The sequence below is a fragment of the Acanthochromis polyacanthus genome, chromosome 13, assembly GCF_021347895.1.
Source record: "Acanthochromis polyacanthus isolate Apoly-LR-REF ecotype Palm Island chromosome 13, KAUST_Apoly_ChrSc, whole genome shotgun sequence".
NCBI lineage: Eukaryota > Metazoa > Chordata > Actinopteri > Pomacentridae > Acanthochromis > Acanthochromis polyacanthus.
Window position 1 is genome coordinate 3,329,156 of NC_067125.1, and position 120,617 is coordinate 3,449,772.

The 120,617-nt window shown below is 39.8% G+C and overlaps 2 protein-coding genes and 19 non-coding genes across 21 annotated transcripts; 15 read left to right on the forward strand and 6 right to left on the reverse strand.

Annotated features, from left to right (window-relative positions):
* Positions 1 to 1,241: 1,241 nt before the first annotated feature.
* On the reverse strand, positions 1,242 to 17,566 carry LOC110962577 (mucin-12-like). Its single transcript, XM_022210580.2, has 6 exons — positions 17,401 to 17,566; positions 16,107 to 16,235; positions 13,833 to 15,555; positions 13,350 to 13,704; positions 10,671 to 11,198; positions 1,242 to 5,662 (listed from the first exon to the last, which is right to left on the reverse strand). Exons 3-6 carry the CDS (start codon positions 15,454 to 15,456, stop codon positions 3,436 to 3,438), a joined length of 4,734 nt encoding a protein of 1,577 aa, XP_022066272.2. The 5' UTR covers positions 15,457 to 15,555; positions 16,107 to 16,235; positions 17,401 to 17,566; the 3' UTR covers positions 1,242 to 3,435.
* plekhg2 (pleckstrin homology domain containing, family G (with RhoGef domain) member 2) lies at positions 15,582 to 117,952 on the reverse strand. The gene is made up of 17 exons (XM_022210581.2): positions 117,592 to 117,952; positions 91,254 to 91,331; positions 78,009 to 78,520; positions 69,204 to 69,304; positions 43,834 to 43,900; positions 40,700 to 40,746; positions 30,834 to 30,984; positions 28,684 to 28,815; positions 24,364 to 24,546; positions 23,484 to 23,576; positions 23,324 to 23,410; positions 20,498 to 20,531; positions 20,322 to 20,414; positions 20,129 to 20,230; positions 19,003 to 19,055; positions 16,107 to 16,235; positions 15,582 to 15,650 (listed from the first exon to the last, which is right to left on the reverse strand). Exons 2-17 carry the CDS (start codon positions 91,300 to 91,302, stop codon positions 15,582 to 15,584), a joined length of 1,902 nt encoding a protein of 633 aa, XP_022066273.2. The 5' UTR covers positions 91,303 to 91,331; positions 117,592 to 117,952.
* Positions 44,858 to 44,929, forward strand: trnap-ugg (transfer RNA proline (anticodon UGG)). Its single transcript has one exon. It is a non-coding gene; the product is annotated as a tRNA-Pro (tRNA).
* Positions 47,557 to 47,628, forward strand: trnap-cgg (transfer RNA proline (anticodon CGG)). The gene has a single exon. It is a non-coding gene; the product is annotated as a tRNA-Pro (tRNA).
* On the forward strand, positions 49,849 to 49,920 carry trnap-ugg (transfer RNA proline (anticodon UGG)). Its single transcript has one exon. It is a non-coding gene; the product is annotated as a tRNA-Pro (tRNA).
* Positions 50,459 to 50,530, forward strand: trnap-ugg (transfer RNA proline (anticodon UGG)). The gene has a single exon. It is a non-coding gene; the product is annotated as a tRNA-Pro (tRNA).
* trnap-cgg (transfer RNA proline (anticodon CGG)) lies at positions 50,759 to 50,830 on the forward strand. Its single transcript has one exon. It is a non-coding gene; the product is annotated as a tRNA-Pro (tRNA).
* On the forward strand, positions 51,465 to 51,536 carry trnap-ugg (transfer RNA proline (anticodon UGG)). Its single transcript has one exon. It is a non-coding gene; the product is annotated as a tRNA-Pro (tRNA).
* Positions 51,764 to 51,835, forward strand: trnap-ugg (transfer RNA proline (anticodon UGG)). Its single transcript has one exon. It is a non-coding gene; the product is annotated as a tRNA-Pro (tRNA).
* On the reverse strand, positions 70,606 to 70,677 carry trnap-agg (transfer RNA proline (anticodon AGG)). Its single transcript has one exon. It is a non-coding gene; the product is annotated as a tRNA-Pro (tRNA).
* trnap-agg (transfer RNA proline (anticodon AGG)) lies at positions 72,036 to 72,107 on the reverse strand. Its single transcript has one exon. It is a non-coding gene; the product is annotated as a tRNA-Pro (tRNA).
* On the reverse strand, positions 72,356 to 72,427 carry trnap-agg (transfer RNA proline (anticodon AGG)). The gene has a single exon. It is a non-coding gene; the product is annotated as a tRNA-Pro (tRNA).
* On the reverse strand, positions 89,768 to 89,852 carry trnar-ucu (transfer RNA arginine (anticodon UCU)). Its single transcript is given in 2 exon segments — positions 89,768 to 89,803; positions 89,816 to 89,852. It is a non-coding gene; the product is annotated as a tRNA-Arg (tRNA).
* On the forward strand, positions 96,628 to 96,714 carry trnar-ucu (transfer RNA arginine (anticodon UCU)). The gene is given in 2 exon segments: positions 96,628 to 96,664; positions 96,679 to 96,714. It is a non-coding gene; the product is annotated as a tRNA-Arg (tRNA).
* trnar-ucu (transfer RNA arginine (anticodon UCU)) lies at positions 105,948 to 106,034 on the forward strand. The gene is given in 2 exon segments: positions 105,948 to 105,984; positions 105,999 to 106,034. It is a non-coding gene; the product is annotated as a tRNA-Arg (tRNA).
* Positions 107,190 to 107,277, forward strand: trnar-ucu (transfer RNA arginine (anticodon UCU)). The gene is given in 2 exon segments: positions 107,190 to 107,226; positions 107,242 to 107,277. It is a non-coding gene; the product is annotated as a tRNA-Arg (tRNA).
* On the forward strand, positions 109,202 to 109,289 carry trnar-ucu (transfer RNA arginine (anticodon UCU)). The gene is given in 2 exon segments: positions 109,202 to 109,238; positions 109,254 to 109,289. It is a non-coding gene; the product is annotated as a tRNA-Arg (tRNA).
* trnar-ucu (transfer RNA arginine (anticodon UCU)) lies at positions 109,600 to 109,686 on the forward strand. Its single transcript is given in 2 exon segments — positions 109,600 to 109,636; positions 109,651 to 109,686. It is a non-coding gene; the product is annotated as a tRNA-Arg (tRNA).
* On the forward strand, positions 111,137 to 111,224 carry trnar-ucu (transfer RNA arginine (anticodon UCU)). Its single transcript is given in 2 exon segments — positions 111,137 to 111,173; positions 111,189 to 111,224. It is a non-coding gene; the product is annotated as a tRNA-Arg (tRNA).
* Positions 111,539 to 111,625, forward strand: trnar-ucu (transfer RNA arginine (anticodon UCU)). The gene is given in 2 exon segments: positions 111,539 to 111,575; positions 111,590 to 111,625. It is a non-coding gene; the product is annotated as a tRNA-Arg (tRNA).
* Positions 111,929 to 112,015, forward strand: trnar-ucu (transfer RNA arginine (anticodon UCU)). The gene is given in 2 exon segments: positions 111,929 to 111,965; positions 111,980 to 112,015. It is a non-coding gene; the product is annotated as a tRNA-Arg (tRNA).
* Positions 117,953 to 120,617: the final 2,665 nt, after the last annotated feature.

Here is a 120,617-nt window from a genome sequence, read left to right on the forward strand (position 1 = left end):
GGAAGTTCTGGTCATTCAAGGTTGAGAACCTGTTGGTCAGCTGGAGGTTACCTTCATGAGCCAGCACCCACGGCTCTTCATGGCTCAGGGTGGAGCAGACCAGAGCCTTATTCAGCTGTGAGAACACACAGAACCTAACATAACCCTGTTTACCAATCTAAGATCTGCGGATCAAGTCTGGATGAGGACTCCATTACTTGTCCAGAATGATTAAGTAATGTTACTAAATGACCAAAAATGTCAAAAAATGACTCACAAATTGTGTGAAATGACAAAGATCCAAAGTGTCCTAAAATGAATCCAAACTGACTTGTAACTTTACCAAAACTTGTCAAAATGATACAATTAATTCATATTCAGTCAAAACACTGTCAAAAATGATCAAAATTGACTGTTTATCCAAATTGACTTAAAATTTGACAATTATTCAGAAATTTGCTCAGAATGACTAAGAAATCTAAAAAATGACATAAAAAGGTTGTGAAAGAATGCCAGACGGCTTAAAATTTATCCAAACTGACTCGATTACTTGTCCAGGACTCAAAAATGGTCTTCAGTGACCAACAATGTCAAAAATGACTCACAAAATGTAGAAAATAACAAAGGCTCAAAATGCCCTAAAAAAGTGATTAGTAATTTTTCCAAAATTTGTCTAAAATGAAAAATTTCTCAGTTGACTCAAAAAACTGTCCTGAATGACCAAAAAATGGTCAAAAATGACTAAATTAATCCAAATTGATTCAAAAATGGATCCAAAATATGGTCTCAAATAAACAAAAAAAAAAGCCCAAACTGAAAAAGACGTGATCTGAAACGGCTTCAAATTTGTCCTAAATTACTTGTACCTGATGCAGAATGAGTCCAACTCAAGTTAGAAGACTTTTAGATGCACAAAAAAGCAGCTAAATAACCCTGAAGCCTACAAAGTGGTACATTTATCCGTCTGCATGTCGACTAAGATGAAGAATGAGACGTTTTTATTTCCGTAAACATCTACTCAGAACTGAAAACTAGCTTTAAACCTAAGAAACCCAGTTAGTGCAGCTCTGACCTGCAGCTAAAACCAACAGTGAAACTGAGCTGCTGGTACCAGAAAAATCAGATTCCTGGAGGACACGTTCTCCATTCACAGTCAGAAATATCTGGACCAGTTTAGAACAAAGAGAAAACACTTCGATCGAACACATGCCGCTCACGAAACACTTCACAGATGGAGAACTCAGCAAATGCAAACCAGAACGTTTGGTTTTCCACCACACACTTTTATTTTTACATCTCACTGACTCTTGGGTATGAAAAACATAATTAATATTTCCCTTTTTTTAAAACCAGTTTCCAGAAACCTCACACCTCATTGGTCTTTTTTTTTTTAGAGTTAAATATGATGTCATTTTGTTAGTTTTCACTAATTTACACCATTTTCAAACTAAATTTGGGTAAAAATCTGTGCAAACTGGTCCGTTTTCGTAACTCAGCGAGGTTTCTGGGGGTCACCGGCTCCAGCACAGACTCTTGAGTCAATAAACAAGCGTCAGTCCGGCAACAAAACCAGCAAATAAAACACACACAGATGTCAGTTTGGTCCGAAGTTAAACAATAACTCAGCAGACACGTCATTTCGAACACAAACATTCACACACACTGGATGCAAGAGCCAAAGACGCTGTGCAAAAACACCGACGTACGTTGAGGATACTAAGTGCCAAAGATAAAAAGACTAACTTCATAAATAAACAATAAAATAGGAGGGAGAATAAAAATGGTTAAAGATAGATTATTAATAACCACAGTTAAACACTGGCCTCGGGCAGCCACACGACAGAAAATACAAATAGAGAAACAGTAATAATACACTAAGATACTGTGACTGCAGACAGCACCGAGTGACGCTGGAACTCCAGCTATTTAAATGCTAAAAGTCTATTTTCAGAATGTCTCAAATGAGAAAAGTCCAACTTTAGATCGTCATTAATCCAGCTGTGGACATTCAGGCTTTAAGGTGTCTAAGAGAAGAGCAACATCACAGCTCAGTGATTCATTTACACATTTCTTTTTTAGAAGAAACCCCATTGGCATCCATTTAAAAACCGCCCCACATGCAGGTGGAATTCTTACAAAACATCTTAAAACCAAACTGGGTTGACAAAACTCTTTCCATGCCTCAGATGTGACCTTGAATTTCCATTTTTGTCCACATGTCCATATAGATTCTCACGATAACCCTTCAGTAGAAGACAGCTAGAGTTGTGTTTTTGGTTCTTGAAGATGTTCCACCTTTGTCCAAAAGGTTTCTTCAGTTCTAACTGATTGGTGGACAGGTACAGGTGTCTATTCTCACTCCCAACTCGCATGAGACGGCGCTCATTAAAGAACCAGGAATCTTCTGAAAAGGAAAAGCCTGGGTAACAACCCGATATTCACAAGGCCTGTTAAAGACCCATACTGGTCAAAGTTGGTCCTTCCAACTACCCAAGACTCACACGAATCTCAGCTTGTCAGTGACCCTGTAATCACATGATAGTCTGGATAACAGATTCACATGCATTAAGGCTGACCAAATAGCCAAGACTCACGTGAATAAGATTCCTAAATTAGCCAAGACAGACATGGATCAAAATTGGTCCATGATTCGAAACCAAAGCCTACACGAACCAAGTCCTATCAACAAATCTACATTCTCATGAATTAGGGCTTACAAATGACCCAAGACTCACAGGAATCTTGGCTCATCAGTTTCACATAAAGCCAGGCTGGTCCACCACCCAAAACTTGCATAAATCAAGTCCCATTAGCAACCCAAGATTCACGTAAATCTAGGCTTGGCTTGACAATGACCAACGGCTCATAAATTCAGACCCATGAGCATCCCGAGATCCACATGAAACAAGCGGTGAATGGAGGTGAAACTGCCTGGACAGTCATCCCTCCCCGGGCAGATCCCCGAGTCTTCATGTCTCTTCATGTGAATTCTGGGCCATTAACAAGTCTTGATTCATGTAAGTCTCAGGTCAATATTGAGGCTTGATTTGTGTGAGTTTTGAATTGTCAATGAGCTGTGACCTAAGTGGGTCTTGAATCATCTTGGGTGGTAAAGGGGTCTTGATTCCTGCAAGTCTTTGAGCAAGCTGGGGGTGAGAATAAATCCCTGAAACTCCATACTAGAGTGTTGGAATGGAGGAAGCTTTTAAAGTGGAAACATCTTTAAGAACCAAAAACAAAGCCAAGTGTCCTCTATAGAAGCACTTAGGACTTGTTTTCAACATGATGGAGAAAGTCATTGTTCTCATCCAGTCAGGGAGTAAGTCCAAAAGGTCTGGACTGCTGACCAGGACCCACTTGTGGTGCTTTCTTTGCGTCTCATTGTTAAGGTGCCCACCTTCCCTTTTGTCCCTTCTTGTTTTGTATGGCCATGAATGAGGGATTCCTCTTTCTCCTTCATAGCCTGTTACAGTTCTGTGGAAGAGGAAGATGTGAAAGTCCATTGATGCTCACTCTCCTCGCCACCTGCCCCTGTCCTGGTCCTCCAGCTCCAGCTCCTCCCTGAAGGGTTTGGGTCAGACTAACTTGGGCGGTGCTGAAGGAGGTTATTCGACCACTTCCAGCAATCTGGAGGTTCACCGTTGTGGCATAACTGGCCTTCTGGTTCCCCTGTTTGGTAGGAGATGAATGGGAGAAGGGTAATGTTGATGGTGTTAAGGTGAACATGGATGGGACTGAGGATGGGGGAGGCGTTGTGGCGATGATTTGGACCTGAGGCTGTGGTTTGACTTGGGATTGGTAGTGCTGGTAGGTGGTGGGCAGAGGAGAGGTAATTCCTGAGGATGGGGCATTTTGTTCTCGAGAGGGTCGAGCAACATAGGCGCAGATCAGCTGACTGCGACAGTGACCCTCCTCCAGCTCTGCATCTCCCCATTCTGATGGACCAGGCGAGGCGAGGATGGTGTGGGATAGAGGGGAGATTGGAGCGGGAGGAGAGTCAACAATGGTGGAAGTAGCACTTGTATCAGGGATATCAGTTCCTTTATATTTGTTGGAAAGCTCACGTACATCTGGCCAGGGCACGCTGGTGAAATGCTGCCCACCGAGGTTGCCTTTACCTGTGGTGAACCTGCTAGGTGAGATTGGAGATTGAAGGCCAGCTCGAGGGCTGAGACAGGACGGTGAGCTGCTGTAGGAGGACCACCCACTCCTCGGACTGATCGGACAGGATTCCTGCTGGCCACTGAAACCAAAGGACCTTCGGCTGCCCTCTGCCCAAGACCGGCGTAGTCCACTCGCATTGACCCGAGCCGGGCTCGAAGAACTGTCTGCTAATCCAGAGGAGAATGACCTCCGGAGGCTTTGGGAGGAAGGAGGACAGGATCTAGAAGGGGAAGAAGCTCTGAAACTACTCCGAGGAACAAAAGAAGAAGAAGCAGTGTCCAGTGTAGGTGAGCCCAGCATGGAGGAATAGGAAGGAGAGGGGGAGCAGGGAGCATATCGAGGGTTTCTAGGCTGAGGTGCTGCAACATTATTGGCCCAAACGTTCACTGACACACCAATAGGAGGTGGAGAGAGGATCCGAGGGTTCAGACAGGATGAGGAGGGCCTGGGTAGCTCTAAGGTGAGGCCGAGCGGGTTATGGGAGTTGCCTACTCTCGAGCTCCTCGGGTGGGGAGGTTTGTTCGCCATGGGTGCGGAGTAATTATGCTGTGGGGGTGGAGAGCAGATACGAATAAAGGAGGCTGGGGTTGGGGAGGGTGACGGGGATTGGACTCGGGAGCTGGGTTCTGATGCAGAAAAAGGCCGAGCTACGCGGTTGTGGGACCCCAACCAGAGAGGATCGTGGGCTTGTGATGTCTTCTGTGGACTCACTGCCCAACCACCGTTACTGACAGCACCGTTGATCGCTGTGCTTGAACCGGCTACGTTGTTGTTGTTGTTTGTGTTATGATCAATTTTGGAGTGAAGGAATGATGCACGGGGTGTGGAGGAAGAAGAGTAAGGAGGCTGGTGATTGACCATAGATGGGGAAGGAGAACGCTGGGAAAGACACCTGGGATGCTGGTACCCATCTTTAGTGCACCCTAGCTGGGCATAAGCAGGTGTGGTGGAGCCCTGTTGACTGGGAGTGAGTTTTGGTGAAGGGGAGCGCTGTCGTAGATGATTTGTGGGCGTGGCTTGCTGGCGTGCTGTGGTGTTGTTCTTTGCCATGCTCTGACTGATGGACTGGCTAATGCAGGACGCGGCTAAGGATCTGGTAAACGCCGAGGAAGAGGCGACAGGGGAGGAGCATGGAGGAGAGCGGAGGGAGGACGGTGTCGGGGACGAAGGAGGTTCGGCTATCGATGATCTTGTTGGAGACGAGGCCGGTGCAGCTCTTGTGGAAGAAACCCTGCCAGAAGAAGGAGTTGGAGACAAACAGGACAGAGCCTTGGAGATGGGGTAGCCTCCTTGAGATACAGGGGTGGGAGAGGATGCTGGGATAACCCTGAAGGGTGAGGAGCAGGGAGGTGCTCGGACAGAAGAGGAAGGTGGATGAGGGGAGTAGGCGGCTCTGACAGGAGACTGGGAATGTTGTCGGAGGCTCGGCTTGAAGGCTGAGGGGGCAACGGTAAGGTCCTGATCTGGGGTGGTGGTGGCTGGTCTCGGTCTCTCCACCAGGATCAGATCTTCTGGTTTCCTGATTAAGACAGAAAAGATGCATTTCAGTTTTAACATCTATTTTTTGACAGTCAGTGTCTGGGAAGCTCTCAATTGTTGGACAACATTTAGATATTGCTAGTCAGACCCTCGCAGTTGTGGGAAATATTCTCTTGTTTTACATTTAATCAATATCCTATTATATTCCATCTCTTATTTCCATCAATCATAACCCAGTTGATCTGCATATAATCACCTTTAATCACAACTCATCTTATCATGTAGTCAAACTGTATTAATGTGTTATTTCTTATAAACTTTGTTACTAGCTTGCTCATGATGTGTGACCCCAGTTTTGACCTCTCACACCCAAAAAACAGAAGTGAGAGACAACTCAGACATTTAAGACACCACATTAATCCCAAGATACCGTTCCACTGTAGAGAAGATCTTAAAATGACAAACATCTGTGAGGTGTGGCTGACAGACCTTGGAATAAACGGTCCAATGCATAGAAAATTGAAGTCGTCTTATTTCAGAGAAAATTGGCAGAAACGCCCGTACGCACAAAAGGTAATGAGAGGACGAGCAAAGAATCCTGTACAAAGGGCAACGCTTAAAAGAATCAAACTCAGAGATTTCTTAAAGAAAATTGTTAAAACATTGCAACAAAATTAAATACTCGAAAAATGATTAACACGTAACACATAAGGTAACTAATTAAAACAAAATTATAAAAAAACAAACCATTAAGTCAAGATAAACCAAGAGTACTGTGAACTAATAATAAACTATTAAATCTGCCTTATCAGTGGTTAAATAATTAAATCAGTTATATTTTATCACTAAAATCAAGGCTGAGCAAACAAACAGATAAAACTTAAGAGTCTGAGCTCAGACAAACAAAGAGAAGCTCATCCTTGTGCACGAAACCACACCTAAGTTACCTTGTAATCTGAAACTCACACAGACACACACACACACACACACACACGTACTCTGATTACAGGATCGAGACAGCCTCCGGCGGAACTTCCTTATCTTAGGCCAATCAGATAGTTGCACATTTCCATATACACCCCCTGTCAAAAGTTTTAGGACACCGTCTCATTCAAATAAAGTAGAACCTGTCCTACAGCTTTTGACAGGGGGTGTATTCCATCATATGGATGTGATCAGGGCAGGACTCTGATCATTCATGTGAAGTTTCAGGCAGATTGGAGCATGTTCAGGACATTTACACAGCATTTGAAACTTCATGGCGAAGGATCAAAATTCCAGAGGCCGCCACGGACACGCCCTTTGACTTTGGAAAAAGATTTTAATAACTTTGGATCATTAAGGCCTCCTGTATGTACTGGCCCAATTTGAGGTGAATTGGAGTTTCCCCCTAGGAGGAGTTCGCTCTAGAAAAAAATGAAAAATGGGCAAAATCTGACATTCAACGCAAAATAGCTCACTTCCTGTTGGGTTTGGAATGTGGCTGTCACTGACTTTTTTGTTCAGCCTGATGTGCTGCATATGTGTACCAAATTTGGTAGATACACCCCCTGTCAAAAGTTGTAGGACAGGTTCTACTTTATTTGAATGAGAGTGTCCTAAAACTTTTGACAGGGGGTGTAAAAATCTCTGTATAGCGCTACGTTAGGCATTCTCATCTTTGTGAAGAGCTGCGTGCAGAACTTTCTTCGATATCTGCTGTCAGCTGGATCAAATGAGAATCTGCATGCATGCATTTCTGATTGTCCTTTGCTTATGAAATATTCTTTAAAGAATATTTTGAGCTTCCTGTGTGATCCCTCAATAACATATCAAGAATCGGACCAAACACAGCGTTAGTCTGGCTGATGGACGATCAAGAACACTAGAACTGAACCAAAGAACATCCTGGTGGTCTAAAAATGTTTTCTTTCCTGTGTCTCATTAGTATGTGTTGTACTTTTCCTAGTCTTGTCGTATTTGGTTGTGGTTGACGTCGCTCTGTCTCGTAGCGCCACTAATAAAATAAAAATAAAAAAAAAACTTCTTAACTTGTGTTTAGCGTTAGCCCTTTGTCTTCTGAGGGTTTACGATGTACTGTAGCCTCTTTAGTGTCCTTGCTTTCATCTGGTTGGTCTGCTTACGGTAGTTACTTCCTCTTTGTTTCTTTGCGTTTTGATACCTGCGCCCTTATTTCCTGTTGCAGATTCATTATTGTACGTAACACAGTTTTCACCAATCCTCTGGTCTCCTCATGATTCATGCCTGCACCCAGTGTCTGATTGGAGTTATTTTGAGTCTCTACGCTGTTGTTTCTTGCCTAGTTGTGTTGTTTGTTTTTTTTGGGTGGTTTTGGCCTTTTTGTGGTCTTTGTGTCTTTCAGTGGAAAACGTTTGTGTTTTTGTGGTATATTGACCTCTTTTTGGGGTGATTTTGTGTCTTTTTGTGGTGATTTTGTGTCTTTTTGTGGTGATTTTGTGTCTTTTTGTGCTGATCTTATGTTTCTTTGTGGTAATTCTGGTCCTTGATTGGCGATTTGATCTATTTTTTTGTGGTATATTGACCTCTTTTTGTGCAAATTTTTCAGCTTTTCCAGTTATTTTAGTTTCAGTTTTTACCAGAACTCAGATGTTTCTCCTCCTAAATGTCCTGGTTCTGTCTGCTGGACTAATGAAGTTCTGAGGCTCAGAAATGATGAAAAAAGTCCAAAAGTGAAAAATCTGGACCCACCTCTATGGACTTCAAGGACCTGGAACTCTGGAAACATTCCCAGTATGAAGGTAGAACTTTATGTATTAATAAAGTCGGTGGAGATGAAGAACCAGATGGTTCTCAGGAGGTTCTGCTTGGAGGATTTCACAGATTTGCTTGTAGTATTTCATTGTGGTTAACATTGCTCAGCCTCCGAGCACCACCAATAAAATAAAATAATTCTCAGCCTCTATCAGCTGGAGGTTCCTGAAAACACTTGAAACATCTTCATGAACCCACAAGTTCAGATGAGTTCTACTGGAGTGCCTGCAAGAACTTCATATCTCTTTTAATGTTTTTTTTTTAATCTCTTTCTGGTAATTTTGTGCGTCTTCACAGCCATTTTGCCTTCAGCTGTGTTTGTTTTGCATTCCTGTGTTATTAGTTTGTGTCTCTGTGAGGTCGTTTTAATTGTGTTTGTGTTTTATTACCCTGTATTTGTTTTGTGGTAAATTTTCATCTCTTGCTGTTTGTTTTGTGTCATTGTTGTCGCTGTGTCTGTCGGTATTTGCCTTTGATAATTTTGCGTCTCTCTTCTGTTGCTTGACGTGTCTGTCAGTGAGTCTGAACTTCCAGTAAATGTTCCGTACAGAGTAAACAGACTCCATCGAGCTCAGTAGAGGCACTGATAAAAATGATGGATTAACGCTGAAAGGCTGTTGATGTGAAACCTTCCCTTTGATCAAAATGTCAGTGAATGAGAACTGTCATGCCGTTGTTTTGTGTGCGTACTTTGGCTAAGCTCCTGGTGTTGAGTGATGACGCTGAAGGTGAATTCTCTGCTGACGATGAGCTGACAGGGGAATGTTTTTACGGTTCAGTAGAACTCTGAGGTAAAACCATCACCCTCTGAACTCTGAGCAGTTTCTGCATGTTTTTGTCTCATTCTTCTTCGCTGTGATTCATTTTTCTCTGCAGTCTAAAATTCTGCAGCTCTACAGACACACAATGATTTTTTAAAAATAAAACGTGTCCGAAATGACTTGAAAAGTGACCAAAATTAGTCCAAACTCAGTCTAACAATTAGTTTTAATCATATTTTTTATGTAAAATAGGACTAAATAGTTGTTTTTGACTAGTTAAAATAGCCACGTTCTCCACATTTTGTGTCATTGTTTTGTCTCATTGATGGTGCTTTTGCATCTTGTTTGTTCCCCGTTTTTTTGTCTTGCTTCGTGTCGTTTGTCTTACTGTTTTCATTTTGGATCAGAGTCATGTTTATTTCGCGTCTCTTTTGGAAAATTTTGTCTCCTTTTTGCTGTTTTGAGTCTTGTTTGTGCCATTTGGTCTAATTTTGGAACAACAAACAGATTTATTCTTCAGACTGTGACTCCTGGATGGATTTAAACTGATCTGGTTTCAGTTTTTACCAGAACTCAGATGTTTTTCTCCTCCTAAATGTCATGTGTCTATCTGCCGGACTGATGAAGTTCTGAGGATCAGAAATGATGGAAATAAAGGTGATAAATTTGGAGTTTTCTGGAACTATCTGGAACTCTGGAATATTTTTTTTGTAAATTTACCTGTTTTTGTCCTGATTTTGTGTCTTTTTGTGCTGATTTTGCGTCTTTTTGTGCTGATCTTATGTGTCTTTGTGGTAATTTTGGCCCTATTTTGTCAATTTGGTCTCTTCTTTTTGGTTAATTTGTCTCTTTTTGTGCTAATTTTTCAGCTTCTTCCAGTTATTTTAGTGTCAGTTTTTACCAGAACTCAGATGTTTCTCCTCCTAAATGTCATGGTTCTATCTGCTGGACTGATGAAGTTCTGAGGCTCAGAAATGATGGAAAAAGTCCATTAAAAGGTGATAAATGTGGACCCACCTCTATGGAACTCTGGAAATATTCCCAGTATGAAGGCAGAACTTTATTTATTAATAAAGTTACTGGAGATGAAGAACCAGATGGTTCTTTGGGGTAATTTTGCTTCATTTGATGAAGATTTGGAGTCTTTTTGTGGTAGATTCACCTATTTTTGTAGTGATTTGGAGTCTTTTATCCTGATTTTGTGTCTTTTTGTGCTGATTTTTGTTTTTTTGTGCTGAACTTATGCATCTTTATGGAAATTTTGGCCCTCCTTTGTCAATTTTGTCTCTTTTTGTGGTAATTTTTCAGCTTTTTCCAGTTATTCTGGTTGCAGTTGCTCAGAAATGATGAAAAACGTGCATCATAAAGGGATAAATCTGGATCTCTGAGGGTCTGGAAGTCTGGAAATATTCACAGTATGAAGGTAGAACTTTATCAATAAGGTTTCTGTAGATGAAGACCCAGATGGTTGTCAGGAGGTTCTGGTTGGACGGTTTCACAGATTTGCAGACGTACCTGAGGTCACAGTCGATGCTCCAGGATCCACATGAAGCCCGCTGGCTCAGAGCCGTTGGCAGGTCTGTGGGTCTCTGGCTGGTGAACGTTGGGAGAAGATCTACCGGCGGTACCGATGGAGGTCGAACCGGGGCGGGATGCGATTCTGGGGTCTGAACCTCTCTGGTTCTGCTGGTTTCTGCGACCTCCTGGGATGCTGCGGTCAGAAGCTCTTCATCCGTCTGCAGCTTGTTGAACCTCAAAGACTCGTTCGGATCGTTTGACGCGCTGCTCGGAGGCTCGTCCGTCTTCGGGCTTCTGGGGGCCGAGGCGGCTCCGTCTGCCCAGAGAGGAGCCTCATTCTGGGGCTGCACTTGGCCCGGCGTCATGGAGGTCCGGTCGTCCGCCTGGATCTGGTTCTCTCCGGCACAGACTCTCACATCTTTGGGAATCTTCTGATCTTGTATACGTTGTGCAGCTGCTGCTTCCTGCTCGTCTGCTGGATCGTCTCCGGATGAGTAAACAGGAAGTACAGGATTCTGCTCCAACCTGCACAAAGAAGGAGAACCAACCAAAGCTGACACAAACTACACGATGTTCTAGTGAAGATAAACATTAGCCGTACTGCAGGCTCCAGGAGCTTGTTTATATTTTCCCACATAAATCTGTTCCATTAGGAGGATAACGCTTTAAATGAGGTACGTTTGGTGCATTTGCTCCGTTTTCCACCTCGGCAGTAAAATCAGTGAAGTAGATGCTGAGAACATGTCGATATTTGACGCCGACTCGTGCTTTGATCGGCTCATTTTGTCCAAAACACCAACATGCAGTCACATCTAAGCACCAAAAACAACATTTATTCACATTTATTTGCTTCTTTTGGTTTAAAATTCTGTCTGGAAAACACAAAATCTCGTTTTTCTGTGATGCATCGTGATGATTTTCAGCACAGAAATTTAATAAATTTACTTAATAATCAATAATTCTACAACGATTTGGGCGACTTGGCATCGAATTTAAAACATTTGAAAAAAGCTGAGAAAAGCCCCTTTTTAATGTGACGTAACGCTGGAAAGATTCTGAAAATTAGTCTCTGCATTTGTCCAAAGGTTTTGCTCAAAATCATTTCAGACAAAGTTTTGGTTTCACTTGGAAAAAATGTTTCACATTTTGGGCAGACATGATCATTTGGACAGATTTTGACTCGTTTAAAATGCATGTTTGTCAATTTTGAGTTAAGTTGGACAATTTTGGGGGACTCTTGAGGGAATTATTGTCATTTTAGACAAATTTTTATTCATTTTAAACACATTTTTGTCATTTTGGAAAAGTTTTGAGTCATTTTTGGATAATTTCTGAGTAAGTCTGGGCAAAGTTCTAAATAAGTTTATAGAAATTATTGTCATTTTGGGCAAAATTTTGAGTTTTCTAGCAATTTTTGGACAAATTTCAAGTCATTTCAGATACATTCTTATCATTTAAGACAAAATTTGAACTAATTTTGATTGAATTTTGAACAGTTTTTGAGTAGTTTTATACAAAGCATTGTCATTTTGGACACTTTAGTCATTTTAGACACATTTTAGTTTATTCAGACAAAATTTTGTTTAATTTGGAAGAAATTATTGACATTTTGGGCAGATCTGATCATTTTTGGACAATTTTTGATTCATTTAAAATGCATTTTTGTCCATTTTTGAGTTAATTTTGACAATTTTGGAGGAGTTTTGCGGAAATTACTGTCATTTTAGACAAACTGTGAGCCATATTATGCCATTTTTTAAATAATTCGAAACATATTTTTGTCATTTTGGAAAAATGTTGAGTAATTTTGAACAATACTGAGTCAGTTTGGATTATTTCTGAGCAAGTCTGCGTAAATTTCAAGTTATTCTGGACAGTTTTTGTCGTCTTGGATGAATCAGTCATTTTGGAATAAATTTCAACAAGTTATTGTGATTTTGAACAAATGCTTGACAAATTTTAAAGAAATTATTGTGATTGTCGGCAAGATTCAAGTAATTTAAGACACATTCTTATCAGTTCAGACAAAATTTTGATGAATTTTGGTTTAATTTAGAAGAAATTATTGCCATTTTCAGCAGATCTAATTGTTTTTAGACAATTTTTGAGTAGTTTTGAACAAATTAGTCATTTTAGACAAATATTTAAGTAAGTTTGGAGAATTTTCAGTAGAAATTATTGTCATTTTAGACAAACTTTGAATTCGTGTGCAATTTTGGACACATGCTCTGACAAACCATGACCTGGTACAAGACGAAGATCCTGTTTCTGCTCAGTATCAGGTCAAAACAAACTGTGTTTTTACATAAAATTAATGGATAAAAACTATTTAGGAAGCTTCAAATGGGACTAAATTATGTTGTATAATGCAGATTAGTCATGGAAAATGAAAAGAACAGTGTTCATTAGTGGGGAGAGTTTTGTGAAACTTTTTGTCTTTGTAGCTGCTATAAACACCTATAAAGCTCAAAAGGACTCGACTTTTAAGAGAAAAGTTAATTATTCAGATTCGATTCACAGTCGACAGAATACTAAACAGAACAGCAGAAATATTTTGAAGATGTTTTAAGGTTTAGTCCTTTGAACATGAGCAGAAACATGTTGGTTAACCCATAAAGTTGCTCTATTTCCTGTAAGTGCTGCTGTTTTACTCTGACGTGAACACCAACTACTCACCGCTCAGTCTTCGGCGTCTCTTCAGTAAATGAAAACACGTTTTGATTTGACGTCGGGAGGTCGCTGCCGGCTGAAGAGCACAAATCGATGCTCTGATCTTCAGGTTCTATTCTGACAGGATGAACGGATGCTGCGGAAGTCGAGGGTGTTTCAGTGGATGGATTCTCCCAGAGTGTCGTAGAGGTGTGGGTGGTTTCCTCAATGGAGTCTCTGGTCAAGGCGGAGATGAAGTCTCTGGGTCTGGACAGGGTGAATCCATTGGTCTGCTGGTGACAGGATGGCGTCAGCTGTTCTTTGACGACCACGTGACCAAACAGTAGAGGCTCGCAGGGTGTCATCACTGACTCCTGGAAATCTACAAGAGAAGAAAAATAATCATTATTTTGTACCATCAGTAGGACTCTTAGGGTGATAAAGACTTTGGACTTGAGGCTCCGTCTATCTCCAAGAAACCCCAAGTCACTCAGAAGAAGTTCCACCTACCGCATGGCAGGCTCTCCGCTCTCTTTATCGTCTTCTCGTCGTGGATCTTTTGGCCCTCCCGACTTATAGTTTGAGTTTGGCTATAAGTTCTGGTTTGGTTCTGGGTTTTAGTTTGGATCCTTGACAGCTGTGTTACAGTTTGTGTTCCACTTTTGGTCTCTGACTGAGTGATTTGTGTTTGCTGCTGGTGCCTAGTTTGACTCTGAGCTGAGAGTCCAGACAGTCTGGTCGAGACCCATGATTGGTTGAATACGGTACTGGCCCGCTTCTGATGCAGCGGAACCTTCATAGTGCTGGCTTTGGCACTGTACATCCGAGCCAAAGTTTGAACTTTGCTTAGAATGCGCTCTGAGTTTTCGATCAGTACAGGATCCACTGCAGGGTTCGTCTCAAACAACCCGATACCGGCTACATCCGATCCCATATTCTCAAACAAAGCCCGGTTAGCAGTGACGATCCTGGAGTGACGGGACCATCGGCCCACTTTTATCTGACTGGGAAGACCCTCGAGGTTCCCACTGGTCTTAGCCAGGTCTCTGTTTTTGGTTTTAGCCCAAATGGACTGGGTTTTGGTGTCAGGTTTTTGGCACTGTTCTGCAGTTTGTTTAGAGGGTTCTTTGTGGGTTTTGTTTGGTTCTACTGGATTAAGTTCATACCCATTCATGAGTGGTTGGGTTCCAGCACTAGTTTTGGTTGCTTCATCTTTGCCCTGTCTGGTAGATGTACCTTCCTGTTCCCCAGAAACACTCGTCGTCTCTTCCGGCCTTTCCTTGAGTCCTTCCTCTGATGACCCTTTGCAGATGTTTCCAACCTCATCCTGAATCTCGTCTACGATGGGCCTGTCTTGGTTTGACTCTGGATTTGGATCCTCTTGGTTTTTGGTCTCCTCATCTTGTATCACAGTAAACTTGACTGCATCAAGATCTGGGCAGCTTATTGGTTCATCAGCTGGTTCATTCCCTACTAGATCTGCTGTGTTCGGTGTTGTGGGAGATGTGGGACTGGTGGAGGAACAGGGTTCTTCATCCAATGTTTCAGTTGCCTCACATGTGGACCCCCCAGTCTGGGGTCCACCCACATCAAAGCGTGACACCGACTCCCTCACCAAACCAGAGGGGATATGTGAGAAACTGTTCCTCCTCCTGGAGGCCACTCCTTCCCCCAGCTCTTCTTCCTCCTCTGCCTCGTCGTCCTCTTCGACCTCGGCTGCTGCTTCATAGTAGCTCCGGATCTTCTCGATGATCTTCTTGTCTCGCTTGGTGAGGTGGGAGATCCTTGTTGGTGGCTGCCGGGTCCGGACGGGCTGATGAAGGTGATCTGGATCTGGGGAGGAATCGGTATTCGCCTCTTCTCTGGGAGCGCTGTCCTCTGCTTCCACCTCTGCAGAGAAGGAGGGATGCAGATCCGATGTTGTGGGTTCGTTTTCGTCTACACTTGCTTTCGTCTCTTGTTTATCTTTTTCCACTATTTCTTCTTCTTCTTCTTCTTGTGTCACCTCCACTTCCTTTTCAGCTTGACTTGTTGTATCTGGAACTTCTTGGATGCGGTTTGCCTCATTTTCAGCCGTTTGACTTTGAGGGGTTGAATCAGCCTCCACCTCTGCTGGCTCCTGCTCCCGTTGCATTGTGGGAGTTTGTTCTGGGCTGGAGGGGCAGGTGACTGGGGGTAGGGGGCAGGTGAAGTTGGTCTGGGTAGATGGAGACTGGCTCTCTTTGGGCTGATCCTGGAAGAAAAGTACGATAACAGGGTTTAAAAGCTGCTCAAAGTGTGACGAACACGAGAATCAACTGAAGGATTGAAGTCGGGTCGGTCAAACGTCTGGAGGACATCAACAATCAAAATATTCGGGTCAGCCCGTGTCACTTCAGACAGAATTTGTTATTTGGTGCTCAAGACTAAGTTCTGTCAATTATTGGGCCGAAATTTTGAGAATTTTTGTGAACTTTTGTTAGTTTCGCCCTCAGAAAAACATCTTTTTGAACACTCAACATCTCCAGAAATAAAACTCCCGTAGCCCATATTTTACCAAACAGCCCCAGAGCATGATACTGCCACCACCATGCTTGAAAGTGGTGCCGGTATTACGCTCTGGGGCTGTTCTGCTGCCAGTAAAATGGTGCTTTTCCCAAAGTAAATGAAATAATGTAGTAATAATTGGATGTTTCCACAAGACAATGAGTCCAAACACACATTTAAGGCGGTAAATAAACGGTTAATCAGTCTCCAGGCTTCCTTAATTGGACCAAACCACAGAACATAACGGCGTTTTCTCACCGTGGCGTCGCTGTGGATGGCGGTGAAACCTTCTCTGGCTCTGCTCTGGTTGATGAACTCCAGGATCTCCTCGGTGATAGACAGAGTGGGAGGAGGGCTGAGGGGCGTCAACTCCTCTTCCTCCTCTTCCTCCTCAGTCAAACAGAAGAGATTTGATTTGAATGCAACACAACGCATTTTTGACATTCTGGAAAAATGTTTAATCATTTTGGATCATTTCCAAGTAAGTCTGGACAAATTTAAAGTTTTCCAGGACAGTTTTTGTCATCTGGGTTAAATTTGGAATAAATATGAACAAATATTTGTCATTTTGGACAAACATTTGAATAATTCTAGAGAATTTTAAGTGGTTTCATCGAAACTATTGTCATTTTGGACAAATTTCAAGTCATTTTAGATAAATTTTTTATCATTTCAGACAACATTTTGAAGAAATTATTGCTATTTAGGATTGAAGGTGACCATTTTTGGACAAATTTTGAATGACTTTAAACATTTTTTTCATTTTGGGAAAATGTTGAGTTATGTGGGCAATTTTTGAGTAGTGCTATAGAAATTATTGTCATTTTTGACAACTTTCAAGTCATTGTAGATACACTTTGATCATTTCAGACAAAAATTTTGACAAATTCTAGTTTAATTTTGAAGATATTACCATTTTTTGGATAATTTGAGTGTTTTTGGACGTTTTTGAGTAGCTCCGAAGAACTTACTGTCATTTTAGACAAACTTTGAGCCATTTTAGACAAATTTAAACTAATTTTAGGCATATTTTTGTGATTTTTGAAGACTTTTGAGTCATTTTGCATCATTTCTGAGTAAGTCTGGACAAATTTCAAGTTAGTCTGGATAATTCTTGTCATCTTGGATAAATTCAGACTCAGTTTAGGGTAAATTAGAACAAATTATCATTTTGAAGACATTTTTAATAATTTTAAACGCATTTCTGTCTTTCTGGAAAATTCTGCAGTCTTTCTAACAATACTGAGTCAATCTGGATCATTTTTGAGTAAGTCTCAACAAATTAAAAGTTTATCTGGATAATTTTTGTCCTCTCGGTCAAATCTATACAAATTATTGTCATTTTTTGACAAATGTTTGAGCAATTTTAGACAATTTTGGGTCGTTTTTTAGAAGCTACTGTCATTTTGAGCACATTTCTGTGTATTTGGGACACATTTGGAGTTTTGAAAAATCCACAGAGCAGAGAGGACACAAGTAAACAACTGAAAGATTTAACTATCTATGGTATTACTTCCAGTGTGGGTGACACCTGCAGACATTAATAAATCACCTCTTCTTCTCGGCTGATCCTTAGTTGTGGCGTCGGTTCGTCTCGTTCGGTTTCCACCTCGATGACGGATGAAGCCAAAGTGCTGCTGCTTCCGGCTGAACCCAGACTGTCGCCGTGACACAACTCGCCTTCGCTGCCGGCCGGCTACAAGGAAACACCGACAAGGATTTATTCATACAACGCAGAATTAAAGTCTTCATCTGAGAGAAGCTGATTCATCTAAAGAAAGGTCCAAGTCGTCTCAGATGGAAGAGTTTAACCAAAATTAGCTTCTAGAAAATATTTTTGAGCTGAATTTGAAAACTCTGCACATCTAACACCAACATCTAGACCCTCGTGAACATCTAGACCTCCGTGAACACCTAGACTTCTGTGAACACCCAGACCTCTGTGAACACCCAGACCTCTGTGAACACCCAGACCTCTGTGAACACCCAGACCTCTGTGAACACCCAGACCTCTGTGAACACCCAGACCTCTGTGAACACCCAGACCTCTGTGAACACCCAGACCTCTGTGAACACCCAGACCTCTGTGAACACCCAGACCTCTGTGAACACCCTGACCTCTGTGAACACCCAGACCTCGGTGAACACCCAGACCTCTGTGAACACCCAGACCTCTGTGAACACCCAGACCTCTGTGAACACCTAGATACCTTAAACCTTAATTCAGTCAAAATATTCTACAGACTGAATTTATTCATTTTTCACCAGAGCGATTAAAACATCTTCTTACCTTCAGAGCTGCTGGTTCCAGAGAATCATGGAGATGTAGGAGAGAACAGAGAGACAGAAATGTTATTAGAGTGTCTGACAGGTGTTTAATCGCTTCACATAAAAACAGAAAAAAATAAAATGTTTGACATTGGTCCAAAATTATTTGTTCAAATTATTAAAAAATGTGCAAAATGACACAAAAAAGTTCAAAATGACATAGAAAATGTGCAAAATAACACAAGAAATGTGTAAAATGACACAAAAATGTGCACAATGACAGAAAAAAATGTGCAAAGAGACAGAAAATTTTTCAAAATAGCACAAATAATATCCAAAATAACAAGAAAATGCTCAAAAAGACTCAGAAAATTTGCAAAATGACACAAAAAGGTCTAAAATAACACAAAAATGTGCAAAGTGACACCAAAATTTGCATAATTGACAGACAAAAATGTGCAAAATGATTTAAATAATCTGCAAAATGACACCAAAAAAGTCCAAAATGACATAAAAAATGTGCAAAACGATTAAAAAAAATATCCATAATTACACAAAAATGTCCAAAATGACACAAAAAATACCAAAACCAACCAAAAACAAGAAAAACTGGTCCAAAAATGGTGTAGATTTGTTCAAATGTATTCAAAAATGCTAGAACATTAAATCCAGAACTGAAGCTGTCAAAAAGCTCAGAAACTGAATTTACTGTTTATTTATTTGTTAATTTTTCCTTTATGTGCTAATTTATGAATGGAGGCAGCAACTTTAGACTCTGTCGATGTGAAACAAACACCCTGAGATTAAAACTATGATGATGAATAAAGTTTGTAAAAGCTGTCTGAGGACGGACGGCGCCCCCTGCTGGAGGAAACAAAACAACAACAATCTGACTCTCACCGCTGGGATGGAACGCTGCTTCGATGTCTTTGGCCGGAGCTGCAAGAGAAGAAACGTTTTCAGCTTCTCTGACCGTCTGGACACTTTTCAAGCCACTCTGAGTGCATTTTATTTTGAAAAATTTGTGTCATTTTGGGAAAAAAGGTATCTTCATTCTGGACACGTTTGTCATGGAGTTGTTCTTTTTCATGTTTAACAGTTTATGAGCAGATTTGCACATTTTGAAAATGATTCTGGACATTTTTGGGTCATTTTGGACACATTTCTGTAACTACTGGAACTTTTCTTTGATCATTTCAGAAACATTTTGGCTCATTTTAGGCCCTTTTTTATCACATTTTGAAAGTAATTTTGGACATTTTTTGTCACATTACAAAATGTTGAGTAACTCTGGTAAACATTTCAGACACTTTGGACAAATTTCATGTCACTTTGAAAACAATTCTGGATGAATTTCTGTTTTTTCTGGGAGCTGTTGTGATTTTAGGCCATTTTTGACAATTCATAAGTAAACTAACACATTTTGAAGTAACTTTGGATGAATTTTGTCATTTTGGACATTTTTTGCATCATTTTGGAGTAATTCAGCACAATTTTGAACACATTTCTGTCATTTTGGAGATTTTTTTTTCATTTTAGAAACATTTTGACTCATTTATGGCAATTTATCAGTAAATAAACACATTTCCAAAGTAATTTTGGATGAATTTTTGTCATTTTGGACCATTTTCGTGTCATTATGAACATATTTTTCAGTTACTTTGAACAAATTTGAGTCATTTTGGTCAATTTTTGAGACATTTTGGACAAATTTGTGTCATTTTGAAAGGAATTTTGGATACATTTTTGCCATTTATGCCTTTTGTTGTCATTTTAGGAATATTTTGAGTCATTTTAGGGAATTTGTGACTATTTATGAGCAGATTTACATGCTCTGAAAGTAATTTTGGACTAATTTGGCCACATTTTGGAGACATTTGTGACAAATTTGAATAGAAACACCAATCAGAGAGGAACCAAAACAGTTTAATATTCCTATGACGTGGATCCTGCCTTTGTTTCTGTGTGCTAACGTCTAGAAGTGAAGCAGAACAAAGTGAATCTCTGCTTACCCGACTGCCTCCTGGTGCGTCGGTACGGCAGGTTTCCGTCCAGCAGCAGCGGTAAACTCTTCCTGGACTTCTCAGGCGTGAACATCAGCAGCTCTGGAGGTTCTGGAGACACAAACACAGAAACCAGAATCCAAACGTCTGCTTTAAACCCTCAACACAACAGATTTAACGCTGGTTCCAGACTGACGCTGACCTGACTGACGTCTCCCTCGGTGGAACCCGTGGATGTCGTCGAGTCTCGGGGAGCCGGTCGACTTCTTCAGGTTCTCCTGATCAAACTGAGGACCTGAAGCAGAAAGCAGACGTCATGTTATCTCAGATTTATTCACCGAGGCTCAGAGGCGACGGTTTACAAACGTAGAAACTCACTCTGACAGAAGTTGTCTCCCAGAACCTGCCTCGCCTGGAAGAGGAAACAGAAGAAAGAAGAGAAACGTCAATCAGATGAAAAATAACAGAGAGGAAAAGTTCATATCTGATCTGCTAATTAACTGAATCAAAATCTGTCTGAAAGGATCAAAACATCTGGAAAAAAAAAAGATAAGAATCTGCTGAAGAGTTCATCCAAAATGACAAAAAGTCTGTTCAAAATGATTCGAATTAGTCGAAACATTCTCATAAAATGACCAAAAATTACAAAAATCTGTTCAAAAATTCTCATAAAATGGTGAAAATTGGTAGAAAAACGTCCCTGAATTGACAAAACTTTGTTGAAAATGGCTCACAAACGTCCAGTCGTTTTTGCTAAATCGTCCAAACTGAATTAAAGTTTGTCTATAATGGTTTATTTCTTCTTCTGCTTTTCCCTTCAGGGGCCGCCACAATGCATTGCCTCCGTCTATAATGACTCATTTATTTTTTAACAATACTGAAAATTGTCAGAAAATGACAAAAACAAGTATAAAATGATGCAACACCTGCCGAGAATTTCCCAAATAAAATTGGAAACTTAGAAAAACCTTTGAAATGACTCAAATGAGTCCAAACACTCCCATAAAATTATCAAAAATGGCAAAACTGTGTTTAAAATGACAAAACTTTGCCCAGAATGGCTCAAAATTGTCCAGAGTCAACATTTGTCAAAAATTAGAAAAATTGCAAAACAAAACTTCAAAATGATAAAAATTTGTCCAAAAATTCTCATAAAATAGTCAAAAATGACAAATATGCATCTAAAATGACAAAATCTTGCTGAAAATGGCTCAAAAATTGTCCAAAACTTCTTGTTAAATTGTCTAAATTGACTTTAAGTTTGTCCAAAGTGAGTCAACTTTGTCAAAAATGACAAAAATGGCAAAAGTTCATCCAAAATGACAAAAACCTGCTTAAAATTACTAAAATTAGTCCAAAAATTCTCAGAAAATGGTGAAAAATAGAAATATATCTTTGAAATAACAAAATTTTGTCAAAAATGACAAAGATCTGTTTCAAGAGGACTCCAAGAGCGTCAAAAATTACTCAAAAACTTTAAAAAAAATGACAAAACTTGACTCAAAATCGTCCAAACTGACTGAAAGTTCGTCGATAATGATTCACTTTATTTATTTTTGAAACCACTGAAAATTGACAGAAAGAACAAAAACATGTCTAAAATTATGCAACAGTTGCCCAGAATTTCTGAAAAAAATTGTCCAAAATGTCTCATAAATTGTCCACAGCGATGAAAACGTGTCCAAGTTCACTGGAAGTTTGTCGATTCTCCACTGAGAACATTGGATGACGTCACAGTTTAGATTTCTGGTTCAGTTTTAAAGTGTAGTTTCTGCTGACAACCAGCAGAGGGCAGCAAACACCAACACAAAACTGCTGCTGCTACAACCACTACTAGTGTTACTACAATTCTATAGTTTCACTGAGGACGCTGTCATCCAAAGTGACGTACATCTGAGTAGATATAAACAAGTACTACTACAAATACTGCCAGTACTACAGCTGAAACATGCTGCAGTCAGTCCAGTAGTTCTTTCACTGCAGCCACCAACACTGTCTGCTCTTGTTTTGTTTTTTATCCTTCTACATCTTTGCATCTCCTCCTCAAACCTCCTCAAACTTCCTCACACCTCCTCAAACCTCTTTAAACCTCCTCAAACCTCTTTGAACCTCCTCAAATCTCTTTAAACCTCCTCAAACCTCTTTAAACCTCCTCAAACCTCTTTAAACCTCCTCAAACCTCTTTAAACCTCCTCAAACCTCTTTGAACCTCTTTAAACCTCCTCAAACCTCTTTAAACCTCCTCAAACCTCTTTGAACCTCCTCAAACCTCTTTGAACCTCTTTAAACCTCCTCAAACCTCTTTGAACCTCCTCAAATCTCTTTAAACCTCCTCAAACCTCTTTAAACCTCCTCAAACCTCTTTAAACCTCCTCAAACCTCTTTGAACCTCTTTAAACCTCCTCAAACCTCTTTAAACCTCTTTAAATCTCCTCAAACCTCCTCAAACCTCCTCAAACCTCTTTGAACCTCTTTGAACCTCCTCAAACCTCCTCAAACCTCTTTAAACCTCCTCAAATCTCCTCAAACCTCCTCAAACCTCTTTAAACCTCCTCAAACCTCCTCAAACCTCCTCAAACCTCTTTGAACCTCTTTAAACCTCCTCAAACCTCTTTAAACCTCCTCAAACCTCCTCAAACCTCTTTAAACCTCCTCAAACCTCCTCAAACCTCTTTAAACCTCCTCAAATCTCCTCAAACCTCCTCAAACCTCTTTAAACCTCCTCAAACCTCCTCAAACCTCTTTGAACCTCTTTAAACCTCCTCAAACCTCTTTGAACCTCTTTAAACCTCCTCAAACCTCTTTGAACCTCTTTAAACCTCCTCAAACCTCCTCAAACCTCTTTAAACCTCCTCGAACCTCTTTGAACCTCTTTAAACCTCCTCAAACCTCCTCAAACCTCCTCAAACCTCTTTAAACCTCCTCAAATCTCCTCAAACCTCCTCAAACCGCCTCAAACCTCTTTAAACCTCCTCAAACCTCCTTAAACCTCCTCAAACCTCCTCAAACCTCCTCAAACCTCCTCAAACCTCTTTAAACCTCCTCAAACCTCCTCAGACCTCCTCAGACCTCCTCAAACCTCCTCAAACCTCTTTAAACCTCCTCAGACCTCCTCAAACCTCAAACCTCTCTAAACCTCCTCAAACTTCCTCAAACCTCCTCACACCTCCTTAAACTTCCTCAGACCTTGTCCAGCGTCCTCACCTTCTGCGGCAGTGAAGCCGGATGGTTTTCCACGATGAGTCTCTTGAGGTAATGAACCCAGAGTCGCTTCTCCTCCTGGTTCTTGGTCTGCAGTAATAAGAACGGTGAATATCGACACCGAGGACAGCGAAACACAGATTTGTTGTGAATAATTTACGACCTGAACGACGTGCTGCTGTTTGGGAATCGTCTGGTCAGAAACTCGGAAACACAACGGATCCTTCAGAGTCTCCACCAGCAGCAGGTTGCAGCACTGAGACACAAACATGGAGGACAAAGTAGACCTTTAATCAGCTACATCATCCAGGAAAGCTTCTGTCTGACATATTTGTTGGTTTGTTTCCACTTCCTGACGCTCAGCAGATAAATGTGAAGCTGAATCATCCTGTAGAACATCATGAGGACCGTCACAGGTCAGTTCACTTTGTTGGTTGGCTGAACTGAAAAGAATTCTGACTAGAAAACTGACATAAACTTGTTGAAAATGACAGGAAACGAGTCAAAACCACCCAGAATTGTTGAGTTTGATGAAGAACTGTCTGTCCTGTAAAACTCAAAATTTGACAAAGCTTTGTGCAAAATAGCTTATAAACTGATCAAAAGACCAAAATATGTCTAAAATAAGAAGCATTTGTTGAACCTGATCAAACGTGTGTCCAAAACTACGTTAAACTTGTCCAAAATTGCTCTTGAAATTTCAAAAGCCAGTTCTTCCAACAAATGGCAAAAAACACTTCGCTAAAATGACTCGAAACATGCCCAAAAGAAAAAGAAAAGTGTCCAAAATGTCTCAAAACATGTCAAAAATGAAAAAAATACTGTCTAGAATTATTTGAAACTTGTCCAGAATGACTCTAAACATGTCCAAAAAGGGCAAAAAGTTATCTAAAATAACTTGGAATATGTCTAAAATGACTTGAAAATTGTCTAAAATGACTTGGAACTTGTCCTGACTGACTGGAAGTTCCGTGAATCCGTGGATCAGAGATGAACACTGAACACCTCAGATAACAAACCAGGTTTTTCTTTCACCAACTCACGAAGATGTGCGTGCTGTAGACAAACTGCTCCAGCCTCTTCTTGGCGATCAGCAGCATCTTGTCGAACAGGAAGAACGCTCGTTCCTTCTTCACCCGGTGGACCTTGAAGGAACCCTCCAGAACCAGCTCCCCGAAGCCGCTCAGGTCTGGACCGGTCCAGTTCACCAGCAGGGCCTCGATCTCCTGCACAGACAACGAAACACCAGCTGGGTTCTAAAACCAGAACGTCTACAGCTGTTCTAGTCCTGGTTCTAAAACCAGAACGTCTACAGCTGTTCTAGTCCTGAACGTCTACAGCTGTTCTAGTCCTGGTTCTAAAACCAGAACGTCTACAGCTGTTCTAGTCCTGGTTCTAAAACCAGAACGTCTACAGCTGTTCTAGTCCTGGTTCTAAAACCAGAACATCTACAGCTGTTCTAGTCCTGGTTCTAAAACCAGAACGTCTACAGCTGTTCTAGTCCTGGTTCTAAAACCAGAACATCTACAGCTGTTCTAGTCCTGGTTCTAAAACCAGAACGTCTACAGCTGTTCTAGTCCTGGTTCTAAAACCAGAACGTCTACAGCTGTTCTAGTCCTGGTTCTAAAACCAGAACGCCTACAGCTGTTCTAGTCCTGGTTCTATAACCAGAACGTCTACAGCTGTTCTAGTCCTGGTTCTAAAACCAGAACGTCTACAGCTGTTCTCGTCCTGGTTCTAAAACCAGAACGTCTACAGCTGTTCTAGTCCTGGTTCTAAAACCAGAACGTCTACAGCTGTTCTAGTCCTGGTTCTAAAACCAGAACGTCTACAGCTGTTCTAGTCCTGGTTCTAAAACCAGAACGTCTACAGCTGTTCTAGTCCTGGTTCTAAAACCAGAACGCCTACAGCTGTTCTAGTCCTGGTTCTATAACCAGAACGTCTACAGCTGTTCTAGTCCTGGTTCTAAAACCAGAACGTCTACAGCTGTTCTCGTCCTGGTTCTAAAACCAGAACGTCTACAGCTGTTCTAGTCCTGGTTCTATAACCAGAACGTCTACAGCTGTTCTAGTCCTGGTTCTAAAACCAGAACGTCTACAGCTGTTCTCGTCCTGGTTCTAAAACCAGAACGTCTACAGCTGTTCTAGTCCTGGTTCTAAAACCAGAACGTCTACAGCTGTTCTAGTCCTGGTTCTAAAACCAGAACGTCTACAGCTGTTCTAGTCCTGGTTCTAAAACCAGAACATCTACAGCTGTTCTAGTCCTGGTTCTAAAACCAGAACATCTACAGCTGTTCTAGTTCTAGCTAGATTGGAAAATCCAAACTGAATCTCCATGTAATCTCCTATCTCCATGTTAGGAGATACAGGAGAGTCAGTTTGGTATTGTGCGAATTGAATCGCGTTTCCCTCCCGGTCCAGTTTGGTACGACCAATCATAGCACGGGAGGCGGGAGTTAATGCTGCGTCATCATCAGCGCCTGGATTATCCATAAAGATGATGCCGGAGGAGGAGGAGGAGGGGGGCCACCGCCGTAAAACAAGAAGGAGAGAGAGAGAGAGAGAGAGGAGGGGGGCCAAAGCGAATCTTTTTGTGGTCTCTTGGCGTTTTGGATGGAGTTAGTCGTTGGCTCTTTTCACTTGACGTTTCCGACGATGAGGAGGCAGTGGATGGCTCGTTACTTTTGGCTTCTTGCCGTTGTTTGTACAGAGGAAAATCCCGTTCCAAACGTGTGAGTAAATTTAAGCAACTTTCACACATACGCACCGACTTGGTTTGGCTCCGATTTAAAGTTATTCCTAACACCGCTAATCGTTCAGAAGGAGTCTTTTGTTGCGTAGCCTTTTCAAAAATAAGTGTTGTACTTGAGAGTACCCCATGTATTCGCTGATTTTTGTGACAAAAACGGCAGTAATCATTCACCGCAACGCTTTCTCGGCTGCATGCCATTGTTGTTTGGACTACATGGACTTCAAGGTCGATTTGTTTGTGCGTCACATCCGTGTTACGCTGATTGGTTCTTTATCATTCGAGCTGCATTCGTTAGCCCCTCCTGTTTGAAATCGTCTCCTATCATCACAATGCCAGACTGCCTTTATTTGTATTTATATTAATACATAAATAAAGTCAGTCTGGATTTTCCAGGCAAAGTTCTAGTAATTAAACCAGAATGTCTACAGCTGTTCTAGTTCTAGTACTAAAACCCGCAAACCAAAACATTCTCCAAACAGCCACATAGAACAATAGCTTATTTACATTATAGCCAGACAGAACTGTAAAAACATCAGTATTTTTTTTACAAATGTGTTTGTTTTACAGTGTAGACCCATAAAATCACAGTTCTACTGTATTTAAAACAACAACAAAATCTAATTACTTTCCAGATTTTTTAATGCTTGGTTTTCCAGATATTTTTTTTAACTTTTATTGTTCTACAGATTTATTTTAACGTTTATTGTTTTACAGCTTTATCTTAACATTAATGTTTAACAGATTTATTTTAATGCTAATGTTTTACAGTGTGGTCTTAATGAACTAACAGGACAGGAGGTGAATTTAAACCAGCTGAGGGTGAAAAACTCTGAATTAAAGTCTCAGACTGGAGGGAAATGACAGAGGTGTTAAAACCCAGCTGGACCCGAGAACACGCTTCGCTCTGTGGACTCGACGTGTGCTGGAACACGCTAATGACATGCTAATGACACGCCTGTGTGTGTGACATGACGGGAACACGTGTCGGGGGAAGCCGTGGAATGTTTGACACCTGAAGGTCGACCTGCTGCTGCAGCGTCGGTGAAATGAGCCGAGTTTTAGCTTGTACGCTACATTTAGACTTCGGTATGAGCAGAATTTAATCTCCTGTTTTGCTGTAAGTCAGTCCAGTAACCTTGCAGCTGGTCGCTATGGAAACGTTGAAGCTCACAGAAGGCTTAGTTTCTGCAGTGTGGAGGTGGTAGTCATGTAGTGAGCGGTGAAGCTGGTCAACAACGTGGTTCTGGAGATGCTAAGAAGTACCACAAAGATAGATTTAAGGTGTTAATTATCCCTTTAAAGTGACGTTATTCTGTCATTCAGAAGCCACAGTGATGATATTTGTCATTAAGGTGAGATTACACAACACACCAAGTGATCTAATAACACACAATAATACAATAACAATCAATCTAAATGACCAGCAGCTCATCAGAGAGTCTAAATAATACAGAATCATAATCTAAATGCTCATATGGAGGTTTTCAATGAAGGAAATAGTCCTGAACAACCAGAAGTGACAAGCTAAACTGTGAGATTTGTTGTTAGATCTTTACCCGGTTTAATCCTTACCAGGCCATATTTCTGCAGAAGTACATATACTAAAACCACCTAATCCATAAAAATATCTATAAAGTCTTGCGAGGTCTCATTGTCGTAGACGTTCACCATATTGAATTTCGGCCGGTACGCGGCCCCGATAAAAGTCTTGTAATTGTGGCTTCATTATAACGGCTCGTACGGCTTTATCGTTTGAAATAAGCAAATTCAGGCCAGTGTCTATGTCTTACCATTGGTCGACTTAAACATACGGGTGAGTGCATATTTTATGTTAATTAGCAATCATAAACAAGTCACGTGTTGAGCTGAGAATGTTTGGTTTCAGCTGTGTGTACGAGCAAGCGTGAACTGAGTATACTCGGTCCGTGCTTTTTAAGGGTTAATCCTGTCTCCATGTCAGGGGTAATTTATAATAGAGACACGGAAACAACTTGAGTTGTGTGAAGTGATTTGAAGACTTTTTCCACCTTTAAGCGCCGCTAATCGTTCAAAAACACCCCAGAGAGCTAAAAATGCAGTTCGTCTGCCGAACTCCTAACTCAACTTTTTCCTTCCTTTTTTGTTTTTATCAACTTTTTTGCCACGTTGTTTTTCACTTTTGTCATTTTTTGTCTCGTTTTTGTCCATTTTTTGTCACTTGCTAACTTTTTTGTCTATTTTTTTTGTTTGTTTTGTGCCGTTTGTCTCATCGTCGGTTTGTATCGCTTTTTTAATCTTTTGTCTTGTTTTAGTCTTTTTCTGTTTTACTTTTGTCATTTTGATTATAAAATAAAGTCCTCTGTGGTTCAGTTCCAGGTGACTAAATGTTGTGTTTCTTTGTAGACACTCTGTGATCTGGAAGTTGTAATGTGGAAATGATAAACTGAGGATGAATGTTGGTGAAACTGAACTTATTTTTCTTAACAAATTTCATGTTGTTCATGTGAACTTTTACAGAATTAACTTTTTGCCCTACAACAAAGGAAACATTGGGAGTTGTGGTTATTTATAGGTTATTATGTTGTGTTTTTACTGAACTAGAATGAGTTTGACAGCCCTGGTTCAGCGTTTACCTGCAGCCTGACGGCGTGCTCCTGTTTCCTCTTCATGTCGTTGATGTACCAGGCGACCGCTGTCATGGTGATGATGGCGTCCTCCACCACCTCGTATCCAGGATCGCTCTTATCAAAGTGCTTGGAAAGTTCCTGAAAAGACATGAGGCCAACATTTAAAACCACCCAACAAAGTACGAGTCAGAGAGATGTAAGGTACGATCGAAAAGCTCAGAGGCATCATCATGTGGTTCTATCAACTGGTGGATCTGTGTTTTTGTTTTTGGCATTTTATTTTGGAGCTTGAACTTCCACACGGACCAGGGGAGGATCTGCAGCCAGCACCAAGAAAAGACACAGCAGTTTAACAACAGAACCACAAAGAGAAACAAAAAACACAAAGGAACACTAAATGACCATAGAGAAAACAAAAACACACCTAAAAAAGACACAAACCTGCAGAAAACAACCAAAAAGAGACACAAAACCACCACAACTCTACGGCGGCTCTCTACCTGCAAACTCTCCAGATGTGGCAAACTTAAAAAGTGAAGTTCCAGTTACAGAGTGTCAGTTTGTAGTAGATTCAGGACGTCCAGGTGTTGCAGGAGCTCTGGGAGCAGAGCGTCACTGCACAGGAAGACTCAACTACAGGAGGCGTCCACATTTAAATCAGGTTTTTGACTTTTATAGGCACAGATTTGGAACTTTTCAATCAGAGAAACTCAACTAATGAAGCTTTGTCGCTCTAAAGTTCCAACAGAAGTTGTTGTTATGATGTCTGAACCTCAACCAGAAATGTGACACTCTGGTTGAAGTTCAAACATCAAAACGCATCTCTTAAAAAAACAAGAATCGAGAACAAAAGAAGTGGAGAAGGGTAAGACTGAAGGATTATGGGAAACTCCCCGTACAGATCCAACGCAGTGTTTAAACTGGAGAACAAAGACTTTCTCTGGGTTTCATCATCTGCTCTGAGGTGGGCTTGGACCAGAACCAGGACAGCGACTCAGCACGTTTACTGGGAAAACCTGCATCTGGTTCAGACCAGACCCAGACGGACAGATGATTCAGGTCAAAGCTGGGGTTTATTAGACGTTAGCTTCACGATTAGCAGCAGGCGCTAAAGATACCAGCAGGGAATCCCAAAGTTTCCTCCTGAAAACTTCTTCTCTCTGACTAGAAACTTGTCGTTTGTCTTCAATACTTGTGAAATTAAGTCCATGTTGTGTTTTTTTTCTTTGAATCTAACAAGTCGTTGTTTTTCATTGGAACAAAGCGACTCCAGCAGCTGTTTGTTGTTGATATCAAATGAAAAACCGATTCTGAACAAACGGAGAACAGATCTCCAGATTAATAAACCCGTCCTCTTAACTCAGCTGGTCTTTGTAGTTTATAAATGCACCGAATTCAACCTGGAAAGACAAAAATCGACCACAAAGACACAGAAAAAGACCACAGAGACACAAAATTATCACATAGAAATGCAAAAACACACTAAACAACCACAGAAACACACACACACACACACACACACACACACAAAAAGACACAAAACGTGACCACAAGAAGACACAAAATGACTGTAAAGACACAAAACTATCAAAAAGAGGCATAAAATTACTTTATGGAAACACAACCATTAAAACACACAAAACAACCACAGATACACACAAAACAACCATTGAAACACACAAAACAACCACAGATACACACAAAACAACCATTGAAACACACAAAACAACCACAGATACACACAAAACAACCATTGAAACACACAAAACAACCACAGAAACATGAAAATCTCAGAAAAACACAAAACATGACCACAAGAAGACACAAAACGACTGCAAAAAGACACAAAATTACCAAAAAGAGACAAAAAAAAACACAGTAAACAAATGCGAAAAGACACAAAACAACCACAGAAAAAAACCAGAAACACACAAATCATGACCGCGAGAAGATCCGAAAATACTGCAAGGACACACAAAACCAATCACAAAGATACGCTACATGCAGAATTTGGTAGTATTTGTGGTATTACCTGCAGTAACAGGTGGTATTTGAGGTTCTACATGTAGTATTTGGTAGTATTTGTGGTATTACCTGCAGTAACAGGTGGTACTTGAGGTTCTACATGTAGTATTTGGTAGTATTTGTGGTATTACCTGCAGTAACAGGTGGTACTTGAGGATCCTCTGCACCGGTTTCAGCAGGTAGGTCTCCAGAGGTAAGGAGTGGTTCAGGGTCGTCTGTCTCTCCTGGAAGAACCGAACCAGACTCTCGTTCTTCATACATTCTCTCAGGACTGCGACCGAACTGTAGGGGGAGACAAAGAGACGAATAAAAAATATGAAATAAACGATGAAAAACAGCTGATGGATGTTGCAGAAGTTCAACCGTCTGACGAACACGAAGGAGTGAAATGTAACAAGAAGGAAAACGGTGACGAAGGAAATCCTCGACAAACATCCATCAGAGCAGGAGGCGAAGAAACGATGGAGGGAAGAAGAAGAAGGAAAAAAGAAAAGACAGATGGAGGAGATTAGGAGGGAACAGCTGTTTGGAGCTCTGACAAACATCCATTACATGTTTCACAGTTATCACCAACACTCGCCACAATTTGAACAAAGACAACGTTGAAGTGAGACAGAGAAGGTGAAGAAGACGTAAGAGTGGTCCAGAGAATGGAGGCAGAAGGAGGGAAGACGGGGGAGGTCCCTCAGCTGTTGGGTCCTCTGGTAGACATTCATCACCGCAGGAAGCCAGAGAATGTTGGACTGAAGGAGGTCGAGGTAGACGAGGAGAATCTGTTCCTCCAGATAGACGTTAATCACAGGATGGAGTCCAGGAATTCACTAACATCTTCTACAGCCAGAACTCAAGAACAAACCCTGAAGCTAGCACACATGACCAACAGGGTTCCTTAGGTTCTTCAGGTTCTTCTTGATCTCTGCAACGCCTTCAGGAAAATCAAATTTATTCTGCAGAAGGACAATGAGCCCAAACATCACAAAGAACCCAAAGAGCTTCAGTAAAAACCAACTCAACTACTGTTTCAGGTTCTTAAAGATGTTTCAAGAGTTCTTCATGCTTCCGAACTGAAGAACTCTTGGATGAAATCTGTTCAGCACTAAAGTTTTAAGAGTCAATGTGGTGGATGTGGACTAGAAACACCTGAGATACTTTGACGAAGGTATTTGAGGCTTTATCTGCAGTAGCAGGTGGTATTTGGGGTCCTACATGCAGTATTTGGTAGTATCTGAGGTGTCACAGGTGGAATCGTCTTTGAATGATCCATTTTTAGACAGTTCTTGCCTTCCTGTGTGGGGTACCATCACTGCATCCTGGGTTGAGCTCCACTAGAGATGAAAATGATTAAAGCTGATTCTGATTAGTAAAAAAAAAACAAATAAAAAAATGACAAACAAACCAGAGAGTTTCTTTCCTTTTGAAGAACTATCAGACGGTTTCTGACCGGTTATATTTGGGACCAGGCTGGAGCTTTGCTGGAGAATTGCTTTGCTGTTTACAGATCACAGATTCACCAGATGTTAGTTCCATTCACTGCCTCCACATCTGGACCGTAATGAACATGTAGCCTCTAGGGGGCGCTGACAGATTGTCAGTGGTTCGTGATTGTGACGATCATAAAAGTGGACAAACCTTCAGATTAATGCTAAATGTCACTGACTGGAGGTCTGGATGCTCTTAGACATAGAGCTGTAATCTGTCACATGTGGCAGATGTGAACAACGACACCAGATGATCCTACAAACTGCGCCTGGAAACTTTCCCGTCAAATCCTCCTTCAGTTCCTGTAGCTGGAGCTCACCTCTGCTTTCCAGCTGCATGAGGAGTTTGTTCTTCTATTTTGTGTCCACCTCAGGTCATTTACGTTCTCTAAGCAGGAACGTCTAAAGATGATGTGTGGCGCTGGTTCCTGGTTGTCGTTAAGGCAGACTGAAGCCAGTTTTCATCTCAGCCTTCGTATCCTCACAGACCGCAGATGATTGCAGCTGTTCCCTGGAGGCTGAATTCATCTCCACCAATCAGAGGTAACGTGACACCAGCCTGCTCAGCCTCTCAGAGACCATTAACCTCCTCAACTCCACTCCAGATCTTCCATCCACCTTTAAATTCTGTTTGCATTTGCAGAAAGCTGCTTCTCAAATGATTTTCCACTTCATGGCAGACAAACCGTACGTACATTGATGCCACAGTTCTATGAGCTCACTGGATGAAGGAGTCGTGTTTGGTGGTGTATGAATATTGAGTGTTGCCTTTTTGGCATTAAGGGTGGATTCACGGTGAACACAAACACAACGTATAAATATCCAGAAAATTCATGCACTAAAAAGCTCAAAACTGGGATGTCAACGAACCAATATGCCAATAACATGGAAGTTACCCATCTTAAGCATCCACAACCTGGATATTAAGACACCAGAGTGTCAATGACTAGGATAGTAATGCATCAGAATTTCAAAAACCTGGATTTCACTGCCCCAAATAATCAAAAACTTGGACATCAATGAACCAAGACACAAATTCCCTGGATATGAATGCACCAAAACATAAAAAATCTAGATGTTCATGCACGAAGATGTCCCAAACATGGATACTAAGGCATCAAATGATCAAAAACCTCGATATCAACGTCCCAGAATGTCCATAACCAGGATATTAATGCATCAAAATATCAAAAAACCGGGAAATTAATGCACCTAAACATAAAAATAATCAAGATCTTCATGCACAAAGATGTCAAAAACCTGGATATCAATGTGCCACAATGTCCCTAACCTGGATAGTAACACACCAGTATGTCAAACACCATGAAATTAACAAACTTAAGTGTCTATACCCTGGATATTAAGACACTAGAGTGTCAATATCATGGATATTAATGCATCAAGACATCAAAAGCCTGGATATAAATACAAAAAAGTGTCCATACCCTGGATGTTAATGCATCAAAAGATCAAAAACTTAGATTTTACTGCCACAATTGATCAACAATAATTAGATATCAATGCACCAAGACACCAACTTCCTGGATATCAGTCAAAGTCAAAGTCAGCTTTATTGTCAATTCTTCAATATGTACATGACATACCAAGAGTACCAAAGCATGAAAAATCTAAATCTTAATGCACAAAGACGTCAGAAACATGTACGAAAGTACCTGGTATGAAAGTACTAGAACGTCCAAGACCAGGATGAATGCATCAAATTGTCAAAAACCCGGATATGAATGCAACTCAGTGTCTATACCAAGTGTATTGTTGTACATGAGTTCCTATAATCTGGATATTAATACACTAGAGTGTCAAAAACCAGGCTGAAACACACTAACACCCTAAATAGCCAAAATATTAATGCGCCAAGATGTCAAAAACCCAGACGTGAAATGCACTGAAACACCAACAACCTGGATTTTAATGTTTGAACAGAGATGTTTAGTAATCTGGATATTTCTGCAGTCAGAAGGGAAACTTTTGTGATTAAAGTAGTAAACATTTTGCACCAAACATGCCCACGTACTGTTGGTTTTACTCCAAACCCAACAACCTGCTCAGCTCCTCTCAGACAGACTTTCATGTGTTCTGGTCTGATCTACTGGAACGTTTCCCTGCTCTGTTAAAACTTGGCTTCAGAGAGACGCCCCCTCCCAGCCTCAGCAGCCCCCCTGGATCCACAGCTCATCAATTTACTGCATTACAATCTGCACACGCATCCAAGTGGAGTTTAGCAGCATAAATTACCTCAGCATCTGCCTCCCTCTGGATCGGCCGGCTGAGATTACATCCACATCTGTGAATGTCGTTCTAACGGCGGCCTGTTTCACGCTACATGCAAAGTGTTGTGATGTTTGTTAAAGATAAACATCTCCTTCGGTCAGACTTCAGATGGTGGAGAAGCTGCATTCCTGAGGCCGTTTTCTTTTTTGGCGAGTTCCTCTTTTTACGCAGGATAACTAACCAAACAAAGACTCCCAGCTCAGGTTCCCGGCGGGGCGACACTCAAGTTCACAAACCTGCAACCCAGCAGATTTCCCTCCAAATCTGACCCAGCGGATCGCAGCGGAAAAATGCCGAGCAGAGACCAAATGTCTGCTCCTCTGGTAATTACATTACTGTCTTATTGTGCTGAGCTAAAGCATCACACATGGCATCCTCCGAGTGTTCGGCATGAAACCGACCCAACGGTGACTCACTCAGAACCAGTCTGGATCCAGATCTGAGGACGTTTGCGACGCCGCTCTGTGAAGTGACCTTATCAGCGAAATAATGATGTGATTCACTGAAGTTAAACAGATAAACTGACACATCCCATCACTGGTGGTTTACTACTTTTTTTCCACGCGTCTCATCTGGACTTCTGCTGTTTTTCACCCTGTGTTTAGTTCTGACACCAAACCTATAGACATTAGACCTACTTGGATGAGATTAGAAATTAAAACTACTTGGTTCACTTTAGGCGCCAAAGCTACTTGCTTAAATTCTGGTCCTAAAACTACTAGGGTACCACCAAAACTAAATGCTTAAGTTTAGACACCAGAACTGCCTGGTTACATTCAGGCACCAAACCTACAAGGTTAACTTTAGACATTAGATCTACTTGATTAAGGCAAAGCACCTCAATACTTGGTTAAGATTAGGCAGTAAAACGACTTGGCTAAGTTTAAGCTAGTGGTCACATTTTGGATGAACCAATCCATTAAAACCACCAGTCTAATTTATTAAGTCTTTTACCAAATGGATCAGACCCACCAGAGTTTTAATATCAGACAATACATGTTAGTAGCAGATTCTTTATGTCCTGTAAGTTGTATCTGCTTTGTTCTAGCCGAGGGTTTATCCATACTCTCAACCAGACATCTGGACCTAAAGGTGACTCCAACCAACTTCCTGTTTAAAGAACTTGTAGGATCTTTGGGTCCAAGGAAACTGACTTCTGAGTCAGCACCACAACATTTTCAGAGGCTTAGGGACTTCCAGTGAGGATGTTTGTACTATTTGATTTAAGTAGAGCATACATTGAGTCCACATGACGGCAGGCTGCAGGGTGTCTGGGGGGATGAGCTGGAACAAACCTGATCCAACTCCAGCTTCCAGAACATAAAGGATCTGTTGCTGATACTACAGGAGGTCTCAGGACTCAAAACTTGAGTGTTCTGGCAGCATGTAAAGGACTTAACAGCACATTAAGCAGGTGGTTGTAATGTGTTGGATATCAGTGAATAATCTGAGACGATCCAGGAAAAACCAGAGAAGCAGAAAAGTCAGAGAAGCAGAACTGCTAATTAGCTGCTCAAATAGCCTGGGGTGACTTTAGCCTGAGCTTCTCCACTATGTAAGGATAATCCCCAACACTCTGCACTGTAAAAATGTTAGTTTAACACAGTCTTTGGTCAAGATTTTGGGGAGACCAACCTGAAACCTGCATTCTAACATATTTTGGCCATTTTGTTACTTTTAATGTGTGTTTGGACTTATTGTCTTGTTGAAACATCCAACTGTGTCCAAGATCAACCTTCTGCTGATGGTTTTAAGTTTTCCTGAAGAACTTGGAGGTGATCCTCCTTCTTCACTATTCCATTTACTTTGTGTAAAGCTCCAGTTCCACAGAGCATGATACTGTCACCACCATGCTTGATGGGAGGTTTGGTGTTTTTGGGGTTAAAAGGAAGATCTGGCCAAGACAATCTGAAACCAGTCCGAGACCAGTCCTAAAAAGATCCAAAACCAAACCTAAACCAGTCCTAAAAATGTTCAGAATACAGTCTGAAACCAGTCCTGAGTGAGTCAAAAACCAGTCCAAAATTGGGACCAAAACCAAACCTAAACTACTCCTGAAAAAAGTCCAGAACCCGCCTGCAACAATCTGAAACCAGTCCTCATCCAGGACCAGATCCAGAGTAAAATAAATCCCAATCCAACTTTAAATCACATCCAAAACCAGGAGAATCAAGACTGAAACCAAATATAAACCAGTCCAACATACAGTCTGGAACCAGTTCAGAAGCTCTTCTAGAAAGCCCAGAGCATGATACTGCCACCTCCATGCCTGATGGTAGGTTTTGTGTCCTTGGAGTTAAAGGCCTCACCTTCAGTTTTTCTTCCATCTGACCACAGAACCTTCCTCCAGAAGGTCTTTTCTTTGTCCATGTGATCAGTGGAGCTTTAAGGTTCTGCTTCTCGCGGAAGAACTTCCTTCTTCATGGATCCTCTCAGCTCATGTTGATGTAAAACCCTGTGGACACTGACAGCTGTGTTCCAGCAGCTTCTCATTCATTCAGACCTGCTTTCTGATGATTCTTGGTTGACTCTTGAGCATCCTGACCAATGGTCTCTCAGCAGCAGGTGATAGTTTGTGTTTTCTTCCTGATGGTGGCAGTAACACAACTGGACCATGAACTTTATCCTGACGAACAGATGATTCTGGATCTGAAGTTGCTTTGAAATGGCTCCCAGTGACTTTCTGACTTGTTCAAGCCAACAAGATCTTAGTCTAATGAGTGGATCTAAAGGTTCTATTTAAACTGGATCAGAGGAATCAGTAGCTGTAGTCGATCGTAATCATTCAGGAGAAGTTAAGAGGCCATGACAGATTTTTGGGAACAGTGTACTGAGGAAACTGAGATCCACAGATTCAACACATTGTCCACCTCTAACCTCCATCCCCACGGAGCTCTGAGATACACTTTCCCCTGCAGAGCTCCTTAAACATCTCCAGCTAGAACAGAAAGTAATCAAGAGACATCAACAAATTGAAATTTCTGATTATTTACAACCCTCGCTGTTGATTAAAGGTAACGAGGATTTGAACGCATTCGGACAGTTTACGTTGGTGAGCGATGAGTATTGTGGGGGTTTATCTAGTAAAGGGGCACCATGACAAAGACTTGTGTGACACTTAATGGAGTCAAGCCAGCATTCACATTATTTTGAGCTCCTGTAGCCTGGTGGTGTCTGGAAATAGGGTGTTTTAGTGGCTCCAATCACTCTGATACATCACTGAGATCTGTTTGCTTTCTTTTTCTCTATAGGACTTAATTATGAAAAGTTGCAAAAATAAAGTTTAATTGCTGGTAATGATTCATGGACAACTTTTTTGCAGCAGATGTTTTGGGCCTGAGAGGATCCGACAGTAGAAGAAGCAGCACTAAAATCTGGAAACAGGCCGACGGAGAGGCAGCTTCTTGGTTCGCTCTCTGAAAGCGTTTGACCTACTTATTTTTATTGGCGTTTAATGGAGCTTTAAGGAGGCGACAGGCAGCAAGTGGCGGGCTGATGGAGGTGAATGAAGGGTCGACTTCCCCTCCGAAGCCGACGGACTCGGTGCACCAACGGGGTTCAAATACATGCAGGAACGTATGGACGGCGATGAAGGCTTTTACTGTGCATGTAGGCAGTGATTTAGGTGCATCAACATGCAGACAGATGTAGGCAGCGATCCAGTCGGGCCAAACATCTGTCTGTCAGAGTGATGGAGGGAGGATGGTGTCAGAGATTAGCAGAAATTCTCTCAGAGGATGAAAGAAACTCAGGGAATGAGACAAAGAAGGATGGAAACAGACATTCACACTGTGGATATCTGCAGCAAAAACACAGAAAAGAGCAGTGACATTTTTAAAACTCTCTACGGGACTAGTAAAAACGTCCGTCTTAAAAAGGTTAGGTGCTGTATGTGGTCCAGATCTGGAATGAAGATGGGCTAGGGTTGGAGAAAGAGGTTCACAGGGAACATTTGATGACAATCGTGGCATCTTTTTCTTTTCATTATAGGTCAACAGAGCTACTCTGTGCAATAAAATGACAACAAAAGCTCCTGACTGTGTTCCAAAGTGCCATCAAACAGTCAACAAGCTCTTTAAGATCATTTTGACTCTTCAGCTTTTTCAAGAACTCTTTTCCCTTTCACGTAGAAAGAAGAATCTTTTAGATGAAATTAGGTTGCAGCTGCCTATTTTAGTCACAGAGTGATTATTATCCAGATCTGGAATGAAGACGGGGTTGTAAATGCTCAAGGTTTAAGAATCAGACTAATTCCTTTGCATGTTTTCTGTAGTGCCGACTGTTGGTTAATATTTGTGCAACATTTTTGTCACTGAAACAGTCAATGGTCTCTTAAGATGCATTTCTACAAGAAGTCACTTTTGTAACGTTGAATATAATCTTTTTTTTTAAAATTCTCCCTCTGTTTGCTTGAAAGTGCTGACTACTACTACCACTGCATTTTCTAAAAAGGGTTTAAAGAGCAAACTATTCTCAGTAAAGTACAGATATAGTGGAGACTTTGAGGATCTATAAGCATTTAAAAATACACATTCTGACATATAAAATTACTTACTAACTCTAACTCTTATTGTTTAATACTGTAGAGACCAGAGAAGGCATCACTCAGGTCACAGGAAGTTCATATTGGCAAGCAGAGAACATTGTGGGAGTTTAGCTAGCAAAGGGGCACCATGACAAAGACTTCTGTGATGGTTAATGGATACCAACCAGTGTGGTCAAAGCAGAAAATGGCAAAACATGGGAAACAAAATGACAGAGAAGTGTCACAAAATGACACAAAAATGAGAAAAAACCCCAACAGAACACAAGATTGGTAAATACAAGGAAAAGGAAGGTCATGCATGTCAGAAAATGTACTGTAGATTAGCGGTAGTACCTGATTTAGCTAGCAATAGGCACCAAGACAAAGACTTCTGTGATGGTTAATGGATACCAGCCAGTGTGTACAAGGCAGAAAATGACAAAAAACAACACAAATGAGACACAAAATGAAACAAAAACAACAGAAAAGAGAAACAAAATGACAAAAATGAGACCCAAAATATAAGGAAGAAGAAGGTCGTGCATGTCAGTGTATTATAAATTAGCTGTAGTACCTGGTTGTCCCACCAGGTGGAGCCTCTTACTGTTCAACAGTGAGCATTGTGTGGGTTTAGCTAGTGAAGGGGCACCATGACAAAGACCTCTGTGGTGGTTAATGATCAAAATAGTTACAGTAGCATATGGATTAATATCTGCTGTAATGAATATAACTTATTGATTTATTGTTTATTGATTAATGAGGCTGCCATCTATTGATGAGTGTTCAGAAAGAACATTTGACTACAACCATGGCCTCTATTTTTCATTATAGGTAAACAGAACTACTCTGTGTGATGAATAGTGACCATAAAAGCTCCCAGCTGTGTTCAAACGTGACGTGAAACGGTCAACAAGCTCATTAGGATCATTTTGACTCTTCGACTTTCTCAATAACTCCGCTTCCTTACAGTGAAAAGAGGAATCTTTTAGTCGCAGTTTGGCTGAAAGTGCCTATTTCAGTCACAGAGAGATTATTATAATTATGCAGCAAGAGGCTGTTTAACAAGAGCTTAAAAAGGAACAAACACATTTTTACACACTGGTGGTGTTTGTGGATCCAGGATCTCTGGGTTTGTCAGTAGAACTCAGTCCGGTCTTGTTTTTGTGTGTGTTTTAACTTTAATCTTGTTTGACTTTAACATTTTACCCTGTTTTCCTTTGAGAGAACCACAAATGAAATCAGATTTTTGTGACAGCAGGCTTGTATTTACTTCTATTTTTGGCAAATAATTATGTGTAAGAACATGTGGAACTTCAAACGTTCTCATTGCGTTTAAAATTAACGACGCGGCATCAGAATTGAAACCAAAGTTCGTGTTTGGAAGCGATGTTCTGGACGAGACACAAACTCTTCCCCTCCTCCATAAAGCAGAACTTCCAGCGCCGTTTTATTCTGTTTCATGTCTCAGATAAAACGCATTTAGTCCGGCCGTAAAGCAGACGCTTCGCACATGTGGAGTCCGAGAGTCCGTTTATCAGGAACAGACGAGGCAAAAATGTTCCTCGCTGATGTCTGCTCGAGTGTCAACAGATCCAGATCATCGGACAAATTTAAAACATGAAATAACAGGAAAAAGTCCAGAAGGAGCTCAAGAGAAAGTTCTATCTAAAGGCTTCATCCGCTGAGGACAAGTTTCAGTACTTACTTTGGGTAGTTCATGCAGTAGAGTGTGTAGATGTCAAACGCTTCACTCTGAAATAAAAGAAAGGAAGTTTCACAGCTCAACACCAGGTACAACATAAAATGCAATGACGAGACAAAACTATAGATAGGTGTCAATTTTAACATTTTTTAAATGCTGGAAGTTTAGATTTGGATGACTTTTTAATCCTTAGAGCAAAATTAAGTTGTTACAGGAGCTTGGATGTTCAATAAAGGGGTAAACAAGAATACAATGCAGAATATTAGGGTGTAAGGTGAAAGAAGAATAAAATATAAGAAAAAATATAATGTAAAATCAAATCTAAAATAAGAAATAAAATGAAATAAAAATAAGTTAAAATAAATGAAATAAAAATGTAAATAAAGATGAAATTCAATAAAAGTAAAATAAAAATTTTATATATATATATATATATATATATATATATATATATATATAAAGATAAAATATAAAATAAAATATTAAATAAATCCGGTATAAAAATTAAAAGAAAATATAAAAAGAAAAAAAGAAAACAAAATAAAATAATCTAAAATAAAATATGAAATAAAAATACAATATAAAAGTAAATTAAATAAAAATATAAATTAAAAAAATAATATAATACAAAAAGACAAAATAAAATAAAAATGAAATATGAAACAAAATACAATATAAAATGAAAATCAAATCAAATAAATATATAATTATAAAGATAAAATAAAATATAGATGAAATAAATTAAATACAATAAAAATAATAATAACAAGAAAAAAATAAAATAATGAAAAATAAAATAAAGTGAAATAAGATTCAAAATATATATAATATAATACAGAAAAAAATCAACACAATCTATAAGGGTGAGACAGAAATGTGTAAATGAGAATGTGCTTGGAAGAAGTAGTTGAAAAACAAACATCTATTTTCTGTGCAGCGGTTTTCCTCTGTGGGTCGCAGGATCCTAAATATCCTCCATTCATTTACAAAACAGTCATGTTCTGCTTTTTTCTCTGCTTCCTTTCAGTATTTAAACACTAAAACTCACATCTGATCTCCTCCATCATCTCCTCTGAGAAATGAATCTTAATCTGTTCTTGCTGCCAGTTTCCATTTTAATTCGATTCATCGTCAGGAAGCAGTTCGGTATTTATCTCAGCCTTAGCTCCTGTTCAACCACAAACTCCTCTCACTTCCTGTCGGTCGGTCAGAGGTCGCGGAGAAAGACTTCGTTGTGCGAACGGGTCTTAAAATAACTCTGGGAACCTCTAAGTGTTTAATCTAATGTCCAACGCTCTGAAAGGAAACCTCCCGGAGTTCAGATTTCACTGAAAAACATCCTCACATGACGACCAGAGGCTCAGCGGCCTGCAGGGAAGGAAACTAAAGTGGTAGCGAGATCATTATAGGACAAAAACACGAAGCAGAACGAGCAAAAAACATTCATAGAAGCATAACCGAAGCTACTACGATGACATCATCACCCAGAGAGCCGCTCTCTGATTGGCTGGTTGTTGTACATGATGTCATACTAGTGGATGGAGGGGATTTGTGTTTGTTTTTTAGAAAAGTGTAATTTGGACATTCTCACCCAAAAGTTTTGTTGGGCCACATTTCCGCCTTCATTTTTTAATTTCCTCACGTGCAGCTGCCAAAATCCAAACGACAGACCAGAGATAAAGTCGTCACTTTCAGTCATTAGCGGCAGTTTGCACCAGAACTGAGCCTTCTGCGCATTTTTAAAGTTAAATGAACCTCTAAAAGTTTGTTTTTGTGTGTCAAAAGTTAGATTTTTTGGAGTTTTATCCATGAAAATAGGAACCTAAAATGGCTCCAACCATTCCTGTTCATTTGGGGTTATTAGAAAATCCAAAAAACACAAACATTTTCGAAGTTTTTTCCTTCAAATTGCTTTTCAACATTTCGTTTTGGTCAGTTTAATTTGGGCTTTTTGATAAGACTTCACACAAAAAGGACTCTTTCATGTCAAAGTGAAAATGCACCAATTAGTTGACTCATTTTGCAGTGAATATTTTTACTTAATTGACAGAATTTTGTACAAATCTGCTTTCAAATTGACACGAATGAATCTTTTTTGGGTAAATTCTTTGGGTAAAAAAGCCATATTATAGTGACCAGGATTCAAAGTTGAAAAGCAAGAAAAAAGGGAACCTTTCAATATTTTTTATAGGCGCTGGACCTGTCCAAACCGGAAGAAGAATAACGGTACAGAAAGACAGTATTGGTTCCTGACGTGTTTTATGAATGAATGTATGTATATATTTTGAGAACACCATTGGAGAAAAAAATGCTTAATGAGCTCTTGATGAGTCTTCTAGCATGAAAAAAACACCTCATGGATGTCTTCAGGTCAAAAAAGGAACTTCACTTTCACAGTGTTGTTGTTTGAGTTTTAAAAAATGCTATTTAGACATAATAAAAACTGAGGGTGTTAGAAGCAGAGTGGTCTAACCCACCAAAAACCCAAGCTTTATATTGTTTCTAATATTTTATGGTCTAGTTTTTAGTGTCAGAGTGGTCTAACCCACAACCCAAACACAGCATTACAGTGGGATGTTAGACCATTCTGGAAAACACCAAACTTTGAACACATTTTTCTCCAGAACTACAGAAAGTGGATCAGACCACTCTGATTCCAAACCATTCATGCATGTTTAAAAGCTGGAAATGGACCCAACTGGAAGAAAACATCTTGAAGGACAAAGTTTCTTATAGCAACAATAGAAATACCACATTTTCTACCAAGTATTAGCGCTGTAAAATCACCTCTAAACCCATCAATTCTGACACTAAACTTTCATTCTGGGAACGTTAACAGATCTAGAAGAAGGAATCTAAGGAAATTAGAACGTCTTTCGTCAATCTATATGTTAGATTTTGTTATTTTTGGGTTTAAATTGTGTGGGGATCATGATCTCTATCAGGTTTGATTCATGGCTGTGTTGGAACAATGCGCCTGCTGTCCGACATGTTTGGGTTCATTGGGTGTCGGCTGACGTGCAGCAGCAGCAGCAGGTTCTGCAGAAGGATGTTTGTGAGGTGGAGGTTGAGTTTAGCCGTTCGCGGTTTGCTGGGTGTCGTGTTTTGTCTTTCGCACAGAGCTGGACTGTACTCACCCGTTCTACGAAACACTCGGCGATGGCGGCGGCGTGAGGACTCCTCTCCAGATCCTCCAGCAGGTCGCTGCAAACACAAACGCAGAAGAAGTTAGTCCTGGTTCTAGTCCTGGTTCTAGCAGGGACATCCAGGTTCAGGTTTATGGAAGAGCTGTCAAAGTCGTAGCGAAGTTCAGCTCCTCAGTTGTAGGAGATCCAGAGTTTGTGCCGGTTTCATTGGACTGAATCACTTTGATCCAGATACAAACTTCGCCAGATCTTCAAATCCAAACTACCACGACTATAATTAGAACTACATGACGAAACGTAGACTAGCCACGTGAGGAAAACAGGACAGGAAGCACAGTTCAGAGTCCAAACACCAAAACATCTCCTTCCATTTTCAGTTTCTTTCTTCCATCTGATCTACAACAAATAAACACGACTCAGAAATACTTTAATATTCTGGATAGATGTCTGATAATAGTTAACTGAATAAACAACATTCAGAGTTTAATGGAGGCACTAAGTCTGAACACTGTGCCTAAATAATATTATGTGATGAATGGAAGTTTAAACATTATTTTTTTGTTCTTTCTATGTCTTTATTATAGAAATCACTGAAGGGAATGGGGGACACTAACAGTAACAGCAGGGTGCTTCGTGGACCCATCCATCCACTTTGATTTCACAACAACATCACCTTATGTTCTTTTGCTTTGTTCGTAATGAACGCAGAAAAACAAAAAAACAAAACCTGCTTTAGGTTCAGGTAAATAAATCTCAGTGAAATGTACTGAGCTGTGATAGTCCTCAGCTCGTTGGTCTAGGGGTATAATTCTTAAAAATTTCAGTCCAGTGTTTTGTTGACCTGTCCATCCACCCCAGTCACTTTATAGGAACTTTGTGTCACATGTCACCTGACAACCATTATAATATCTCTACTAGTATTAAAGTTATAATAGATATGATGGATATTGAAATACGAAACATTGTCATCAATAGGAACAACTTGTTGAACGTTTTCAGACACCCAGTTCTCCTTGGCTCATTGGTCTAGGGGTATGATTCTTGCTTTGGGTGTGAGAGGTCCCGGGTTCAAATCCCGGATGAGCCCTTCTGATGTTCCACAAAACTCTTTGTGTTGCTACAAGTGTTATGTCGACACAATAGCTTCTGACTGTACAAGTGTCTAATTTAAAAGTCCAGGATATTAACAGGCAAGAGCATCAAATATGAGAATACTCTTGCACAAAAGTGTCAAAAATCTGAATATTAATGAGCCAAAACATCTATAACCGTAACTTTAATGTGCACAAAAGAATCAATAGCTTCGATAATAAACCAAAGTGTCAATAACCTTAATTTTAATGTGGAAAAGTGTCAATAACCTGGATATTAATGAAAAAACATTAAAGTCCTGGATAATAATGCACAAAAGTATCAAATATGCAGATATTAACAGGCCAAAGTGCCAAATACCTGGATATCAATGTACAATAGTGTCAATACCTTTGATATGAACACACAAAAATATCAACAATCTAAACGATCATGTGCAAAAGTGTCAATAACCTGGATTTTTACACGTGAAAACATCAAATTTCTGAACAATCCATCCACTCCAAACACTTCAGTATCATAACATTACCGAAAAGTCAGATTTTAACCCAAACCAGGTCATGTTGGTGCCTAAATTTAACCAGTTGCCTAATATTCAGAGTTTGGCATGCCTTCATTCTTGTTTACTTCAACATACACTTAGATTCCACTTAAAACATCACTGAGAATCAATCTTAGTTGTATAGGAGTGTGGGTCTAACAGATCATCCTAAAGGTGTCAGCTGGGGTTCAGTTAAGTTTTTCTACACCAAACAGGGTAATCATTGACAAGGTTCAAGAATATTTCTTATAATAACTGACTCACCCTTTAGACACATGATAATGCTGCAGTAAAAGTTGGATTTGGTTGTAAAGATGACAAATGTGCTGCACAAACAGCCAGTAGGGTCGATTTTTTAATCAGAGAATGACGCTCCAGTACATTAATCCTGAACCATTCCATGTTGGGTCTTGCAGGACCTGCAGGATCCAAATCCTCCAGCTTGAAAGTCCAAAATACAACAAGCCACATTTCTCCCACAGTAGAAGTCTGGTTCGCAGCCAGTCTGATTTGCCGGGAGCCATGGAAACTATAATAAGTAACAATGCTGTTGTAGTTACTGTACGGAGCCTAACAGAGTCCACATGAAGGTTAGTGTGACACCGAGCCGGCTCCAGAACCTGCAGACTGTTTCAGCTGGCAGACATTCATCCTGAAAACTTTCCCACAATCCCTCCTCCACTCTGCCAAGTCCTGAATAAAAGCCTTTTCTTTATCTCTGCATCTTAATTCTGCTCTCCTGGTTCCATTTTCCATCTATTACACACACAACACACTTTTTAAAATGCAGATGTGTTTAATAGCTGCTACAGATATTCATTACTGGAGCTCCCAGAACCCGTCACCGGTGGATGTTTGGGCCTGAACCCTGACCAGGACTCCAGACTGGAATCAAACCCCACCCTCCGTTCTGCTGTTTGGTTTTTACCACCGTAACTCTGGGTACATGTGTTCATTGGCTGGTAAATGAGGATATGAAACACTGAGGCTCTGTTAAACCGGCATACAGGACAAGACTGGATCAATCTAGATCACCTCCTATTGGACGTAAGACAATGGTGTTTAGTCTGAAAAGACATAAAAAAAAACAGGTGCATGCAGTGATGCAGGTGTAAAAGAACATCATCTGTGCTCTGCAAGCCACCATTTTGCTTTCAAGGCCTTAAAAGCAAACTTCAAAGTGAGCGTTCAGTAGATTAATGGGACACTCAGAAACACAAGGAGGCAATTCTTGACTCGTTGGTCTAGGGGTGTAATTTTTGCTGAGGGTGCGAGAGGTCCTGGGTTCAAATCCCAGTTGAGGCATTAATGGAGTTAAATGTAATATTAACACAAGCTTTTGATGCTAATTAGAAACAATCCGCACACTCTTGTCAAGTGTTTGTTGTCCTCTCCATCCACCCCAACTGCTTCGTTCATAATTAATACAGTAAAAGCAACAACTAAAGATCACGGTTTATTTTATCAGTGGGAAAAGTACATAAAAAATTTAAATAACAATAAGGAGTTGATTTATAAAGACTTGTTGGTCTAGGGGTACAATTCTCACTTAGAGTGTGAGAGGTCCTGGGTTCAAATCCTGAAAGAGCCTTTAATGGGAACAGCTGCAATATTAGCTCAAGCTACGGGGAAACAATCTGTGGTGTTCTGCTGACCCATCCATCCACCCCAATCACCTCTGACTTTATAACCAAATCACCTGATGTCCTCCTTTGCTTCCATAATAACTAAAACAGAGAAAACCCACTGAAGATCATGAGTTAGGAAAAGATACCTCTATCTCTAGCAACTGGTGGTTAAAGATATCGAACACAATTATGAATTTTTATTAAGGACACAAAGTTGACTATTGGTTTCGAATGGAAAACAAACAGCCATTTCTAAAGGTAAAGTCCAAAGTTGTGTTCACCCATTCATCCATCCCAAGCACTTCATTGTTGTCAATGTCACCTGGTGTCCTTTGGCTTCAGACATAATTATATAGAAAAAAACAACAGCTAAAGATTATGGCTAAGGTTCAAATAAAGAATTCTGTTACAAGAAGCAAGTCGGCTAATGGTATCCTATCAATAGTGGGCCTTGGCTCGTTGGTCTAGGGGTATGATTCTCGCTTCGGGTGTGAGAGGACCCGGGTTCAAATCCCGGACGAGCCCTTATTGATTACCTTCAATAACAGCACAAACTGTAGGAAACACGCAGTGTTTTATTGACCCAACTATCTCCAACTCGAAAACAATGTCACCTGATGACTTCCTTGATTCAAGATCGTGGTTTACGAAACTGGAAACAAACAGCGATCTCCAAAGTTGAAGTCCAGTGTTTTTATGGGTCATCCATCCACTGCCAACCACTTCAACAACATCAGAGTATTATTAGTAGGAGAAGTAGTAGTAGTAGTAGTAATATAAATACGCATTAAAATGACAGCAAACTACTGCAGTCAAGATTAACAAGTTGACTTTTTTCATACAAACAGACATGTTGGTCTAGGGGTATGATTCTTGCTTTGAGTGTGAGAAGTCATGGGTTCAAATCCTGGATGAGTCCTTTGGATGTTCCATGAGCTGTTTGTGCTGCTGCAAACTAGAAAAAATCTGTTCTTAAAGGTTTTGTTGACCCAACCACTTCTGACTTTAAAAGTGTCAGTCCAGTGTTTTCGGAACCCATCCCTTTACCCCAACTACTTTGGAAGATGGACGTAGCCACTGTGACATCACCCACTGGTTTGTAGAGTGCTCTTTTTTAGAGATTGGCATTTCACCTACATGTACACTGAGATGCAAAGGAATCGAAACCGACTTTTATAAAAATGCTGTTGTATAGTTACACAAATAAGTGTCAATAACCTGAATTTTGATCCACAAAGCTGAAAGTAACCTGGATACAACTGCACACGAATGTGGAAAACCTGGATATAAATACAGAAAACTGTGAATAATGTGGACAGTAATGCACAAAAGTGCCAAAAAACTGGATATTAACTCACAATAATGTAAATAACGTTGACATTAAGATGTAAAAGTGTAGACAACCTTGATGCTAATAGACAGTTGCCACTATGAATGCTGGATTTGACTTAAAATTTAAGGGCATGCCTGTATAGTCATGACCTGTCAGTCACAAGGAAACCTCGCCCTAAAACACACCTCACTTTATCATCCAGCTTCTTCTAAATGGCATCATAATTCACTAAACGAACACTGTAATGCATAGGAAGAGAAACTAGCAATTGAGGCAAAAAAAAACCTATGAAGAAAATATTTACTGAAGTAACAAATCAACTGAGAAGTTGGTTAGACTTAAGTACGATCAGCCAGGAGTCGCCCCCTGCTGTTGGTCATTAACAAACAGGTTTAAGGTTTCAGAACTGGGAAAAGAGTGAAAAATCCTGTTAAAAAAGTCCTAACATCAAGATGGACCAGTTCAAAGCTGTGAAAACACAGGGGTGTTCACAGGTAGTCTGCTCCATAAATACTGGATTAATCCCAGGAGGAAGCAGAACATTTTGGCCACTACAGAACTATTTAATGCAGAGGAGTCGCTTGTCTTCCTGACATCGTGTTGTTATGTTTTAATTCTGCTGCATGAGAGTTTTCATTCTGCTTCGATGAATCCAAACGAGCAGCTATAGGTCTGCTAAACGTCTGGAGAAGTCAAACTGAACATGTATATTCATGAAACATTTCTGTTTGCGGGGGTCAGTTCACTCGTCTCCATCTTTGGTGTTTTCTGTGTTTGTCTTCATGTTCTGAAAGCTGTTCATGGTCAGCAGGGAAACAGAAGCTTGGCTCTGTCGTGTTTATACAGTATAGGCAGTAAGTGTGTAATTTATGTGCAGCCGTATACTTCATAAGGTTGTACTTTGTACGAGAGAGGACTTTTTAGGACCTGTGGGGGTTCAGAACCTGTTGGCCACCGATTTGAAACAAAAAAGTGAGTTATGGAGAAACTGGAAAGAAAAACAGGAAAAGTATTGTTCGGCCGGCTTTCACAACAGCAGCAGCCAAGTGACGCAAAGCAAAGAATGTTAAATTATGGCCTTTCTTCTGTAAATGAAGCGGGTCATATATGTAGAAAAATACTTCAGAAAGTCTTTAAGGTTCCAGCCGTCACATTGGGTTTCATCTACATGTAGCTGGGAACACGCATCACTTCCTGGATCCATGAAGTAAACCCAACATTAGGTCATCGCTTTGGAACTTTCAGCTTCATTTTTACACAGTTTTAGTCCATTTAAAGCCAACGCACTTTAACCAAGTCATTTAAAAGTCCATCCTTACTCGATACAGGCGAATGATTTAACTCATACTACAATTACACTGGCGGCTAATCAAATCAGACTACTGTGGTTAACAGGAAAGAGCAAAAATGTGGGCTCGTTGGTCTAGGGGTATGATTCTCGCTTTGGGTGCGAGAGGTCCTGGGTTCAAATCCCGGACGAGCCCTTAATCATTAATAAATGTTACTCATGAAAATATTACTCCAAGCTGTTGTGTTGCTGCTAATCAGACACAATCAGTGACCTGCTGTGTTAAACCGGGGTGTTTTGTTGACCCAACCACTACGATTCTCGCTCTGGGTGGAAATCCTCGACGAACTCCAAATGTAATTTTGTTGAGTCCTCCATCTGCACCAATCACCTTTGACTTCATAACAATATCACCTGATGTCCTCCTCCGCTTCCATAATTGCTCAACTGATGTGTACTAACTGGTGGTTAAAGATATCGAGCGATTATGGTTCAGGACAAGTTGACTATTGGTTTCAATCAGAAGACAAACAGCAATTTCTAAAGGAATTTTGTTGACCTGTCCATCCACCCCAAGCACTTCAGCATTGTCAGAGTCACCTGGTCACCTTTTATAATTAATATAAAAAAATAACTAAAGATTATTGATAAGGTTCAAATAAATTCTGCTGGTACTAAAATTAGGGGTGACAAGAAACAAGGTGCCAAATGGTTTCATAACTACCGAGGTCCTTGGCTCGTTGGTCTAGGGGTATGATTCTCGCTTTGGGTGTGAGAGGTCCCGGGTTCAAATCCCGGACGAGCCCCTAATAGGAACAAATATAATATTAACACATGTTACTGGTGCTGCTACTGATTAGCAACAGGTTCCTGTGAAGTGTTTTGTTGACCCATCCATCCACCCCAACTTCTTTGTTTTATAATTAATACAGTAAAAGCAACAACTAAAGGTCATGGTTTAGGTCCACACTACGGTTTACTAGAACCATAAGTGCATAAAAATTTTAAATAACAATAAAGAACTAGTGAAGCATGGCTCGTTGGTCTAGGGGTATGATTCTCGCTTCGGGTGCGAGAGGTCCTGGGTTCAAATCCCGGACGAGCCCTTAATCATTAATAAATGTTACTCATGAAGATATTACTCCAAGCTGTTGTGTTGCTGCTAATCAGACACAATCAGTGACCTGCTGTGTTAAACTGGGGTGTTTTGTTGACCCAACCACTCTGACTTCATGAACATGTACCCTCCTTTCCTTGATTTCATTCATAATTAATACAGATTAATACAGGTACTGGCTCGTTGGTCGAAGTACGATTCTCGCTCTGGGTGGAAATCCTAGACAAACTCCAAATGTAATTTTGTTGAGTCCTCCATCTGTACCAATCACCTTTGACTTCATAACAATATCACCTGATGTCCTCCTTCGCTTCCATAATTGCTCAACTGATGAGTACTAACTGGTGGTTAAAGATATCGAGCGATTATGGTTCAGGACAAGTTGACTATTGGTTTCGATCAGAAGACAAACAGCAATTTCTAAAGGAATTTTGTTGACCTGTCCATCCACCCCAAGCACTTCAGCATTGTCAGAGTCACCTGGTGTCCTTTGGCTTCAGTCATAATTAATATAAAAAAATAACTAAAGATTATTGATAAGGTTCAAATAAATTCTGCTGGTACTAAAATTAGGGGTGACAAGAAACAAGGTGCCAAATGGTTTCATAGCTACAGAGGTCCTTGGCTCGTTGGTCTAGGGGTATGATTCTCGCTTTGGGTGCGAGAGGTCCCGGGTTCAAATCCCGGACGAGCCCCTAATAGGAACAAATATAATATTAACACAAGTTGCTGGTGCTGCTACTGATTAGCAACAGGTTCCTGTGAAGTGTTTTGTTGACCCGTCCATCCACCCCAACTGCTTTGTTAATAATTAATACAGTAAAAGCAACAACTAAAGGTCATGGTTTAGGTCCACACTACGGTTTACTAGAACCATAAGTGCATAAAAATTTTAAATAACAATAAAGAACTAGTGAAGCGTGGCTCGTTGGTCTAGGGGTATGATTCTCGCTTTGGGTGCGAGAGGTCCCGGGTTCAAATCCCGGACGAGCCCCTAATAGGAACAAATATAATATTAACACATGTTACTGGTGCTGCTACTGATTAGCAACAGGTTCCTGTGAAGTGTTTTGTTGACCCGTCCATCCACCCCAACTGCTTTGTTAATAATTAATACAGTAAAAGCAACAACTAAAGGTCATGGTTTAGGTTCACACTACGGTTTACTAGAACCATAAGTGCATAAAAATTTTAAATAACAATAAAGAACTAGTGAAGCGTGGCTCGTTGGTCTAGGGGTATGATTCTCGCTTCGGGTGTGAGAGGTCCCCGGTTCAAATCCTGGATGAGCCCTTCACAGGAATGAACTAATTTCAACACATTAGATAAAGTGTGAAAAATCTCAACTTTCAAAAGTATAACCTGGACATTAATGCACAAGAGTGTCAAAAACATGGATATTGACACAGGAAAGTGTAGACAACCTGGATGTTAACAGACAAAGTGTCAAAAATATGAAGATTAATAACTTGGATATTAATACACTAAAATCGCACAAACTTGAATATTAATGCACGAAACTGTAACTAACCTGGATATTAACACAGAAAAGTCTTGACCGCTTGATATCAACAGACAAAAGTGTTGGTAACCTGAAAATGTAGGAAACTGTGAAAAACCTCAACTTTAATGCACAAAAGCATCCACAGCCTGGACATTAATGCATGAAAGTGTTGAAAACCAGACTATTATTGGAAGGAAACTATAAATAATCAAGATGTTAACAGACAAAAACATCAAAATACAAAAAACAGGAAAAAACCTGTACATGTCTATTGAGTCAGCTCATTTAAAGAAACCAAAGATGCTTTGGTTGAGTGTTTCTCATTAATGACGGTCTGGAGCTGCTGTCAGGTCTTTGTTTATTTCCTGCTGACACGCATAAACTCTGAGTTCACGGGTTTAATTATGGCCTGACGTCATGTAACACACATGGAGCAGTCAACATATCTCTGCTGACCTCCTGTCACAAGCACAACTCTCAGTTTATGACTTTCATTTGTGGTCTGACGTCATGTCGAGCACACTGAGCTGTGAAGTCCCTCCGCTCAGACCGTTTCCTCGGTCATTGTTCGCTGAGCTGCACTTTTTTAACATCAGACTTTTGGCTCAAGTTTCAGCACAGAAACAAACTTCGGTTCCAGGAAGCGAAAACAAACTTTCGTGCAGCAGTTTAAGTCCTTGCAGAGGTCGGCGTGTTATCTTTAAACTGCACGGAGGAAATCACCAGTTTGAGACGCCGGAAAAACACCACGAGCCACATTCATTCAGCTGTGAAGAAATGGCATCAGCTTCCCAGTGTTTGAATAACTTAAAACTCCTTATATTAAATAGGTATGGACTGATATTGAGGAGGAAAGTGGCCTGTCGTCTAAAACTATCATTTTTCTGGGCAATTCTTGTGTTTTTTTGTACAACATCTGAATCGCCTTAGAGAAGTGCCAATTAATTTTCCAACAGTTTTGGACAAAATTTTGACATCCTGGGAAAAATCTGATTAATTTTAACAAACTTTTGTTGTTTCTGGCAATTTATGAGTACTTTTGAAAAACTTTCAAGTCATTTTGAAGAAGTTCCAAATAGTTCTGAGCAAATTTTCGTCATTTTGAGTTTTTTGGTCAAACATCTGCGTCACCTTGGAGAAGTTTTGGACATAATTTTGACATTCTGGGAAAAAAAATGCATTAATTTTAGACAAAATTTTGTCATTTTGGGCAATTTTTGAGTAATTTTCAAAAGCTTTCAAGTCATTTTGCAGAAGCTCCAAATTGTTTAGAACAAAGCTGAGTAGTTTTGGAAATAATTTTGACATTTAAGTAACCGCCCCAGAAAACAGGACGGTACAAGGAAGCAAGGAGAGGAGGGTTTCGTCGATATTATTTTTGACTCAATCCGCTCACTGAAGTTGGACGCTTTTTACAAACCAAACTGGACCAGCTGATGACCAGTTTGGGGTCCAGACTGGTCAACTGGACTCCTGAAGATCAGAACCTTCAGTTTTTGTGGAAAACTCCTTCATGAAGTGATTTCTGTCGACACAGTAAACGATGTTTGTTTGTGAGCTGGAGTGCTGAAGCTGCACAACCACAGAAAGCAGATGTGTCATTATCACAAACACTCTTCCTCCTCCTCTTCCTCCTCAGCTCTGGCGTCAGGCCTCATTTTGTGGCCGGCCGAGGACTCTGGGAGTTTTTTTCTTTAATGCGGCGACCGCAGAGGACGGAGGGGAAACCGAGCCACAATTTTTTAAAAAAAGAAAGAAAGCAGCTTAATAAGAGCGAGAGAAAACGAAGAGGATGAATCAGAAAACAGATAATTAAAGACAGAAACTTCTAATGTGGGAATAAAGAGAAATAAGACAATAAAATCCAAAATAAAGCTGCTGTCTGACATTTATTTCTAATCCCATCAATCCAAAGTTTACTTAAAAGCTTTAAAGCCTGCTTCTTATTTTCCATCAGTTCCTCAGACTGATGGGTTTTTCACTTTGTTTCTAGCAGTTGGCTGTGCTTGTGCGTTCAGGAACACAACAGTTTAGATGAAATAAATCTGAACAAATGCGTGGGAAGGTCTTATATTAACTTAACATCTCTGTCCACGTGTTGCATCACTTCCTGTCGTGTCTAGTTTTTGATTTTAAGCTGCTGATCCTGAAGGACTCAGAACTTTGTTGGTGTTCATGAACACACCACAGTTTTATCCTTATATGGTGATTATTTTACAAATATTCCAGGTTTTTAACATTCCTTCACATTTAGAGAAGTAGAATGAACCAGTGGCACATATAAGTCTGTCTCTAGATGCATAAAATTCTAATAAATGCGTATAAAACAGCTAAAAACAACCAGTTTACACGCAGCAATAATCACCACAAACCACAACTGCAGCATGTTTCAAGCTGACTTTCATTAACTAAAACTTTCTTTCATCTGTTTTTCCACCGAAACTGACAATAAAATACTTTAAAGCCTAGCCCTACTGTTTAACTTCTACTTTTATAGAGTTCTTCTGTAAAACGCAAACACCAAAGTGCCAATAATGTAGATACTAATACAGAAAAGTGTTGGTAGTCTGGATATTAATGCACCAAAACATCAAAACCTGGATATTAAACTACAACACTGCCAATAACTTGAATATTCACACATATAAGTCTTTATAACCTGGATATTGACGCACTCAGATGTTGATAATCTGGATATTATTACAGAAAAGTGTTGGTAATCTGAATATTAACGTACCAAAACACTGAAACCTTGGGTATTAAAGTGCAAAACCGCCGATAATCTGAATATTTATACACAAAAGTGTCAATAGCCTGGATACTAAGGCAAGAAAGGATCAATAACCTGGATATTAATGCACAAAAGTGTCATAAATAGAGAAATTAATGCAAAAAAAACCTGACAATAACCTAAACAGTAACTTCTATGAATGTCAATAACCTGGATATTAACACACAAAAATGGCAAAAACCTGGATATAAACAGCCAAAACTGTCAATAACCTGGATAATAACACATTAAAATGGTAATAATCTGGATACTAATACAGAAAAATATTGGTAATGTGAATATTAATGCACCAGAACACCAAAATTTTGGATATTAACGTACAAAATTGTCAAAATCGAGGATGTTAACCCACCAAAGTATCAATAGCCTGAATATTAATCTACAAAGTGTAAAAATCCTGGATTTTAAGACACAAAACGCAGCGATAATCACCACAAATCCCAACTGCAGCATGTCTGAAGTTGACTTTCATGAACCAAAACCTTCTATTTCCATCCATTTCGACAGTAAAAACACTAAACCTACTGTTATCATTTAACAGAGCTGACAGAGGATGAGTTCTTCTTGTTTTTGTGCTTATCTCCGACTCTTCCTTCTCCAGATGCCTTTCATTTACTTTTCTCTTTCAGTTAATGCCGGTAACAGCAGCCTTCGCTTCGTCTGACTGTTTCATTTCGTTCTGACACCTCAGCTGGGTTTTATTATGTCACTTTTCCTCTCAGGGTTTTAGCCTCTAAGTAAACAAACGGCCCCTGACCCCAGGTGACCCCAGTGACCCCAGGTGACCCCAGTGACCCCAGGTGACCCCGCAACCCCCAAACCCGAACACCCGAGTGGAGGCCAAACCAAAGGCTGGAGGCCGACGTCTGTTTCTCATCCTCCCACGGAGAGAGTGGGCTCTTTAACGGAGTGATGAACAGCAGCTGACTGTGTGGCATCTCAGATATGCTGCTAAACTAAACTGAAGGACGAAGACGAGGAGGAGGAGGGTTAGATAAGGAGAGAAAAGAGGGAGCGTGGAAAAGAATGTAAAGAATGCTTGCTACGAAACAAAAGCATCAATAACCTCAATATTAACGCACAAATGTGTCAATGACAGGGATATGGAGGTATAAACATGTTTTTAAACTCGATATTAACACACAAAAGTGTTGATAAAGTGGACATCAACACACTGAAATGTCAATAAACGGAATAGTATTGCTCATAAGTGACTGGATATTAATGGACAAAAGTGTCAACAACATGGATATCAGCACAAAGGAGTGTCAATAAACTGAATAATAGTGGACATCAGTGTCAATAAATTGGATATTAATTGACACGTGTGCCAAAAAATTGGATATTAATGGAAATAAGTGTCAATAAACTGGATATCAATGGGCAAAAGTGTCAATAAACTGGATATCAATGGGCCAAAGTGTCAATAAACTGGATATCAATGGGCCAAAGTGTCAATAAACTGGATATTTATGGGCAAAAGTGTCAATAAAGTGGATACTTATGGGCAAAAGTGTCAATAAAGTGGATACTAATGGGCAAAAGTGTCAATAAAGTGGATATTAATGGACAAAAGTGTCAATAAATTGGATATTAATGGGCAAAAGTGTCAATAAAGTGGATATTAATGGGCAAAAGTGTCAATAAACTGGATATTGATGGACAAAAGTGTCAATAAAGTGGATATTAATGGGCAAAAGTGTCAATAAACTGGATATTTATGGGCAAAAGTGCCAATAAAGTGGATATTTATGGGCAAAAGTGTCAATAAACTGGATATTAATGGACAAAAGTGTCAATAAACTGGATATTAATGGATATAAGTGTCATTAACCTGGATATAAAATCATGAAAGCGCTAAGAGACTTGATAGTAAGGCATAAAATCATCAATAACCTAGATCTAAACACTAAAATGTCAATAATCTGGATATTATTGCAGTAACGTGTACAAAATATAAATATTAATGCACTAAAACCATAAAATCCCAGATATTACTGCAGAAAGTGCCGATAAACTGGATATTTATTCACCAAAGCATCCAGCTTGTGCATATTAAGGGACCAGAGTGTCAATAACCTGAATTTTAGGACACAAAAATGTTGGTAATGTGGATATTGATGCATGAAAACATCTAAATCCTTGATATTAACACACCAAAGTGGCAAAATCCTGGATATTAAGACACAAAACAGTCAATAACGCTTAAATAAACCAACTCTGACATGGCATAACCAGAGAGGCAGGCAGAACTAAGAACATTAGCAACAGCTCCATGCAAGCTAGAGAACCAGGAAACGGGTCTGGAAGGTGTAGGTAGCATTTACACACATTTATTCTGAAGGTTTCCCACCAAATTATTCCATTTAGAAACACGTTTCTGGTCCAGCAGAGGAAGATACAACATGTTTATCTTCCTCTAACCCAAACTGTAACCAGCAGCTTTTGTTGACTGAACCACAGACGGGAAGTCCTGAGCTTTGTACGCCCACCATCCACCCCGACCAAAAGACTCTGAACAGAATCCTGTCACAGATTACCTTCTTCACCGCAATGTTGTCGAGTACAGCTCAGCAGCATGTGGAATTACCTTCTGTTCTCACAGATCCGACAACGAAAACTCCTCATTTCATCGTTTAAACACTTGTAGGACGAACAAAGGGACCGTTATGTTTCTGCTGAAGTAGCAGGAATTGGAAATCCACCTCCAGAACCACATGTTCACCGCTGCAGCAACACAACAATAAACACATCTGAACGACCACTAATCCAAGCTTCTCGTCAGTCCTTACACAGAGTGACCTCAACAACTGTTTAGCACCAGACAGAAACTCAAACTCTAACCTTGTTCTTACCTCTAACAGCATAAAAATGAGAATCCTGAAAGTCTTGGTGAAAGGTGTAAATAATCCTAATATTAATGTGCCAAAGTGTCAAAAACCTGGACGTCATTAGATCAAAACATCAAACCTGTGAGTATTAACATAAAAATGGCAATAGCCGACATATCAATGCATAGCAGTGTCAAAAACCTGGATATTAATTAACCGAAACATCCATAACATTAAATTGATGCCAAGTCGTGCCAATACGTGCCAGAATACTAATGCAGTAAAACATCAAACTTCTGGATAGCAACGCACAAAAGTATCAATAACAGGGATATTAATGGACACAAACGTCAATAAACTGGATATTAATGGACACAAACGTCAATAAACTGGATATTCATGGACATTAGTGTCAAAAAAATGGATATAAACAGACAAAAGTTCCAATAAACTCGATATTAACGGTGGACCAAAACAGTGGACCAAAACATCAATAACCTTAAATCTGATGTACAAAAGTCTCAATAAACTGTATATTAATGAATCAACACATCTAACTCCTGGATAATAACGCATAAACATGTCAAATACCTGGATAGTATTGCACAAAAGCATCAATGACCTGAATATTTAGACATGAAAACATCAAATTTTTGAACAAAAGGAACCAAAATCTCAATAATCCTAATTTTGATGTACAAAAGTGTGAATAACCTGGTAAAGCTAACACGTCTTCCATCAAGTCAACTTCAGGATCAATGTTCTGCATCGATCCTATAACGGTATTTTTATACAGTATTTGTAAAAAACCTGTTTCTCAGCATTTATTCTGACACTTGAGTCTTGTCCTAAAATGTTCCGTCCAGCAGTCGACTACAGACTCTGCTGATCTGTTCTTGGATGTCCGCTCATGTCACGTCGTTGAAGTGATGAAATCTGTGTCCAAACCTCCGGAACAGTTTCCAATCTTTCATCAGGACCAATCAGCAGCCAAAGCTGTGCTGTTTCAGGTGAGTCTGATCCACAGGTGGAAACTGGAAGCTCAGACTGAACTGGAACACATCAGCAGCGCTGTCTGGACTCAGTCTGAGCCTCCGTCCAACATAAACACTGATATATGCTCAGTGGAGGGTGTGGAGGTCGCTTATCTCCTTAATTCTAACAGCCATTAAATCTTGAGACATATGAGTCTGTTTTCGCACATTTACAGTTGTATCCCGTGATTTCAGTTTCTACTATCAGCAGAGGTGACAAGAGTCAGAAATAAATCAGAAGAACTGAAATGTTTAAGATCATTTAAGGACTTCTGAGGTCGATTTGTTTCACTGGGAAGGAACAGGACACTGAAAAGATTATCCTTTCATTTAGGCAGAAAATCCAAGAAAGTTCAAACGTTTTAACACTCAGCACCCACTTAGTTAAAGATTGTACAAAATCAGCTGTGAAAAATGTCAACAACAAGGATATTAACAAAACTGTCAAAAAAACGAATATGAACGCCTTTAAGTGTCAATAAACTGGATATTAATGGACAAAAATGTAAATAAACTGGATATTAATGGACAAAAATGTAAATAAACTGGATATTGATGGACAAAAATGTAAATAAACTGGATATTAATGGACAAACATGTAAATAAACTGGATATTGATGGACAAAAATGTAAATAAACTGGATATTAATGGACAAAAATGTAAATAAACTGGATATTGATGGACAAAAATGTTAATAAACTGGATATTAATGGACAAAAATGTAAATAAACTGGATATTGATGGACAAAAATGTTAATAAACTGGATATTAATGGACAAACATGTAAATAAACTGGATATTAATGGACAAAAATGTAAATAAACTGGATATTAATGGACAAAAATGTAAATAAACTGGATATTAATGGACAAAAATGTTAATAAACTGGATATTAATGGACAAACATGTTAATAAACTGGATATTAATGGACAAACATGTTAATAAACTGGATATTAACAGACAAAAATGTAAATAAACTGGATATTGATGGACATAAGTGCCCATTAACAAGACATTAACAGACAAAATTGTCAATATACTGGATATTATTGCATTTAAGTGTCAATAAATTACATATTAATGGATAAAAGTGTCAAACTGGATATTAAGAGACCTGTGTCAATAAATTGGATATTAATGGACATAAGTGTCAATATACCAGATATTAACACACAAAAGTGTTCATCAATTTGATATTCACACACAAAAGCATCAAAAACCTCAATATTAATGCATGAAAGTATCTAAAACCTGGATATCAACATATGAAAATGGCAGTAACATGGAAATTAACCAACAAAGGTATGAATTATCTGGATATTAATGCACCAAAACATGAAATTTCTGGATAATAATGCACAAAATTACCAAAAACCTGGACACTAACAAACCAAAGATTCAATACGTATTTATACATAAAAATCTCAATAATATAAATATGACCACACAAAAACCTAGAGATTAATGCACCAAAACATCCACAACCTGGATATTAACACATGATTAAGACATAAAAGTGTTAATACTCTGGATATAAACACCACTAGTTGAGCTTAACCTGGATTCCCAGCGGCTCTTGGGTAAAACCTGAAATCCAGACGTCTCTCAGAGCTCGTTTATTAAAATTACACAAGTTTCTAAATTAAAGTGTTCAAACCGTGCAGAACGCTGTGAAATTACAACGTATTTAGTTTCCTCTGGAGCGCGATGAGAGCAGCAGACCACCCTGCAGACGCTAAATAACAGCCGCTGGAAACTGGAAAACGTACCTGAGAGCTAAACGCTGATGTGATTGATGTGCTGTAATCATCCAACTATCACTGTGTTTCATATCAAAGAGCTGCAGTCCACCCTGAAGACATCCAACTCCTAAACATGTGGACTTCACATTTCAGCCTGCAGGCTGTCTGATTCAAGCAGCAACACCAGGATTTAACTTTATATAGAAATAGAACACACAGAAACTACATGTAACATCCAGAGAGCAGGAAATAAACCCTCTGAATGACACCTCTCTGCTCCGACTGAGGACCAAAAGCATGCTGGTGACCTTAAGTGAGGAAACGAGCACTTGGTGTAGCAATAACACAAACCCTGCTACTACAAAGACACATCTGCTGTACACAAGTCAAGAGTACTTCATCAGGGGAACTACAACTTAAGAGGTACTTTCAGTCGACTCCTGGATTTATTTAGGCTACGACTTTTTACAAGACCCACTTGTAGAGAGACAGAACTGGACCCCCTGAACCACAGAATAAGATGCACTTTCTTTTTATAAAATGACACCATCTGTAAGTCAGAAACTAGAAGGTCCAGTCAGTGTTGAATCAATTACTGGAGACGAAAGAACACCCAAGGAACTCTGTGAAAAAGTTGTTGAAAAGAATAAAATATAGGGTGGATGCAAGAAAAATTCCAAGTCACTGAATAATCCTTGGAGGCCACCAAGACTCCAATGACTCCTCTGAAGGAGTTCCATCTTCAGACTGTTCATCCAACAACTGTTGTCTGTTCTTCACCAGTCAAAGCTTCATGGAGACAAAGAGAAAGACTCTAATGGAAAAAGCTCCAATTAAATCTGGACTAGAGTTCACCAGAAGACATGTGGAGACTCTGAAGACACCTGGAAGAAGGTTCTTTGGTTTGAGGAGTCCAGGATGGAGCTTTATGACCATCAGACTAGATGATATGTTTGATGGACACCAAACACTGAACATCACCACAAGCACACCATCAACACTGTGAAGCATGGTGGTGGCAGCATCATGATGTGAAGCATGGTGGTGGCAGCATCATGATGTGAAGCATGGTGGTGGCAGCATCATGACGTAAAGCATGGCGGAGGCAGCATCATGATGTTCCTCAGCAGCAGATCCTGAAGGCTTGTCAAGGCAGAAGGTAAATGAATGCAGCAAAGTCTGGAGAAATCCTGGAGGAGAAGGATTTAATAATAAAAACGTTTCCTTGGTAACTACAGAAATGTGTGAGGTCGTCCACAGTAAAATGTTGTTTCCTCCTTCAAAGGTTTCAGGTTTAAAGTCGCCACTCTGAGGAATCAGTTTCATCTCTGAACGTCGTCATGACTACACACGTGTTCAGCTGTCAGAGTGACATCATCAGGTCAAAGTCTAAACCCTAAATCATAGGAAGAGAAATATGAGGACACTCTGGAGAGTTATCGCCTCCACCAATCAGCTCGCAGCTTCCAGACATCTGCTGGACCCGACCTCCGACCTTCTGGATATGAAATGCCAACACTTCATTTTATCCTGTCAAACAGCCGTGTGAAGCCTTGTCATAATTAGCATGAATTCTGGAGTTTGGGAGGGTCAAAGGGAGGACTGACAGATCTGAAGGAATTTAGAGAAAACAACAAGATAGAAAGAGAAAAAAGAAAGGAAAGATGAACGGATGGAGGGAAAGAAACAATAAAATAGAGAAAGCAAGAAAGAACAAAGAAGAAGGAAGGAAGGAAGAGAGTTATCGCATTTTTATAAACACTGTCAAAATTATGTGGAAAACAGTAAAAATACACTAAAACAGTGAAATATTGTTTATGATGAATGTTAAAAACTGTAAAAAAAAAATGATATAAAAAAGAAATATCAACAAAGAAATCTTTCAGCTGATGTAAATACAGTAAAATGATAAAATGTTATGCTAAAATTTTGTCAAAGATTGAATGGAAGAACTGGTTTTGCAGTAGACATAATATGCAGATTTTTTATATTTTTCATGTAAATCAACATTTTTTGTGATTTAAGTGTAAATTAACAACACAGGAAAAATCTCCATAATAACAGTTAAAAATATTAACTTATGTTTTTCATTTTTTTTTATAAAATACATATTTTCAAAAAAGATGTTTGATAATTTAAATATAGTAAAACTGTAATTTTACAAATTCCTATTTGTAAAATTGTAGATTTTTGATGTAGGTGTTATTTAAAGTTGTGGGCTCTTAACGGTAAACATGCAAATGAATGTTTTTTTCTTCTGGTGGCAGCACCATGATGAAGCATGGTGGTGGCAGCATCATGATTTGAAGCACGGCGGAGGCAGCATCATGATGAAGCACAGCGGAGGCAGCATCATGATGTGAAGCACGGTGGTGGCAGCATCATGATGTGAAGCACGGTGGTGGCAGCATCATGATGTGAAGCACGGTGGAGGCAGCATCATGATGAAGCACAGCGGAGGCAGCATCATGATGTGAAGCACGGTGGTGGCAGCATCATGATTGAAGCATGGTGGTGGCAGCATCATGATTGAAGCATGGTGGTGGCAGCATCATGATTTGAAGCACGGCGGAGGCAGCATCATGATGAAGCACAGCGGAGGCAGCATCATGATGTGAAGCACGGTGGTGGCAGCATCATGATGTGAAGCACGGTGGAGGCAGCATCATGATGAAGCACAGCGGAGGCAGCATCATGATGTGAAGCACGGTGGTGGCAGCATCATGATTGAAGCATGGTGGTGGCAGCATCATGATTGAAGCATGGTGGTGGCAGCATCATGATGTGAAGCACGGTGGAGGCAGCATCATGATAAAGCACGGTGGTGGCAGCATCATGATGTGAAGCATGGTGGTGGCAGCATCATGATTGAAGCATGGTGGTAGCAGCATCATGATGTGAAGCATGGCGGAGGCAGCATCATGATGAAGCACAGCGGAGGCAGCATCATGATGTGAAGCACGGTGGAGGCAGCATCATGATGTGAAGCACGGTGGAGGCAGCATCATGATGATGAAGCACAGCGGAGGCAGCATCATGATTGAAGCATGGTGGTGGCAGCATCATGATTGAAGCATGGTGGTGGCAGCATCATGATGTGAAGCACGGTGGAGGCAGCATCATGATAAAGCACGGTGGTGGCAGCATCATGATGTGAAGCATGGTGGAGGCAGCATCATGATGTGAAGCACGGTGGTGGCAGCATCATGATGTGAAGCATGGTGGAGGCAGCATCATGATGCGAAGCACGGTGGTGGCAGCATCATGATTGAAGCACGGTGGTGGCAGCATCATGATGTGAAGCATGGTGGTGGCAGCATCATGATGTGAAGCACGGTGGTGGCAGCATCATGATTGAAGCACGGTGGTGGCAGCATCATGATGTGAAGCATGGTGGTGGCAGCATCATGATGTGAAGCACGGTGGTGGCAGCATCATGATTGAAGCACAGCGGAGGCAGCATCATGATGTGAAGCACGGTGGTGGCAGCATCATGATGTGAAGCACGGTGGAGGCAGCATCATGATGTGAAGCACGGTGGAGGCAGCATCATGATGTGAAGCACGGTGGAGGCAGCATCATGATGTGAAGCACGGTGGTGGCAGCATCATGATGTGAAGCACGGTGGAGGCAGCATCATGATGTGAAGCACGGTGGTGGCAGCATCATGATGTGAAGCACGGTGGAGGCAGCATCATGATGCGAAGCACGGTGGTGGCAGCATCATGATTGAAGCACGGTGGTGGCAGCATCATGATGTGAAGCATGGTGGTGGCAGCATCATGATGTGAAGCATGGTGGTGGCAGCATCATGATGTGAAGCATGGTGGTGGCAGCATCATGATGTGAAGCATGGTGGTGGCAGCATCATGACATTGTGATGCTTAAATGAATGCTAGTGTTGAGCTTTTTGAAACTGTTTTAAACTTTTTTGAATATTTTATTGTTATTTTACAGACTTTTCCCAAATTTGTTAAATTATGGATAATATCTAGTAAAACCGAAGAAAAGGAGAGTTTAGAACACCAATAAAAATGCAAATTTTGCTTGTTCATTTTAAGATTTATTGTATTTTCATTTGTTCTGCTGCACATCTTGTCAGTTTTAGTTGTGACATTTCAGTCTATATTGCCTGGGAGGAACACGGCTTAGAACTGGTCTCAGATCAGTGTCACGTCTCTATTTTTAACCAGAGTTTGATTCATCGTTCATTCATCGTTTCATGTCTGTGAACATCTGAACAAACTGGAGGTTTAAAGGAACATATTTAATCCATTTAGCGACTGGCTGACAAAGCGGCGAACACGCTGTGGCTGGATTCCTACTGTAGCTCGGCGCTGCATGCTGTCATGGCTGAACTATGCAGCTGATGCAGCCTCTCTGGGCTTGTTATGTCTGAGCATCTGGTTCTGAGTGAGTCACTGCCAGCGAGGGGCTTTTCTAGATTCTCTCCTTTCTGGGACAAAGAGGCAGCGACTGAAACCAGGTCAGTGGATTTACTCAAACTCTGCTCGACCCTGAGAAAGTAACAGAAACTGGGAGGAGGTGAGGGAGGTCTGAGAGCTGTAATTACCTCGTTTTGGACTAATTTACCTCGTTAGTCGAAATCTAGTTTACTACACACTGTGAGAAATAACAGTTTAAACTTGTTTTTAAAAAAACTAAAAAAATTATTTACTGTTATTTTACAGATTTTCACAGTTGAATTTATCTATAGATATAATCTAGTAAAACCACAGTAAAAACATATTAATTTACATGTTACTTAAAAAAACAACACATACCAGATATGTTTGCTGGACACCAAACACTGAACATCATCACAGACACACCACTTCTACTGTTTAGCATGGTGGTGGTAGCATCATGACGTGAAGCACGGTGGTGGCAGCATCATGACGTGAAGCACGGTGGTGGCAGCATCATGACGTGAAGCACGGTGGAGGCAGCATCATGACGTGAAGCACGGTGGAGGCAGCATCATGACGTGAAGCACGGTGGAGGCAGCATCATGATGTGAAGCACGGTGGAGGCAGCATCATGATGTGAAGCATGGTGGTGGCAGCATCATGACGTGAAGCACGGTGAAGGCAGCATCATGACGTGAAGCATGGTGGTGGCAGCATCATGACGTGAAGCACGGTGAAGGCAGCATCATGATGTTAAGCACGGTGGTGGCAGCATCATGACGTGAAGCACGGTGAAGGCAGCATCATGACGTGAAGCATGGTGGTGGCAGCATCATGACGTGAAGCACGGTGGAGGCAGCATCATGACGTGAAGCACGGTGGTGGCAGCATCATGACGTGAAGCACGGTGGAGGCAGCATCATGATGTGAAGCACGGTGGAGGCAGCATCATGACGTTAAGCACGGTGGTGGAAGCATCATGATGTTAAGCACGGTGGTGGAAGCATCATGATGTTAAGCACGGTGGTGGAAGCATCATGACGTGAAGCATGGTGGTGGAAGCATCATGACGTGAAGCACATTTTACAGATATTTGCGGTATTTATTTTGAAGACAAAATATGGATCTTAAGGATCGACAAGTAATCTTTAACAGACATTTTTAAATTATTTCCTGCTTTGTTAAATGACATAAATGGTTTAGTATTTTTTTTCAAAGTATATACATGTTCACTGTGGAAAGAAAGGCCAAACCTGTAAAAAAATATATATTCACATCAAAAAAATCTGTATTATTGTGAAATCAAGTTTTCAGACATTTACTGTTATTTTTAACATTTCTACAGTCTGGAACTTTACAAGATTGCACCATTTTTGCAGATTTTCACAGTTTAACAGATTTTTGTTTTTACAGTGTAGATAGACTCTCTCTCTCTCTGTGTGTCTGAGTCATTCTGCTGCTCGCTCGCCCTCCTACATTATTTCCCATGAGAACCGGAGCAGGAAGCCTGGACGGAACGAAAACTGTGTTCATGACATTGTTGGTCTGGGTGTGTGTGTGTGTGTGTGTGTGTGTGTGTGTGTGTGTGTGTGTGTGTGTGTGTGTGTGTGTTGGAGTCGACACAAAGAGAGTGAAGTGTGAAAACAGTGTGTGTGTGTGAGATATTTTAACAGCTTCCTCTCCAGCCTCTCAGACCACCTCTCCCCACTAACACACACTAAAATCCTTCAAGTCATTTAAGAAAAAAAACATACTAAGGAGTGATTTCAGTCCCAGATGTTGACTGATTGATTTCTACAGCCCATACTGATTGATTTTTGATCGGCTGATGTTCATGTTTATGAAAAACTTTCGAGTTGAAACACCTCATTTAGATGATATGAGCTCATAAAAGGCTGCTTTAAGGCGTCATCCAGCCCAAAGATATAACTACAGGTCTCTTACTGCACCTTGTATTCGGTATTCTTCAATAATACAGACAAACTAAAGCAAATGACATTATTTAAATGAGTACATATTTAACTTCTGGTGTTGCTGCTGACCTGGCCATGTCCAACATGAAGCGCTCTGATTGTTTTTCTGTTGCTTTGAGTGTCTTCATCGTCATTTTGTGGTTTGATATACACAGTAGCAAATGTAATTCTTCATAATTTAGGATGTTTTGTTGTTATTTTCTGTGAGAATTGTGAGAAATACAAAGAAGGACATTAGGTGACGTGGTTTAAAAGTCGAAGTAGTTGGGGTGATTGGACGGGTCAACAAAACATTTGACAGGAGTCTTCTGATTGTTTCCCATTTAAAGCAACACCAAAAGCTTGTTTAGCTGAAAAATCAAAAGTTTAACAGTTTTAACTCTTTAAAACCAGTAGGGCTGCAACTAACGACGCCTCGAGTAATCATCTGAGCACGATACGTCATCAAAAGCAGAAGTGTGTGTGCAATGCAACAGAAACCACCTTCCGACCGGAACACGAACGGACATCGGCGCTGCATCGTGCATGTATTATGTATGCACGATGCAGCGTGGACGTCCGTGTTTAGATACAGCTGTATAGTAAATGCTGATGTGTTTACGATAGATCGCGGATGTCCGCGCTGCATCGTGCATACATAATACATCCACGATGCCGCGCCGATGTCCGTTCGTGTTCCGCGCTCTGGTCGGACGCTGATTTCTGTTGCATTGCGCGCTCACTTCCGCTTTTGATGGCGCATCGTGCTGAGATGATTACTCGAGGCGTCGTTAGTTGCAGTCCTAAAAACCAAACAAAGCAAACTATTTACGATATGAAGCACGGTGGTGGCAGCATCATGATGTGAAGCACGGGGGTGGTATCATGATGGTGGTGGTTAAAGTGGAATCTGGTTGGTGGCAGTAGTTCGGTGTCGACATTTAATTGTGACAAACTGCTCCATCATGAAACCAGAAAACCCAGCGGAGGAGTTCTGGCGGGTTCACGTCTGGAAATTGTCTCCTCAGGCCGACAGACGGAGATCAGCTGCAGAGTGGAAACATCCAGAGCAAGGCAGCGGCAGTGCCAGAGCCGCGGGTTTGATTCCCACCACGATAGTTCCACGAGTTCAGGAGAAAAAAAAAGTGCTCCGTTGGGGCTTTTTGTGGGGCGAAAGCAGCTGTTGAGCTCATATGACTGAACCAGATTCCTCGGGTTTTACAGCAGGAATGCTGAGTGATATTCCAGCCCTAGTCAGTTTCTGCTGTTTGAGCAGCTTCATGTTCAGATCTGGTGTTTCTACCGTTTGTATCGTCAGAGTTTCTGCAGCAGTGTTTCTGACTTATGTGCGTTTTTTTGTTGTTGGTTTAGATTGAAAATAAATCATTCATGATGTACATCTCAATAGCAACACATGAAAATAATTGCAACAACTGTTTTTGCGAATTGTTCAACTCTTTAACAGTCTTTTACTCTTTTAAGATAAAATGATGTTCACATTATTGTATTATTGCACTATCCATTGGGCTGCATTGTTGGTTTCTTAGTGTCTTTGTGTTGCCAGTGTAAGGTACAGTAGCAAAACACACACAAGGCAGCAACAAACAAGCAATTCACTGAGAGGAGTGGCATTTCAACCCTGCTTACGTCCTGTACGGTGGTGGCAGCATCATGATATGAAGCATGCGCATATATATACTTAGGCTACATGCATATGTCCTGTACATTCAGCAGAATTGACAATACTTTTAAACCAAAAACCCTCATTACGTATCTTCCTTCTGTGCTGCAGCTCAACTCCTGTTGTCTTCATTGTATTATAAAAGTGAACAACAACAAACCCAAACTTCTAAAAGTCCTCCAAAGATGATCAGACCTCAGACTAAACTCTGTTTTCCTCATGTTTCTACACACTTCACCTCCAAAAAAAGCTCCTGAAGAGACATCAACACCAAATTTAGTGACAGAATCCATCGAACAAACCAGCAGCTTCTAGATTCAGAGTTTAACCGCTTTTGACCGCCTTTTAAGAAGCATAAAGTTTCCCGTCTGAGCAGGGTTGTGGTTATCTTCATGAACCTGAGCTGGCCAGCTTACCTGTTGAACTCGTAGATGTCCTCGATGTTGCAGAACAAAGTGCTGACCTGCTCCGGCTTCAGAGGCAGGGCGCCGCAGTCGATGATGCAGCCCAGGTAGTCCTGTGGAAACAACACGGAAGATCAGTTTCACAGCGGGTTTCCTCAGCAGGAGTTTGACTCATTAGAAATGGTTAAAAAAAAAAAAAAGTAGGAAAAGCACCTGTTGAAGATGTCTGTGTGTAGTTCCAAGGTGCTAGCATGTTGCTGAACTGCTAATAAGATCAGAATAATGAACTAAAAGTAGATATTTTTGTTTGTTTTTTACTAAATAGCTCAGCAGCAGGAGTGTGGAGGTCATGAACGTGAGGTTTAATTCCAGCTAAGTAAAAGGAGAATCTGCACACCTGGTCCAGGTTTTATCACCTGCAGCTCCAGGTGAGATCCATCAGCTGATGAGGCTCAGAAATCACAGCAAAGCCAAAAAAAAAAAATTAACTAGAGATCTCATCTTATTCAGGACTTTTTGTTTAACCTTTTGACATTTATCTGCTTCTATCCTTATGTTTTCTCTGTTTTTTCAAACACAGTGGTATCAGCCTTTTTCTGATTTTGAGTGTGATTTTTTTAATCTTTCACTACAACTTGACTGTTTTAATTTGCTTTTTTTAAATAAAAAAAATTCTGATGATTTAATGACGCGTGAAGCAATTGCTAATGTGGAAATTGAAAAACACAACAAATAATGTTTAATTTGTCCTTTTAAAACTTAAAGAGACCGTGGATGTCAGAAATTCCCAACGTTACTCACTCGAAATTAAAATAAATAAAAAAGAGATGGAAAGAATTCCACCTGGAAGTAATCAGAATTATTAACGGGATTATTAAAGTGAATTATTTCTCTGGCAGTGGGGTCTTTTACTGCAGATATTAATAATACAACAGGTTTTTCTCCTTCAGTTCAGCTCAGGGTCAAACAGAACCAGAGGAGCTGATGCGATTTTCCGATTAACCTGCTCATAAATACAGTTGAGTAATCTGATTACTGCCGTGTCTTATCTGTGTTTTACAGTCCGAGGAGCCGGTCGGATGTAATGGGAACTTTAACAAATTAAATCTGTCATTAAACTTGTCGGCTGAGGTCATTTCCTGTCGCAGTCGGTATTTAGATTATAGAGAAATGGGAGAAAACTGTCCTGAAAAGCACCACAAAGATGCACTAAAGCAGGAAAAACTGTCAAAGGAAAGAAGAATATTTGGACTAAAAGTGAAGAAAAAATTCTACATTTATAGAAATTGTTTCTATTCTGCAACTGATGACAAATTTAACTGTATTTAAATCAGCATAAACATCTTTGATTTTGAAATTATTTTTAATTTGTTTTGTATCTTAACGACAGAAAAGCAGCTGAACTACCACCACAGGGCTCGTCCGGGATTTGAACCTGGGACCTCTCGCACCCTAAGCAAGAATCATACCCCTAGACCAACGAGCCACAATTTCTTATGTTATTATTGTTATTTACATTTTTTTTAGTACTTTTGGCAGAACAAAAAGAGTAGCTTGGACCTAAACCACGGTCTGTAGTTGTTGCTTTTACTGTATTAGTCACTAAGAAAGCAGTTGGGGTGGATGAACAAAACACTCATCAGGAACCTGCTGCCTGTTTCTAATTAGTAGCATCACCCAGGACTTGTGTTCATATTCCATTTGCTCCTATCAAGGGCTCACCTGGGATATGAACCCGGGACCTCTCACACCTGAAGGAAGAATCCTACCCCTAGACCAACAAGCCACAGTTCACTTGCTCTTTATTGTTATTTAAAATTTTTATGCACTGATGGTTCTAGTAAATAGCTCTCAATAGTTAATTAGAATTGTAGAATTCTTTATTTGAACCTTAACAATAATCTTTAGTTATTGTTTTTTCAATATTAATTATATCTGAAGCCAAATGACAGGTGACATTGATAACTCTGAAGTATTTGGGGTAGATGGACGGGCCAACAGAACTCTGGACTTCACTTTTAGAAGTTACTGTTTGTTTTCCAATCAAAACTGATAGTCAACTTGTGTCCTTAATTAAAGGACACAAGTCCATAAAACAATATGGACTGTGGTCTTTGTGGGGTTATGATGCCGAGCCAGCCAGCACATGGATCTGGTGGTGAAATGCATTGACATGGCAGGTAGGATGCTGCATTTCCCAAAGGACATAATGTACCGCTAGTGCAGCACCATCCTAAGTCTTCTTTGAACCGGTAATACTTCTCCTCGCATGTTCAAGGCCCAGATTAAACAAAACATCTCAATTTATAAACAGAAACACATTTTTTTCCGAGCTAGCGGCCCTTCACCGCAATAATTCATAATTGTTCAAGTACCTTTAACCACCAACTAGTACAGATATTAGTATCTTTTTGTAAATCATGATCTTCAGTGGATTTTCTCTCTTTTAGTCATTATGCAAGCAAAGGAGGAAGTCAGGTGACATGGCTATAAAGTCAGAGGTGATTGGATGAGTCAACGAGACAACAGACTGCTTCACTATAGCTTGTACTAATATTGCAAACATCCGCATTAAGGGCTCGTCCAGGATTTGAACCCAGGACCTCTCACACCCAAAGCAAGAACCGCACCCCTAGACCAACATGCTGAAGACCTGCATTAATTATGAATGACATCATAAGTGACGAGGGTACATCGTTATGAAGTCAAAGTTGTTGGGGCAGATGGATGGGTCAAGAAAACACTGTGGTTTTACACAGGATATTACTGATTGTGTCTGATTAGTAACAACACAACAGCTTGTGCTTACATTGATCTTCAGCAATGATACTTACCAAGTTTTAAGGGCTCGTCCAGGATTTGAACCCAGGACCTCTTGCACCCTAAGCAAGAATCATACCCCTAGACCAACGAGCCACGGTCAGATGTTGGCTTGAAACTGCGACAGAACTTGCTTCCCCTTTTTCAATATCCGTTATGAACAAAGCAAAGGGAGCTGAGGTGACGTTGTCATCTTTAGACTCATCCATCCACAGTGAAAGTGGTTGGATGGGTAAACGAAAGACTGGAGTTTTACTCAAGAGGTCTATGGTGCATCCAGTCAGCAGCAACACAACAGTCCATGATAGAACTGATCTTCGTGAACAATACTTACCATTCCTTCAGGGCTCGTCCGGGAGTTGAACCCGGGACCTCTCGCACCCTAAGCAAGAATCATACCCCTAGACCAACGAGCCAAGATTAGACAATGTTTTGAAACCGTCAGACAACTTGCTTCTTCCGACTACGCTTGCTCAGTCTCCAAATAACGTAATTTCAATACTTTGTACCTGTACTACTTAGTAGAATCGTCCATGTAAGCCTAAACCACAATCTATTGCTTCTTGGTTCAAACCCCAGACAAGCCTTTAAAAGTGGATCGATTTAAACAATTTTGGATAACCATGACCTCGATGAATGAGAACCTACACAGAGAATATTAATTATGATCAAAGCAAAATGATACCAGGAGATGTTGTCATTTTTGGACTCATCCATCCAACGCAACCACAGTCAGAGTGTTTGGGGTGGACGAATGGGTCAAGAAAACACCGGAGTTTCACTCAGGAGATCTTCATGAATAACATTCATCAAGACTTAAGGGCTCATCCAGGGTGTAAACTCAGGATCTTTCACACCCAACGCCAGAATCACACCCCTAGACCACCGAGCCGAAGACCGGCATGTACCCATATTATTTATGAACAAAGCCAAAGGAATGGAGGACAAACTGTTCCGAAGTCAAGGTTGGTGGGGTGGATGGACGAAACAACAAAACACTGGCCTTTAGCTTTGGAAATCGAAACCAAAATTCAACCTACGATAGTTTGTGAGTCCTAAACACAACTTTAATTGTAATTCTAGTTGAAGTCGACTCTGTTTAACCTGAATCCAATTAAGTAAACATTCAGTAAAGTGAAATAGATCTGTCTGGTTTGTGTTTTGTTCTGAAGCATCGTCTCAGCTCTCGTTTCCAAATATCATCATAACTCTCTGATAATTAATGCTGTCCTCGTGTCTGTCGTTTTGGATGACAAGAAGCATATTTTGTGGTTGAGTTTTAGCGACTTGTGGCCGCCGTCAGCAGACATCTACGTCTGAATTCACATTTTATTGCCATGATTTGCATTTTTGGGCTTTTTGTCCAGCAGATTGTGTTTTTTGTCGTATTTCATCTCGTTGTGTTTGCGAGACATTTTCAAACTCTTCAAGAAATAAAAGAGAAAGTGCTGGTTCTGGACTCACTTTAGGGAAAAAACAAAGCAGAGGAAGAAAGAATAGATGATTAAAGTCGGCAGCTGCCTCAGAAATGACGTTTCTATACGACTAAACCGCAGCAGAAAGAATCAAAGGAAGGAAACGTGGCTTTGAAACGCTGTTAGTGAAGATATCTTTAAGGTTTCAGACACATTAACGCTAAAATCATCAACAAAAATGTTGTTTTGTGCATTCAAATAGTCAGTGATGGTAACTAGAGCTTAATTAAGCTTGTTTAGGTTTTGCTGTTATTCCTTATCCCAGCAAAGGACCAGAAAAAAAAAACTGTGGAATAGTGTAACATTCAAAACTGTCAGAAGCACTCAAAGTAAAAGCAAATATCTGTAAAATACAACATTTTGTTGATGTAGATACAGAAAAACTGAGTAATTTTACAATGAAAAATAGTATTTTGTTCCTTTACAACGTAAAAATTCACCATTATCCAATCTGTAATACACAGGGTTTTTCTTTCAAATAACAGCGAACAAAAATCTGAAAAATAATATTTTTTGTGGATTTAATGACAGTGAACAGTACAGTTTTAGTCTGTTGTTTTTTTACACATATTTGTTCATATTTATTTTATTTAAATATTAAGAAAAATCTGTATTTTTATCATTAAATTATTTCACGTAATCCACAACAGAATATTCCTGTTTTGTGAAATTACAGGTATGTCTATTAAATCATAGGAAAAAAACATTAAAAATTAGAATAAAAAGGGCAAAACTGTACATATTGTTCATGTCAAAATGGAATATTTTTTAAATTATCAATTAGTAAAAAATTATTTAATGTGCAATTGTAAAATTACACTGATTTATTGTTATTTTTTAAATCAGCAAAAAACATATTTGTCGTTATTTAAAAGAGAATGACGTTTATTAAAGCTTTGGTAAATCATTTAGCTGCTATTTTTCCCTGATAATGACAGATTATATGTCATAAAACAACAGAAAAATGCTTTAAATGACATGTTGACTGTAAAAAGTAAAGGAAAAAAGTGAAAAAATGTAAACATTGTGAAAAATCTGTATTTTTATCAGTAAATTACTCTCATTTTTATATTGTCCAGGTATTTGGATAGTTTTTGAACATTACAGTATTTATTTGCTTTCTTTTTTACTTTACTTCTGCTGTCTAACTTTTTTTTTACAGTTTTGCATCGATGCGACTGAACATAAACTTCTCTTTCCCTTCTCGTCCCCCAGACCTCCTCCACCTCCTTTGTTTCTCCTCCACATTCCTCCCTGTGTCTCCTCCTCTTTCTTTCTCCTGTTTTTCTACTTTCCCCTCTTCTTGTCCCCCAGATCCCGACTCTTCCCTTTCCTCCTCATGTTTCCTCCTTTCTCAAACCTCCTCCCCCATTTTCATCTGCCTCTCCCCCATTCGATTCCTCCTCCTCCTCGGTTTCCTGTCCCACTTGGCTCTAAGTCAGCAGCTCTGCAGAAAACCTGAACAGCTCTCTCCACTTTCACTTGTTTCACGCAGATCTCTGCACAAAACAAAGTCCTCCAAAAGAGTTGATCTGGCTGCAGAGATTTCACTTCTTCGTTTTGTGTCATTGTTGTTCCCAAAAACACACAAACAGACACCCAAACGGACACACAAACGGACACGCGGGGCCGATTATGGCCGTAGGTTCGGTTTCCAAGTGAGCGTGACATCATGTAGCCTCAATCAAAACCAGACTGCAGCAGGAAAACCTCAAACAGCAGCGAAGGCTTTACGTTATCGTCGCCGTCAGGACTCAGGAATTCTGGGATTGTTGCTTGACGCCGCCGGAAAACTGGAAGATAGGTGAAACCGTGGCGAGGTGTCGACGGACGCTGTTTTCCTGCAGCCGCAAAAACGCATTAAAACATGACGAGAGCTGATAAATTAGAGCCACGTCTTTGCTGCTTGATGCAAAAACAAAAGCATTTAAGTCTGTCTGATGGAACATCGTTTTATTTATGTTTCGGGTTTAAAGCTTTATTTAAACGACGCAGAGTTTGCTGACAGCAGGCTCCACATGTGCACAGCAGGATGAGCAGGAGAACGAGACCGGACACGGAAAGCTTCTTGTGGCTGCAGATGAAATGTTGTGGCAGTTGGCCTAATGACCACTTTTTCAATTTTACAGGGGGCGCTATGGAGCCATTTTGCCACACATGTGCGCAACTCCCATAAAATATCCAATTTTTGGCCAGTCCTGATGTGCATGCAAAGTTTGACGCGTTTTGGGGTATGTTTGCTCCGCCAAAGTGGAGTTTGAAAAGAAGAAGAAGAAACCTTAGGGTGGGTTTCAATGGGGTCCTTCCACACCGTCTGTGCTCGGCCCCTAATTATCCAGTGTTGAACTGCTCGGGGGATTGCTGCAGGTGAGGAGCAGTCATGTGACCGTGAAGGTGACCTCTGATTGGACGGTAACAGGAGTCAGGATGGATTAACAGGAGAAGATGATGAGAGAGAAAAGTGGAGGTCGGAGGGAAGAAACTGACGGACGGCTGATAAACCCGACGACAGAAGAGTGTGTGTGTTACTGCGTGTGTGTGTGTGAGTGTGAGTGTGTGTGTGTTCATATGTGTGTATTAATGTGTGTAAGTCTCCAGCTGTCCGATAGGAGTGTGAAACATCCTTTTGAAGTGAAAGAGAGAATTTACAGCTGCTTTCATCCTCTGCCATCATACACACACACACATTAACATACACACACAAACACACACACCTGGCCGACTCCTGCCGCACCTGGACCAATGATGGATGGATGATTTCCCAGAATGCACCAGGAGCACTGACAGCCTGTCCAATCTGCTCCTTTTTTATCAATGTTGGCAGTTTTTAAACATTTTTATTTTGTAGTTTCCGCAGATAAACATGTCTAAAGTCTGTCTGCAGGTAAACCGGCCCAGAGGCATCACACCTGGATGGTAAATCAGTCGACTCCGCCCACACAGATGTTCTGCTTACCTGGCCTCTGTATGAAACCACAGCTGACTCAAATGAGCACCAACATTTGGCTTCCACAAGCTTCTGGTTTCTCCTCTGGACGCTTTACCCACCGTCAAGCATGGAGGTGGCAGTATCATTATACTATCAGTTGAACAGGCTTGGCTCTTCAGGTTCTTGATGGGTTTAAGTCAGGACTTTGGGGAGACCATCTAGAACCTTCATTCCATCCTGATGGAACCATTTCTTTACCATGTCTGATGTGTGTTTGGAATCACTGTCTGGTTGAAACATCCAACTGTGTCCAAGATCAACCTTCTGCTGATGGTTTTAGGTTTTCATGAAGAACGTGGAAGTGATCCTCCTTCTTCATTATTCCATTTACTTTGTGTAAAGCTCCAGTTCCACAGAGCATGATACTGACACTTCGTTGCTTCATGGTAGGTTTGGTGTTCTTGGGGGTAGAAAAAGACCTCTCCAAGACAGTCTGAAACCAGTCCTAAAAACGTCCTAAAACCAAGACCAAAATCAGACCTAAACCAGTCCAAAAAATGTTCCGAACCAATCAGAATACAGTTTGAAACCTGTCCACAACCAAAGCAGAAACTAGTTTTAGAAACAGACAGAAAAGTAAAAAAAAAAAAAAACAGTACAAATAAAGACCAAACCTAAACTGCTCCTGACAAAAGTCCAAAAACTGCCCAAAATACAGTCTGAAATCAGTCCTAAAAAAGTAAAAAAAAAAAAACAGTACAAAATAGAGACAAAAACCAAACCTAAACTACTCCTGAAAAAGTCCAAGACAGTCCTTAACCAGTCCTCATCCAGGACCAGATCCAGAGTAAAATAAATCCTAACCAACTTTAAATCACATCCAAAACCAGGAGAACCAAGACTGACACCAAACATAAACCAGTCCCAAGAATGTCCAGAACCAGTCCAACATAGAGTCTGAAACCAGTCCAGAAGCTCTTCTAGAAAGCCACAGACCATGATACTGCCACCTCCATGCCTGATGGTAGGTTTGGTGTTCTTGGGGTTAAAGGCCTCACCTTCTCTCCTCTCTTAAATCTTATGAGTGGATCTAATGGATTCTATTTAAACTGGATCAGAGGAGTCAGCAGCTGTAGTCGACTGTAATCACTCTTTAGAAGTTAAGAGGCCATGAAACTAAGAAGATTTGAACAACACAACTTTCTGCGTCACCAAAACTGATAATTCCACTGAGATTTTGTCATAGTTCCTGAAGATCTTTAATAAATCCATGAAAGAACCAACTGTTTTTAGTGTGTTTTAATGATTTCAGAGTTCTAGGAGTCATTGGAAACTCAAGACTTCTTGACTATACGTGGACTTTACAGGTGGATGTAAACTTTAGTTGAGTATTTGTTGGTGTGTGCCGTTAGATGCTAACTGTCGTTCCCTGAAGAACCACCGTGTCACTAACAAGAGTTTTCTAAACCTTTAGTTCATTTTTAAACCAATATTTTTTATCTGCTTGATCCTTAAAAGTCTCCTGGTAAACTGAATATTTCCGACTATAAATCTGAAACGTTGCATCTTTGATCTTCTAAACTGGACTCTTACCTCCACGATGCTCTTCAGGTCTCGGACGTAGGCTTGTTCCGTCTCTAGGATCTCCAGAGCGACTCGTTCCAGCCGAGAAAGCTGCCTTGGTGTCGCCGCCACTGCCGTAGCCTGATTGGTCCCATGCCCATTGGGGGCGTGGCCTCCTCCTGTCGCCTTGGCAACCCCTCCTCCTCCTCCTGCCGCCGTGACGAGTGGCGTGAGGTCCAGGCTGATGTCGGATCCGTTGCGTTTGGGTGTGGAGGAGGAGGACGAGGCGTTGTAGGTCGGCACGGCGCCGTACGGCAGCGAAGAGGAGGAGGACGAAGACGAGGAGGACGAGGAGTGGGAGGCGTCCTGCAGAGACACCGAGGAGGCCGAAGAGGACAGAGACAAGGAGGCCGGACGTTCTCCATCAGAACAGACGGTGTTGACGGAGGTGCAGGAGGAAGACGATGCTCCTCGGTCACCGGACGACATCATCCTTCCCACGATCCCACTGAGAGACGAGACGGAGGACGGACGCTTGGCAGCTGCAGACAGACGAACGGAAAACATTTTATAAACATTTTTAAATATATTCAGACATCTGCTAATGATTTTTGGAATTAAAAAATATTTTCTGGCATTTAATGAATTTTTTTAAATATTTTATTCATATTTACATACATTTTATTAATATTTTATATGTTTCATTAATATTTTTAGCTGTTTTTAATTTTTCAACATTTTATTATTATTTTTAAACTTTTATTAATATTGGTAGTGATTCTATTAATATTTTTAGAAGTTATAGTAATGTTTTTAAACATTTTATTAATATTTTTAAAAGTTCTATTAACATTTTTAGACATTTTCTTAATATTTCGAGATGCTTTATCAATATTTTTTAGACAATTTATTCGTACTTTCAGATTTTTTATTAAAACTTTTTGACAATTTGTTAACATTTCATACATTTTATGAATATTTCTACACGTTAGTAATTTTAGACATTTTACTAATATTTTAAGATATTTAAATATTCATAGACATTTTGTTAATATTTGTAGACATTTCATGAATATTTTTAGACATTTTATTATTATTATTTGGATACAATTTAATATATTTTATTAACATTTGTAAACATTTTGTTAATATTTGTTTATTGAATATTTCAGTGATTCATATTTCTAGACATTTTCTTAATATTTTAAGCATTTTATTAATATTTTAGACACTAATATGTGTAGACATTGTATTACTATCTTGTAAAAAGTTTATTACTACGTTTAGATGTTTTATTGATATGTGTAGACGTTTATTACTATTTTTAGAAAATTCTATTAATATAAATATTTTTTAAACTCAAAGCAGTTTGTGTATATTATTTTTTCTTGCAGTTTAATCATCAGCTGTGATGATTTTCTGATCTTTCAGTTAAAGAAGTGTGTAACTGTGTGATCAGGAAGTGAAACGTTCTGCTTTCTGTTGATTGTTTCTGAATGATAGAGCAGCTGTGAAGCTGTGAAGCGTCATACGTGTGATTTAACGTGTTCAGCTTAGAAAAACATCCTGGAAATAAAGAAGCTGTTGGTTTCAAACACACTTTTGTGTCCTTTTGTGGTAGATTCATTTCTTTTTGTGGTGATTTGGTTTAACTGTTTGGTAGTTTTAGCGGTGATTGTTCACCATTTGTGCTTATTTTGCGTTTTTTTATGGCAGATTCCCCTGTTCTTGTGGTGTTTGTGGTCTTTTTGTAGTAATTTTGGATTTTTTATGCTGATTTTGCATCTGTTTGTGGTGGTTTGGGCTTTTTGTGGTCATTTTGCATCATTCAGTGGCATTTTTTTGTCTTTTATAGGTATTTTTACCGCTTTTGATCTTTTTGTGCTGATCTAAAGTTTCTTTGTGGTAATTTTGGCCCTCTTTTGGCGATTTGGTCTATTTCTGTGGTCATTCTCTATCTTTTATTGGTAATGTTGCATCTTTCTGTCCTGATTTTGTGACTTAGTCTGTATTTTTTTGCATCTTTCAGGTGAAATTTTGCGTTTTTTTTCAGGTTTTTTTGGTCTTTTTGTGCCGATCTTGTGTTTCTTTGTAGTAATTTTGGCCCTCTTCTGTCAATTTGGTCTATTTTTGTGGTTATTTTGTGGTTTTTGTGGTAATTTTTCAGCTTTTTTCAGTTATTTTAGTTGCTAAAATGTCATGGTTCTATCTGCTGGACTGATGAAACTCTGAGGCTCAGAAATGATTTAAAAAGTGATAAATCTGGAAATTTTCACAGTGTGAAGGCAGGATTTTAATTATTAATAAAGTTACAGGAGATGAAGAACCAGATGATTCTAAAGGTTCAACATATTTTGCAACATATTTAAGGATTTAAAAATTACAAAAAAGGCAAAAAATGCCAAAAAAATGCACAAATACACCTCCTGTCAAAAGTTTTGAGACGGGTTCTAATTTATTTGAATGAGACAGTGTCTCAAAACTTTTGACAGGGGGTGTACATATTTATATACATTTTTTAAAAAAAAATATTGGTTCTTTTACTGTACTTGACAGTAGAATAAACTATTTAAGTGTATCTAAATGATCTAAAATGTGATTATTTAATTCATATTTGTCATTATTTTTGCTAACATTTCTTACAACATATTTAAGAATTAAAAATGACCAAAAAAGATGAAAAAAGGCACACACACACACACACACACACATATATATATATATGTATTAAGTATTACTTCTTTTATCATATTTGACTGTACTATTACAGTATTTTATTGCATTTAAATGATCTAAAATGTGATTATTTCACCAATATCTTTCATTATTTCCACTGTTTTTCACAGTTTCTTAATGTTGCTGCATTCTCACCTTCACTAAAACATATTTTCTCTGTAAACCTCACAGTGTTCAATAAGTAGAAGCAGGAACATCTGTTAACATCTGCTGTGAATTCCAGACAGTTTTTGCCTCCAGTAATGAACTAAAACTCGTCTTTTTCATCGGTTTAAACCCTCAGACAACCAGAAACCTTCACAGAAACAGAACAAATATAGAATCAATGAGTAATTAATGCTGATAAATGAGCTGGAAGCAGAAAACAGAACCCTACCTGCAGTTTTTAAACCATTGATCCGCCACCACAGATCTCCGACTGTCAGAAATAAAAACTGTTTCTCAGCTCGTCTGGTTTCCTGTTGTCGGCTCAGTGAGTGAGATCTGAACTTCTGCTCTACTGAGGACCGCCGAGCTGCTCAGACTGACGGAGTTCAGGTTTGGTTTGATGGCTGCTCTTAGAATCGGGTTAGAAAACCTCACTGAAGGTCCTCACAAGCCCAGGAAGAAGCCGAGTGTTTGTGTTAGTCAGATCCGCACCTGACTTCAAACCCAGGATGTGGTCTGATGAACATTCGTCTCATTCTGCTTCCGTCTGTCTCGGATGTACACACCCTCATTAGCATAAAGTAGTTCCTCGTACATTAGCATTTTCATGTCTGTCCAGAGAAATTTGACTCGGTTGTGACTTTATGACTGTTTACCTCAATTTCCTGAACTCTTCATCTAAAACTTAAACTCAGCATGAGAACAGAGTCACACAAACTACTTAAAAAGACTCAAAATGTGCTCAAAATAACTAAAACTAGACCAGAATGATTTCAAAGATTGTTAAAAAGACTCTGCATGAGCCCAAAATGACAAAAATCACTCAAAATGGGCCCCACATGAGTTAAGCTTGTCCAAAATGACTACAAATTTGTTTAAAATGGCTAAAATTTACATCTAAAGTGACTAGAACTGCTCACAATTCTCCTAAATTACCCAGTACTTATCTAAAATGACTCAAACGTTGTAGAAAAATGACTAAAATTTGTCAAAGAATTCAGAATGTGTGTAAAACGACGCAAACGTGGTCAAAAAATGACTTTAAATATCAAAAATTAACTCAGAAATCACTCAAATTGTGTCCCAAATGATCAAAGCTTGTCCAAAATGACTCCAAATTTGCTTAAAATGACTTAAACTTACATCTAAAGTGACTAGAACTACTCCAAAAAAATTAAAATTGTCCTAAATTAGTCAGTATTTATCTAAAAAGACTCAAATTTGATAAAGAAATTATTGAAATTTGTCACAAAAAGACACAACATGTGTCTGAAACAGCACAAACATGGTCAGAAAATGACTTTAAATTTGAAAAACTGACTCAGAAATGCCTTCTGTACGGTACGACACAGTCAGACCTTTAAAAGTCTGAATTTCTTTCATTATTTGCTTTGCAGGACTTTAAAACATCCAGGAGTCTCTGGTGGATCAGAATTCCTGAATAGAACTACATCACGAAGATTAAAGAACCAAGAACCTCTGAGAAAAGGTTGTTGGAAAGCATCAGTCAGGACGATATAAGAACATTTCCATTTGCGTTCATGAGAGTGAATAATCATCATTAAGCTGCTTTGGTGCTGCTGCTACTTTTATACTAAACATCGCTCGGTTCCATCTGGGACAAATCTGACATCAGAACGTCCTAGTTTACTCTTTTCAAAGTCATTTTTGGTCACACCTGTCTGAGCACTGCACTGACCGCAGCCTGTAATGTGGGGCATGGTGGTGGCAGCATCATGATGTGAAGCATGGTGGTGGCAGCATCATGACGTGAAGCACGGTGGTGGCAGCATCATGATGTGAAGCATGGTGGTGGCAGCATCATGACGTGAAGCACGGTGGAGGCAGCATCATGATGTGAAGCATGGTGGTGGCAGCATCATGATGTGAGGCATGGTGGTAGCAGCATCATGATGTGAAGCACGGTGGAGGCAGCATCATGATGTGAAGCATGGTGGTGGCAGCATCATGATTGAAGCACGGTGGTGGCAGCATCATGATGTGAAGCACGGTGGTGGCAGCATCATGATGTGAAGCATGGTGGAGGCAGCATCATGATGTGAGGCATGGTGGAGGCAGCATCATGACGTGAAGCACGGTGGTGGCAGCATCATGATGTGAAGCATGGTGGGGGCAGCATCATGATGTGAGGCATGGTGGAGGCAGCATCATGACGTGAAGCACGGTGGTGGCAGCATCATGATGTGAGGCATGGTGGGGGCAGTATCATGATGTGAAGCACGGTGGAGGCAGCATCATGATGTGAAGCATGGTGGTGGCAGCATCATGATTGAAGCACGGTGGTGGCAGCATCATGATGTGAAGCACGGTGGTGGCAGCATCATGATGTGAAGCATGGTGGAGGCAGCATCATGATGTGAGGCATGGTGGAGGCAGCATCATGACGTGAAGCACGGTGGTGGCAGCATCATGATGTGAAGCATGGTGGGGGCAGCATCATGATGTGAGGCATGGTGGAGGCAGCATCATGACGTGAAGCACGGTGGTGGCAGCATCATGATGTGAGGCATGGTGGGGGCAGTATCATGATGTGAAGCATGGTGGAGGCAGCATCATGACGTGAAGCACGGTGGTGGCAGCATCATGATGTGAAGCACGGTGGTGGCAGCATCATGATGTGAAGCATGGTGGGGGCAGCATCATGATGTGAAGCATGGTGGTGGCAGCATCATGATGGGAAGCATGGTGGGGGCAGCATCATGATGTGAAGCATGGTGGAGACAGCATCATGATGGGAAGCATGGTGGGGGCAGCATCATGATGTGAAGCATGGTGGTGGCAGCATCATGATGGGAAGCATGGTGGGGGCAGCATCATGATGTGAAGCATGGTGGAGGCAGCATCATGATGTGAAGCACGGTGGTGGCAGCATCATGATGTGAAGCATGGTGGGGGCAGCATCATGATGTGAAGCACGGTGGTGGCAGCATCATGATGTGAAGCACGGTGGTGGCAGCATCATGATGGGAAGCATGGTGGGGGCAGCATCATGATGTGAAGCATGGTGGAGGCAGCATCATGATGTGAAGCACGGTGGTGGCAGCATCATGATGGGAAGCATGGTGGGGGCAGCATCATGATGTGAAGCATGGTGGTGGCAGCATCATGATGGGAAGCATGGTGGGGGCAGCATCATGATGTGAAGCATGGTGGAGGCAGCATCATGATGTGAAGCACGGTGGTGGCAGCATCATGATGTGAAGCATGGTGGGGGCAGCATCATGATGTGAAGCATGGTGGGGGCAGCATCATGATGTGAGGCATGGTGGAGGCAGCATCATGATGTGAAGCATGGTGGTGGCAGCATCATAATGGGAAGCATGGTGGGGGCAGCATCATGATGTGAAGCATGGTGGAGGCAGCATCATGATGTGAAGCACGGTGGTGGCAGCATCATGATGTGAAGCATGGTGGTGGCAGCATCATGATGTGAAGCATGGTGATGTGCTTCCGTGAAGCACGGTGGTGGCAGCATCATTCCTAAAGTTCCTCGAGAGTCTCCTTCATTCATGGTTTGGTCGCTTCAAAGCCGACACCTGATTATTTCCCTTTTCCAGTGACGGCCTTCAACTCCACGTTCCATTTGTTACGTAACTCTGAGATCCACCTTAAAAACAGCCGAGGTCAAACATCCAGAAGGTATGTGGCCTCCTGGAGATGGAAAACACAGCAGAGGACGATGTAGGAATGAGAACGCTCCTCAGGTTACCTCATTATTTACAACAGATCAGATGTAACCTTCATGATAGAACTCTGTGAAGATGTTGGCGTTTCATTACTGATACTAAATCTGTTAAAACCACATCAGAAGTGAGGAGAGGATCCTTGCTGCAGAGCTTGACGTCTTCGTGGAAACAGTTTGGCCTGGAGGCGGCCGTGTCGAGGTGGAATTTCCCACTGAACTTCATAACTATCAGGTTTGGTGGATTCCACAGTGTGATTACAGTAATAAGACAGAAGCTGCTCACTGTCATTAAAGAGTTCAGTTCTGACACAAGAACAGAACCAAAGAGAAGGTTTATTTCATATAAAGTTAACGTCTTCATGGTACATTCAGCACAGGAACAGCCACCAGATGACAGCTTCTATCAGCAAAACGATAAAAAACTCAATCACAGTTTCTGTCTTCACGTCCGTCCACAAAGTCGTCAATCAGCGGTCTTAAGGAGTGAAGATTGTTCAGGATTGTTTTTTGTGAAGACTTTCTAGTCATTCTGGACTATTTGTAAGTCAGTATGGACTAGTTTCAGCTCGATAGGACAAGTTTGAGTAATTTTGGATAAATCTTGACTAAATTTAGAGTCGGTATGGACAAACTTTGAGGCATTCAGGACAAATCTTGAAACGTTTTGAAGAGATTTCAGTGTTTTTAAGTCAACATAATGCAGAAAAAAAGTCTACATTGACTCAGGCAAAACATTTTTATCAACATTGGAACTCCTTTTCAGGAGTCATAGGTGTGTTGGTGGCCTCCCTACTCTACTGATCACTACTGTGGTAAAACACTGAATGAAGTTCTGTCTTCTGTTATTTAATAAAAAGTACTTTTTGAAGGTTTTATTTTATCCCGACATGTAACCAGAACAACGTTGTCAATCAGCTGCAGTCAAACCAATGATTTCTGCTCATAATGTAGAAACTGTCCAGCTAAACTGCAGGTTTTAGTTTCCTTCATCGTGCCTCCTTCCACAAATTAAATAAAAACGTATTCGCAGCCACAGCTGATAATCTTGGAGATAAGACGAGTGATGAGGAAGCAAACGTTTAAATAATGAATGAAACTTTAAACCAGATGTTTAACTTTAGACTCTGAGTCAGCATCAGTTCCACCTTCAGAAACTAAAACAGGAACCGAGATGAGAAGTTTTGAGAAATATTCTGTCTGACAGCGAGATAATAAAGCAGACTGCAGAGACGGTGGAGTTATGTAAGAGATGGAGGTTATCAGCAGGAAAATGAAGTCTCACGTCACGGTTTAGAACAGACTGACTTTTTAAAGACAAACGAAGATCCTTCAGCTGGACGGTAACGAACAAAACACACTATAAATACGTTAACAAATGGTGAAGTACTGTAACATTCAAACATTTTTCTGAAACTGTAAAAACAGAAAGAACTGGAGAAAGATTAGATAGGACTAGTATGAATCATTTTGAACATTGTGAAACAGTGGCTTTAGGCTAGTTTTTATCTTTTTCACAATTTCTGAGTAACTATGGTCAAGTCAGACATTTTTGACAAATGTTGAGTCATTTTGGAAAGTTTTGAGCGGTTTTTGGGCCACTTTTGTCATTTTGGACAATGTTTAAATTATTTTACTCAAGTTGAATTCATTTTACACAAGTTTTGAGTTAATTTGAATCATTCCAGGCTAGTTTTAGTCATTTTGTACAAATGTTGAGTTATTTTGGAAAGTTTTGCGTGATTTCAGGCTAGCTTTTGTCATTTTGGACTATTTCTGAGTAATTGTTGTCAAATTGTGAGTTTTTTTGGATAAATGCTGAGTCTTTTTAGAAAATGTGAGTCATTTTGGACAGATTTTGAGCCATTTTTTGACAAGTTTAAGTCATTTTTTACAAGTTTTGAGTCATTTTGGATAAATGTCGAGTCTTTTTGGACAAATGTTGGGGCTAGCTTTTGTCATTTTAAGCAATGTTTAAATCCTTAAATCCTAAAAAGTTGTCCTTCGCTAAGGACAACGGGGAGATGGAACGTACCACTATAAGACAGGGGTGAGAGGAGGTGGACCGTTCCAGCTGCAGCCTTTTAGCAGTGAAAGTTTTCAGACGACAGCAGAGATAAAGAGAGGAGTGTTGACAAAGACAGGAAGTGACTCTTCTCTCTGAGTTTCCTTTTATTTACATTCAGTCGCTGTGAACTCCCTAAAACAACCTCTGATTACTGACCAGCCCTGAACTTTAAACTCCGGCTTTCAGCTCATTTTCTGGAAAAATCCGCTGAATTTTTCTTATAATTGTCATCAGACTCCTTGAGTTAGACAAGATGAAGAGTCTGAAGATGGAAAACTCAGACATAAAGTGAGAAGAAATGGAGCAGATTTTAAAAAGTCCTCTTTATGTCTTTAAAAACTTCTCTATTACAGATTTTACAGACATTTTCTTAGACATAAAATGTATAAAATCACTTCATCGTACAAATATGAAGTTAAAAAACACTTCTAACATGTCATAGAAATGATTAAATTGGATGTAATATTCACAAACATGCAGTTTCAGATGGAAAAAAAGTCTCATTGATGATAAATGTGATCTAGGTTTGTTGCTTCCGGTTGTTTAGGATTCTTTCCTCTGAGTTTATTAAAAACCAGCAGCAGGACAAACAAGGAGAGAGACTCCATGACTGATTCTGGTAGTTTCAGGTTTGTTGTGGTCATTTTGTGTCTTTTTTTTTTTGCTGTTGTCTCTTCGTACTTATTTGGATCTTTTGTGTCTGTGTTGAATTTGTGTTGCCAATTAGTGTCTTCTTTTAGGGATTTCTTAGGTCTTTGAGGTCAGTTTGTGTCTCTTTGTGGTTGCTTTACACTTATTGTTGTAATTTCTGTGTTGTTGTGGTCAAATTATGTCTCTTTCTGGTCGAATCTTTGTAATGATTTTGTCATTTAAGTCATTTTGTGTGTTGTGTGGTCGTTTGTGTCTCTGTTTTATAATTTTTGTGGTAATTTTGGTGTCTTCCTTGTCATTTTCTGCTGTTTTGACTCTTTGTGATCAAATCTTTGTGGTCTTTTTGGGTGTTTTTGTAGCTTTCTGGTCGATTTGTGTTTCCTTGTCGAAATTTTGTGTCTTTTTATGTCATTTTGTGTTGTTTTGAGTTCAACTGTGACCAAATTGTGTCTCTTTGCGGTTGTTTTGTGTATCTTCATTATCATTTTGTGTTGTTTTGACTCTCTTTGTGGTCAAATTGTGTCTGGTGTCATTTTGGGTCTCTTTGTGGTCTTTTTGTGTCTTCTTGCGGCAACTTTGGTGCCTTTCTTTTCATTTTGTGTTGTTTTGAGTCTAATTGTGGTCAAATCGTGTATGTTTGTTGTCGTTTTGTGTCTCTTTGCTGTAATTGTGGTCAAATTATGTTTCTTTGTGGTGGATTTGTGTGTTTTTGTTTTTGATTTAAGTCTCACTGTGCTGGTTTTGTGTGGTAGTTTGTGTCTCTTTATGGTTGTTTCATATTTTTGTGGGAATGTCGTTGTCTTTGTTGTCTTTTTTTACACTTTGTTGTGTATTTTTGTGTTGTTGTGAATCTGTTTGTGGTCAAATTGTGGCTGATTTAGATGGTTCCTGCCTGTGTGTTTCTTTGTTGTAATTTTATGTCATTTTGTGTGTCTTTCTTGATGATTTTATTCTCTTTGTGTTCATATTCCATCGTTTTGTGGTTGATTTTGAAACCTTTTTAACTTGTAAAGCTCAGACTCAGACTCGTCTCTTTGTTTTCAGAATAAAAGCATCGGGGAGTCGTCAGAGAGCAGCCAATGGGAGCAGAGAGCAGATAAAAATATGTCGCCTCTGATTCCTTGGGCTCCTTATCTTGGGCGTTCGTCTATTTTCTGCCTCGTTCTTTTCTATGGTTATAATCAACAGATCTTTTATGGTGTGTGTGTGTGTGTGTGTGTCGCTGCAGAAACATTGTTCAGTGCAACACTTTATCGCCACAAACCATACAACTTCCTGCACACTGGAGTGAGTCTGAGCGACAATCAGCACTGTGTGTTTGTGTATAATTGCAGCGTGTGTGTGTGTGCGTGTGTGTGTGTGTGAATGCTAACTATGGAAGCCAGTATAACAGCAGAGCAGCTAAACAGCATGGAGGCTGTGTGTAATTACACATCATTACCCGGCCTGTGTGTGTGTGTGTGTGTGTGTGTGTGTGTGTGTGTGTGTGTGTGTGTGTGTGTGTGTGTGTGTGTGTGTGTGTGTGTGTTATTGTTGTGTATAATAGCAGTCCGAGCTGCAGGGCCTCTTTCTTTGGTTTGGTGACGGGAAGTCACAGCTCTCAGAGAAAGCTGAGACTCAGAAAATAAATGCAGTAAAAGTGACTCTAAACGTCTCCAAGCTTCACGAGAAAATCATAGCAACTAAACAACCAGCAGAAAGGCTGATTGATTAGTTAGAACCACACTGATTGGAATAGTTTTGTACATTCATCTTCTGAAGTTCAGCATGGGTTGAGACTGAGAGAAAACTATCAAAATCAGATTTTAAAAAAACTTTTTCTTTGATTATTTAGTTGACAAAACCTGATTATGAAGACCCATGACTTGTCCATATCAGCTAAAATTACTTTAAAATGACTCAAATTAGTCAAAAATTGCTCAGAATTTGTTCAAATTTACTCGAAATGTGTCCAAAAAGATTGAAATTTGTCCAAAGTGACCCAAGATTTGCCCAGAATGACTCAAAACGTGTCCAAATTGACACAAATTAATCAGAAATGACTCAAAATCTGCCTAAAACGACTAAACTCTCTTTAAAAGGACCCAAGATTTGTCTTGAATGACTCCAAATTTCCCCTATCTAACTGAAACCACTCAAACTGCCACACATTAGCCAGGAACGACTCCAAACATGTCCGAAAAGACCAAAACATGTCTACAATTACTTACAAATTGTCCAGAATGACTCAAAAGTCTTCAAAAATGACTTGAAACCTCAAAGATGAACTCAGAAATGTCTGCTATGCAGTTAGAAAGCAGACTAAAATAAAAAAAAATGAATGTCTTTGATCATTTCCAGACAGAACTTTACACAAGACTGTAGAAAAGCTAAGAATCTGAATATTCTTTCTGTTTTTACAGTTTCTGGCCAATAAATGATGAACTTGTGTTGATTTATAGAGTATTTAAACATCTGTGTTTTGTTGAAAGGTTGAACTTCCTTTGACTCTGGTGGGACTCGAACCCACAACCTTTGAATCACTTCTTCATCTAGAAGTCCAATGCGCTGTCCGTTGCGCCACAGAGCCTCATGAATACGCTGAAACTCAACCCAGAGCATGGAATAAACAAGCTTTAAGAGACGAAGCAGTCACCTGAGCTGTAGGGGGCGCTGTGACAAGAATCAACCAGAGAAACCACAGAGATTGCCCAAAGTTTTAGGAAAAAATCACAGGTGTGAAGATGTTGAAAGTCTTGAAAAACATCAAACAAAATGACAGTGGAGTTAAGTTCTTACTAATGGATCACAGTTAAACATAAAGGAGGTAAAATACGGTGGTACCGCTTATGGTACCGCTAATGGTACCGCTAATGGTAGTGCTAATGGTACCGCTAATGGTACCGCTAATGGTACCGTTAATGGTAACGTAAATGGTACCGCTAATGGTAGTGCTAATGGTACCATTAATGGTACCATTATTATGTAGTTTAGTTTGGCTTCTACGAGTCGATGACCAATGACAACACCTAACAAAAACTCTGGTTTCTCAGTAGAATTTCCCCATGCTAGCAGTGGTCCATGGAGTCCGGTTCTGTCAACAGTTAGCACTGACTTGTGTACTTCAGTGGATCATGTTTACAGACAAAGTGGGTTAGTTTGTTATTTTGGTCATTTTTGCGATTCCTATCAACTTGAAACTACATTTTGTCTCTTTAAACTGGTTTGTTGATTGCAATCAAAGGGGAAAACTTAGCATTAGCATCCATCCATTAGCACAGTCGGTCTAATGCAAAGTCAAGTTCTACATTTTAAACGTGGTCAGAGTCTCCAGGAACCTTTGAAAACTGCATTAGCCCTTTGCGCTTCAGTGCGCTTCAGTGTACCACCGGCGGTACACCTACTAATTTGCATAGGAATTTCAAGAATGTCCGACGGCTGCAAACGCGATTATACAAACACTATACGCCGATGGAAAGCTTAGATTCTCATGAATCCGCCGGTATAAACCACTTTCAGATGCGATTACCACAGCGGGTGAGAAAAACACATTTGTCCAACAAAAACGAATATCCATCCATCCGTTCTCTATACACGGCTTCAACGCACACAGCGCGACTCACATTTCCAGGTTCATTATTACACACAGAAAAAAAGATTCCACAAAAAACGGCCATAATCCAACCTTTTACATCCAGACAACACAAGCCAGTAAACTATTTTGTCCAAAACATGTCCTGAAGTCGGTATAAAATCCACCAATCGGTCGTTTTCAAGGAAATGCACCTCGCAATGCGCGTCCAATATTCCCCGTATTTTTCGTAACTTTTTTTATTTAAAATAGAATATTAGCGATTTTTTGTACTGAAAACGGCTGGAATTGACTGAAGCTTAAAGGGTTAACGCTAATTAGCTAGTATCTCTAACTTAAGTCAGACTTGTTGGATCTACTTCGTGTTACCAGTTGGTCCAACAGCCACTTCCTGTTTACCTGCGTTACTTGGCGATCTCTGGCTGCCGCGCCGCGACCCCTCAGGCATGATGTGATGATGTCACAGGAAGTAGAAACCTGCAGAAAACGGCGACAAAAAGATGGTTAGCGTCAACAAAACTGATCCAGAGCGATTTTGTTTTAAAAAGGACTTCTTGATACATTGTTAGACACAGAAGAACCTCAAGGGACCTGCTGAGATCGTCAACACAAGATCGTTTCTGCACTGTTTTGTGTTGATTTCATTGCTTTTTGTGCTGATTTTGTCTTTGTGAGGATTTTGTGTCTATTTGTGCTGATTTTATTTTTTTGCTGATGTTGAATCTATTTGTATTGATTTTTTTGTCATTATATGTTGATTTTGTGTCTTTTTATGTTGATTGTGTCTTTTTGGGATGATTTTGAATCTTTTCATCTTGATTTTGTATCTTTGTGGGGATATTGTGTCATTTTAATGACTAAATCTCATCTTTTTGACATGATCTTGAGTCTTTGTGATGATTATACAGAAACTTTGACATCATTGTTGTGAATCATCCATCTCTAAAACCAGCTTTAGTGTCTCCAACACTTTCCAAGGAAGTTCCAAAGAATCCTTTTTCAGAAGGTTAGAGGTCCTTGAATGTCTTCAGAGTTCCTTGAAGTTGTTTTAACTCTAAGAGAAGTCCTCTAACATGTAGTTCTTTGTCGACCAAAGCGTGATGTTTTTCTAAACCAAACCGATCTAAGAACAACGAGCCGACCTCACACTCTGCTGGGTTCTGCTTTTCTGTCCTCAGGAGGATTCAGTGGTTTCAAAACAAAACGACGTTTTACCCAAAACTGAAAATGTGGTTTAGTTGTGGAAGAGTTTAAGACAAGTTCAGGAGTTAGAAAAAAACCTGTAGAAATTCTGTTAAAAAAACAAGAAGAAACAGTAAAAGAAGAAGAACAGATATCCTCTATTGTGTGAAATGTGTGAGAACATATGTAATGTTTGGCTGAATTACAGGAATGTGGTGTGTGTGTGTGTGTGTGTGTGTGTGTGTGTGTGTGTGTGTGTCTCCTACAAACTCATTGATTCAGGTTTGACCCAATTAGTTTATAAACAGAGTTTCTGCAGCTGTTGACTGAAGGATGTGGGTCAGAGGGGAGGACGGGGGAGATATGGGGGAGAAATGGTGGAGTACAGGGGGAGAAATGTGAGAGTTATGGGGGAGAAATGGGAGAGTTTTGTGGGAGAAATGGAGGACTTATGGGGGAGATATGGGGAAGAAATTGGGGAGATATAGGAGAGTTATGGGGGAAATACGGGGGAGTTATAGGAGAGATATAGAGAAGACATGGGGGAGTTATGGGGGATATGGGGTAAATATGGGGGAGACATGGAGAGATATGGGTGAGTTATAGGGGAGATATGGGTGAGTTATGGAGGAGATACAGGATAAGAAGAAGAAGTAGAAGAAGATAAAGAGTGAAGGACGAAGAGATCCAGAGAGTTCCAGAGAAAACAGAGTTTATCATGAATGGATGGATAGAGTCTAGATCTACAGGGAACTAGATCAGAGCCACCAGGAGTCTAGATCTATAGAGAACTAGATCAGAGCCACCAGGAGTCTAGATCTACAGGGAACTAGATCAGAGCCACCAGGAGTCTAGATCTACAGAGAACTAGATCAGAGCCACCAGGAGTCTAGATCTATAGAGAACTAGATCAGAGCCACCAGGAGTCTAGATCTACAGGGAACTAGATCAGAGCCACCAGGAGTCTAGATCTACAGAGAACTAGATCAGAGCCACCAGGAGTCTAGATCTATAGAGAACTAGATCAGAGCCACCAGGAGTCTAGATCTACAGGGAACTAGATCAGAGCCACCAGGAGTCTAGATCTACAGAGAACTAGATCAGAGCCACCAGGAGTCTAGATCTATAGAGAACTAGATCAGAGCCACCAGGAGTCTAGATCTACAGGGAACTAGATCAGAGCCACCAGGAGTCTAGATCTACAGAGAACTAGATCAGAGCCACCAGGAGTCTAGATCTATAGAGAACTAGATCAGAGCCACCAGGAGTCTAGATCTACAGAGAACTAGATCAGAGCCACCAGGAGTCTAGATCTACAGAGAACTAGATCAGAGCCACCAGGAGTCTAGATCTATAGAGAACCAGATCAGAGCCACCAGGAGTCTAGATCTACAGAGAACTAGATCAGAGCCACCAGGAGTCTAGATCTACAGAGAACTAGATCAGAGCCACCAGGAGTCTAGATCTACAGAGAACTAGATCAGAGCCACCAGGAGTCTAGATCTACAGAGAACTAGATCAGAGCCACCAGGAGTCTAGATCTACAGAGAACTAGATCAGAGCCACCAGAAGTCTAGATCTATAGAGAACCAAATCAAAGTCACCAGAAGTCTAGATCTATAGAGAACTAGATCAGAGTCACCAGGAGTCTAGATCTATAGAGAACCAGATCAGAGTCACCAGAAGTCTAGATCTATAGAGAACCAGATCAGAGTCACCAGGAGTCTAGATCTATAGAGAACCAGATCAGATTCTCCTTCAGAGACTCATGAAGTCCACAGACAGGTGGAACCATCCATCCATCCATCCTCTATCCACCGCTTTATCCTCACTAGGGTCATGGGGGGTGCTGGAGTCTATCCCAGCTGACTCGGGTGAAGGCAGGGGACACCCTGGACAGGTCACCAGTCTGTCACAGGGCTACATATACAGACACACAATCACACTCACATTCACACCTACGGACAATTTAGAGTAACCAATTAACCTCAGCATATTTTTGGACTGTGGGAGGAAGCCGGAGTACCCGGAGAAAACCCACGCATGCACAGGGAGAACATGCAAACTCCATGCAGAAAGATCCCAGGCCAGGCTGGGATTTGAACCGGGGATCTTCTCACTGCAAGGCGAAAGAAAGTGACCAGTGACACATTTAAAAATTATATTTTTTTAACTGTTTTTTTTAACTGCTTTGCTTTATTATTTTCCAGGTCTAAAAAAAAATATAAAAATATATTTTTAAAAGTATTAATTTAAATGTCATCTGTTAAAAAATGTAAATAATGTCTACAATAAAATTCTGTATTTGATGAACGATAATTATTTTTTCTATTAATTATATTATTTTACTGTATTTGAATGAACAAAAATTTAGTCATTATTTAAAGGAAAAATTAAGTGTGTGAAGAATTTATTAATTGTAAATATTTTTCGTATTTTAATTGTCTACCAGGTTAAAAAAAAAAACATTAATATATTTTTAAAAAATATTAATTTACATGTTTAAGAAAAACGATCAAAAACGGTAAAAACTGCCAGAAATAACTTTAATTACAAATAAAAGTTTGCTGTTTTGTAATTTGTAAAAAATATATATATATATACATGATTTTCATGGTTTTTACAATTTATTGAATTTTTTATGTTGTTTTTCTGGGATTCTTGCTGCCAAATTTTTTGAAATCTGACTTTCTGTGTACATTTCCAGGACTTTCCAGAACCAAGTTTTTACCCCCCAAAAAATAATGATTTATGTTATTAGACGAGGTTTTACACACACACACACACACACACACACACACACACACACACACACACACACACCACACACACACACACACACACACACACACACACACACACACCATGTTGGTTTGCTCGTTGCAGAGGTGTGTTTGAGGCAGAAACACCTGGAAATACTTCAGCAGAATCTCCTACTCAAGAATCATGCAAAATAACATGAAAAGTCTCCATAATTACTTGAAACCAGTTCAGAATCACTAACAATGAGTCTAAAATGACAGAATAGAGAAGTAGAAAGATGTTTTCTCCATGCTGAATGTATCTCCAACAGCCTGCTGCTCTGTTCACTGTTTCTGAGCTGCATTTATTTTATTCATCCAGTAGCTTTGGTTTTCCTCTCTGATTGATGGTCAGGTAGCTAAATATCAACTCTGGTGGGACTCGAACCCACAACCTTTGAATCATTTCCTGTCATCTAGAAGCCCAACACACTGTCCGTTGCACCACAGAGCCTCATGACCTCCATGAACCTGAGACGATCAGAGTAGCTCCTGATTTCTAGTTTTTTGTTTTTTTTTGCAGGCTCTGGTGCAGAGTGTTGTATTGAAAAAGAGATTTACATGAAATATCTCAGATTTAAACTCAGATTGGATGGATTTCCCAACAGAACGACACTCACGATGTGTTCAAGAACCGTCTGAAGTAGAAAATAGGTTCTATTTCCTGCTTTTTACAGCTTCTAACTTATAAATGGTGGAATTTTACATTATTTTTTAGGTTCAGTGAATGCTTAATTAAGAAAAACAACAGTTCTTTCTGTTTCCTTTGTCCTTTTGGTCATTTTTAAACAAGAAAAAGGTCTTTTTGAATGTGACGGTGTGAAATCAAAGCTTGTGCACTAAAGTTCCCGTAACCAGGATGTTTTCGTTCAGCAGCAAAGACAAAGAAACGGGACTTCCACGATGAAGCAGTGTAAAGAGCTGCTATTAGAGGGAAAATGAAGTCTGAAATGAGCCTGATAATTGCATTGATTAATCTGCTCCTGCATTAAATGAAAGCTTCATTTCACTGGAACCAACAGTCTGTCTGACTTTCCAACCACAAACCTCTGAACAACTAATCCTGCTCTAAACACAACAACCACGGCTGCACATGGAGCTTCATGAACACCTATTCCTGCTTCATGAACGGAGCTGCAGCCGTCCATCAGTTATCGTCTGGTTTTAAAGTTATTCTCCGACTAATTGACGAAATATTCATCAGTTTGAGTAAATAGTTTAAGAAGAACCAGGACAGTAAAATATTTGTCTTGATGAAGGAATACCATTGTTAATTCTGGCTTTAATTACTGATGCCAGCTGGTAGGAGGTCATTAAAGCACCACAGAAGTCTACATCATGGTGCCCCTTTACCAGCTAAACTTTCACAATACACAGCTTATTTTATGCATTATTGATAACGGCAAATATTAAATGACTCGAATCGGATCCTTCCACAGCCGATGAGAAGAGTAGAGAGAAAAATTAGGAGAGACTGGACTAAAAAATCAGTAAAATGACTCAAAATTGTTACTGAGAAACAAATTATTTTTCATTCAGAACTAGTTTCAAGTCATTATGAAGCGTTAAGTGATTTGGACGATTCTTGCATAGGTTTGGACAAGATTCGAGGTCTTTCATGTTACTTTAGACACATTCAAGGGTATTTTAGAGATGTTTTCAGTCATATTGAACAGTTTCTGAGTTGTTTTGGACAATTAGACAATTAGACAGCAGTCTGCACCAGAGTCTGTAAAAAAAACTAGAAATCAGGAGCTACTCTGATCGTCTCAGGTTCATGGAAGTCATGAGGCTCTGTGGTGCAACGGACAGCGTGTTGGACTTCTAAATGACAGGAAGTGATTCAAAGGTTGTGGGTTTGAGTCCCACCAGAGTCGGTATTTAGCTGCCTGACCATCAATCTGAGAGGAAAACCAAAGCTACTGGATGAATAAATAAATGCAGCTCAGAAACAGTGAACAGAGGAGGAGGTGGTTGGAGATACATCAGCATGGAGAAACGTCTTTCACAGAGACTCAAAACTGGACTAAAAATGACTCAAAAACAGTCTCTCCGACTAGTTTTAGTCATTCTGGACAGTTTTCAAGTTATTTTAGACCACTTATTTGATATTTTTGAACACGTTTCAAATAATTTTACAAAAATATTCAGCTGAAAGAACAATAAACAGGAGCAAGGAGTTTGTTTCATTCATTTTGAACAAATTTTGAGTTCATTCTGAGCTACTTCGAAGTAATTTTGAACCATTTTTCTGCAATAATTTGGACATATTTGTTACTTCGCACGTTCAAGTTATTGTTGACACATTTTGAGTCATTTTGAACAAGTCCAAAGTAATTTTGGCAGTTTCCGAGTCCGTTTGGAGGTTCTGTACTATTTTCGACACATTTCAAGTTATTTTAGATGAGGTTCGAATCATATTGGACAATTTTAGACTGAGATGTTCGGGTATGTAAGGACAATGAACCTCATGGACTTTCTGTTATCATTTTAAACTAAATTTTTAGTCATCTAAACTTTTTGAAGTAATTAGTGAGGGCTTTCAAGTTATTTGGACGATTGTTAGTAGGTCTGGACAAGTTTGGAGTCATTTTTTGACATTTTCTGCTACTTTGGACAAAATTTTAGTCAATTTTCGACAATTTTATGTGACTTTAGACAAGTTTTAGATAATTTCAGACACATTTTGAGTTTTTGACACATTTTTAAGGTGTTTTTGACAAGTTTTCATGGTATTTTATGTTAGAATGTCTCAGGATCATGGAAGTCATGAGGCTCTGTGGCGCAACGGACAGCGTGTTGGACTTCTAGATGCCAGGAAGTGATTCAAAGGTTGTGGGTTCGAGTCCACCAGAGTCGATGTTTAGCTGCCTGACCATCAATCTGAGAGGAAAACCAAAGCTACTGGATGAATAAATAAATGCAGCTCAGAAACAGTGAACAGAGCAGCAGGCTGTTGGAGATTGATTCAGCTGGAGAAACATCTTTCTGTTGTCATTTTAAACTAAATTTTTAGTCATTCTAAACTTTTTGAAGTAATTATTGAGGGCTTTCAAGTTATTTTGGACGATTGTTAAGTAGGTCTGGACAGGTTTGGAGTCATTTTTGACATTTTTTTTGCTACTTTGGACAAAATTTTAGTCAATTTTGGACAATTTTGTATGACTTCAGACAAGTTTTAGATAATTTCAGACACATGTTTGAGTTTTTGACACATTTTTAAGGTGTTTTTGACACGTTTTCATGCTATTTTACATTAGAAATGTAAATTCACAGCCTAGTTTTGTAATTTTATAGATTTTTTATCTGTATTTAAATGATAGCTTATTGTAACAGTCAGGTCGTTGAAATCAGCCTAAACAAGCGACCACCAGCTGACGTCACGTTTCTTCCTTATTTATTGTGTTTGGGCTCAAAGCTGCAGGATGGAAAAGTAAAACAGAGAAAATAGAGATGATTGCAGCAATTAGTGATTCTGGAAAATAATCTGAATTATTAGTCAGAGCCGATCAGCGGAACCGAAGCTCCACCTTCTGCTTAGGTTGTTCTATGGATCCATGTTTACATCCGCTTCACTCGTCTAATATCCTGCTTTGGTCCAACATTCGACACGAAGCTGCAGGAAATGTGCGTCTAATCTGGAGGGAAAACAACTAAACTGTTCCATGTTGGCTTTTTTCTCTGCTTCGGTCCACAGAGGACGGAATTATATTTAAATGTTCTTAAATGACAGAAAACATGTTCAGTCTGGAGCCAGACGTCCCGGTGGGACCGAGGCCGGTGGAATGGACAGCCAGAGTTTCTGCAGATGGAACCTATAAGACCGGCGTCGGTGCTGCTGGGGCCTGTAGATGGTGTGAAAAATCAGAAATCTGGTCAAATTAAGTGAAGTTCTCAGACGAAACGGCCCACATTTGAATGAATTTACGAGCTGCAAATGAATAAAACCATGAAAACACAACGCAAAGAGACCAGAAGATGCAGAATTACAGCGGCAACAACAAGAGAGGCACAACAAGCGAGGACAAACCTGAAAGACACACACAAAATTACCACAAAGAACCACAAGCCAACAACAAGAATGAACTAAAAGACCACAGAAGATCAGAATTACCACAACACACACGAAACTACCAAGAAGTACCACAAAATAGTCACAAAAACACACAAAACCTCAACAAAAAGGAAGTAAATGACCACAAAAAGACCAAAACAACCACAAAGAGACACAAATCTGCAAACAGAGAAATTCACAGTGATGACAACAGAGACGCACATGAACCACAAAGAGATAGAAAGAAATATAACGAGACACAAATGAGATGCAACCACAAAGAACCCACAATGACCTCAAAGAGACATAATGATCTAAAACAACTGCAAAGATGCAAAACAACCACAAAGACACACAAACTACCCACACAGCAACATAAATAACCTCAGCGACATACATCGACAGTGATGAGACAACCCGGTCTCACGGGGATTCCGTGAAACTGTTCACGTAAGTTTAGTTTCGGTTTCGTGCGCACCTGCACGATTTTCGTCATGTTTTTCGTGCCGCTCACCACGAAATGTTTATCGCTTGTGGTAATCACATCTGAAAGTGGTTTTATACCGGCGGATTCATGACGATCTATAGCTGTCCATCGGCGTATACTGCTTGTGTGAACGCGTTTGCGGCCGCCGGCCGCCGACATTCTTGAAATTCCGATGCAAATTGGTAAGTGTACCACCGGGGTTATGGTTAGGTTTATGGTTTAGGTTATGGTTAGGTTATGGTTAGGTTATGGTTAGGGTTATGTTTAGGGACGATGTCCATGCAAATATAGCGTTGGATTCCGCCACGGTTTTACACTAAATATAATATAACCCATTCTTTTGAAATACGTTCTGAGTGGCCACGAAAAGTCCGCCGTTTAAAATACATTGGTGTGCATTTCGTGGTGAGCAGCACGAAAAACATGACGAAATCGTGTTGGTGCGCAACGAAGCGAAACAAAAATTTACGTGACAGTTTCACGAATCCTCGTGAAGATCGGGCTGGATGAGAACGAGATGCAAACTACCACGCAACACAAAATGAGCATGAAATATGATCTAAAACAACTTCAAAGACACGAAAACTATCTGGAAAACTACCAAAAACAACACAAAAAAGAACAACAAAAGAGACATTAAAGTGATTTGAGATTTCTTAAGAGATGCAACAGAGATGCAAAATGAGTACAAAGACTCCTAAAATGACCACAAAAAACACAAATGACCATAAAGATGCAGAACAACTACAGTGAGATGCAAAACTGACGCTAAACTACCAAACATTACACAAAACCACCTGAAAGAGATGTAAAATGACCACAAAATAATGTAAAAATGGTGCAAACGACCGTCAAGGGACATAAAAGTATCACAAAGCAACAAAAAACAACCTCAAAGAGACACAAAATAATCATAAAAATACACAAAATGACAACAAATATACATAAAATGACCACAAAACAACACAAAGACACAAAATGTCCATAAATAGTCAAATATTATGTCAAAGAGACACAACGTGACCACAAAGAGACACAAAACAACCACAGAGAGACACAAAAATACCACAAAGAGACACAAAATGACCACAAGAGACACAAACAAACCAGAAAGAGACACAAAACAACCAGAAAGAGACACAAAAAAACCAGAAAGAGACGCAAAACAACCACGAAGAGACACAAAATAACCACAAAGGGACACAAAATGACCACAAAGAGACACAAAACAACCATGAAGAGACACAAAACAACCACAAAGAGACACAAAACGACCACAGATTGTAAAAAAATTACACAACAGCAATGTGGACAGATGCAACGTTACCACAAAAACAACACAAAGACCACCAAGCTGCAGAACACCAAAATGATGACAAAGTTTTAGCAAACTGCTGGAAAACTACAAAAAAATGCCAACAAAACAAGAAGAAACTAGGCCTGAAACGCTGCTGTTTTGTGTGTTTCATCTGTGGTGTTGATGTTGTGTTCATCACTGTGACAAACAAACGTAACACAACGACTGAAAAGCCCCGAGAAGCAGAAATAATTTGTATATTTATAATTATTTGGAATTGTCAGAGTAAAAATGTCTAGAAAATGTCTGTTTAGTGTTTTCAGGTTATTAATAGTATGAACACACACACAGACACACAATGGCAGCTGCCCACTGTTTGTGTCACGTTAACAATGTGTGAGGCCTCGCTGACCCACAGACACACCTCCTATTGTGTGGAAGATGGAAACACACACAGCGAGTGGTGCCCATTTATTAACACTGTCACAGACACACACACACATTAAACAAACAGTGGACAGTGGACGTAACTTCCAGTAGTGAAGAGCAGCGTCTGTGAGGCGCCCGCAGGGTTTTTATCTCCACCATGAATTTAACGTTTAACACAAAGACACACAACCGTTTTAAACAGCAGGAAAACTTTAAATGTTTGGATTCAGTCATGTCTGTGTGAAAGTGTTCTCATCATTCTGGTGAAATCTGGTGATTGAGAGATTCGAAATGGCCAAAAAAGACTGAAAATGGTCACAGGAAGATGCAAATCGACAGAAATCTAACACAAACTGACGACAAGGAACGGCAATGAAGACAAACAACGACCAAAATGGAGACTCAAAACGAGAATGTTCAGATGGAAATGACCCTTAAAGACGCAAAACATCCACAAGAAATTACCACAAAGAGACACAAATGATCACAAATAGACAAAAGATGACCACAAAGAGACAAAAACAACCACAAAGAGACAAAAATACCACAAAAGACACAATATAACAATAAAGAGACAAAAAATTACCATAAAGAGACAAAAAACAACCACAAAGAGACAAAAATTACCACAAAAAGACACAATATAACAATAAAGAGACAAAAAATTACCATAAAGAGTGACGGAACAACCACAAAGAGACACAAATGATCACAAATAGACAAAAGATGACCACAAAGAGACAAAAATTACAAAAAAGACACAATATAACAATAAAAAGACAAAAAATTACCACAAAGAGACAAAAACAACCACAAAGAGACAAAAAATTACCACAAAAAGACACAATATAACAATAAAGAGACAAAAAATTACCATAAAGAGTGACGGAACAACCACAAAGAGACACAAATGATCACAAATAGACAAAAGATGACCACAAAAGAGGACAAAAAATACCAAAAAAAGACACAATTTAACAATAAAGAGACAAAAAATTACCATAAAGAGTGACGGAACAACCACAAAGAGACACAAATGATCACAAATAGACAAAAATTACCACAAAAAGAGACAAAACAACCACAAAAGCACAAAACAACCACAAAGAGAGACAAAACAACCACAGAGACAAAAATTACCACAAAAGACACAATTATAACGATAAAGAAACAAAAAATTACCACAAAAAGAGACAAAACAACCACAAACAGACACAAAACAATCACAAAGAGACACCAAAACAACCACTAAGAGACAAAAAAATACCACAAAATGACACAAAACAACAATAAGAGACAAAAATTTACCCTAAAGAGAGACAAAACAACACAAAGAGACACAAAAACAACAAAGAGACAGAAAACAACCACAAAAGACACAAAAAACAACAAAAATGGACAAAACAACCATGAGGAACCACAAAATTGCCACAGAGGCAAAGAAAAATTCCACAAAATGACCACAAACTGATTAATATGATAAATAATCCGATGGTAGCTGCAGACTGAATATATTATGGATCATATTAGTGCTCGTTGATCCTGGTCTTATGTTAATATTCTAAAAACATGGCGTTAAAACATCATTCAAACACATCTGTAGAACAGAGTTACTGTCAGAGAGGATCATGGGAAATGTAGTTGCTGTTTAGAAACACTGAGCAGCAGTGAAATGAGCAGTTTTTAACGAGTTTATACCCTATGAGAGCACTAATGTAGTTAACAATAATACAACATATAATAATAACAACATATTGTAGAAATAAACTTTAGATTGTTTGGATTCCTGAAAACACACAACTGAGGTCACATTTAAACCTCACAACTGTCATCACTGTGTGTGTGTGTTACAGTGTGTGTGCTACAGTGTGTGTTACAGTGTGTTACAGTGTGTGTGAGACGCCACCGTCACAAAGGAACAGCAGGGCAGCATTATTGTGTGTTTGTGTGTCGTTATTGTCTGAACAGACCACACACAGTCTGTCCCTACATACTGAGTCCGTGTGTTCATGAAACTGGACCGACACACAAACAACCGTCACGCTGAGGCGACAACGTGGTGTGATCTGTGTTTAGGTTTAAATGTGACGTTCAGTCCTTCAGCCGCTGTTCAAACACAAACACTCTGAAGGAGTCAGTTAGTGGACATTTGTCTCATTCTGGTTGTTGTTGGTCTCTGTAGAGGTTTTGTAGCTACTTGTGATCATTTTGTGTTTTAAATGTGGTTATTTTCTGTCTCTGTGTTTGTTTTGTGTTCTTTGTGGTCGTTTTTTAGGCTCTTTGTGGTTGTTTGTGTCTCTTTGTGGTTCTTTTAGTGTCTTTGTGGTTGTTTTGTGTCTATTTGTGGTTGTTTGTGTCTATTTGTGGTTCTTTTTAGTCTCTTTGTGGTTGTTTTGTGTCTATTTATGGTTGTTTTGTGTCTATTTGTGGTTGTTTTTAGTCTTTTTGTGGTTATTTGTGTTTCTTGTGGTCATTTTGTGTCTTTGTGGTTGTTTTGTGCTTCTTTGTGGTTGTTTTGTGTTCTTTGTGGTCATTTTGTGTCTCTTTGTGGTTGTCTTGTGTCTCTTTGTGGTCGTTTTAGTCCCTGTGTTGTTGTTTTGTGTCTCTTTGTGGTTTTTTGTGTTTCTTTGTGGTCGTTTTGTGTCTCTTTGTGGTCGTTTTTACTCTCTTTGTGGTTGTTTTGTGTCTCTTTGTGGTTTTTTTGTGTCTCTTTGTGTTCGTTTTTAGTCCCTGTGTTGTTGTTTTGTGTTTCTTTGTGGTCGTTTTGTGTCTCTTTTGTGGTCGTTTTTACTCTCTTTGTGGTTGTTTTGTGTCTCTTTGTGGTTTTTTGTGTCTCTTTGTGGTCGTTTTTTAGTCCCTGTGTTGTTGTTTTGTGTCTCTTTGTAGTTGTTTTGTGTCTCTTTGTGGTCGTTTTTAGTCCCTGTGTAGTTGTTTTGTGTCTCTTTGTAGTTGTTTTGTGTCTCTTTGTGGTCGTTTTTAGTCCCTGTGGTTGTGTTTTGTGTCTCTGTGTGGTTGTTTTGTGTCTCTTTGTGGTCGTTTTTAGTCCCTGTGTAGTTGTTTTGTGTCTCTTTGTAGTTGTTTTGTGTCTCTTTGTGGTCATTTTTAGTCTCTGTGGTTGTTTTGTGTGTCTTTGTGGTTGTTTTGTGTCTCTTTGTGGTTGTTTTAGTCTCTGTGGTCATTTTGAGTCTCTTTGTAGTTGTTTTCTGTATGTCATATTTCTTCTTTTTTGTCAAATTCCAGATAATTTCTAATAATTAATCAAAAAAATGCAATAATTTATATGTTGGCTGTAAAGGAAATAGTCCAAAGCTATAAAATGTCAAAAATCAATTTTTTTCAATAAATTTACAGGTGTGACCATAACATTCTATTACTATATATAAAATATTACTCTTTTTGCATATTTTGTTTAGTTCTTCCAGTCTATCAGCCTCTTTTCCTTCATATTTGGCTTCATACGTTGAGAAAACAGACTTATTTCTGCCCCTCTAAAGTCCGTAAAACCCTGCCTTTGTTTGTTTTTCACTTTTAAAGTGATTTTCTATAATAAGGTCGAAACATTTTGTGTTTAAACTGGATCCTAATGACTCAGAAACCTTCCAGAGAATCAGCACAATAGATAAGAGCAGCTTGTGCAACAGAAATGATGTAAAAACATTGTTGTGAAACGTCTCCACGGGGAAACCTAAAGTCTGAATCTGAGCGAGTTTATTCCAGATGTGATGAAACAAAAGAGCCGAAAGGAAGCTTTAAGAGAAGTTTCAATGCGTAGAAAGAACAGAAGCTATTAAAATTAGACCAGCGCTGTGTTCTATTTGTGCTGCTCGATTGTCCAGCGTTGCATTGTGGGAAGCAGAGTTCTCTCAGGGAACCATCCAGTCTCCATGAATGTGTCATCACTCTGGAAACATTGGAATTTCCCTCTAGTCTTGTGAGAATAATAGCACGAGAAAGACACAAAATCACAGAGTTTATGGGATGATTCACACACCTGAAGCACACACCTGGTTTAACCTCAAACACAATCAACACATCAGATCTTTGTTTCTACCCACAATTGACGTCTAATACAAGCATTTCTTGGCCAGTCACTGACATCCAGGTACTGGAATTCTCAGCTAGCAGCTAACATCGCTAGGTTCATGACTAGCATTTCAAGGTTTTTGAACTGGTACTCCCAGGCTTGACGCCAGCATTTCTAGGCTAATCGGTAGCAAACTACACGCTAATTACTAGTTATTACCAGGCTACCAACTGTCATCCCTAGCATAACCTCAAGCATCTGTAGTCTAGTCACTATCCTGAGCAAATACGAGCTAATTCCTAGCATTTCTAAGCTAGACAGTTACACCCCGAGGCTAACAAAACACATTCCATGGCTTTACCTAGCATCTCTGGGCTGATCACTAGCATTTTTTTGGCTAATGGTTTAGATTCCTAGGGTAGTCACTAGCATTTTAAAGCTAGTCACTAAAATCCCTAGACTAGCAACTAGCATTTTGAAGTTAGTCACTAGAATCCATATTGTTACTGTATCGTGAAGAAGAAGAAAAAGAAGACGAAGACGATGAAGAAGAAGTTATTAGCTTCCAATGCTAATCACTAGCCCAGGATTACTTGAGATTAACTAAATATAACAGACATCCAGTCAAATACAGTGGAAGGAATATAACTTTTCAGTCCAATCAAAAACTGCTCTAATGAAACATTCACAGACAGAAATTTTAAAGTTTTTGGTTCAAATTTCACTAAAGTTGAACTTCTCTGCTCGGACTCGCTGATAAAAGTGAGAAAGGCTTGGTTGAAAGACGAATTTCAGGCTAAAATAACCTTCAGTGTTTCAGGCTCTGTGGCGCAATGGACAGCGTGTTGGACTTCTAGAATGCAGGAAGCAATTCAAAGGTTGTGGGTTCGAGTCCCACCAGAGTCGACTCTACGCTACAGACAGTTAGCAGAGTGCTAATGAGGTTGCTGGTTCAATTCCCACCGGAGTGGCCTTTATGCTACAGCCAGTTAGCGTGGTTTGAGGAGGTTGTCCGTTCGATTCCCACCACATTTCTACGCCATCTGTGTTTGACTCCCTAAAACACAGGGAGCCTCTGTCAGGAATCAAACGCAGCCCAAACATCCCAACTATCTGGAGCCGGTTTTAATACGGAACCACGCAGCGTAATTATGGGATGTGGGAGCATCGTTTCCACGGCGACCAGTGTTTGTCGTTTATAATAATTAGTCTGACAATTTAGCATCTTCTGAGGTCAGACTGAGGACCCAGTATGTGTGTGTGTGTGTGTGTGTGTGTGTGTGCGCATCTGTGTGTGTGTGTGTGTGTGTGTGTGTGTGTGTGTGTGTGTGTGCGTGCATCTGTGTGTGTGTGTTCAGGCGACAGATGTATACCGCAGTGTTTCCGACCTCAGAGCAACGCAGTAAACAACATAAACAACACACACACACAGAATTGAACAGATACATGCGGTACATGTTCATTACTCACATACACTCACACACACACACACACACACACACAGTAGTTGGAAGCTCTCTGTGAACACATTTTAGTCTTGAGAACAAGGAGTAGAAGACGACAAAGAAGACAAAGATGAAGAAGTAGTCGAAGGACACAAAGAAGATGAAGAAGAGGAAGAAAAAGACTAAAAAGAAGATGAAGACAAAAAGAAGAAGAGGAAGCAGAAGAAAGAAGAAAAAGACCAACAACAATAACAAGAAGAAGATGACATTGAAGATGAAGAAGACGAAGAAGAGGACAAAGAACAAGAAGATGAAAAAGAAGAAGAGGACAACAAAGAAGACAAAAAAAGAACATGAAGACGAAGAAGAAAACGAAGAAGACAACAAAGAAGACAAAGAGCAAATAAATGAAAAAGACGAAGAAGAAAACAAAGAAGATGAAGAAGATGAAGACAAAGTAGAAGAAGAAGAAGAAGAAGAAGAGGAAAATGCAGAAGATGACGAAGAAGAATAAGCCAAAGAAGAAGATGAAGACTACAAGGAAGAAGACAACAAAGAAGTAAAGAAGATGATGATGAAAAGAAGAAGAAGAGGAAAACAAATGAGCAACCAAAGCGGCTCTGTGGCGCAACGAATAGCGCATTGGACTTCTAGTAGAAGCTGAAGAAATTCAAAGGTTGTGGGTTCAAGTCCCGCCAGAGTCAACTCTACAGAAGAAAACTGACATTTGAACAGTCACAAATACAGGAAAACTTCAACACACCACATGGATAAATTACGCTCAAACTGAAACATACAAGTTGCTGGACCTGATTACACACAGGTTTGTTAAAGCTGTATCATGAGTCTCTGTGTTCTTTATCTCTGTTGGTTTGTGTCTCCTTGTAGTTATTTTCGGTCTTTTATTTGCAGCAGTCCTGCATCTAAAAGTTCTTTTGTGTCAATAAAGTGTTTTTTTTTTAATCTCTGCATTGAGTCATCATCTGTTTGTGTTAATTTTTCTCTCTTTCAATCAGCAGGTTTCATGTGAGGCTCTGTGCGCAATGGACAGCGCATTGGACTTCTAGACTACAGGAAGAGATTCAAAGGTTGTGGGGTTCGAGTCCCACCAGAGTCAAACTTTAGTGTTTGCAGCAGAACTACTCTATGCTGGTAGTAATACTGAGGAAAACCAAAGTCTGATGCAAAAGAATCAGAGATGGACACAAATTCACCAAAGAGACCAAAAATTGATGCCTCAATAACCATGAAGAGACAAAAACAATCACTAAAAGATGCCAAACAACCACAATTGGATGCAACATCACTAAGATACTGAGAATTGCTGCCAAAATTATTCAAATCTGATGCCAAAATGGTCACTAAGAGACAAAAACGACTATAAAGAGAGAAATAAAAACTAAAATAAGATGCAAAATAAGGACTAAGAGACCAAAAACAACTGGAATCGTACACAAAATGACATTCACCACAAACAGACATAAAAATGACCACTGAGAGACCACAAACAGACACAAATTCAAAACAAACAGACAGAAAATGGCCACTAAGAGACAAAAATTAGATGCAAATGACTTAAACTTGACAGAAAGTGTTCTAAAAAACACGTGAAACAACCATAAACCTACAGGCTCTGTGGAACAATGGACTTCTGGATGACAGGAAGCGATTCAAAGGTTGTGGGTTTGAGTCCCACCAGAGTTGAATTTCAATGTTGGTTGCAACAGAAACCTGTTTCTGTGCTGCTAAACCTTCAGAGGAATAAAATGAATTTCTCACACTGCGCAGCACAAAATTTATTAAACATCAAACACTGCAATGAGTAGCTTTCATTTTATCCTTTAAATTCATGGTGCCGGTTAAGGGTTTTTCTGAGTAACTGACTGGAGAAGAAGACAAAGAAGAAGAAAAAGAAGATGACGAAGAAGATGAAGAAAACGAAGAAGACAAAGAAGAAAATGAAGAAGACGAAGAAGACAAAGAAGATAAAGACCAAGAAGAAAACAAAGAAGATGGAGAAGAAAAGAAGAAGACGAAGAAGGACAAGAAGAAAAGGAAAAAGAAGAAGTGAAGAGACAGAGAAGACGAAGAAGAAGAAACAGAAGACGACGAAGAAGACAAAGAAGAGGACAAAGAACAAAAGATGAAGAGAAAGAAGGTGAAGAAGAAGAGGACAACAAAGAAGACAAAGAAGAACATGAAGATGAAGAAGAAAACGAAGAAGACAAAGATGACGCCAACAAGGACAAGACGAAGAAGAAAACGAAGAGACAATGACAAAGAAGACAAAGAAGAAGAAGACGAAGAAGAAAACGAAGAAGACAAAGATGACGATGAACAGGTGACAAAAAGACGAAGAAGAAAACGAAGAAGAAGAAGACGAAGAACAGATAAACGAAAAAGACGAAGAAGGAGAACAAGAAGACAAAGACCAAGAAGAAAACAAATAAGATGAAGAAGATGAAGACAAAGTAGAAGAAGAAGAGGAAAATGCAGAAGACGACGAACAAGAATAAGCCAAAGAAGAAGAAGAAGACTACAAGGAAGAAGACAACGAAGAACACGAACATGGAGTCAAAGAAGATAACGATGAAAAGAAGAGGAGGAAAATGAAGCTGAAAAAGAAGCGGCTCTGTGGCGCAATGGACAGCGCATTGGACTTCTAGTAGAAGCTGCAGAAATTCAACGGTTGTGGGTTCGAGTTCCACCAGAGTCAACTCTACAGAAAAAAACTGACATTTGAACAGCCAGGAATACTTCAACACATGGATAAATTATTGTCAAACTGAAACATGCAAATTGCTGTACCTGATTACACACAGGTTTGTTAAAGCCATATCATTAGTCTCTGTATTCTTTATCTCTTGTTGGTTTGTGTCTCCTTGTAGTTATTTTCGGTCGTTTTTTTGCAGCTGTTCGACATCTAAAAGTTTTGTGTCAATAAAGTGTTTTTTTTAATCTCTGCATTGAGTCATCATCTGTTTGTGTTAATTTTTCTTCTCTTTCAATCAGCAGGTTTCATGTGAGGCTCTGTGGCGCAATGGACAGTGCATTGGACTTCTAGACTACAGGAAGAGATTCAAAGGTTGTGGGTTCGAGTCCCACCAGAGTCGAACTTCAGTGTTTGCAGTGGAACTGCTCTATGCTGGTAGTAATACTGAGGAAAACCAAAGTCTGCTGCAAAAGAATCAGAGTTGGACACAAATTCACCAAAAGTAAACATAATGTTATCATCAAGAGACCAAAAATTGATGCTCAATAACCGTGAAGAGACACAAATAATCACTAAGAGATGCAAAACAACCACAAATGGATACAACATCACTAAGATACTGAAAATTGCCTCAAAATTACTCGAATAAAAACTAAAATAAGATGCAAAATAACTACTAAGAGACCAAAAACAACTGGAATTGCACACAAAATGACATTCACCACAAACAGACATGAAATGACCACTGAGAGACCAAAAACTGACAGACAGAAAATGGCCACTAAGAGACAAAAATTAGATGCAAATGACTTAAACTTGACAGAAAGTGTTCTAAAAAAAAACATGTGAAACAACCATAAACGTACAGGCTCTGTGGAACAATGGACTTCTAGATGACAGGAAGCGATTCAAAGGTTGTGAGTTCGAGTCCCACCAGAGTTGAATTTCAATGTTGGTTGCAACAGAAACCTGCAGCTGTGCTGCTAAACCTTCAGAGGAATAAAATGAATTTCTCACACTGCGCAGCACAAAATTTATTAAACATCAAACACTGCAATGAGTAGCTTTCATTTTATCCTTTAAATTCATGGTGCCAGTTAAGGGTTTTTCTGAGTAACTGACTGGAGAAGAAGACGAAGAAGAAGATGAAGAAAACGAAGAAGACAAAGAAGAAAATGAGGAAGACAAAGAAGATAAAGACCAAGAAGAAAACAAAGAAGATGGAGAAGAAAAAGAAGAAGACGAAGAAGGACAAGAAGAAAAGGAAAAAGAAGAAGTGAAGAGACAGAGAAGACGAAGAAGAAGAAATAGAAGACGACGAAGAAGACAAAGAAGAGGACAAAGAACAAAAAGATGAAGAGAAAGAAGGTGAAGAAGAAGAGGACAACAAAGAAGACAAAGAAGAACATGAAGATGAAGAAGAAAACGAAGAAGACAAAGATGACGCCAACAAGGACAAGACGAAGAAGAAAACGAAGAAGAAGACAATGACAAAGAAGACAAAGAAGAAGAAGACGAAGAAGAAAACGAAGAAGACAAAGATGACGATGAACAGGTGACAAAAGACGAAGAAGAAAACAAAGAAGAAGAAGACAAAGAAGACGAAGAACAGATAAACGAAAAAGACGAAGAAGGAGAACAAGAAGACAAAGACCAAGAAGAAAACAAATAAGATGAAGAAGATGAAGACAAAGTAGAAGAAGAAGAGGAAAATGCAGAAGACGACGAACAAGAATAAGCCAAAGAAGAAGAAGAAGACTACAAGGAAGAAGACAATGAAGAACACGAACATGGAGTCAAAGAAGATAACGATGAAAAGAAGAGGAGGAAAATGAAGCTGAAAAAGAAGCGGCTCTGTGGCGCAATGGCTAGCGCATTGGACTTCTAGTAGAAGCTGAAGAAATTCAAAGGTTGTGGGTTAGAGTCCCACCAGAGTCAACTCTACAGAAAAAAACTGACATTTGAACAGTCAGGAATACTTCAACACATGGATAAATTATGCTCAAACTGAAACATACAAGTTGCTGGACCTGATTACACACAGGTTTGTTAAAGCCATATCATTAGTCTCTGTATTCTTTATCTCTTGTTGGTTTGTGTCTCCTTGTAGTTATTTTCGGTCTTTTATTTGCAGCTGTCCTGCATCTAAAAGTTCTTTTGCGTCAATAAAGTGTTTTTTTTTAATCTCTGCATTGAGTCATCATCTGTTTGTGTTAATTTTTCTTCTCTTTCAATCAGCAGGTTTCATGTGAGGCTCTGTGGCGCAATGGACAGCGCATTGGACTTCTAGACTACAGGAAGAGATTCAAAGGTTGTGGGTTCGAGTCCCACCAGAGTCGAACTTTAGTGTTTGCAGCAAAATAACTACTAAGAGATCAAAAACTGACAAAAAGACACAAATTCAAAACAAACACACACAAAAAGGCCACTAAGAGACAAAAATTAGATGCAAATGACTTAAACTTGACAAAAAGTTCTCTATCGTTCAAGGCTTCCCCTCCACCCAGAGATATATTAGTATATATCTATGGCACTCCCATGGATATATACTAATACATCTCTGGGTGGAGGGGAAGCCTCTTCACTCAGAGAACCAGGGTTACACATGTAACCCTACGTTTGCTAACAACCATAAACCTACAGGCTCTGTGGCGCAATGGACAGCGCATTGGACTTCTAGACTACAGGAAGAGATTCAAAGGTTGTGGGTTCGAGTCCCACCAGAGTCAAACTTTAGTGTTTGCAGCAGAACTACTCTATGCTGGAAGTAATACTGAGGAAAACCAAATTCTAATGCAAAAGAATCAGAGATGGACACAAATTCACCAAAAGTAAACATAATGTTATCACCAAGAGACCAAAAATTGATGCCAAGTTACCATGAAGAGACACAAATAATCACTAAGAGATGCAACATGATCACTAAGATGCTGAAAATTGAAACTGAAAGATATAAAATTACTCAAATCTGATGCAAAATGGTCACTAAAAGACACAAAGAGACAAAACTGACTATAAAGAGAGAAATAAAAACTAAAATAAGATGCAAAATAACTACTAAGAGAAACAACCATAAACCTACAGGCTCCGGGTTTGAGTCCCACCAGAGTCGACTCTATAGAGGAAAACATTTAAACACTGAAGAAGCTCTGTGTTTACATTCATGGTGCCAGTGAAGCGTTTGAGTAACTGACTCAAGATGAAGAAGACTTTGTCTTAAAGTCTCTGCTGCTGTCAAACATATTAAAATGAATCCTAGAAGTCTGTTAAACTTAAACTTTTCTCTTCATGAAAGTGGCTCCTGAGTTTAACAAGAGCAGAAGGTTTTCTGAAGTTTTCTTGCGGTTTTACCACCTCTGGGTTTGAGGAGAAGTTACAAGAACAGAAGAGTTTGTTTGGATGGATAGAGGAGAGGAGGAGGTGTGAAAGAAGAGGAAGAGGCCTCTCCAAACAAACTCCATCATGTTTGTTATTCTGACAAACTTTCTCTCAGTCCTCCTTCCTCTCATCCCTTCATCCTTTATCTCACAGCTCTGCTTCTCACTGGTCAACACAAACTAAAGTTCTGTCAGAAACTCTTTGTTGTCACTTTAAGCCACTGAAGAAATGCAATGAACAAATCAGATTCATCCCTAAATGAAACATGTTTGTATTTAATTTAGGAGATGCAAAATGATGACAGAAAGGCACACAACAGTCACACCAAACAACCTAACACAAAAGCAAAACGTAAAGAGACACAACAGGACTAAACAAACCTAAAGCAGACACAAGATCACCACAAGATGCCCAAAACCAAACATTAAATCTGATAAAACAGATGCAAAATGACAACAGAGTCGCACAAAATAACCAAAACCAAACATAAAATGGCCACAAAGTCAAACAAACAGTCCAAAACCAAACACAAAACTACGACAAAGAGAAGCAAAACGATCACAAAGTTGCTCAAAAAGACCAAAACCAAACACAAACTTGTTATCAAGAGATGCAAAATGACCACGAAATCGCACAAAAGACCTAAACCAAATACAAATCAGACACAATAGATGCAAAACAACCAAAAAGAGGCGCAAAATGACCAAATCCAAACTCAAAATTATGCCAATGAGAAGCAAAATGACCACAAAGTTGCACCAAAAGACCCAAACAAATATAGAATCACTACATCACACAAAACAGAAAAGTGAAGCAAAATGACTGTAGAGCTGCACAACAAGACCAAAACCAAACACAAAATGACGACAAAGAGAAGCAAAATGACGAAAAAGTTCCACAAATGCCTACAACCGAACACAAAATCAGACAAAAGAGATGCAAAATTACCACACAGTCGTACAAAATGACCACAAAGAGAATCAAAATGACCACAAAATTTCATAAAACAACCACAAAGAGACAGAAAATGACCATAAAATGACCACAAAGAGACACAAATGACCACAAAATGTCATAAAATGACCACAAAGAGACACAAATTACCACAAAGAGACACAAAATGACCACAAAGAGACACAAATTACCACAAAGAGACACAAAATGACCACAAAATGTCATAAAACGACCACAAAGAGACACAAAAAGACCACAAAGTCATACAAAATAACCAAAACCTGATTCAAAATGACCACAAAGTTGCATAATAAGACCAAAACTGACCACAAAGAGACTATAAACAAAATAAGGCATGTTTCTAATTCGGTCTTTCTCACTTTCCTGTTTGTTTACAGCGACCTCAAACAAACTCAACACACTGACACACACACACTAACACAAACAGACACACACCGACACACACAACAGATCAGTCAGGAGGCAGCTTCACCCAGTTCAGTCCAGTTCAGACACTGTTGTGTGTTTGTTCTGTTATTTGTGAGATCAATGTTCAACAAAGGCATCAGCCAGCACACACACACACACACACACACACACACACACACACACATAAACAATTATAAGTCCATTAAGGTTTTTCTTAGCCAGTAATCGAAGCGTCTTATTGGCCGACAGTCAGAGATGTAATCCTCGACAAGTCAGCCTCCAAACACACATACACACAGTTTAAAGCAAACAGTGAAGTGTGTGTGATACACAAGATGAACACAAAGAAACCCACAAAAATGCAAAACAACCAAAATCAGATGGAAAATCACCACAAAGGGACACAAAGTTACCATAAAAAGACGTTGAAAAACAAAAAATCACTGCAAAATGACCACAAAGAGACAGAAAACAATCAGAACTGGACACAAAGAGACACAAAAGGACCACAAAAACACAAAAGAACCATAAAGGGACACAAAATGACCACAAAGAGACACAAAACTTTGACAAAAGACACAACATGACCATAAAGAGACACAAGTTGATCAAATATGGACACAAAATGACTGCGAAGAGACACAAAACTACCACAAAGAGACACAAAACTACCACAAAGAGACTCAAAACAAACACGAGACAAAAAACAAACACAAAGAGACACAAAACTACCACTAAGAGACACAAAACTACCACAAAGAGACACAAAACGAACAAAAAGAAACACAAAACAAACACAGTGAGACAAAAAACAACCACAGAGACACAAAATGACCATAAAGAGACACAAAACTTTGACAAAAGATACAAAATGATCATAAAGAGACGTCAAACAACTAAAATCAGTCGCAAAATCACCACAAAGAGACACAAAAAAATCACAAAAAGACAAAAATGACCACAAAGAGACACAAAATGGCCAAAAATGGCCGCAAAATGACTACAAAGAGACACAAAACAACCAAACTGAGACTATCCAGATTGATCCAGACACAGTTTTCTACTTTAACACTAACTTTAAATCCTCTCCTTCTTCTCTTTGCGTGTCCGTCCAGCTGACATCCCACATTCTTTCTGTGTGAAGTTTGTTTTCTGAAGAGATGTTTGAGGGATGAGACGGAGCGTAAACAGGACGACGGTCGGATCAGATTCATGGAACTCACACATGTACAGTTTCAGCTGTCGGAGGCGCACAGCTGAGGGTTAAAACATGTAAAGCATGTAGAGAGGCCCGGAAACAACACGCCGTAGGCTCACACACTTATTGATGGTACATGACAGAGTTTAAACAGAAATACTGGAACCAAGGTCACCTCAGAGGAGTCCTGCTGGTGCCCCCTACAGGCTGAAATGATTATTAGACGTAAAGATACTGGAGAGACACACAACAACCACAAAGAGACACAAAACAACCACAAAGAGACACAAAACAACCACAAAGAGACACACAACAACCACAAAGAGACACAAAACAACCACAAAGAGACACAAAACAACCACAAAGAGACACAAAACAACCACAAAGAGACACACAACAACCACAAAGAGACACAAAACTACCACAAAGACACACAAAACAACCACAAAGACACACAAAACTACCACAAAGAGACACACAACAACCACAAAGAGACACAAAACTACCACAAAAGACACAAAAAACCACAAAGACACACAAAACTACCACAAAGACACACAAAACAACCACCAAGAGACACAAAACTACCACAAAGAGACACAAAATTACCACAAAGAGACACAAAACAACCACCAAGAGACACAAAACTACCACAAAGAGACACACAACAACCACAAAGACACACAAAACTACCACAAAGACACACAAAACTACCACAAAGAGACACAAAACAACCACCAAGAGACACAAAACTACCACAAAGAGACACAAAACAACCACCAAGAGACACAAAACTACCACAAAGAGACACACAACAACCACAAAGACACACAAAACTACCACAAAGACACACAAAACTACCACAAAGAGACACAAAACAACCACCAAGAGACACAAAACTACCACAAAGAGACACAAAACTACCACAATGAGACACAAAACTACCACAAAGAGACACAAAACCACAAATTCACACAAAACAATCACAAAGAGATTAAAAATCACAGCAAAGAGACACAAAAGAACCACAAAGAGACTCAAAACAACCACAAATAGACACAAACTCACTACCAAGAAAGTAAAAACGACCACAAAATCACACAAAAGACCTAAACTAACACGAAATCAAAACAAAGATATGCAAAACATCCAAAAAAATCCCACAAGATGATCATAACCAAGCATAAAGTGACCACAATGTGGCAAAACAAGGCCACAATTAAACACAAAATGACAAAACCAAACGTAAAATGACTACAAAGTTGCACAAACAGACAGAAACTAATGACAAAATCTAAACAAATAAACACAAAATGACCAAAACCAAATGTAAAATGACCCCAAAGTTGCACAAGAAGACCAGAGTAAAACACAATGCACACAAAAACACACCAAATGGCCACAAAGAGTTGGAAACTGACCACAAAATATCACAAAATCACCATTAAGAGAAACAAATGACCACTAAAACTCAAAAACTAGCACAAAATGACACAAAATGAGAACAAAAAACGACCAAAAATAGACACAAAACCACCTAATAGAAACATGAATCAACCACAAACCAACACTAAACGCACAAAAAGACGCAAAACCACCACAAAGACACAGAAAACTCCAACAGAGATCAAATTCTTCTGAAAATAAACATCTGTAAAGTGTTAAACTGTTATTAAACTAAAAGACGGTTTAAAAAGCCAGAAACGCTCCAACACTTTAACACTGAAAAGTCCTTTTACCGCCCCCTGCAGGCCGAAACACTCACTGCATGTTTAACGTGCAGAAATGATAAAGAGGACAGTCTGGAGCTCATTCATCCTCTGGGGAGCAGGAAAACCATGAACAAATATCAATTTATTGACATTCACTGCTTTTATTACACCATCCACCAGCTGCTAATTAACAAAAGCACAGCGTATCTGCAGTATTTTAGAGGAAAATACTGATTTAGTAGCTTTAAATGATCAATATTGATTGAAGAGGTTTTATTCTCTTCTATTTTTATCTTATTTTATGCACATTTCTGTTCTGCAGAACAGCAAAAAGCGCATAAAGTTGCACGAAAACTCCATAAACGCCCATAAAGTTAGAGAAAAATGGTAAATCTGCACGAGTAACTTGTTTTTTCTTCTATTTTTATTTGATTGCAACCAGATGATGCCTTATTTTTGTGCGTTTTTGGAGGTTTTACGCAACTTTTTTTTCGCTTTTCTGTGATTCCGTCTTGATTTGGAGGAGCCTCTAAAACATCTGCCCCACTTCTGAAACATCTGCACCACTTGTGAAACATCTGTCTCAGCTCTATCACGAGATAAAGACCTGAAAGGTGCTGGAGAGGCTCCGTACCTCGGAGACATGTACCGCCGCTGAGTCGCCCTGACCCGGCCGCGCTCCGCTGCTCTTTCCGCTCCTTTAACGGCGCATCTGATCCCGCTTCCTCCCAGCTCTAATTCTTCCTTCTTCTCCGTTAAATCCAACAGGGATAAGACTCTCTCAAAGTCCGGTTCGTCCGCGTGAAAGTTCGGGTTTTACGCACCAGAATCCTGATGGAAGAATCCGTCCGACATCAGCGCGGCTCCGTGAGAGGACCGGGGTGAAAAAATAAAAAGGGGGCTAAAATGAGGCTTCAGGCTGACATCTGCGGTGCTGGAGAGGCGATCTACCGGTGAAAGATGGGATTCGGTGGTTTGGAGATGAGCTCTGGAGAGCCGACTGGAGCTGAAGAGGAGGAGGGAGGAGGAGGGAGGCTGGGTGAGGAGGAGGAGGTCCAACAGTCCTGACAAACGTCCAGCTGTTCGAGCACAAAACACTTTCTAAGAAACTGAGTTGTGTTTGTGTAGATTCAAAACGTGTAGACAGAATCACAGCTGGAGCTGATTAATCTGATTAAATCTGGTCAATTGAAGGTTCAATTAAAAATGAAAAACACAAAAAACAGGAGAGCAGAGAGATGCATGCAGGAAGCACTGAGGGCGGCAAAGAGACACAAAACAACCACAAAGAGACACAAAACAACCACAAAGAGACACAAAACAACCTCAAAGAGACACAAAAATATCACAGTGACACAAAAACATCACAGAGACACAAAACAACCACAAAGAGACTAAAAATGACCACAAAGAGACACAAAACAACCTCAAAGAGACACAAAACAACCACCAAGAGACACAAAACAACCACCAAGAGACACAAAACAACCACAAAGAGACACAAAACAACCACCAAGAAACATGAAATGACCACAAAGAGACACAAAACAACCTCAAAGAGACACAAAACAACCACAAAGAGACACAAAACAACCACAAAGAGACACAAAAATATCACAGTGAAATAAAAGCATCACCAAGAGACACAAAACAACCACAAAGAGACTAAAAATGACCACAAAGAGACACAAAACAACCTCAAAGAGACACGAAATGACCACAAAGAGACACAAAAAAACCACCAAGAGACACAAAACAACCTCAAAGAGACACAAAACAATCACAAAGAGACACAAAACAACCACCAAGAGACATGAAATGACCACAAAGAGATACAAAACAACCTCAAAGAGACACAAAACAACCACAAAGAGACACAAAACAACCACCAAGAGACACAAAACAACCTCAAAGAGACACAAAACAACCACAAAGAGACACAAAAATATCACAGTGACACAAAAACATCACAGAGACACAAAACAACCACAAAGAGACTAAAAATGACCACAAAGAGACACAAAACAACCTCAAAGAGACACGAAATGACCACAAAGAGACACAAAACAACCACCAAGAGACACAAAACAACCTCAAAGAGACACAAAACAACCACCAAGAGACACAAAACAACCACCAAGAGACACAAAACAACCTCAAAGAGACACAAAACAACCACAAAGAGACACAAAACAACCACAAAGAGACACAAAAATATCAGTGACACAAAAACATCACAGAGACACAAAACAACCACAAAGAGATGAAAAAAGACCACAAAGAGACACAAAACAACCTCAAAGAGACACGAAATGACCACAAAGAGACACAAAACAACCACCAAGAGACACAAAACAACCACAAAGAGACACAAAACAACCACCAAGAGACATGAAATGACCACAAAGAGACACAAAACAACCTCAAAGAGACACGAAATGACCACAAAGAGACACAAAAAACCACCAAGAGACACAAAACAACCTCAAAGAGACACAAAACAACCACAAAGAGACACAAAACAACCTCAAAGAGACACGGAATGACCACAAAGAGACACAAAACAACCTCAAAGAGACACAAAACAACCACAAAGAGACACAAAACAACCACAAAGAGACACAAAAAAACCACCAAGAGACACAAAACAACCTCAAAGAGACACAAAACAACCTCAAAGAGACACAAAACAACCACAAAGAGACACAAAACAACCACCAAGAGACGCAAAACAACCACAAAGAGACACAAAAATATCACAGTGACACAAAAACATCACAGAGACACAAAACAACCACAACGACTAAAAATGACCAAAAATAGACACAAAATGACTATGAAGAGACACAAAACAACCACAACCACTAAAAATGACCAAAAATAGACACAAAATGACTATGAAGAGACACAAAACAACCACAACCACTAAAAATGACCAAAAATAAACACAAAACAACCACAAAGAGTCAAAAAACAACCACAAAGAGACACAAAACAACCACAAAATGACACAAAATGACCACAAAGAGACACAAAACAACCACAAAGAGACACAAAACAACCACAGAGTCACAAAACAACCACAAAGAGTCACAAAACAACCACAAAGAGACACAAAACAACCACAAAGAGACACAAAATGACCACAAAGAGACATAAAATTAACACAAAGACACAAAATGAACTAAAGGACACACAAAATAACTACAAAAAGACACAAAACAGCCACAAAAAATCATTAAATTATATTCTAGATATTGAAAAACTAGATGTGTGTTTAATGATTGAACTTCAGCTGTTACTGCTGACTCACACACTCACAGACACACACTCACACAGACACACACTCACTGATGAACAACAGCAGGTAAACAGAGGCGGTCGTCATGGTAACCACAGGTGTAAATCACAGAGCAGCTCCGTCGTTAAAAAGGGGAAAAAACGCTTTCACTGTGCTTTAAATCTGAAGAGGTTAGATCAGGTAAGAAGTAGGAAGTTTTCCAAAGTCACACACACACACACACAAACACACACACACACATAAAAAATACACACAGAAACCACATTCTTGACCACATCTGTTCCCTCTGAGCAACCAGTTTACCAGTCAGAATTTTATACTGGACAAACACAACCCAGGTAAACACACACACACACACA

Excerpts from the sequence above, each read along its gene's own strand:
- LOC110962577 (XM_022210580.2), bottom strand. The coding sequence starts at position 15,456 with ATGCAACGGGAGCAGGAGCCAGCAGAGGTGGAGGCTGATTCAACCCCT. Across the intron at positions 11,199-13,349 it reads GAGACGCCGAAGACTGAGCG|GTTGGAGCAGAATCCTGTAC; the intron begins GTGAGTAGTTGG and ends TTCTTTGTGCAG. Across the intron at positions 5,663-10,670 it reads AGCATCGACTGTGACCTCAG|GAAACCAGAAGATCTGATCC; the intron begins GTACGTCTGCAA and ends TGTCTTAATCAG.
- plekhg2 (XM_022210581.2), bottom strand. The coding sequence starts at position 91,302 with ATGCCTGAGGGGTCGCGGCGCGGCAGCCAGAGATCGCCAAGTAACGCA. Across the intron at positions 20,532-23,323 it reads CGGCTTCACTGCCGCAGAAG|GCGAGGCAGGTTCTGGGAGA; the intron begins GTGAGGACGCTG and ends TTCCTCTTCCAG. Across the intron at positions 20,231-20,321 it reads CCGAGGGAGACGTCAGTCAG|AACCTCCAGAGCTGCTGATG; the intron begins GTCAGCGTCAGT and ends TTGTGTCTCCAG.